The 137,355-nt window shown below is 43.5% G+C and overlaps 1 protein-coding gene across 4 annotated transcripts; it reads left to right on the top strand.

Annotated features, from left to right (window-relative positions):
- The first annotated feature begins 39,112 nt into the window (after window positions 1-39,112).
- Window positions 39,113-110,013, top strand: DHX40 (DEAH-box helicase 40). Of its 4 annotated transcripts, XM_066574419.1 has the most exons (18): window positions 39,113-39,189; window positions 53,371-53,574; window positions 57,976-58,121; window positions 59,616-59,735; window positions 64,871-65,101; window positions 68,300-68,366; window positions 69,905-70,036; window positions 71,262-71,361; window positions 76,961-77,047; window positions 77,133-77,315; window positions 78,191-78,271; window positions 81,262-81,419; window positions 92,350-92,464; window positions 97,491-97,599; window positions 98,257-98,351; window positions 101,620-101,689; window positions 104,937-105,165; window positions 106,246-110,013. In XM_066574419.1, exons 2-18 carry the CDS (start codon window positions 53,391-53,393, stop codon window positions 106,380-106,382), a joined length of 2,244 nt encoding a protein of 747 aa, XP_066430516.1. In that variant the 5' UTR covers window positions 39,113-39,189; window positions 53,371-53,390; the 3' UTR covers window positions 106,383-110,013. The 4 variants fall into 4 exon arrangements, with proteins under 4 accessions (XP_066430516.1, XP_066430532.1, XP_066430523.1 ...); XM_066574410.1 differs by lacking the exon at window positions 39,113-39,189 and having other exon boundaries at window positions 52,974-53,574; XM_066574435.1 differs by lacking the exons at window positions 39,113-39,189; window positions 77,133-77,315 and having other exon boundaries at window positions 52,973-53,574.
- The last annotated feature ends 27,342 nt before the right edge of the window (window positions 110,014-137,355 follow it).

Genomic DNA, 137,355 nt, shown 5'->3' on the forward strand with positions numbered 1-137,355 from the left:
ACATAGGAATGCCTGAGAATCTAAACTGCCGGACACTATCCTGTGAAGAAACAAGAAATCAGGTCTAATGTAACCCCCAAAACTGTCAGAATGCCAACGCCCGATCCTATGGACATTGTCATCGGACAAACCCAATTCGCTCGACGTCGTGCATCTCAAATTTGCTGGCTGGCAACCCCTGCCATGCTTGAAAACAGCAGAAAATTGGAAGTGCATCAGCAGTTTACCATCCAGATGGGAGAAAAAATTGATACTCTGACGTATGCCTGCAAAGAAATTTGGAGACTGCCATTACAGGGCAAGCCAATTGTCCTTGGAGGTGCAAGGCAACCCAACAGTCGCCCTGGACGATTACTACTCATAGGGACCAACTCCAATATCTGCAACATGCCGAAAAAGCCATGCAAAACAGGGCGGCCTCAAAATCCAATGAACAGACCGAAGGCGAAACGACAGCTTCAACAATAAAAGGAAGGACATGGGACACCTAGATTCACGACAAACCATTTCTTTCTTTAATAATTTGAGCCAACAGAAATGTCTTCGTAACATCCACCCAACCACAGAGTTTTAGGAAAAAAGCTACACCCGCTTACCAATGCTGCGCCAAACCCAAAACACCCTGCACACTCAAACTATTCAAGTAGTCCACGTCATGGCATGTAAAATAAAATAATCATCAGATGACAGCCACGAACCAGCCACTTGAACACATTCGCTCCACGCCTAACCTTGAGCACTCCAAGTAGATGGCACCAAGGAAGACTGGACTAAGGGGAGCATCTGGCTCCCATCATAGGCCAGAGGAAGTCCGGACTAGGGATCTCTTCCAGGTCTGCCTGGGGGCAGAGTCTGTGAAAAAAGCTGCCATTGAAAACAAGGCATTTAAATCAGCAACAGAATTGTCAATCCCAGCTACATGTGCCCTGAACTAGATGTTGCTTTGCAGACAGCACAGGACGAGCCGCCACAGCAAAGTGATGACAAGCACAGAGGAAGAAGTCAAATTATAGATGACCTTCCACACTGTTGGATAAGAAAAGCACTGACCGATTTGTCATAAGATGACCCAATATCTCCACCACAACAATAATGGGGAAGAACTCAAGAAGCACTTAACCCGGAAGCATTCGTGAAAAGGCTAAGCTGCGGTCTCTGGACTCTCTGACCGCCAGCATGTTCTGCAACTATAGTTCCACAGAAAAATCCGCCCAACAAATGAATGTCCTAAGACAGCCAGATGTACTGGGACAGCATGGAAACACTTACGGTCCCCCACTGATAGACGCTTTTGAAAACCCTGACATCTGACATAACCTTGCATGCAAACACCAAAAGGCTGTTATGTCCGCTGGGCACTGTTACATCCATGCAGCGCACTAAAGCGCCACGCCTCCATGCCTGAGGGAAAAATAGGAGTAGGGCTTATTATTAGGGTAGGGCTATTTTTGGGGGAAACACGGTACCAGGTGGTTTAATGTTAACCTGCGAAAGATGGGTGCCTTGGGACTAAGCCTACAAATAAAATCAGGGAAGGTGGGATACCATTTATCTGGTCCAATAGGAGTAGTAGAAGGTAAATGGGCAATGGGCATGCACAACCAGGTGGAAGCAGCCACAAGATTTGTACCAAAAAAGGATAAAATAGGACAGCACTTTCCAATAGAAATCCATAGGTGCACTCATGTATTTTGAGTGCTGCTGCCACTTTTTGGTTTCTGCTTTTATTGTATGTTGCAGCCATAGTTTAACGTGCACCTATGGATTTCTAGTTAAGATTAAACCACCTGGTATTAGCATTAGGACCCATCTGATAGCTTGGTCACCTAGACGTTGGTAGATGGGCCAATATGATTTGATCAAATTATATACCAAGAACCTTGCATTATTTAATGTGGTTAGAGTATTTATTATACGTATGTATACTTCTGATAGTAAATGTATTTTGCGTGCTGTTGACACTTTTTGGTTTCTGCTTCTATTGTATGTTGCAGCTATGGTTTAATGGGCATCTATGGATTTCTATTGGGAAGTGCTGACCTATTTTATCCTTTTTTGTACCAGGGAAAAGAGTCAGCCACCGTGCTGACATATGGAACAGTGTCAGTGATCACACATCTGACACACACAAGACATAAGATGTCTGGAGGATACACCTGTCAAAGGGAAGGGGAGAGGGGTCTGCATATGATACAGACAAGGGCTACAGGTGTCCAGACCGTCTTAAGGGGAGAAGAGAGACACTTCAGACAAGCATGCACCCCACCAGCTCTGAGTGGGATTAACAGTGATACATAAAGCACTAAAATGACCAGCAATCTCTCACAAGTGTTTTCTGGTATTTATCTGCCGCAGACGAGGGGTATTGGCTGATGGAGAATACCACATCCAGCCAGCTCAATTAACCACTACTTGTGAAGGTGTGCACAAGAAACCTGTAGAACCACAGGTCCCAGACGCATAACCTTAATAGCTGTATAAAGATTGTACCTGAGAGTTGCACTTTTTGGCCGCTAAAAAGGTGTCAAGTTTGGCCCGCAGCTTAGGCACTTTCGCAACACAAACACGAAAACCATTTCAATGGAGTCGGTTTCAATACCCAAAAAGGATAACACCATTGATGGGCCTTCTGTTTTGCTCACTGATAAGAGAAAGCTGAATTTATCCATAACAAAACAAAAGTAGTCTAACAGAAAATCACACTGTTGGGAATCCCTAGGGCCCACAAAGAGAAAATTATCCAAATAAATCGATCATTTTATGTCTCGCAATGCACTACCTACTCTGAAAGAACTGAAAATCTCAAAATAAAATATATAAACTGTGGTCTGTTAGAGACAGATATTCTATAGAGGATATATTCTTGTTGGGTGTGAAAGCTTGTATACTGGGGTTATATTGGAGGGACCAGAGAACGAAGCTGCATCATGTTAAAATGCCTATATAAACTGTGGTCTGTTAGGGACAGATATTTTATAAAGTATATATTCCTGTTTGGTGTTGTATAGCAGCAGAGATCTTAAACGGGTTCTATTGGAGGGATGAGAGAAAGAAGCTGCATCATACATTTATGCTTGTATGAAATGCGTTCTGTACATTGGGAGGGTGTATTTTTCTGCTGCTGTCACCATATATAGCAGCAAAGCAGACAGGCAAACTATACTTTAGCATGGGGAATATTGAACTTCACTGTTTGTGGCCTCAGATGTTGTTCAAAGTCACCAGTCTGGCCACTACAATTTTTTTGCAAGCCTTAGGGTGCATTTACACTGCAAAGATGATCGCTCAAAAGATGGCTTTTGAGCGATCATTTTGCATAAACTACTACTTGGCACTAGTGCCTATTAGTACCAAGTAACATCATGTGAGCCGCCTGGAGCTGTAATCAGGGAACAGAGCTCCCGTTTTTTCCTGATAACTTTTGCTTTGATCTGCCTGTGGGGCTGACAGCCAAGAACAGCTGATACAATGTTATCAGCTGTAATCAGCTCTCCCTGGGCAGAGCACAGCATGCAGTCCTGCTTATTAGCTGTTCTGCCAATAATGGTTTTCAAGCAGAACTGAAAACCATTGTTCGTCAGAAAACTGAAAGATGTGCACATGTACACCCAATGATTATCGTTCAAAAGGCGGCTTTTGAGTGAATTTTGAGTGATAACCATTTTGTCTAAATGGGCCTTTACACAGCTTGCACTGGGGGTGAGGGGAATTCAATTATGCTGCACCAAACATGGACAGTTGACAAATATACAAGCTTTACTGTGTGGCCTTCTGTTCTCACATTTCATGCCGCCTAGGGACTATGGCTTATTTAGTTGGCGGTGCTTTTTTGTGTTAATATAAAACAAAAAGAAACCCAAACAGGGAAACATCAAAGACACGCAATGTGTTTCAGTGGCCTCAGACATTGTTCAAAATTATCAGTCTGGCACCTATAAACTATTTGCAGGTCTTACGCAGCTAGCAGTGATTTCATTGAAACAACAAAGTTGGCTGAAAAGTTGCAAAATACACTGAAAAGTATACTTTTCAGCATAGTTGCAAACTACTGAACTATACTGAAAAGTAAACCAAAAAATAAAGATTAAGTAAAAAAAGAATAATAAATGAAGAAGCATGAAAAAAACAATGGTGCCAAATTGTGGGGCTCACTGTGACATACAGTCCACTCAGAAGGAGGACGACAAGGAGGAAAGGTTGGTGAAAAATGATAAGGTGCTTGACCAAACATGGAAAGATAGGAAGAGTCATGATAGCAGCTTGCAGGGGGAGGAGGAAGAGGTGGAAGTTGTAGGGCAGCACAATGCTAATAGAAGGAGTAGAGTGTCGACAAATCTAAGGGTCGTACCATCACCATCAGCTACTACTAGAGTCGCAATAGCACCAACATTAGACTCACAGCTAGGTCAGCTCACAAGAATTGTGCAACCTGGGCATTCTTTGAAATTGCACATGATTACAGAAGGTTGGTCAACTAATATCTGGAGTAAACATTAAAACACAGCAAGAATGTAAACAACCTAAACACAATGTGCATGAACAGTCAAATGAACTCCTATCATCCACTGCCTTGGAGAGGAGTACAGTGTTCCCATTGACTTTAATGGGAATTGGAATTGACTGTCCTGATTCATGACGATTTTGGTGAAATTGTCCCCATCCCGACAAGAATCAATATTCCACTTGCAATGGGCCAGACCAAGTATGGGGCAGCAAATGATGGAAGTCACAGTGGCACCGCTGCTCCACTCCAAGGAAACACGGCCTGGCGCAGCGTTGCACCAGGGGTAAATAGATATTACACCCTGGTAGTTCTCCTTAAGGTGCTACCCACGGAGTCAGGTAGGGGAAGATAGTAATTCCCAGTGGGGTGCTACCAGCGGAGTTGGGCAGGGTAAGATGGAGTTTTGTCATGACGCAAGTTCATATGTAGGCTGAAACCTACTCCAGAGAAAATTATAATAAAAAGGAAAAATAAACCCAAAAAAGTTCTTATTCTCCTGAACTGTAGTGTGATACCCCGGAGTAGATGTTGTAAGTGGTGGGAAGAGACTCTAGGAAACAGGATTAGATTGTAAAACAATTGAACACTTTATTGGCAAGGAGAGAGAGAGTTCTTTACTTTGCAGCAGTAACACAGGTTGAATTATCTTTACTTGAGGCAGATGATCTCAATTAAAATAGAAAACACTTGTCCTAGATTGGAGAGTTTTGGGTTGAAATTCCCCTTCTTGTCCACTTGACTTTACACTCCAGATTTACTTTCTGGCATTGCCTGTAACAATTTACTTTCCTCTCTCTTGCTTATTAGTTCTATCTTCTTGCTGCTGATTCTCTTTGTTAAACTTCTCTTTCTCCCCCTCTCTCCTCTGCTGACCCTCTGGCCCATGAACATAAACTTGCTTTAGGTACTCACACTTTCTTTCCGCCTTCCCACCGCACTGGTTCTTCCTAGATGTTCTTTTCTCCTCCTGGATTCAGATTCCTCTAGACTCCACCACTCTACCTTATATCTTTTTCCTATCACCCAACCCATGTGAAGGGCTTAACCTCCAATCCCAGGGCCCCTAACAACCAGTTAACTAGCCAATCCCTGAGCTAGCTAGGGGTGATTGACAGGCATGGTAAGAGGTTAGCTTGGATTTTGCAGAGTCATGTGGGGTTAGGTTGCAAGAGCACACAAATTCAATACACAACAGTGCATTTAAAGATATATACACCCAATTATAGGAAGTGGCCATAAAAGTGCTGCAGTGCCCAACTCCGGGGTACAACACACTAATCACTCATCACTAATTAAAATGAATAAATTCTACAGCATTTGAAAATTTCCCAGGATCTAGTCATCAGATTTCGCTCATGCTCTTTCAAAACTAGATTACTGTCACTCTCTGCTACACTGCATTAAGAAACTATATGCTCCTTTTACTAAAATGCACTCACATTGCATTCAGTTACATAGTGACATCATAGCTCATTATTAACTACATCATAACTCAGGATTACTAACAGAAAAAAAGTACTTTGGGTGTTTTTTTATTCTATTTGCAGTGCTGACACTTCTCTAACCACCATCTCTGTCCCATCGTCTAGTAAAGAGCAATACAGTAACACATTCCAAATTACTACATAAATTGTGATTTTTGTATTCATAGCTTTGTTTAATCCTCAAAACTGGGTTACATGCAGTTTAATATGGTAGCTCCACCAAAGATGGAGTTCTTAACAGGACCCGTGGTATGGGTTAGTGGTGATTTCTGTATTGAAGCCTAAGTTCAGTTTCAGAACTACTATAATGTAGTATGTGAAGGTGGGCGAAAACAGAGCCAAAGTCAGGACAATTGGAACTCTTACACAAGGTTTTCTATAACGTGATACTGTAAGGCCTCATGCACATGGCATGCCTGGATTCAGCTCGCAGGTGTCCGCAGCGGAAGACCTGCGAGTCAGTGCGGAAATGATTTTTAAATGCTTGCCAGTAATCGCTCATGCGATTGGTTGTCCACGAAGATGTATGCCGATATACAGCAGAACGTCCGGCAGGAAAAAAAATCCAAAGCCCAAAGTGACTGCCTTCCCTCTCCTCCCTGCTTTGCCTCCAAGCAACCAGAGAGGTATCTGCCTTCAAATCCACAATGCATCCGCAATTGAATTTTGTATGCATTGTGGATCTCTCACTTCCATAGAGATCAATAGAGCCCATCCATGTGGAATATGCAGTAAAATGGAGCATGCTGTGATTTGCTTTCCGCACGCGGAATCTGCAAATCAAATCCGCATGTATGCATGGAGCTGGGAAACTCCCTGCTTTCCTATGGGTGACTAGTACAGCGGATCTCCTGCACGGGTGACTATCACGGATTCCGTAAAATCAAATGCGCCCGTGTGCATGAGGCCTAAGGTGTAGACAGAGACATGGTCGTGGAACAAAGCCTAGGTCAGGACCTGTTCGAATACTTTCATATAGGCATGGTTTAAAACCAGGAGGGTAGAGAGACTAATTGAGGAACCTGCTAGTGGTGGGGGAAGGAGGGTGCCCCGGATTGGCCAAGGGTGAAAAAGCTGGGTGTGCTAGCTTTTTAAGAGGTCATTTGAAGTATGTATGCAGCCTAGGGGACAGACATGCTGCAGCATCCCATAGGGAGACCCCGGACACCCGACATACGTCGGGAGCTGGGAGGGTATAGTGCTGGTTTGTCACGGTGGCACTTACTATGCTCCTTCCGAGAGGGACACACGCAGCCAAGGCCAGAGTATCACTGTAGTCCACCTAGGACATCTAGGATACGGAAATGCCCACTAAACAGGGGTTTTAGTTGTCACACGCAACGCCACTGTTCCTACTGACCCTCGTCAGATAAAAAAAAAAAGTCAGTCACAGACAGTTCTGAGTACCACATGTCTCTAGGAACAGTTAGAGCCTGGTATAAACTTTACTTGAAAACACAAGTAAAGTATTTACAAGTATTTACTTGATAATACAAGGCAGTTCAATTATAGACTTTACAGTGCAGGCAAATGACTTCAGAACATAGTACCTCCACACGGCTCTCATAAGGTCAAAGATGCATGTGTGTGAACAGAGATTATTATCTTGCAGTACCTCCACCCCGACTTGCAGACTGCACGTGTGTGAACAATTAAAGGGTGTACCTCTACGCAGTAATCCAGACCTCAGATGGCCGCGTAGGAAAAAATCAGAGGATTAAGTAGTACCTGTGCACTGGCCTTGAACAAACATCTGTTACTTACAAATGCTCTCTCACTTTTGGGGACTCACTATTTACATCTAGTCCACAAGTGGCACGGGAAATCTCTCCTCCTCTTCCATCATCACCACAGGGAGGCTTAAGGTTGACTCCATGTGGCTCTGTGTTACGTAGGACTCCGGTGGCAGACAAGATGGAAGACCCACATGGAAGATCTTTTCCCGCTCTCAAGCACTTCCACTTATTCATCTTCTCATACCTCGTGACATGACATAACTGATACATTTACATGCAGGCTTTGGATTTTATTAAACACTTAGGCCTCATGTCCACGGGGAAAATCAGATCCGCTGCAGATTCTCCATGTAGAATCTGCAGCGGGTCCCTCCTGCCCCGCGGACATGAGGGATGAAAATAGGAATTTAAAAGAATTTACTCATCCGGCGCGGGCGGGGAAAGCCTTCTCTTCCTCACGGCCGGATCTTCTTTTTAGGCCGGCGGATGAATTCGTCACGGCGGCGGCACGTCGCCGGCACGTCGCCGACGTGCCGCGCGCATGCGCCGGGCACATCCGCCGAGCCGAAGCAAGAAAGATCCGGCCGTGAGGAAGAGAAGACCTTCCCCGCCCGCTCCGGATGAGTAAATTCTTTTAAATTCCTATTTTAGGTCTCCCGCGGATCCGGACGGCTTCCATAGGCTTCAGTAGAAGCCCGTGGGAGCCGTCCCCGCGGGAGACCCGCACGAAAATGGAGCATGGTCCAGATTTTTTCATGCTCCATTTTTTTAAAAATCCCTTTTATTGACCATCCGCGGGTATTTATCTACCCCGCGGGTGGTCAATGCATCCCTATGGGATGCGGATCCACGGGCAGGAGAAGAGTCAAAATCTGCTGCGGATTTTAATTCTTCTTTTGCCCGTGAACATGAGGCCTTAACCCCTCTGGTGGTGCAGCTGTGCAACACACATACTGTAAATAACAAGACAGGTTTGCACAGTGCATCAACATAAGGCAAATATGTATGACATTTCTGCAGGGGACCAGGATGAAGTACTGGGTCACTACAATGCAGCAAGCAAGGAAAGTGTTGAAATGTGGTGTCTGCCACCTGCAGCAGACAGATGGGGACTGCAACTACTGGGAGAAGGTGAAGGTGAAGGAAGTTGATGGCTGCTGTCCTGATTCATGACATTTTGTCAAAAGACAACACTAACCGCAGTGTTTTTTTGAATATGAATGCAAATCCCCAAGTAGTTTGTGTCTATGCTTAAAATGACACTTTAACCCCTTAGTGACCAGGCTTTTTTGCTTTTTTCCATTTTTGTTTTTTCCTACTCCCTTTAAAAAAATCGTAGCTCCTTTATTTATCCATCGAAGTCGCTGTATGAGGGCTTGTTTTTTGCGGGACGAGTTGTATTTTTCAATGGCACTATTTATTGTACCATATAATGTACTGAAAAACTTTTTAAAAATTCTTAGTGGAGAGAAATGGAAAAAAAAACAACATTCCACCATCTTTCGGTGCGTCCTGTTTCTACGACGCACAAACTGCAACAAAAACGACCTGATATTTTTATTCTATGGGTCAGTACGAGTACTACGATACCAAACTTGTATAGTATTTTTTTTGCTGTAGTACTTGTATTTTTTTTTTAAGATATTAAATTTTTTTCAATTATTTTCTGCGGTCATTTTGTGCGGCCGATAACTTTTTTATTTTTCCGTCGACGTAGTTGAGCAAAGGCTCGTTTTTTGCGGGATGTCCTGTAGTTTCCGATATTATCAATTTGGAATACATACGACTTTTTGATCGCTTTTTATTGCGTTTTTTCTGGGAGACAGGGTAACTAAAAAAATGCATTTCTGGCGTTCTTTATTTTTTTTTTCGGACGACGTTCACCGTGCAGAAAAAATAATGCACTACTTTGATAGATCGGACTTTTATGGACGCGGCGATATCAAATACATATTTTTATTTTATGATTTTGATTTTTTAATAATAGATATGGCAAAAGGGGGGTGATTTAAACTTTTATAACTTTTTTTTTTTTTACAATTTAAAAAGCTTTATTGATCTTTTTTTTACTTTACTTTGAAGTCCCCCTGGGAGACTTTAACATGCGATGCTTTGATCGCTCCTGCAGTATGACGTAATGCTATAGCATCAGGTCATACTGCTTTTTTACAGAAAGTCTTTCAAGCCACCCTGTGTGGATGGCTTGATAGGCAGTCTGCTAAGGCAGCCCTGGGGCCATTCATTAGGCCCCCAGCTGCCATGACACCTGCACGGATCCTCCGATCTTACCACGGGGGGGGGGCCGTGCGGGACCCCCAAACAGCGTTCGGGGGATTTAAATGCCGCTGTCAGAATTGACAGCGGCATTTAAAGGGTTAATAGCCGCGGTCGGCCGCGCTGTATGGAGGGAGATAGCGGCGCTACCCCCCTCCATACACGTCCTGCAGCTGCAGGACGTAAAAACACTATGGCCCCGTCGTTAAGTGGTTAAATTATAATTAGTTTTACAACTTTATTGTTCATGCACTTCCTTAATATAAAATTAATACTGTATTTGTAATTCTTTCCTCATTCTCCACCAGATCTACATTGCAATTCTACAGTAATATGCAATCATCATTTAGAAAATGGTTTCGGCCTATAAAGCCCAGCTTCTCTATTTGCATTATATGTCTGCCATTTCCCATTTAATGGTTCCTCTTTTGGCAGCTGTTTGAAAACTTAACTTGTGGTTTGGGATCAAATTTGTTTTGTAAGCCTTGTATGAGAATATTTTCTACCCAGCATATAATTTCAATGGAGAGGAGTCCAGTTTTCTTTTTCTTGTAATAAAAGAATTGAAGGGGGAATTAGTTGATTAACCCCTTCATGACGCAGCCCTTTTTTTTCACATTTTTGTTCCCCCCCCCCCCCCTCCCTTAAAAAAATCATAACTGTTATTTATCCATCTACGTCGCTGTATGAGAGCTTGTTTTTTGCTGGGCGAGTTGTATTTTTCAATGGTGCTATTTAAACTACCATATAATGTACTGAAAAACTTTTAAAATTCTAAGTGGAGCAGAATGAAAAAAAAAAACAACATTCCGCCATATTTCAGTGTGTCTTGTTTCTACGGCGCACAAACTGCAACAAAAACATAACTTTATTTTATGGGTCAGTACGATTGCTATGATACCAAACTTGTATAGTTTTTTTTTGCTATACTACTCTTTTTCAAAGACATTACATTTTTTTAAATTATTTTCTGCGGTTATCTTGTGCGCGCAATAACTTTATTTTTCCGTCGATGTAGTTCAGCGAGGGCTCATTTTTTGCGGGATGTCCTGTAGTTTCCGTTAGTACTAATTCGGAATACATTCGATTTTTTGATCGCTTTTTATTGCGTTTTTTTGAGAGACAGGGTGACTGAAAAAGTGCATTTCTGGCATTTTTTTTTTTCCGGACAACATTCACCATGCGCAGTAAATAATGTGCTACTTTGATAGATCGGACTTTTACGGACGCAGCGATACCAAATATGTATTTTTATTTTATTTAGACTTTTTAATTATAGATATTGCAAAAGGGGGGTGATTTAAACTTTTATTACTTTTTTTACAATTAAAAAAACTTTATTGCTCTTTTTCTTACTTTACTTCCCCCTGGGGGACTACAACATGCAATACTTTGACCGCTCCTGCAGTATGACGTAATGCTATAGCATTGGTTGACGCAATCCTATGCAGACAGGCACGATTTGGATCGCATGATAACAAAATCGCTGCATGTGCTATGCACTGCGCATATGCGGCTGTGCGCTAGCTGGCACATCCGCAGAGCGAAGACACAGAACAGGTAAGCTGCGGGTCACTGCAGGGGCACAGGTCGCATCCCACTGCGAGAATCTCAGTCGGAATCCAACCTGGCCATCTGCATTCGGCCTAAGTGCAGGTTTATTCTGAGCCAAGCATACACAAAAGCTGCAACGTTTTGGCCCTGTAATAGAACACTTATTGTCATTCTTACATCTCATCCTACTTTCTTTGGAATTGCATTATTGAGCTGAGTCACTCAGGAGATTCATGAAAATGAAATTAATTTTCTTGATTTCAAGAGTTTACTAGATCCTGGTGCTGAAGTTAACAGTTTTTTTTACACTGGATAATGGCATTCCCCCCCCCCCCCCCCCATGTGCCCTCTGGGTACATGTTTGTGACGGTACTGTTGTATTATGTCTACACCGAGAGCTAGGGGTGGAGACATATTTGACATGATTGTGGTGGCTTGACATGTAGGTGACGCCCCCACCTTTTGATTGGTTTAGTGCCGCTGCCCTGATTGTGGTGGCTTGACATGTAGGTGACGCCCCCACCTTTTGATTGGTTTAGTGCCGCTGCCCTGCTAGCTCCGGATCTCGCATCTCCGGTAGCGTCCGGACTCTGTTCCTGATGCAAATATCTATATTACTCCCCAAATGCACACCATTCGCAACCTGATTGGTTGTTTGGATTTACTCATTCCTGGTGATTGGTTATTTGGGTTGGCTGATCGCTGGTGATTGGTTATTTTAGCTGGCAGATTCACGGTGATTGGTTATTTAGTTTGGCTGGTTCACGGCGATTGGTTGTTTAGGTTGGCTTGTGTAAAAGTGGGGAGTCATAGCCTAATATGCTTCCCCAATAGCCTGCTATCCCTGGATCTCAGATGTCGCGTGTGGAGCTCAATAGTGGTGACTGACTGCAGGCAAGGAGCACAGCACATCGCCAAGCTCGTGGGAGATGGAGAAACAGGACACAGGCGGGGGGGGGGGCTGACTCTGAGGAACGGAGAAACGCTGTGCGGTGGAGAGTGGCGGCAGCTGATGATCACAGCACATCGCCGAGCGCCGGGGACACAGAGGAGCCCTGAACATCGGCGTACAATGTCAGCTCACTCCCCACAACGGCGGACAAGGGCGTCATGGACACTGACAGATCGCTGGCCTAGAGAGGATGGCAGCACCAGGGAGAGTCAGGGCGGGGCCTCCACCATAACCGCCACTGATGCCTCACAGCCGCAGATGTCTGCCCTTGCGAGGACACTGCCATGGGAGCTACATAGTCACAGCAGCCTGGAAGAGAGTGACGGAGTTGGCAGGAGCGACGGCAGAAAAACAACCCTCGTACACTAAACACCAGCCAATCCACAGTTGGGGGAGTGAACAAGGCATTCCCTGCCACTGATGCTGTCTCCACCCATACTTCCGGTGGAGACAAGATACACCAGTACCGATTGTGACATCACTGAAAGTCCTGGAACACTAGTACTACCTTTGTGTGCTGGGACTGCGTATGAGGGCTATGCCTCACCACCAAGTCAGGGTTCTGCAACCATCTTGGCCCATAGTGTGTAAGTGTAATGTCTGTAGCAGCAGGAGCTACTACACAGAGCAGCGAAGTCTGAGCAGAGAGGATGCAAATGTGAGAGTAACTATGACACTGTGTGGAGCCCAGAATAGACTTGAATGGCTGCAGCAGCCATTCATAGTAATGCATCCCCAAGCAACATAGTCCACAAGCTGGGTAGCAGCACAAGTATCAGCATAAAGGCCATGATGACCTTGGTGAAATAGAAGGACTATAAGCCCTGATGACAAAGGGCAAAGATGATGGACTTAAAGTGCTCTGAGGACCAGAGGACTGATGGTTCCAGATCGGTTTTGGTCCGATAGATGATGTAGCTAAGTTATGGCCTCAGTATGGAGGGGCAGCTGGGTTAAGGGGGCATGGGCTAATGGGGGGATGCTCAACTCACCTGGAGGATGTGAGGCTCAGCCTCAGTTCGGTGTGCACACCATGTGACTAAGTTATGTGCAGGCCTGCGATGAGGACAGATTTATTGGCAAGAGTGTTTGTTTAATATGTGTATAATGCTGATGATTAGGTCACAGCTATCACACCTGTGTTACTAAGAGAAATTTAGTTAGGGATAGATCTGTATAGTGTTGTGATAGTTGATGTCTACAAAATCTGTGATTCTTGGTAGGAGAGATGGGTATTCTTGTATCTTGTCACCACCAGAAGTGTGGGTGGTGACAAGATAGTTGGTGCTTTACAGGGGGATGACGGCCCCTGTTCCTGATAGGCTGAAAATTCTGTGCTTCACAGCAGGTCCTCGCACTTGACACAGACCCACTGTGACTGTCGGCGGCAGCCTCCGCACAGCAGCGCTGCAGTGGCTGTGGGCTGCCTTTACCGCAGCCACAGTCACTGTCAACGCCTGGAGTGGCGCCAGCATCGCCCCAGCAGCGCTGCTTTACCTCTGGCCTCCCCTTACCCTCTCCGCTGTCACTGTCCCAGCAGGCACTCTCCCCGGACGCGTTGGCGGCAGCGATTCACTATGTGTGCCATCTCCTTTTCAGGGGCCACTGTCAGTATTGCTGGCTGGACTGTAAAGGCCCATTTAGACACAACGATAATCGCTCAAAAGAGGTCGCTCAAGCGAATTTTGAGTGATCAGCGTTGTGTTATTTACAGCGCAAGATGATTGCTCAAGATGAGAGATCACGTTGTGCTGCCAACAGAGGATGCAGAAGACAAGCAGGGTGTCCCCACTTGTCTTCTGCATCCAGCTGTTCCCCCGTTCCGAGCGCCCGGCTGTTATAGCCCGGTGCTCAAAGCGGAGGATACAGAAGACAAGCGAGGTGTCCCCGCTTGTCTTCTGCATGCAGCTGTTGTCTGTTCAGAGTGCCCGGCTGTTAAACAGCCGAGCGCTCGGAGCGGAGGATACAGAAAACAAGCAGGGTTTCCCTGCTTGTCTTCTGTATCTAGATGTTTTCTGCATGGAGCGCGTGGCTGTTATACAGCCAAGCGCTCCGTGCTGGGTATGGAGAACAGAGCTAGACCGCTCTGTTCTTTATACTCAACCCGTTATCAGGGATTGGGATACAGCTGAAATAGTATCAGCTGTATCCTGCTGTGAATCCCTGATAAGGCTCATGGTTGTCTTCCAGCATGCTGAAAGACAACGATGAGTGACGGGATAACGAACGCTACACGATGTGCGTGCAGTTACACACAATGATTATTGCTCAAAAGATGGCTTTTAAGCGATAATCGTTGTGTCTAAATAGGCCTTAACCGGCTGCCAGCACTGTGAACATCCGCCGCTCCGCTCCCTTCTAGCGCCGCCAAGGAGGCAGCGGAGAGTCGTTGGTGCGCAGATGTAAGCACTTCACAGCGCCAGTGGGCTGGACTCATCTGTCTTTCCGGGCAGCACTGTAAGTCCCAGCACATATACAAGCAGCTTGTTTTCCAGAGATTTTAGCCTTGCCAGCAGGGTTAGGCTTACATTATTTTGTGTCCTACATGGAAGCCTTTTCAGCTAATAATGTCAGCCTAACAGCTACACTAATCCCTAACCGTCCAGGCAACGCTAAAAATCACTACACACTGTGCTGCTAAGACCTTCGGGAAGTCACCAATCAGGAGCTAGGGGTGTGACAGGGGCATTCCTGCATGCAAGCCCTGTCAAACCCCTAGCTTCCTGGTGGTGGCAAGATACAATAATACCGAAGAGATGCAGCCCTTACGGGGCGTTAAAGTCTAAGTTAGATGTAATGGAGTGAATTGTGATCGACAGCTGCTGAAGTACGCAGGTGAATTGCTGTGGCTCGCTTCAAGACAGAGTTAATGTACTAGACACACATAATGTTGATAAGCTGGTTATGCCATTTGATGGTTCCAATATAGAGTTCTAATGCAAATGCAATGGTTAGGCAATTGTCAAGTAGTTGAGTCCTCCCATGGAGTGTTTTAGTAAAGTTTGTTGTTTGAAATAACGTGCTGCCTCAGTCTCCTTCTTTCACAGTAGCACCTCCTGCAACTATGTCACAGATTTCACACTACTGGATTTACCGAAGAAAGACCCTTCACAAAGCCTATGCTTGGGCCAGGTCAACAAATGCAAAGGATCTTCTTTGCATTAATATAACATTGACTGAATCTAAGTTGATTAGAGTATTGGCACTTATAATTCGTTTTCTTTTTCCGCCGGTTTCCAGTTTTGCCGATTATTCAGCGTGGAATTGCGCCTCTACTTACGTTGCCTGCTTTTAGTTTCGCCGGCAGCCATTCATGGATGAATGACTGATTGGAGCATTCAGCGCTGGCTGTGATTGGCTGAGTGGACTGTCACTCAGTCAATCAAAGCAATCTCATGCTGGGAGGCGGGGAATTCAATCCCTGTCACTAGAATCAGATGACTTGCCAGTTTGACAAGCGCCCGGCAGCTGGCCAGAAGCTCCAAAAGCAGCTGTGGGTATTCCTACGGCACCTGAAGGGTGAGTATTGATTTCCCCCATATGCACCCCCCAGGTAGTGAAGCTAGGATGTTTAGCGCTGCCAAAAACGTGGTACCAAGTTGTGCTGTGTTTTTGGCAGTGCTGAAACCGCTCCCCTTCCATTTCAATGGGCGATGCAGTGCCAAAAACGCTTGTGTGAGCAGCCCTAATTGAAATGCATGGGAGCATTGTACAGCGTTCAGCGATGCGCTGAAAAAGCAGCGCTAACGCTGTACAAAAATGTGGATTGGTGTTTTTTAGATTGTTGAAAACGAATTAATTGGATTTACATTGATTCCTATGGAAATAATTGGCTTTAGTTTCATTGGTTTCAAGATTAGCCGATTGCTTTCACGAAACTAGAGGTTTGCCTGTACTTCAAAAATTAAAAATATATATCTTTCATTAATATTTTTACACGAAGGCCCTAATTTACACAAAGTACTACCACCTTCCATAAAGCAAAGAACCTTTGAGTTTTATGGGGCCAGAGTCACCTTTTGAAAGAAACTGGTTCTAGTCCTCTATATTCTCACTCGTACAACTTTGTTAATCCAGTTGATGGTAGAAAATACAGTATCAGTTTATCAATCAGGTGGTCAGAGTTCTGAAGTGGTAAATATAAGGCTAGCTACCCCTGCCCAAGTTCTATTATACAACAATTGAAAAGGCGTATTTCTAAACAGTTTCATGAATACTCCATTAGGGCGGTACACACACGGGTGATAAAATCACGCAATGCAAGAGTGAGTAAAAAAGCAGATTATGAAGCAATGATTTTCAATGGTTTCCTTCCCATTAGTGACTTTTCACTGATGTGATGTTGTGAGCACAAAAAATCTCTATCCATCAGTGATGTGCGATTTAAAAGAATTTTTTTTTTAAATCTCCCATGTTTCCTTATGGAGTTTCCTTTTTATTGCATCACAACACACAAACTTGCATTGCGATGCGATTTTAACATTAGAAAGTTCTATTGACTCCATCATGGACGCCCGTGTGGAACTGGCCCTATTTAGACACAATGTATTAGATATATACATAATGGTGACCTGAAGGAACTGAAATGTTGGGCCTAAGACAAGGCAGACTTCATAAAAAAAAGTCTTCCATGAGAAAGCATCTTAAGAGTCTCAGACCCAACAGATTCACTATTAAAATATTTATGCGAAAAGATGGAGTGAATCATAGGTCATATCAACGCCAGCTCATAGCTTACTTAGTTGTGCCTTCATGGCATATAGACTGTCCAATTTTATTAAAAGGCATGCACTCCTCATTAAGTTTGGCACATTTAATGCCAGAGCACTGCTACTAAAGGCTGCCATAAGATCGCCCATCTTCAGTAAAATATCCGCCTGAGGCTACATTCATACGGACGAGCGCGATATTGGGCCAGGAAACTCGGCCCAATATTATGGTTGCCAACGTCCGTTTTTCACATTTGTTCAAAAATTCCTCACATTACTTCTGTGAAATTATGCTTTACACACGTCAGAGAATAGCAAGTGTTTCCCATTGATTTCAATGGGAAACATCACTTCACACTCACATACCCATCGCACGGCATGCGAGTGCTATGTGGTAGACTCATAGGCTGGTAGAGTTGGATAGGACCTCCGGGGTCATCTAGTCCAACCTCCTGCTCAATGCAGGATTCACTAAATCATCCCAGACAGATATTTGTCCAGCCTTTGTTTGAACACTTCCATTGAAGGAGAACTCACTACCTCCCGTGGTAACCTGTTCCACTCATTGATCAGCCTCACTGTCAGAAAGTTTTTTCTAATATCTAATTTGTGTCTCCTCCCTTTCAGTTTCATCCCATTGCTTCTAGTCTTTCCTTGTGCAAATGAGAATTGGGCTGATCCCTCTGCACTGTGACAGCCCTTCAGATATTTGTAGACAGCTATTAAGTCTCCTCTCAGCTGTTAAAATCGTGTGGGCAAACCAAGCATGGGGCCCACACGATTGTGACTAAGAAGAATAGATATGCACAGGTTTCTGACAACTGGCCCTGGACTACAGGGAAGCATAAAATGGCCCTACCTCCTATGCAGGGCAATCGCCTCTATAAAGGCGGCCCCACGCCGGACCTCGGCCCTGTTCTCCCTGAAAGGGGAATACTCACAACCAGGCGGAACTGACACAATGCACAAACTCACCACACAACCTCGTACTCCACAGCAGATGGAAAAGCTGAATATAAAAGCGAGGTGTTAGTTTGTACATTGGCCAATGAACTTAAGCTGCAACCCCGGCAAGGCCCATTGTGTCTTACAATCTCTACTCTAGCAAGACACATCTACTAGAGGACCCAAGGGGCCAGCCTAGTGCAGAAATAGCAAACAAACTCAGCAGAACAAACTAACACAAAACTGACAGAAAATAAATGTACAAACGGACATGAACCAGCAACACCAAACACACAGCGAGCTGCAGCGGACATGGATACATGACTGCTTACCCTGAACACCAAACACACAGCAAGCTGTAACGCACATGGATACATAACTGCTCACTCTGGACATTAGACAGACACTGACAGGAGCTGGGTTTATATGTGAGCAAAGACCCAGGAGATAGGCTAGTAGGAAGTCACCAGACCCAGCCAGCTCAATCATTCACCACCTGTGTAGCTGTGCTGCTAGAAACCATAGTACTACAGGTCTCAGCAGCACAACGTAACAGTACCGGCTCTTTAAAAAAGGGGCCTCTGGACCCTTTAAGCATAACAAAAATTATACAACTCCTCCAAACCGCGCACGTGTACAGGAATTATCTAAAAAGGACCTGACACCAAGGCAAAGATGGCAAAAAGGAAGAGAGAAAGAAATAGTGCACCTAAAAACACAAGCACTGCGCCATACACAACAGGCCTCAGTCACACTAGCCTGCAAGGAAAAATGCACTAGTCCAGAGGGGAAAACATGGTAACCCTCCTACTGACAAAATGACCTATAGGACTTATCCATACGGGCTTATTACCGGGCGTACAGCAGAAGGCCAAAACCACAGGTACATACAACAGAGGTGTACAGCAAATTGCATCTGCTGGGTGCACCTCAAACACTAACAGGAGCTGGGTTTATATGTGAGCAAAGACCCAGGAGATTGGCTAGCAGGAAGTCACCACACCCAGCCAGCTCAATCATTCACCACCTCTGTAGCTGTGCTGCTAGAAACCATAGTACTACAGGTCTCAGCAGCACAACGTAACATCAGCCTTCTTTTTTGCAAGCTAAACATTCCCATATCCTTTAACCATTCTTCATAGGACATGATTTGCAGACAGCTCACCATCTTGGTAACTCTTCTCTGAACTTGCTTCAGTTTGTCTGTCTTTTTTTTTAAGTGGGGTGCCCAGAACTGGACACAGTATTCCAGAGGAGGTCTGACTAATTACCTCACATGATCTAGACTATGCTTTAATATATCCCAGAATTGTGTTTGCCTTTTTGGCTGATGCATCACATTGTTGACTCATGTTTAGTCTATGATCTATTAGTATATCCAAGTCTTTTTCACATGTACTGCTGCTTAGTCCAATTTCTTGTATGTGCTTACTTCATTTTTCTTGCCCAGATGTAGGTGTTAGGTATAAGGTTACTGCTGGCACTCTGCTCTTCCTGACGCCGTGGGTGTCAGTGCGAACGGCTCGGGTCAGGGTTCCCCCATGTTGGTGGTGGCACTTCCTCCGGCTGGTCACACGGCTCTCCTTATAGTATACAGCCCTGGGGAGAGCTGGTCTTATCACCTCCCCTATCAGCATGTCACATTTCCCTACCCTGTCTGGGCGGGGACTTTCACATATTAGGCTGCTGAATGCTAGCAGTGGTTGCCAGTGTTTGGTTAGATGTAGATCTGCTAGTGCGTTGCGGCGCTCCGGTTTGAGTCTGGTTTCCCTGACTACCCTCTGTTGTTTTGCTCTTGTTAGGTTTTGACCCAGCTTGTTTGACCATTTGTCTCCTGTTCCTCTCCCCTGGGGTCCCTGTCACTAGGCCAGAGCAGGGACTGCTGCCCAGTTGTCGCCCTGGGGCTTAGCCCAGGGAAGTAGGTAGGGATATGGGAGTGGGCTGATTGTAGGGACCCCCCTCTGGTCATCTGTCCCCTACCAACCGTAACAGAAACACTGGCCCAAATGATTTCGGGTTTTTCTCTTCAACCTGCCCTGTTCAGTCCAGATATGGAGGCTGTAACTGCTCTGGCAAACCAGGTGCAAGCCCTAACTGGTTTGGTGCAGGATCTATCAGCTTGACTTCAGCAGCAGGAACAAATTGCTACCAGAGCCCCACCAGCTGCCCCTGCGGTTCTGGGAGCATGTTGTGAGCCTAAGGCAACCATGCTAGATTTCTTTTCAGGTGACCGCAGAGCCTTTTCTTTCCAGGAGGGTTGCAAGTTTTACTTTAGTTTGCGACTCCACTCATCCGGTTCTAAACACCAGAGAGCGGGCTTGACTATCTCACAGTTTAGGGGTGACCCTCAAAATTGGGCGTTTTCGTTGCTTCCCGTCTCACCACCCAGTCAGTCCGTCGAAGCTTTTTTTTTTCGGCCCTTGGTCAAATATATGATGAACCGGATAGGGCAGGGTATGCTGTCAGTAAGCTGGTAATACTTCGCCAGGATAGACTCTCACTGGAAGAATATTGTTCACAGTTCCGTCAGTTTTCGTTGAGTCCCGATTGAATGAGAGTTGTTACGCCTGTCAGCTCATAGTTAACTTCGCCAGCACACTTTGTTCTGTCCAGACAAGCCAGGGTTAACTGCTCCTGTGCCTTCCAGTCAGGTTAATTACCCTGCTATGTGTCTGAGTAGTGTGCTGGTGATTGAAAGGTCTATCTATCTGTTGGCTCCTCCCACCTTCCTATAAGTTCCAGCTCATGCTGCCTGGGAGTTGCTGATTATTGTTCTGTGTTCAGTTTGCAGTGTTCTCTTAGTAGCCCTACTACTCTGACCTGCTGGTAGTGTGACCCTGCTACTTTGTGTATTATTTTTTTAGTGTCTGCTAGACCTCGCTGTTATCAGCCAGGGTTTTCCAGTCTGCCCTGTTTTTATCCTGCTTCTGTCAACTTGTCCGCTAGCCCTCGCTGTTATCAGCCAGCGTTTTCCAGTCTGCCTAGTTTTGTATCCTGCTTCCATCTGTTTGACCTTGCTATTGTCTGCTTAACTCTGTTATCAGCCAGGCTTTACCATTTGCCTCTGTCCTGTTTGTATTGTTCGTGTTGGTTTGTCATCTGCATTTCCTGTCTGTACTAGTGGGTAGTAGTATCTTGCATAGGTACTGCGGTCCCTGCCTGTCCCCTCTAGGAAGCGTAGGGTCAAAGTTGGCGGCCTGGACATGTCCACCATCAGGGCTATCTCCAGGAAGGGACAGTGGCGTGGGTGAAGATCAGGGAGCCCCGCGCCGTGCATACCTAGGCACCCCACTAGTCTCGTAACAACCGTGCTTTAAAGGATTTGTTTCTGACTGAGTTGTCTGAGGCGGTACAAGATTTGTTGTCACGTCCAGAACCGGAGTTAGATCAAGCCATGACCTTGTTAGTTATGGCGGACCAACGACTTAGAGCCAGATGCTACCCTCAGTACAGAGTACCTCCTGCTCCTCCAGGGAACCAGGCCCAGGCTTCACCTACCAAAGATGCAGAACCTATGGAACTAGGCTCCATGTCCCCACAGGAGCGTAAGGAGTTCCGACTCAAGCACCGGTTATGCCTCTACTCTGGAGATCCAGGACACCGGTCACCACCTGCTGCAGGAGACAGCCGCAGAAAAACTTCCGCTCCTAGGTGATGACCGTAGGGATCACCTAGGAGCTCAGGTACTTATTCAAAATTGTTTCTTCCTTGTGCTATTATTTACGGTAGTTACCATTTTGACGGCTGTGCGTTTGACTTTGGTGTGGCCGCAAATTTTGTGAATTTTGAGTTTATTAAGCCCATGTTTCAGTGTCTACAACTCCTGGGATTGCAAGATAGACCTAATTCCCGGGAGTAAGATTCCCAAGAGGGGACTATATAATGTAACTGTTCCCGAACTGGAGACTATGAAGGAATACGCCACTGAGAGCCTGGCTGGGGCCATATTCGTCCTTCAGAGTCTTCTGCGGGGGCAGGTTTGCTCTTCGTGGAAAAGGATGGTGGTCTCCGGCCATGTGTTGTTGATAGTGCCCTGAATGAGATTACTATCAAGAACCAGTACTCTCTACCCTTGATCCCAGATCTCCTTAATCAGATTGTGGGGACCAAGTGGTTCTCCAAACTCTACCTCAGGGGAGCCTACAATCTGATTCGCTTCAGAGATGGAGACGAGTGGAAGACTGCCTTTAATACACCACTAGGATATTTCGAATGTTTAGTCATGCCGTTCGTGTTATGTAATGCTCTGGCAGTTTTCCAGGGCTTTATGAACACCATTTTTCATGATTTATTGGGCAGGTTCATTATTATATATCTTGACGACATTTTGGTCTTTTCTCCTGATTGGGAGTCCCATGTTGAGCATTTGTGTACTGTCCTTTCACGTCTCCTGGAACATCACTTGTTTTCTAAGCTGGAGAAATGTCTGTTTGGGGTACAGGAGATCTCGTTTTTAGGTTGTCATTTCTCCTTCGGCCATACGTATGGATTCGGACAAGGTTAGGGTCATTACCGAATGGGTGCAGCTCACCAATTTAAAGGCTTTGCAATGCTTTTTGGGCTTTGCTAATTTTTATCGAAAATTTATAAAACAATTTTTGATAGTGGCCAAACCCTTGACCGACCTTACTAAGAAGGGAGCGGGGGTTGACTCCTGGTCTCCAGAGGCTGTAGAAGCTTTCGTACTTCTCAAGAGGGCCTTCTCTACAGCGCTGATTCTGATTCAGCATGATCTGAACCGCCCATTCATCATTGAGGTCGATGCCTCGGAACACGGAGTAGGGGCGATTCTCTCCCAGGAATGCTCAGGTCAGGCCAGTCTTCAACCTTGTGCCTTTTTCTCTAAGAAATTTAACCCGGCAGAATGCAATTACGATATTGGTAATAGGGAATTGTTAGCTATAAAATGAACCTTCGAAGAATAGGCACCTCCTGGAGGGGGCCCGGCACCCTATTATGGTCCTCAGGGACCATAAGAACTTTGTTTATTCGGAGTCTACTAAGCGCCTTAACGCCAGGCAGGCACGCTGGGCTCTGTTTTTTACACGTTTCAATTTTGTTGTTACTTATGTGCCTGGATCTAAGAATGTGAAGGCAGATGCCTTGTCGCGCAGTTTTGGGGTCCCTGAGGTGGACGATTCCCAGCCAGAGATTATTTTTCCCCCAGGTGTTGTGGTTGCAGCTCTGACATCTGACTTCTCCACTCAACTTCTGGCGGCCCAACAAGCGGTTCCCGAGGATCTCCCGGAAGGGAGATTGTTCATTCCTAGTGCACTGTGTCTCCTTGTGCTGGAGGAGGTCCATTTGTCTGTCCTGGCTGGGTATCCAGGGGTCCGAGGGACATTGGAACTGTGTGCCCAGTTGTATTGGTGGCCACAGATGTCTCGGGGCGTCAATGAGTTTGGTCATGCTCCACTTGCACCCAGGGGAAGAGTGTACATAGACAGCCTGAGGGGCCGCTTCTCCCCCTTCCTGTTCCAGATAGACCATGGTCCCATCTGTTCGATGACTTTATTATGGATTTACCTGTGTCTCAGGGCTGTTCTGTTGTTCTGCTGGTGGTTGAGAGGTTCTCTAAAATGGGCCATTTTATACCATTGAAGAAGCTTCCCTCAGCACCAGAGTTAGCCGTCATATTTATCAAGGAGATTGTGGGTCTTCATGGTGTTCCAATTGACATAGTTTCTGACCGAGGAGTGCAATTCGTTGCCCAGTTCTGGCAGGCCTCCTGTAGGTGCTTGGGAATTGGGTTGTCATACTCCTCTGCCTTTCACCCCGAAACCAATGGGCAGTCTGAACGTATTAACCAGGAGCTTTTGCAATATCTCAGAATGTATGTAAGTGACCAGCAGAATCTTTGGGCTGAATATTTGGCGCTGGCAGAGGGTCGGTTGTTTCTCCTTTCTTCTGCAATTATGGGCACCAGTCCTGTTTTTCTGTCTCGTTCCCCTCTTCTACCAACAATCCGTCGGCAGACACGCTTGTGCAGAACTTGCAGGAGATGTGGGGTAAGGTGCGTAGTAACCTGGAGCATTCGCGGGTGGTGATGCAGGGAAGGAGCATAAGCCGATGTACAGTTTTAGAACCATTTGCCGTGGGCCAGTTGGTGTATCTGTCTTTTAAGAATTTGAAATTAAAGGTACCCTCACTAAAGCTAGCTCCTCAGTTCGTGGGGCCGTTTTCAGTCACTAGAGTCATTAACCCCATGGCATATCAGTTGGCCCTGCCGGACTCGTGGAAGGTCCATAGGGTTTTCCACAAGCCGCTGCTTAAGAGATATGTCCCTCCAGTGAAATCCATCTAACAGTTGCCTTGTCAATCCCATATTTGGTCATTTTTTTCAGTAAGTATAGTATGAGATACTTTGTCAAATGCTTTACTAAGGTCAAGATAAACTATCCACCACATTTCACTGATCAACCCAGTCGGTGATTCTGTCATAGAAGAAAATTGGATTCATATGACATAACCTGTTTGTTACACACCCATGCTGGCTCTGGTTAATTATTCCGCTTTCATCCAAGTACTTGCATACATGCTGTTTAATAATTTGTTCAAAGATCTTTCCCGGTATAGAAGTCAGGATCACAGGCCTGTAGTTTCCTGGATCCACTATCTTCACCTTTTTGAAGACTGGGACAACATTTGCCCTTTTCCAATCTTCTGGGACCTCCCCTGTTCTCCAGGAATTTTCAAAGATTATGGCGAGTGGTTTAACAATTACCTCTGCTGCTTCCTTTAGTATCGTAGGATGTAATTCATCTGGACCTTGAGACTTGAATTCATTTAAGTTAGCTAAGTGTTCCCTCCCCATCTCTCTGCTTTTAGATAGCCTGCATTCTTTTATTCCCCCGATAACGCAGGGAAGATCAGTTGATGTTCCATCTACTTTCTGAGAGAAAACAGATACAAAATACGAATTTAAAAGTTCGGCGTTCTCAACATCCTTCTTAACCAATTTACCATTTTCATCTTGTAAGCATCCAATAGCATCTTTGACTTTTTTCTTTTTCTTTTGACATACCCCCAAAATCCTTTTTTTATTGCTTTTGGCCTCTGTTGCAAGCATCAATTTATTATTAGCTTTATCTTTTCTGACACTTGCCCTACAGTTTCTGCAGACCACATTATATTCTTTAGATGTCTCTTAAGGTCCCATTAAAAACAATGGGCAACGTGTTACAAGGAAATGCCAAAAGATAGGATATGCTTTGATTTTTATCTGCACTATCTCTACGAAAGGGATGGGGGGGGGTAATTGCTGATGTGAAAAGGTCCATTCAAAAGAATGGATTTCATATTCATGTGAGTTTTGTGCAGGTTACAATGCACAAAACTTGCATGAGATTCTCACCTGTGTGAATAAGCCCTAAAAGCTAGGAACTTACACTGACATGCCAAAAACCATGGGATAGCAGTGTGTAAATTGACTATGAAGTAGCATTATTTCACGTGACTGGTGAAGGCATCTCGAAAAATTTGGTACTGTTAGCCTGTAGAGCAAAATGTGACTGCTCTCAATAGGAAAAAATAAGTAATCTTGTAGATATAACTTTTTTTTTTTAAAGAAATTTGGTGCCATTATTTTATGAATAAAGAACAAATTAAAGGAGAATCCTTGACCTCATCCTCACAAATATGGCACTAATCACAAGACAGTAGTCATCCTAGCAGCCTTATAATGCTAATACGTATACACAGAAGCATAGCTACCAGAAAGGCAAGCGAGATGGTGGCCCCAAGACACTCATATGGCACTTACATAGTGGGGCATTCACCCCTTGCTTTGGACAAACACCGCTATCAACTAAATTGGCATCTATAGGTTGCCGATCTAGTTGTAACGTATGATAAAACAGGATTCCACAGGCTCCCTGTTCTACCAGTGTGCATCTTGTAGGCTGCAGGCCACATCAGGCATTTGCCTTCAGGATGTTGGGACCACTGATGGGACTTCAGTATCCTGAGAATACTACATCATGTCATCTGCACCAAGCCAGAGGTGGGCTCGTCAAAGTGGGTATAAGCTTTATATTTTTACTGTTTGGCGGCAAGCAGGGGGCATTATTGCTTTTAAGGAGACCTTTGGAGGCGTTATGACTTAAGAGTCATTCAGGGGCATTATTTTTTATTCAACAGTAGATTCAAAAGTATTGCACACGACATGCAAATATTAAAAGAAAACACTGTTCACATGTTACAGACTAATCTCTAAAACTTTCAAGGGTATAACCTACATAGATTTCTGGCACACAAGGCCTATCAGTATGAGACAATAAAGAAATACATCAGCATGCAGCAATTGCATGTTACCCCCTTAGTGACCAAGCCTGTTTGCGAACTGCTGCTAAACTCCCTCCCCCTTACCTTTTCTGACAGCTCTCATAAGAGTCTATGGGAACGGCCAGCGTATTCCCGCAAAAGATGCACACTTGTGTAAAAGCGGCCGGACGGAATGCGCACTGTGTGCCCTGTCTTTTCCAGCCGACCGATTTTTCGCTCCGGAAAATAACCAATCTGAACAAATGCATTAGAATCCAATGCTTCAGATGGTTGCGATTTTTGGTTGGCATTTTATCGTGGCAAAATAGCCACGATAAAACGCTTGTGTGAAAGAAGCCTTAGAGATTATGCCCTTATAATATCAGAGATAATGAATATTATGGAAGCTACCATAGGTTCACAAAGACAACTTTGAAGACCTCTCCAAAACTTTGTATAAGACAAGCTTGATTTTTAATATATAAAATATATTTGGTGTTGACAAAACACTAAATTGTTTTAATTGGTTGAGTGTAAAGTACATAATTAGATTTGCATTATTAATGAGAAAGTAATGAAGATGAACATGAAAACACTTTCTCTTGCCTAGACAGCACAGATAGCGGAAAGAGTTTTCAGCTATTTTTATCAGCTCATCTACTTGGAATGCTTGGGGATTTAAGACTTACAGTAATTATCCAAGTTGACATGCTGATAAATGTAATTAAAACATGCTCTCTCATTGGGTTATAAATTGCATCTTTACTCATTATTAAGATTAAGCTGCTACACAGTGTAGGCAACATATCCTAATTGAAGGGCTGTTTGAGAGCATGTTACTAACAGCCTGGTTACCCTCCCCTTCTCCCAAACCAGTCCCCCCATTTGGATTAGGATAGTTAAAAGATTGAGGAAATTTGAGACATTGTATCTAGGTCATGAGGATTATTCAGATATGTAGTTAAGGGCTTTTTACACTGATTATACTATAAAATCATTATTATCAAGCAAATATTCCCATTTGTCCAGGGTAAACATGTGGTTACAGAAACAGCGAGAATTCATGTGGTTACCGTTAATTGAAACTTTTATGGTGACTTAATGTAAATGGGTATCTGCTAGTCATTAGCAAAGAATCAATCAGTCAAAATGACCGAAAAACAGGATTTCATATTGTTTCAAGATCAATAAACACAGATTTAAAAGGGCTACGGCCTCTGATTAGCAGGCAGGGGTCATCTAACTTTTGCTGTCAGATTGTGGAAGAACTATGGGGCTGCAATTCTGGATCACCTGGATTGAGGACAGGTAAGTACATCTAAATTTGTTGTTTTCACACGGTTGCAGATGACATTTAAATTTGAAAACCTACCCAGACAACCACTTTGACTTGATCATTTAAAGAAATCCTGCCTTCTCTTGGCATTATCTAAGGACAGCATTATCTGCACTTATGAAAGATGTACTTATTTCCACAGCAGAAAGGTTTTCCATTGCAGAATTGAATCTTACGATTTTGATGTACAGATGCGTGGATTTTAACTGGTGCAGAATTCAAGCCTTATAGGGATAACATCGTGACGCAGACAAATCATGTCCCCTGTGAAAGGTCACCTCACAGCTCCCATGAGCCCCATAAACTAAAGCTATGGGCTCATAGGAGCTGAGACACTGAATCCAGGGATGTGAGTATGAGAGCTTTTTCACATGAGCGTATATCAGCCAATGTTTTCACGGCCGGATGATATACGCTACAATCTGATGCATTGAATTCCAATGCATCACATCATATGGCCATATTCCCGCGGCGTAAGGACACCACTATAGCGCCGAGCGCTTTCACATCGGGCAGAAAAGATAGTCCTGGAACTATCTTTCCAGCTGGAATATGTCGGCCGCTGTATGGGCTCCTATGGGAGCCTATGACAGCGGTCAGAGAAGGGAGGTGGGAGGGAGTTCAGCAGCGTGACTGCTAAACTCCCTCCCTCTTCTCTCCTACTCTCTCCTCCCCTCCAGCTGTTTGCAATGGGAGGGGGTGGAGCTTAGCTCCTCCCCTCCCATTGCTGGCTGTGGACAAGGGGCAGCGAGGGGCGGTTGCTTAGCTCCACCACTGTCCCGCCCACTCCCATTGCAAACAGCCAGAGGGAAGGAGAGGGGGTAAGCTGGCGAGGGGGAAGGAAGGGAGAGGCAACAGCATTACGACCGCAGCGTATATGTGGTGGGCCCATGCCGTCTGAATGGGCACACAAACGTTAGATTTGTGCGCCCGTTTATGTGTTTTACGGAGCCGGCGGGCGCACATAAAGATGCCTACAGCTGTATGAAAGTGGCCTTCGGCCGGCTTCACGCAGGCCATGAATGCTGCTGGCCTTTCAGTGAAATTTGCTGTGGAAATTCCACAGCATTTACAGTACAAGCCACATGGCAGATATTTTCAAGTGAAGTGAATGGGAGCTGAGCTGCAATACCAGACAAAACCCACAGACAAGGGTGGCACTGTGTTAGAAATAAATGGCAAACCTGCTACGCGGCCACAGCACAATAATCTAAGTTATAGTGCTGTTAGAAGACATGACAAAGCTAGGTGCTGTATATTTTATACTCCCCTACTCCCAGCAGTGTCTCCCTCTGAAGTCAACGCAGGGCATGAAAATCTGACTTTTTTCAGAGTCCCATGTTCTCCTATACAAGTCTGTGTGTTGGCGGTGATACAAAAAGGTCCCTAAAAGTCATTAGAAGCCTTTAACCATAGTCTCATGATGTGTAACTTATTGTTCCAATCATCTTCTAGTGTCATTCAGTTCTTCTATGTCAAGGATTGGCCATCTTAGGCTGGCTGTCCACAGGCTATATTTCAGAGCGTTATCCGCGGCGATAATCCGTGCGCTGGTATCGAATGAAATACTTTCCATAGGATAACTATGGATAGTGCAGCCCAATGTACACAATCGGATGCCACTAAAATCATTAAAAACACTAAAATCGCATGCCGCGATTTTCTGCAATGAACCTATCATATTAGATGGATTCATCGTGGAAAATCGTGGTGATTTTAGTGTTCTCCAGTGGCAGCTTCCGCAGCAGAAATCCGCCACGTTAGGCTGCAACGCCCGTGGATAGCCGGCCTTAAGGCCCTTTTATACACAACGATTATCGCTCAAAATTTGCTCAAAGGCCATCTTTTGAGCGATAATCGTTGCTTGTAAATGTGTGCCCATCATGCACTTTTCGTCCATCGCTGAGTTCAGCTTGGCTTAAAAGCCATTGTCCCTGTTAAGTGGGACTGCATGCTGAGAAAACTGCTGTCCCACTGGGGAACTCTATTAAAGGAAACCTGTCACGCGGTCGCAGCACAATAATATAAGTTGTAGTCTGTTAGAAGACATGACAGAGCTGGGTGCAGTATATTTTATACTCGTCTGTTCTCTGGTTCCAGTAGTGTCTCCCTCTGAAGATGACGCAGGGCGCAAAAATCTGACACTTCAGAGTTCCATGCGCACGCTCTCCTACCTTGCCACTATTCTGTGGGTCATAACGAGTGTGAAATACATGAGAAATTCCTAGCAGTGATCCAGGATCAACCTGTCTTGGTTTAGTAGGATTAACTCCGTGAAAATGAACATTCTGCCTAGAATATTATACACCTTCCAAGCCTTACCCTGGGACCTACCCAGACAATTCTTCACATGCTTTAGGAGATCAATGATAAGATTTGTATGGCAGGGGTCTGTCCCCAGACTAGCTTATAAGACCCTGACACGTTCTAAAGACGAAGGAGGAGCGGGCCTACCAAATATAGAATTATACCACAGGGCGGTAATTGGCAGCTGCATCTTGAACATCTTCCATCATGCAACCACTAAGGCTTGGGTGGCCCTAGAGAGAGACCAAAACCGATTCGACCTGGGCGGAGCTTTTTGGGTACCAGACGGGACAGCCTGGAAGGAGACAGATGTAACTCCCCTTACGCTAAACCTGATGTGGGCCTGGAAACGCCTAACTAGAGGGGGAGGGGTGGTGTCGATTCCCGGACCAATGACCCCACCCGTGGGGAATCCGCAGATCCCAGCTACGGTCGCATTAACATGCCTCTCCTTCATGCCGAATTCGCCCCCCCCCCCCCCCCCCCACGGATCAAGGAGGTGATGAGCCCGGGCGGCGTACGCTCCCTGGCTGAGCTAGGGGAGGGATGCAACCGTAAACCAGGGGCCTGGATGCAATATCTACAAGTTAGGAACTACATTAATTCACTCGGATCCCAGGACAGGCTAACGGCGGACCTCACCCACTTTGAGGGTCTATGTGTAACAGTTGAGCCCCCTACTCATAAAATCTCTCTGCTGTATGGGTTGTTGCTCCGTGAGACGATACAGGTCAAGAGACCAAAATGGGAGACACGATGGGAGGAGGCTCTCGGGAGAAGTATCTCTGGGGAGCTCTGGACCAATTCCTACGTCTTGACCGATAAGTTATCGATATCAGCTAAAGCCCAAGAAACGAACTACAAGATAGCGACAGTGGTACAGGACTCCAGACAGAATACATGGAATCTTCCCGGAGGTGACAAATATATGCTGGAGGTGTGGATATGAGGTAGGCACAATGTACCACATATGCTGGACTTGCCCTCTCATTGCTTCACTATGGGATGACATGGGCCATCTGTACAAGGTGGTGAGCAGAACCCCCTTGAGCTTGACACCAGAGTTTGCCCTCCTCTCGGTGTTCCCGGGTCCCATCTCAAAGGTCAAGAAGAGTCTACTGAGCCATTTTATAATGGCTACACCCCTCACAATTTCCAAATTCTGGAGGAAGGGGGGTGCGATCCCAAGATCAGCCTGGGTCGAGACCCTAGACCACATCGAATATATGGAGGAGCTCAAGAGCTCGGACTCAGAAAGGAACAACCCAGGCTTCTACGAAACCTGGGCGGTATGGAACAACTTCAGAAACTCTCCGGCCTTTCTTAGATGGCTGGAAGAGGGCCAGCCCTGATCGGTACTTGGAACCCCTGTACATCTCCCACTACTAAGATCTCAAACGTCAAAAGCAGGAAAGACCTCTTCCCAACCCCCCTCCCTCATCCCTTACACATGACCCCATCATGTACTTTCCCTAATTTCTTCTCTCATCCTTTTCTTACTCTCTACCTCCAAACCCCGCCTTCTCCCAAATTTTTTGTTCGGTTGATGACGGTTTAAACGACAACTCCCAGAGAGCGCCTTCCCAGTCCATTAGGCCTCCCTAAATCTAGTTCGCCGCTCCTTGGTGACCCTCTCCTCTTCCAACATCTGTCCCTCTCCCTACGGCTCAACTTGGAGAGAGGTGATTCTCATACAGTCTGGGAAGGGCCCCATGGGCTTGGGGCGGAGGGAAGGAGATCACTCATCCTCAAGTTCTAGAAAGGTTATATTTCCAATGTTGTAGCCTATCACAGCTATTTTCTAATGCATGTTTGTTCTTCTATGAAAATATTGATAATAAATACATTTTTGAAAGAAATGCATGAGAAATTCCTAACCCTTGTAGGATCTCCTGAAGTATCTGGCCGGTGAAATGTGTACCTCCATTACTTTCTATCTACAAATTACTTTGTTCACCAATTTCTTAGCTGTAGTCTTAGCGTTGTCATTTTTTTTTTACAGGCCAAACAAACAAATTTGAGCGATAATCATGTAGGGGAAATGCAAAAAAAAAAAAAAAGGACCCACTATTCGTTCACAGGTTCCTTCATTCAGCATAAAAACCATTGCTGGATTGCGGGCTTGTCAAGCCTAAACACTCCCTGCTGAGCACTTAACATAGAGGGTGAAGCGCTGAGCGAGTAGCCCACTAAACAGCGGTGAAGTCTGTCAATGAAAATGCTCTGCACGAGCAATAACAGACTAAGGCTGCATTCCCACGAACGTATATCGGCTCGGTTTTCACGACGAGCCGATATACGTCGTCCTCATGTGCAGGGAGGGGAGGATGGAAGAGCAAGGAGCAGGAACTGAGCTCCCGCCCCCTTTCTGCCTCCTCTCCACCCCTCTGCACTATTTGCAATGGGGAGAGGTGGGACGGGGGTGGGGCTAATTAGAGGAACTTAGCCCTGCCCCATCCCGCCTCATTTCATTGCAAATAGTGCAGAGGGGTGGAGAGGAGGCAGAGAGGGGGCGGGAGCTCAGTTCCTGCTCTTGGCTCTTCTATCCTCCCCCCCCCCCCCCCCCCCCTGCACATGAGGACGACGTATATCGGCTCGGCGTGAAAACCGAGCCGATATACGTTCGTGGGAATGCAGCCTTAGGCCTTAGTCACACGGGCGTTTTTTCACGCGATTTTCGGATAGCATGACGGATGCACATCCGCAAATCGCGTGACCGGTGCGCGCAAGTCGCCCGCAAATCGCCCGAAAATCTGCTCCTAGCCGCATTTCATTAGAAACGGGCCGGAGCTGTCCAGCGCATTGCATTCAATGGAGACGGCAATAGAGCCGGCTCCATTTAAAGCAATGCGCTGCGGGCGAGCCCGGGATGAATTGTCGGGAAGGGCTTAAATATATAAGCCCTTCCCTGCAATTCATCCTAAAATGTGTAAAAATAAAAAATATATATATACTCACGTTCTCCCGGCAGCCGGAGCTCCGCGCGGCCGTCCTGCAGTGGGTGTGAAGGGGGTGTGAGTCAGACCTGCCCCCTGATTGGCTCAGCGCTGAGCCAATCAGAGGCATGTCTCACTCACACCCATTCATGAATTCATGAATGGATGCGAGTCAGACCTGCCCCTGATTGGCTCAGCGCTGAGAGGCAGCAGTCACTCACCCATTCATGAATTCATGAATGGGTGTGTGAGTGAAACCTGCCTCTGATTGGTCAGGGCTGTGACCAATCAGAGGCAGATCATTCAGCAGGCGGGGATTTTAAAGCCCCGCCGGCTGAATAGTGCCGAGAAGCACTTCAGGAGAACTGACAGCGGCCGCGGCTGGACTCCGGCTGCAGTGGAAAGGTGAGTATACAATTTTTTTTTTATTTTAACACATTTTAGGATGAATTGCAGGGAAGGGCTTATATATTTAAGCCCTTCCCGACAATTCACCCCGCGCACGCCGGCAGCCCATTGCTTTCAATGGAGCGGCTGTATTGCCGGCTCCATTGAATTCAATGGGCAAACATCGTTCTTCTCTGTCACAGCTGTTACAGCTGTGGCAGAGAAGAATGATTTGTCTTCTATATGTTCTCAATGGGGTCGGCGCTGCTGCCGCCGGCCCCATTGAGCGCATATAGAGAAGAGAACAGGAATCGCAGATCGCAGATAGGTGCGATCTACGATTTCTGTTCTATAATTTATCGGACGAGTGCATAAAAAGCGCTCGTGTCCGATACCATTGCAAAGCAATGGTTTTATAAAATCGCCAGACGCATGCGCAAATCGCGGCTAAAAACGCCCGTCTGACTAAGGCCTTAGAGGTAATGTCAGCACTCATGCAGTCGTTTACCAGACTGTCAGCCCATTAAAAAGGATTAATACTTGTCCACTATTAACCCTTTCCAATCCAATTTTGGATTCAGGGTTTCCTAGAAAACTTTTTGCTGTTCTACAACAGTGCCATCTGCTGGCTGAAGCCAGTGTGTGTGCGCGAGAGAGGCTCTGACAGCAGAGTGGCTGGCAATAGACGGTAAGAAAACCCTGTTGGACATCTTCTGACATTGGAGCTGTACCAGCTTCAATCAGAATGTAGGAAGACATCAGACAGTGGATTGGAAAGTGTTAATTGTCTTTTTCAAATTACTAATCTGTCACTGAGCAGAAAAAGACTTAAAACATAGGCCTCATGCCCATGTCCGGGTCAGATTCCGACTGTGAAATCTCACAGCAGAATCAGACCTGGCAACCCCCAGAGACCCTATACTCACCTCCTGTCCCAATCTGCCGCAAGTGTCTTGCCCGGGACACATGCGCAGGGCAGATTCCCACGATACTTCCACAGTTCCTCTTGCGCAGAATATCGTGGGACGAACGGCTTCGATTGACTGCAATGGAAGTAGTCCGTGCAACTTTTTTTTTTTTTGCCCGCACAAAATAGAACCTGCTGCGATTCTCCTCCACGAGTGGAAAATCACAGTTGGTTTCTGCTTGTGGGCTGGGAAGAATCTTTTAACACAGCATGTCTATAGACGGTCATTGCTACGGAATTTGTGGCGGGAGTCTGGCCGTGAATTCCGCAGTAATAATCTGTCCGTGGGCATTAGCCCTTAACCTTTATTTTTGCTTCATTAAATTAAAGTGGTCTGTCTTGATGACTGGCTTTAACATTGTTATAGTCAGGCCTAGAAGGTGCCATTGTGCTCTCCAGAGGCATGAATAGTTATTGAGCAAATAAGGGCGATGGAACAATACCTCTGCAGCGCCACCTACTGGATAGCAGCATTCCTGCAAATCAATGCCTGACCCTTCATACAGGTCTGTAGAGCAATAATATGGAATTGAAAACCAAGCCGGAATTTACACACAGACAGCTGTTTCTAGATTATTGAACATCACAGAAACTGCAGTTTTAGAAGGAGTTTTTGCTCTCAGACTTCTTTCACATGAGCGCATATCGGCCGGCCATTTTCACGGCCGGCCGATATATGCTGTGATCTGATGCATTAGATTCCAATGCATCAGATCACATGGGCGCATTTCTGAGACGTAAAAGTGCCTGGCCAGCCGATATAGCACCGGGTGCGTTTACACGTTTACATAGTTCCAGGACTATGTTTTGGGCCGAGAATGTCGGCCGCTGCATAGGCTCCTATGGGAGCCCATGGCAGCGGCCGTAGGTGGGAGGGAGTTTAGCAGTGTGGCTGTGTCCATAGCAATCAATGGGAGGAGGCGGGGCGGATCGGTGCTTAGTTCCGCCCTGTCCCACCCCCTCCCATTGCACAGACCGAGCAAGGAGGAACAAGAGGTGAACCTGCGATGGGGAGGGAGGGAAAATGGGCAATGGCCTGGTGAGCTCGGCGCATTTGCATCGGCCTCACCAGGCCATATGAACGGACGCACAAACGTTTGTTTTGTGCGACCGTTCACCAGATTCTTCACTATCAACGTAGCGTATATCGGCCGACCAATATGCATTCGTGTGAAAGAAGGCTAACTTCATACGGGCGGGCGTGTGAAGCGCGGACCTATATCATGCTCCCCATCATGTGAAATAACCACTGATGCAAGGCGTTTTTAATGTCAAAACAGTCTCGTATCACTCATCATGGAGTTTCTCCCAATGGGAGTCCTTGCATCTCATTGTGTGCACCCAAGTGGTGCAATGCTGCTGCCGGCCCCATTGAACACAATGGACGCTGCGATGTGAGAGCACGTAGAAAGATAGGACATGCTGCGATTTGTTTCCTGCATCGCGGTGCCGTGCAGGAAAACACCGCTCATGTTTATATCTCCATTCAAAAGAACGTGGTTCATATTTGTGCGCCTCACAATGCACAAATGTTGCACGATTTTCTTGTGCATGTTTTTTTAATGAAGTCGAACACATGAACGATATTTTCTCTTACAGCAATGCTGTCACGAAAACTGAACAGATCCCATTAATGGGTCGAATATATGACAGATCCATTTGGCCAATGCATGTCAATTTCCTATTCGTATAAGGGCTCATATCCCCGCTGGTGATTGCTGAAAAATGCGCATTTTTCAGCTGTCTCCATTAATACTATAATAATGGAGACCTATGCTATGGAAATCCGCAGTAAAATAGAACATGCCGTGATTTTTTTCCCCTGCAGCGGAAATCCGCTGAAAACACTGACAGGCAAAAAAGCTATTAGGTTCAATAGAACCTAATAGCTGTTATTCTGGTGTGGGGAACGCGGCAGAAATCTGTCCATGAACATTAGCCCTGAGGCACAGAATTAGGTCAAGCGGACATTTCTGTGTCAGTGTTATCACCATAGGGCTTGAATTCTGCACCTTTTAAAATCAGTGCTGTTAAATTCCACAGCAGCAAAGCTTTCTGCTGCAGAACTAAGCCCGAATGCACACGACTGGCAGGTGACCCCTGCGTACCTGTTTGGTTTCTTATCTGTATTGCGAACGTGCAGGCCGGTGCACATGTGCAGTACAGATAATGTCGCGCTGTCGCTATGCAATGTAGCGGGATCCGCAACCTTTCCACAATGTTGATTGCAGAAGGGCCGTGGGTTGGATGGCTTCCATTGACTGCAATGGAAGCCATCCATGCAGAATCCGCATAGAATCGCAGCACGATGCGACTTCTCCCCCGCAAGCGGAAAATCACATTTACGGTTGTGTATAGGACATTGCGTTTTGCCATAGCATGCTATGGGCGGTATTTGCTGCAGAATCTGCTGGCCGTCCCCCGCTTTGGTTTCCGCAATGCAAATCCGCCCCTGTGCATTAGGCCTAAGGATGTCTTGCAGATTTGTTGTTGTGGACTTCTAACACCAGAGATGTAATTCCACACTTAAAGTCTGCAGAAACAAACCCAAGAAATCCCACAAGATGTTTCGTACAACACATTTTGCAGTTAAAAACTCAACAAATCCAGACTAATTGACAAAAATCCACATCCTGTGCGTCTTGTGCAGTTTTTCAATATGCTGTGAATTTTAAATCCACAGCATGCCTATTTATGCTGAGAAGTTACACCGTAGATTTCAACTCTCAAAATAAAAGGGTTAAAATCCGCAATTGATGCATGGTAAAAACTGCAGCAAAATTTGCACCATGTATATGTGGATTTTACCATTATGGTTTTGCAGCGTATTTGCTACAGGTTTGCCATGGGCATTCTACAGTGGACAAGTGTAAACGTAGCCTTAGGCCAGCTGCACACTTAGGCTGGGTTCACACACGCTGGAATCCTAGCTGAAATCTTGCGGTTTGTCCGCAGTGAAAAACCACAAGATTCCACCAGGAAAAGCGCTACCTCAAAACCCACGGCACTTAACCGCGGGTTTTGAAGCTGCCCGGCCATTCGCTTTTCCGCTGTGGCCACCATTTCCATAAGAGAGCACGGCCACAGCGGAATAAAAATAAAAAATGGACATGCTGTGGCTAGCGAATCCGCGCCGTAGCGCCGGTTTTGCTGGACGTATTCGCCGTCCCGAGATTAGCGGACGCAGGTGGATTTGCCGCGGCGAAATTCCGGACTGAATTTCCGCGGCAAATCCGCCCTGTATGTACCCAGCCTTACCGTATATGCGCCTCAGAGGCTCGGATGCAACTTTCCTTAGACGCCACACTGGCAACCTGTAAATTGGCCTACATTTGCATGTCCAAATTCTCATCCGTGATGAGTTTTTTCCATGCAGTCCATCCACCACGGCCAACCAATAGTGTGTGCTACTGCACAGCCGAAAAGCAGGTTAAAAAAAACGAGAAAAAAAAACATTAGCGTATCGGAGGGCTTAGGGTGCTATTACATCTTTCCTGTAAAACGCACATAGATTGTGGCTGGCACTCTGACTCTTCAATGCAGTCACTATGATGTGTCTAGGTGCCAGCTGCACTTGGCATTTCTCCACCTGTGTTTTGCACCTAGCAAGTGGGGTGATGCTGCCAACTGCCCCATTGAAAACCATGAGCGCTGCAATGCACGAGCCCACAAGAAGATAGAACATGCAGCGACTGGTTTCCTGCATCGCGCCATGGTGCCATGCAGGGAAAAAAAATCACTTGTGCCTGACCCTATTCAAAAGAATTGGGTACATATTCAGGCATCTTGCAACGCACAAATCTGGTGCGACTCTCTCAGCCATGTGAAAGCGGCTAATGTGTTCAATGGCTTCATTCACCTGCGCAAAAAACCCCAACAAACGCAGCATGCTCAATTTTCCTGTGCACAAAAATAGCACATATTAACCTTTTTATATAACTATAAACCGAAGAACAGAAAAATGGAAAAAGTGATCCAATAAAATTCCCATTGATTTTAGGGATTTATTTTATTTCAGTTTGCAGGAATGACTTGCAGGAAAAACAAAACAATAGAATGGACCCCTTAGGGTTCCCATACATTGTACTCTATGGGGTACTGTTTTGTTTACTAGATCCATTACAGCTGCGCACATGCGGTTGGAAAACAGGGCTACATTTCAATGGGAAAGAATGGATCAGTTTAAAAACTGGTCAAAATGGATGTAAATTGATGCAAACTGAAGCTTCCCATCTGGTTATATTTTCTGTTTTGAAAAAAGAAAAAAGTGACCCGTTAATAACCGATAAAAGAACGCTTTAGTTTAAAAAAAAAAGCGCTGGCGCAAGATAGTACGTTAATGAGGTCTATAGCAAAATACTAAACAGTCTGTGTAAAGTTTCTCTTTATTTTCGAAAATAGCAGCATTCTCTACCTATGCTCTTACTTGCTGCCATTTTCCCGACAGGCTTGAAAAATGCCAGAAACACATGTACAAAATATCACACAAATACCTAAAATACTAAAAAAATACTATTTTAATAGTTTAACCATTTTTAAAACCCAGAACAAGAGTGTGTAGGGGGCTTTAAAAACAAAACTTATCAGTGGCAAAGTCAAGTATGTGAACACAGACCAATACCAAGATAGTCCAAAAAGCCCCCTCGGGCGACTATAATGCACATCTATAGCGCTGCTTTCACTAACTAGTTGGCTCACATGCAGAACCATTTAAGCACCGCTAGGTGGCGCTGTCTACTTATTGTCCTGCACACTAGGAAGTGTTTATACTGGACCTCACGACGGGTCGCTGTAAGGGACAAAAAAAAAATCTCGAGCCGCTTGGCGCCTTGAAAGGTAAGAAAACTGTTCCAAGATTGTGTTAGTTCCTATAATGCAGCCTCCTCCGTAGTGGCGGCATCTACAGCTCTTTATGATGCTGTTTCATTGTAGACACAGTGACCGTCCAGCATGATGATGGAAGCTCCTGGCAGGCAAGATGGCGCCCTCCAGTCATGAGTAGTGCTGGTAGGACTAATATAGCTGACTGTGCTGAGACATGCAGTAGAGCTTGTGAAGCCTTCATGGTTCTGCAGGGAACACCTCAGGGTGCTGCCCTCACTGTGCTTGTGCTCTGCCCCCCATCTGTAGGGGCTCTGGGCCTGATGACAGTAAGGGAGCGTTCACACGTTTGTCGCCGCGCTGTGAGATTACGGCTGTGGGCCCCAAGAACAGCGCTGTGACGGAACTTCCCAATAGAAACGGGCAGGTCATTAGTGAGACGGACTCCGTTTGTGTGTCCGTTTTACGTGGCGTACAGAATAAGAGCGCATTCACACCGCATAATAAAACGGACACCAAAGTGGTTTCCCAACACAAGTGAACGCTTCCGTTTGTGTCCGTTTGGCGTTCTATCAGTGGTTTCTGCAGCAGTGACTGGCATCGCACAACGGGTTAAAAACAGAGTGGTGGCCGTGAATACTACCATTCCGGGGCTCTGTCACAATACGGTTTTCTGCGCCTGCGATATAACCCCCAGATGTGATCCCACAGTGTAGAGAAGAACATTCTGAGAGCGCCCCCTATGGACTCCCTCACACTGGCGATCGCAATATTGCTGCGAGGAAACTGTAGCACTATCGCAATATTGCTCATGAGATGTCTGAGCGTCAGCAATGCTTTTACTTCGCTGCCGCTTTCTTGCGCGTGTTCTCACAAGACGGTAGGAATTTCTAATGCGATAAAAAGCAGGTTCTATAGGGAAACCTGGGCGACTTAAAAAAAAAAAAAAAACGCTAAAAGATCGGACAACCTGCAATTTTTTTTTAAACTCCACATCACAAATGGGAATAAAACCAAACCATTGAAAATCATTGGTTTCATAACAGCATTTTCTCGCGCCTCGTGTAATTTTCTCACCAGTGTGAAGGCGCCCTAAGGCCTCCTTCCTACGGACGGATTTCCGCCGCGTAATACGCAGCGAAAATCCGCCGCGTTGCCCGCAGCTATTAGGTTCTATTGAACCTAATAGCTCAATGCTCACGGTGCGGAATTCCATTGCGAAATTCCGCACCGTGAAATCTCCCGTCCTCACCCGCGGCATGCTCTATTTGCCGCGGGTGTATGCGCGGCTGGCTTCCATTGCAGTCAATGGAAGCCGTCCGCTCACGCTATCTTCCGCTGTGGCACAGCGGAAGATAGCGTGAAATCGCCTCTCCGCCCTCCGCCGCTGCGTCATATGACGCGGTCGGCCTATCATATGACACGGCCGGCCGTGTCATGTGACGCTGTGGGCGTGTCTTGTGACGTGGCCGGCGTGTCACGCCGAAGTGCCATGCAGGACCCAGGACGCCGGATCCGCTGGTAAGTATGGGGTCCCTGGGGGGCGCCGTGACGGGCTTCGCCGGGGAATATTCCGCGGCGGAGCCTGTCACGGCCGTGTGCAGCCGGCCTAAGAAATAATTTCTTTCATTACATGGTCAGGATTGTGACAATGTTTTTGCATGTCGTCTTTTATCAGAGACCGGATTTCCAACTGTCTGCAAATTTCTGGTCGGTCCTTAAAAGTAGAGAACTTTTTCCAATATCCATGAAAAGAAAGGGGTGACTGATTTTTGAGGCACTTCTGGTAGGCTGCCTGTCCACAGCTGTGACCGAATATCACTAGCGATATTCCGCCACAGGGGATAAGGGGGAGCACTGCCAGGTCTCCGCAATGAGCCTATCTAATATCTGAGCTGATGTACTACTTGTATTAGGCCAAGCTCACATAGCAGGACTCTGTGTACCTCCTTCCACTGGATTGTATGTGACCGCGGTGGCTCGTCTGCGGTCATGCACAGTACTTTTAGTTTTTTCTTCCATTGTTTGTTTATATTTCCCATGCCATCGATAAGCGGGTACCCAGCGCCAATACACCATGTTAATTGCGGATGGGCTGTGGGTTGGACTGCCTGCAGTGACTTCAATGTGGGCTGTCTGGGTCAAACTAGAGCATGCTGCAATTTTTCTTCTGCTTGCAGAATACGCAATTCATATCTGCCAGTATGAATGAAAAATCGATAGTTTATGCCTTTCAATGCCTGTGTTTCGTTGTGGATCCTCCACGTGAACGGCAATTGCCTTTTCTGCAATTGGAATCTGTCCGTGTGAGATGTCCCCATGTCCACAGGTAGATCAGATTTCCACAGTGAGACCTGCAGAAACCATATATGGGAGATCGCGGATGTAATGGTTTTTCCGTGCGGATGTTCACAGATGTATTGCGGAAAAAAATCTGCAACCCGCCTCCTAGCCTTTTCTTCACCCACCTAAATGATTTTAATCTTCAAATCCGCAGTGCATCTGCAATTGTATTTGCGAAAGCACTGCGGATCGTCCGCATCCATTGACTTCTATTGAAATGGAGCATGCTGCAATTTGTTTTCCCGCACCAAACGATCCGCAAATCAAATCTGCATGCTTAAATTCGGCTGCGGATGCCAGTGCTTCCCCGTGGGCACTTTGAGTTGCAGATCTTCCGCGCAGAGTCTGCAAATCAAATCCGCCCATAGACATTGGGCCTTGGGGTCCTTTTTGGGCGAACTGACTCTTGTTTGCACAACCAAATGAGCGCATGATGTCACCACTAGATCTCTTCTCATGCAGCTTGTTTAGACAGGCAGATCATCCAGAATCATTCGATCTTTCACTTTCTCTGTATAAGCGAATTAGAGTGACTGAATGATTGGTGTTTGAGGCCGCTTTCACACAGCCAAGAACAATCACATGAGATTCTGCATGGGGTCATATACAGGGTTGTCCTGTCTTTAGACCTCATGACCGTGGCAGACTCTGCCAGTAGAATATTGCAGCAGAGTCCGTCATGGCAACCCCCCCCCCGGCAATTAGAACATGCCGCTGTTTCTATCACGCTGCGGAATTCCGCAGTAGATTTGCGCAGCATGAACATTGAGCTATTAGGTTCAATAGAGCCTAATAGCTGCGGGATAGTGCCGCGGATTTCTGCCGTATTTCACGCGGCAGAAATCCATCCATGGGCATTAGCCCTTAGGCGTTCCCTTTCACTCATGTTTAGACTGAATGATTATCTTTCACTTTCGCTCATTTGAGTGATACTTGTTCCGTCAAAAAGCACCTTTTTAGTCACGGCAGAATTCCCCTTCTACAGATTCTAACCATCATCTTACAGTTCATAGTAACTGCTGCTAAAGTGTTCACATCAGTTTTCTTATCACCGAGGTCGGCTTCACACAGACATATTAGTGCATGAAGCTCCTGCACGTGAAATACGCAGAATGGGCTCATTCACAAGTGTGTATTTTGCATGCAGAGTTGTGTGGTGCAGAATGAACCACAGCATGCTCGATTTTCATTCATTAAAGGATTTGCCCATTTCAATAGCTGGGCATAGATTTGTATTTTTGCGCACGCAATTGTGCTAAACTTGCGCAGGCAAAAGGTACAGTACAATATGCTGATGCCCACCCAAATACATGACTTTCATTTTGCAGAAGACTTTCTAATGTTAAAAACGCATTGCACAAAAATCACAAAGCACCAACTTGTGATGCGTTTTTAACATTAGAAAGTCCAATTAACAATCGCCTTAAAAAAACGTAGCGTTAACACTGCAATAAACAAATGCAAGTGTGTGGGAGCCGTTCTACTCGTACAGGGGTTGGCAACCTGATAGCTGCCAGGTGCCGGGTATACGATGGCAGGTTTCTCAGATGGTAATGCACAATAAGGTTTTCTGTAGTGCTGGCTGAACAGCGCTGCTTGGGTGCTGTGCACTTACACATCCGCACGCCGGGCATCACAGAATCTATTAAATAAGCAGAATTCACTCCGCAGGACTATTTTAGACAAATCCATTAGGGTGCATTCAGGCCTCTTTCACACAGGCGACAGCGATATCGGCGCTACAAAATCTCTGCGATAACGCAGCTATGGACGCGCAATTTTGTAGTGTCAGTGATGCTTTTTCTTGCGTCGCTGCTACCTGCAACTTTTATTAATGGCGAGAAAGTTAATAGGACTTTCTAATGTTAAAATCGCATCACATAAAAAGTTTGTGCGATGCAATAAACAAGGAGGCTCCATAGGGTAACATGGGCTACATAACCTCGCAAATCGCGGCTGTGTAGAACATGTTTTTTGTTTTTGTTTTTTTTCCTAGCAACATAGCATCAGACAAAACATCGCTAATGTGAAGGAACACATTGGTCGCATTGCTACAAAATTGCAAGATTTTGTAGCCCGTGTGAATCAGCCTCATGTGACGGTTTTAAGCAACAGCAAATCCACTTCATAATCTGCGGATTTGTTGTACTTCCACAGCAGATTTTGCTCCTTCAATAGAAAGAGTGAAATCTCCTGTGGATTTGCACCAAATGGTGCAAATTTTCAGCAAAGTGTGGTTAGTGTGTAAAGCTTGCACCACTACTCCGTCTGCACACATCACGCCTCGGCATCCATTGTAACCTCTTGGTGCTCGGCCTGCACTGTCCTATGAGCAGGACAAGAACTGTCAACTACAGGTCCATCTAGAGAAAGAGGCTCCCCCTATAGCAGTGTCTAGGGGAGCTTCCATGCAGCTTCAGCACTGCATCTACCAGCTGTCAGTCATTGATGTCACTCATGGCCCATGCAAGTCAAAAAGTGGGAGCAAATCTACTTAGGATGCATTCACACGGGCAGCTTGGATGTGGGTTTTTTTTTTTTTAAAGGGAAAATAAATTATATAATATTGCACACATGCAACATGGGGTTATTAAGCTTTTGCGGACACAATCTGTCCTCCACCTAGATTAGTAGTAACCCACATCCAGGCCAGAAAGTCCATTTCTTTTCATAACAGAACCTTCGTACTCTTGTAAATAGTCACAGTACACACATATATGCCATTCCCTGGCCACTCAAGAACACTGATGCACTAGCTAACCTGGCCGAGTGCCTTACACCCAAAGTCCATCATACCCAAGCAAGGTGTCATCCCCCGTCAGGACCCTGACTTTCAGCCACTATTTGGCTCTTCTCCCTGGAGCTACAGTCTCCCATTGACCTCCCAGGGACCTCTCATAGACTGAGTGTAGCAGGGCTGGAGGCTCTATTTACTCCCTGCCAAACCACACAAGTGTTCTTTAAATGACTAGCAGAATGACTGCTCTGCTCTGCTCTGCCCTCTGCAGGCCATCTGTGCTACTAGATTGCCACTAATACATATAGATATAAAATGTGTGGCATTGCTGCATCCGTAACAAGTTGTAGAATAGTTTGAAGACCCTTTTAATCTTGCATTGCAAATGCTATTAAAAAAAAAATCAAAATTTTTTTTGGGTTCACTTCGCCTCCCAAAAATGTTCAATAAAAGTGGTATGTCCCCGCAGAATACCCATAAAAATTCCTGTTTGTCGTGCAAAACACAAGCCCTCACTTAGCCCTGTCCATAGAAAAATAAAAATGTGTTTTTGGCATTGCCGTATGTTATTTTCCAAAGAGTGTTTTTGTGATAGACATGATGATTATTTATAAAATGTCTATCGTTTAATATAACCCAAATGTATTTTGCTATTGTAATGACTTTTAGCTCAGGAGTTTAAAGGACACACACACAATCTAATCATAGTATTTGCTAGACAATGGATGTCTGATCTAATGTTAGTTAAGTACATAGAAGTTACACAAGTTGCACAACCAGCTTCTAAGAGTTAAGGGCCATAGTGTCGTGTATATCCTTATATCCTGTGTTTAATACTGAGTGTTTGTCTAGCCCCCTTCCACTCCTCATCCTGAAGCTAGGTAAACAATGAGTCATCACTACACGGAGATGACTTCAGCTAGAGGACGAAGTCCATACCACCTCAACACTTGGAGGGGGTGGGCAGAGAGGTGGGGGATTCTGTATGATCCGACAAATGAGAATCTTATATGTTACTGATGTAATCTGTTGCACGCCCATTGAAGGGCGGTTGTCATGTGTTATAATAAAAAGCCTGAGCCTCTACACATGGTAGAGACTCTCTCCCGGTTTTAGACCAGCATTTGTGTCTGATTCTGGTCGATGTGTGCACACGACACTCAATTCGGAAAGCGACAAAATACCCCAAAGCCTGCTGGAGAAATCATAATCCAGATCAGTGGCGTCTCTGGGTGGACCGAGTTAAGAGATTTTGATTTCTTTCATTCTGGAAAAATACAGAGATCGGCGGATGGCACGCAGAACTCAGGGGCCCGAAAATCTACAGAACACGGTAAGATTGCTTTATGTAAATCTACCGATGTGATCTGGGTTCTGACTGCTTTTCTGCCTGTTCCTGATCCAGAGTGATAAATCAATGAAAGGCAGGTAATATAGTTCTTTCTTACTCGGAAAAGACCACCGTTTTAACCTGCTTAAGGGGTATTTTGTATGCTGTGTCTGTTATGTCTGAGACGGTTAAAAACTGTGTATACAAGACCAAGAGATAAATTCTGTGAGGGTTAATGTGTCGGGAGGGCGGACTCGGCTGTTTAAGTCTGAGGGAACACGCCAGTGACACGTGCTCCTAGGTAAAACTAGTGTGAGGTTAGGAAGATTTATGATACGTATACTTAACTTTATGATTGAGCGTGTTATGTTCTCATATGTGGAAAGGTATATACTGTGAAGTATAGCCGTGCTTTGTGACGGCTGATTTCTCCAGAATATTATTGAGGTTTTGGTCATTGAAAATAATCGTCAGTCTCTGTGTATAGCTAAATGTCCTGTCTAGGACGTGTACAGGAAGTGCTCTTCGGGATTGCTAGTAGACCTTGGGTTGATATAAAGGTAGATGAGATATATACCTTGGGTTGATATAAAGGTGGATGAGATATATATATACCTTGAGCCGTTGTGGGTATTCTCCAGTAATCCCGTCTGTCTGGTATTATAGAAAGAATGTGCAGTGTTTATTGTTGGGGGGAGGGCTGCTGATAAGAGTGAGCTGAAAGCTTTTTCCAATTAACCCTTTCTGTTTACTTTGTCGTTCCCTGTGTTTTGTAGAATTAATGTGCATTATAATTCTGAGTGGGAAAGAGGTTATATGGAAAGGATTTGAAGAAAGCAGATTTTACAAGAGAAACAGTACTGTGTGCAGAAACTTTGAATAGAATAAGCAGGTAGCATAGAGTTGAGCAAAGTGAGCAAGGACAAAGGTCATAGAGCTTGTCATCTGGTTGCTGAAGGCAGCAGAGTTTACTGAACATGTAGAAATGTTATACAAAGAGAAGGACCAGGAAAAGTTGCAGAAAGAAATGTTAGGTCATGGACAGATAAGATAGGTTGTAGAAAGTTTTCAGAAGATGAGCAGGAAGCCTAGCAGAAAGAAAGGTGTTTTTAGATTGCTAGGAGGAGGTATAATGTAGTTAAGAGATTGAAGAGGAGAAAGCATGTAGGGGGGTATGTGTATTGCTTATGAACAATGTAATGTCTTTGTGTTGACTGCGGCCCCTCCCTGTAATGGCGGCCGTGCTTGCAATGTTTACAATCCAACATAGTGTGACTCTGCAGTAAATGTAGTGAGGCCTGCCCCCACCCTGAAGTTACTTCCCCCCATGTGCTCACTTTCAGGGTGTGTGATGTTACTTCCGGTCCCTCCCCATCCGGGACAGGACCTGGCCCCGCCCCTTCCTCCTCCAGCAGCCATCTTGCCTCACCTGGAAGTGCTGCTGCCCCTGGCCCCGCCCGGTCCTCCAGCGGCCATTTTGCCTCACCTGGGAGATTTGTAGCCCCGCCCCCTTTCTGCCTCTGGCGGCCATTTTGCTGCATTTGGGAGGCCTATATTTCCCAATGCCACTGTATCCAGTGCTAACATCATGATTGTCTGAAGTAAGGTTTTGTTTGACCAGACTTTGTTACACTCCAAGATGTGGCCACTTTGGATGTGTGATAAGTTCAGGGAAACAAACCTTTGTGGAGATGCAGCTTGGGACATAGTAGATGACTAAGCTGGTTTATAGTGCATGGAAGATTGGAGTTGATGCATGGGGGGCAGAGGCCGGGAATACATGACAGGGGACGCTCTCTCATGTTCCCAGGGGCTCTGTTTTCCACTGCCCGCTTCTCCAATGGATACTCAGACAGATGATGTTATGGAAGGCTCCTACAGATGGAATAATTTCCCTATAGTCACCCAGCAAACTTTTTCATGCAATTTGGTGAAGTAATTTAACTTTTTATGTGAAGAAAGAGGGATTGAATTGCCCAGAGTAGGATGTTAAGTCATCCGTATTCTTTAGTTTTTCTTTAAGTCTTTTGTATATTCTAGTGTCAGTCTACACTGAAGCTATAATTATATTCCGACAGGAGAGTAAAAGCTAAACGCTGGCCATACCCTGAAATACTATTACACTGGGTGACGTAAAATTTTACTTGTGTTGCGCCCCCTTGTGTTAAAAAATGCTAACTGCGACCTGAAATAAAAAAAAAAATTTTTTTTTAAGGAGATTTTCGCTCAGACTTCGCTGCATACAATGTCACCTTGACCTACAAAGTGCTTGTTTTTGTGCCTCTTGGTTTACTAGTTTGAACGCAATGACTCTTTTTCCATTGAGTATTGCGGTTCAAAAGGGGGGAGGCATAGGTGATCTGGGTCATAGATGATCTAGGTGTTGTAGATCAGCTATTGGGTTTGAAAAATAAATAAATGATTTTGTGCTACAAGATTCCGAGCCATGTGAAATAGAACATCAGCACGATTATTTAGTACTAATTCAGTAAGAAACTGCAGATATGCAAACAGTTACCAGAACCCCTGTTGATAATGCATATGTTGAGCTTTTTGCAGATGGTACCAGGGTGAGGATTGATGACTCCACATCGGATATGCAGTGGTCACACAACAAGATGTCCTAGAAGCAGAAGCTCTGCCTCCGCATGTCACAGTACAATAAGCGGAATGGAAGGCCCTCACTGAGGCGTGTAGAGTGGCGAGTGGTAAGACCGGCAATCCTTTACACTGACTCCTGGTATGCATTTGGCATAGCTCATGATTACGGCCCAATATGGAAGGCCAGACAGTTTTTTACCTTAGCAGGACAACCAATTGAGAATGGTGCAGCGGTACAGAGTTGCATGGAGGCCCTGCTTCTACCTGACAAAGTTGAGAGTTCGCACCGATTCCTACACTGGAGAGGCGAGAGACGACACCCTCGCTGACAGCGCAGCAAAGGCAGCGGCCCTCAAGCCGTGGAAGAAAGAAGAAAGATACTGACAGCATGAGTCAGTGGTAAAAAAAAAACTTTGGACATTGACAAAAATTTGGACTTTGATATGCTAAAGACTTTTACAGTTACCAGCCAGCAAGGAAGGAAAGAATAAATGGACTAATATGGGAGCAGCAGAAACAGGACAGCGTGTGGTGAACAGTCAACAGCACTTGCCCACCACAGTTCCTGTATCCCATGATGGCCCAGCTGATGGACGCAAAGACCCACCTAGTAAAGCAGTAATGACGACGACGCTTGAAAGAGGTTGGGCGACTTCTAGGTTCTCTGTAGCTGCTGCATCATTTGTCCGGTTTAGCATGATCTATGCCATGGGTAAGACAGGGCAGAAGTAAATTTGCCACATCACACTTGCCGGGACCACTCTACCCACTTCAGGGATTGCAAATTGACTACGTTCAGCTCCCACTTGTTGGGAAGTATGACTACGTGCTTGTTGTTGTTGATGTCTTTGCAGGTTGGAGGCCGACCCTGTTACCAAGGTAAACAAGTAGGTAACCGCAAAGAAGCTCATGAATGAGGTAAACTGTGAATATGGGGTACCAGAAGTGATTCAGAGTCAGACAGAGGTATAAACTTCGCAGGTGAATGTAACATGTCATGTCTGCTCTGGGTGTATCCCAGGCCTTTTACATATTGTACCACCTTTAGTGTAGTGGAAAGGTGGAGAGACGTAGTGGCACGCTAAAAAGTAAGATACTTAAAAATGACGCCACTTTGGAAAGACTGTCATCCAATAGCCTTATACAGTGTTAGATATGAACCCAGGGGGGATTATACATTGTCTCCCTACGAGATTGTTTGGGCTAGCCCCAAGGCTAGGTCGTTACTATCCTCAGTGGTTACAATTACAATCTGATGTGTTGACTGAGTATGTGATTTCCGTTGTTAAGGAACTAACCAAAGCCTATGCACAGGTGTTCTCTTCCAGACTCAGAGGCAGACACTGGGACACATATCTTGCAGCCTGGGGATTGGGTGTGCATCAAGAAGTTCCTCAGGAAGCACCCTCTTGAGCCCCGATTTGATGGCCCCTACCAGGTGCTTCTGACTACTGCCACAGCTGTGAAACTAGCTGAAAGACTTACATGGATCCATGCTTCATACTGTAAGAAAGCTTCAGATCCGGGAGACCAGTCTTAGTTGTGCCAAAGACATTACTCTGGTTAAGGCTAGTGAGAGAGGAGGGTGGCAACTGGAATCCTTAGTCGGAAGAATATGGGGGTATGGTTACCTTCTGGTATAACTCGTCCAATGCTCAAGTAGCTGCATATTCCTTCGACTATTGTACTGTGGTCCCGTGTCTAGGCGCAAGATCCCACCGCAGGCCAGATTTAGCTCAGTCCAGCTGGTTATATGACTTATATACCCGGGGAATACAATATGTTCGCGCCACTGATAACGTCTGGGGAGAAGACTGCCGTTATTGGGGATTAGTGGGATGGAACGCAGGAACAGACTAGTCCTATAAATCGCGAAGTGCCTTAAATAAGAAAAATAAGAGCGGGAAATCCCTAATTAGTCGTATAACCCTCCTTGAGAGTAATAAGGACAGCAGGTATTGGAAGGCTGAACTTAGTATGCTGCTTGGTTTTAATGCGGTTGTTACACTAACCATGGAAGATCCAAGCCCGGGGGACGGGGAGACTTATAGTCTGGGGACATACCGGTATGGGAGGACAGATCCCTTAGGGAAGTTTAAAATAAGGGATATGGTAGATGCAGCCGAATGGAAGCCTTCACTTAGTCCCGTGCCCATAATTAACCCCCTCCGCCGTAAGATAAAGACCTTGACGAACATGATGATCATAGCTGACCCTACCTTTTGAGGACACCTTGACAGTAGCGACTGGCTACTCTGACCAGAATCTCTGGTTGGAGTTGATGAGGTACAATGCTAACAGGAGCAACAAGTCTAACTGTTGCGTGTGCGGTAGTGCCCGACCACACTCGGGGATGGTCCCCCTAAATCTCCCTGTAGATGCTGAAGAGTGGTTTATTAGTCTCTTCACGAACATTTCCGCTAATTACACTGTCCGTGAGAAATGGAAGAAGGAATACTCTATAACTATTTAAGTGTTTTGCACCGGAGAGAGTATTACTGACTACCCTGGAAACTACACCTGCCAGGCAAATAGGCAGGGTGGAGGGAGATTTTTGGGGAACTCGCCAACGGGTATTGCTCCTCCTACAGTATGATAGGAGGGGAATAGATGCAGAATCAGGTCCAGTCCTTAGGAGACGTTTACTGGCTTTGTGGAGACATGAGGTAGAGGACCCGCCTGGAGGGTAATTGGACAGGGGAGTGTGCCTTAGTAAAGCCCTTATGCTCCTCCACATCCTGTCAGACACTAACGTTTCCCTTGTTTGAAAAAGATGAAGAGCCAGTTCTGATAATGCCAACCACGTACGCTACCAAAGAAAAGGAGAAATGTACTAGTACTGCGCCTGCCCCGATCTCCTAAGATGGATTGTCAGTGGAATTCCCATTTGCCTAGGGATAGTGCAGAAGACCTTAGGTTCCGGCGAGGGCACACCCTGTGGGGTGTTAACTTGTACAGATAGAGGGTATGGATGCCCGGAAATGAGCCCAGGGAATCCATGGCCTCCCTCTGAGGTGAGGTAGGGATCCCCCCCCTCCTAGGAGTAGGGACTTATGGGCAGTGGGAAAACCCTGACGCAAGGGTGAGGCGACTTGGACGTGTTCACCATTAGGACTATCTCCAGGAGGGACATTGGTGTGGGTGAAGATTAGGGAGTCCCACACCGTGCGTACCTGTGCACGCTACTAGTATTGTAACATTATGCTAGAGCGAGAAGAGAGACCCCTGGTGGTAGTTTTGATCTACACGTGTACATTGACGTCATAGGATAGCCAAGGGGGGTACCTGACAAGTTTTAAAAATTAGAGACCAAGTTAAAACTAGATTCGAGTCCATTTTCCTGATCATTATGGTAAATAAACGTTGACTGGATTAATTATGTTTATTATAATTAGCAGTGGTTTATAAATTATACTAGAGACGCCTTATAGGGACTAGTCGACCAATAGGACCTACCTCGACTATGACTTTTTTTTAAATAGAGTGACCTTAGATATGACTTTAGCTAAAAAGGGGAGTGTCTGTAAGGTGATAGGGGAGACTTGTTGTACCTACATCCTAGACGACACGTGACCCGCGGGTAAAGACGCAGTTGCTATTAAGAAGCTGACCGCACTAACTAAAAAGAGCTAACTTTTGGGACCAGCCCTCGCCATGGATGAGCGGGTGGTAAAGGATCCTGGCACAGACGGGCGTCGCTGTTGTATGTGAACTGATTATCTTTTCTGTTCTAGTCTGCTGTGTTATCCCCTGTGTCAGAGAGACCTGTGAAACTGATGCTGGAAAAGCCGCTCCCACCATGAGTTTGCTGGATGCATCCCCAGAAGGAGTGGACAAGTCCTACACCCCCTTGAAGACCCTAAAACGAACCTTCAACGCGCTCCAGTTATAGGCTCATGCGCAGAAATCTGTGAAAATTAGATAGAAAATTAGAGGATAGACATTTTAAGGGGGGATTGTGATAGACATGATGATTATTTATAAAATGTCTATCGTTTAATATAACCCAAATGTATTTTGCTATTGTAATGACTTTTAGCTCAGGAGTTTAAAGGACACACACACAATCTAATCATAGTATTTGCTAGACAATGGATGTCTGATCTAATGTTAGTTAAGTACATAGAAGTTACACAAGTTGCACAACCAGCTTCTAAGAGTTAAGGGCCATAGTGTCGTGTATATCCTTATATCCTGTGTTTAATACTGAGTGTTTGTCTAGCCCCCTTCCACTCCTCATCCTGAAGCTAGGTAAACAATGAGTCATCACTACACTTCAGCTAGAGGACGAAGTCCATACCACCTCAACACTTGGAGGGGGTGGGCAGAGAGGTGGGGGATTCTGTATGATCCGACAAATGAGAATCTTATATGTTACTGATGTAATCTGTTGCACGCCCATTGAAGGGCGGTTGTCATGTGTTATAATAAAAAGCCTGAGCCTCTACACATGGTAGAGACTCTCTCCCGGTTTTAGACCAGCATTTGTGTCTGATTCTGGTCGATGTGTGCACACGACACTCAATTCGGAAAGCGACAAAATACCCCAAAGCCTGCTGGAGAAATCATAATCCAGATCAGTTTTATTGCGGAGAAACCCTAAAAAATAGTGTTGCTATTGTTATAATTGTACCGACCCGCAGAAAAAAGTTAGCATGTCATTTATACATATTAGATGCAGTTACGCCCCCCCCTAAAAAAAAATGGCAGAATTGATTTGTTCTTTCACTTAGTCTCCCCCCAAAAATGAATAAGCTATATAATACATGATACCAATTAGATCTATAGCTCGCCACACAATCAATAAGCCCTCATATGGCTGTCAGAGGAAAAATAACAGTCATGGCTATTGCAAAGTGGAGATTAAAATCCCAATAAAATAGTTGCGTCCTTAAGAGGTTAATAAAAAGGTCGGCCCTCCCAGCAGATATCGCTGATATGTTTTACTTTGTACGTTTTCTCTAATCTGCTTCCTGGGGGGGAAGGCTTGTTTCTCGTGTGCGGAGCGCAGTATTCCTGCGGTCCTGTTGCATTCGGGCCGGGTCAGATGAAAGGATTACCTGCTATAGATGGTTACAGGTTATTGTAATGCCCAGCGGGTGCTTTACTGGATCATGTACATAATGTGGGGGTGTTCTGTACAGTTCAGCTGATGAAATGTTAATTCGTTTTTTTTGTGTTCCAGAACATTTTCAACCAAGTGTAATGGAGTCTAAATCCAGAGCTTATAAAACAGAGGCTGGTGGGCAGTATTTCCTACCGACTCTTCCTATTCACAAATGCAAAGATAAGCTTCTTCGGGCTGCAAGAGAGAATCCTTTTTTTATTGTGACTGGAGACACTGGTAGTGGGAAGACCACCCAGCTCCCGCAGTACCTCTACAAAGCAGGTAGGTTCATGACAAGATCCTCTTAAAGGGACCATACAATCAAACCTAGCTACTGTCTTGATTTTAAAACTCACTAACCTCCCCTGAAAAAATCTTTTTGGGACCTATTCACAAAAAAAAGCTACATGCCATTTCACATCTTTGCCAACTTAAGATGCTGGTGGCCTTTAATTTTTTTTCTTTAATGGATTTCAATTAGATTAAAGATTTATTGGGGGAACTAGTGAATTTTAAAATGTAAATAGCAAAGTTTTGGTGATGGTGCCTCTTTAAAGGGGTTGTCTGGTTGTAAACTGTTGATAGCCTATTCTTAGACTAGGCCATCAGTAGTAGATTGGCGGGTGTCCACTGTGTGGGTCTCTCATTGATCCACTTTTTGTCAAGCCTTGAGCCGATTTCTGCAGGAAGCAAGCAACTCAATTCCTACTGTTGTGGCCAGGCTTGGTGTTACAGGCAAAGTTCCTATTCATTTCAATGAAAACTTTTCTCGTAGTACCAAGCTTCACCACTGCAGTAGGAACAGAGCTGTACGCTTCCTGTATAAATTGACTGGTGGGGGTCCCATGAGACAGACTCCAGTTAATTTACTATTGATGGCCAGCTTTAAGAATAGGCCATTAATAGTTTACAACCAAACAACTCCTTTAAAGGGGTTGTCCCGCGGCAGCAAGTGGGGTTAATTACTTCTGTATGGCCATACTAATGCACTTTGTAATATACATCGTGCATTAAATATTGGCCATACAGAAGTTATACACTTACCCCCTCCAGTGTTGGCGTCCCCGTCTCCATGGCGCCGACCAAAGCCTTCTTCTGCCGGGATTAGACGCGCTTGCGCAGTCTGCCCTCTTCTGTCCGGCTCCGGACAGAAGACCTGTGCGGCGCGAGCACGCCGGAGCGGCCCCTTCAGCGCAAGCACGTCTAATCCAGGCAGAAGAAGGCTTCGGTCGGCGCCATGGAGACGGGGACGCCAACACCGGAGGGGGTAAGTGTATAACTTCTGTATGGCTCATATTTAATGCACGATGTATATTACAAAGTGCATTAATATGGCCATACAGAAGTGCTTAACCCCACTTGCTTTCGTGGGACAACCCCTTTAAGCTGTTTGTTTATTCCATCCATTTGTAGGTAGGCTTTTACTAGTGATTGTTTTTTGTTTTGTTTTTTTTGTATTAACTACTACAGACAGATGTTGAGTATTTTATAGAACTGTTATATATCTAGTTTAAAAAAGTAAAAATTTTGTTTATGCATATCTTGTTTTAGTCCTTATAAGTATTCTTGAAAACAGAGCAGTGTTTACAGGAAGAAGTTCTGCAGGCCTCATGTCCACAGGCATGCATGAATTCTGAGTGTGGAATCCTGCAGCAGATTCCTGCCATGCCTCCAGACATGAGGCAAAAAATACATTTACTCACCTGTCCGGACAAGGCATGGGTCTCCTCCGTCACAGCCAAATCTTCTTTCTTCTGCACGGTGGATGTGCTTGGCACACCTGCCAGCCTGCCGTGCGCGCATGTACCATGCCTTTTTAAAAAAAATCTCCTGCTTTCCCGGGGATCCACGGGCGCGTCCACAGTGTCAGCTGCAGGCGCGCCACGTACCGGACGGCTTCCATTGACTTCAGTGGAAACCGTGCTTGCATGATTGGCAAAAGATGGAGCATACTGCGTGTTTTTGTTTCCCCACATGCAATCCGCACACCGGGAAAAATGACATTCGCAGGTATTTAAATCCCCTCAAATGCCCAATGATAGTCTATGGACCTATTGAACTGCGGATCATCCGTGTGGGTGACTCACGTGTATTCCGCAATTCAATTATGCCCGTGGACATGAGGCCTTAAACACCTTTGTTGATGATGGGGTAGAAAAAAAGAAAATTAAATTGGTATTCCCGACTCAAATATTTATGCCATATGCACAGGTGGAAGAGTCCTACCAGTAACCCCTATTTTGGAGGTCTTCCCAATGGGGGGAACTGGGTTCCCAGACTCCTTTCAGACAGCAGAATGGCCACCTCTAGTTTTAGAGTGAATGGAGAGGTGGCCATGCTCAGGTATATGCGAGTTAGGCCGCTTGTAGACTGTCAGGTCGGATCTGGCTGCGAGAATTCTCGCAGCGGGACCTGACCCGAGCGCCTGCAGAGAGCAGTGCGGCACTCACCTGCTCCCGTGGCCCCAGATCTTTCGTGTGCCGACTGCCAGGCAGCCTGTGCATGCGCAGACCGGAGCTGGCGGCCGTGGAGTGACAAATAGAGCATGCCAAGATTTGTTTTCTGCGCGTGATTTCGCTCAGACAAATCCGTCCGTCTGCATAGGATTGCATATTGTAATGCAATCCTATGCAGGTGTGTATGGGCGGAAATTCTGTGGGAAATTCCGCCGTGGAATTTCCGCCCGTGTGCAGGAGGCCTTACAGAAAGAGCTGAGCATGTGCACGGCCACCTATGCGTACTGTATAGATGTGACTGCTGCTAGCGGCCTTACCTTATCAGGGATCCTTTTCTTATTTCCTATAGTGATCAGAAATTTATGGCAGGTCCACATCATATGCCATAATTTTTTGAATACCTCCTTAAGGTGTAATGATTGAGGGGAAGTACTTTTTATTTAAATTATTTTTTTTGTTAGAAAAAAAATCTGTATACAAAAATAAAGTAAAGCAAATTTGTAAATGAATACAAATATTGAATAATTCTACTCTATTTGGCACAGTTTTCTATACTAAAAACACTTTTTTTTTTTTCTGGCTAGACTAAATTATTACCTTTTTGACCAGAAGGTAAAAAGCTAATTGCAGTGATTATTGTAATGTTTACATTGGTTTTACACAATACATTTAGACTACCAACCCATTTGAATTAAAGGGTTCGGCTTATGACGACAACCCCAGCCATATGCCCTGTGCATATGGATGTTTAGGTAAGTTTATCCCACTGCGGTGACAACTATAGCCACATTCCAGTACTTGCTGCATAATGAATATTTTTTAGGCCGCTTTTACACGCCCAAGAAAATCACATGAGATTTGTGCGTAGAATGGAGTCATGTACATCGCAGCGTGCTCTTATATTTTCGCGATCCTCGGAACACAGTGCCCATTTTTTTCAATGGGACAGGAAAACGCATCGCATTGTGTGCCATATGCACATGAGTGTGATGCGAGGTTTCCTATTGAAAACAATGGGACCACTTGCTGAACCTCCAACATGGCTGAAAGCCGTGCCAGAGGATCACAACCTCCCAAAAGTAATATCGTGCTCAGCCAGGTGTAGGTAGCCTTAGGCCTCATGTCCACTAGATAATTGTATTTGCAAAATCCGCGTGATCAGCACTAGAGATGAGCGAACGTACTCGGATAGGCACTACTCGTCCGAGTAATGTGCCTTATCCGAGTACCTCCCCGCTCGTGCTGAAAGGTTCGGGAGCTGCCGCTGCTGACAGGTGAGTCGCAGCGGGGAGCGGGGCAGAACGGGCGGGAGAGAAGGAGAGAAAGATCTCCCCTCCGTTCCTCCCCGCTCTCCCCTGCAGCTCCCCGCTCCGTGCCGGCACCCGAACCTTTCAGCACGAGCGGGGAGGTACTCGGATAAGGCACATCACTCGGACGAGTAGTGCCTATCCGAGTACGTTCGCTCATCTCTAATCAGCACCCATAGGGATGCATTGGACACCCGCAGGTAAGTAAATACCTGTGGATGTCCTTTTTCCCTGCTTGCCAGATCTCACTTGCGGGAAAACAGGGAAAACACCCGCAGCATGCTCAATTTTCTGAGGGTTTCCCGCACGGACGGCTCCCGCAGGCTTCTATTGAAGCCTGTGGAAGCCGTCTGGATCTGCAGCTGAATTTCTGCTCTGCAGCGGGAGAGCAGGAGTTCAAAAAAAAAACAGATGGCACGGAGCGTGCGCGCAAGCTCATCTGCCGGACAGGAGGAAAGAAGATACGGTCACAATGGACGGGAACCAGCAGCGTCCGGAGAGGTGAGTAAAATCTATTTTCAGGCCTCATATCTGCGGGAAAGGAGGGACTCGCTGCGGGATTCTGCATGGAGAATCCGCGCAGACCCGTATTTCCCAGTGGTCATGAGGCCTTACTCTCTTGACCAGAGATTAACGCAGTGGTCCCCAACATTTTGTACATTACAAGCTGTGTTCAATTTTGAGTGATGTTCGTAAACTGCATCATAGAAAACGCTAAGAACGAAAAATCATAAAATTGTAAAGATAATGTGGTGACATCTGTTTGAAAGTCAGGATATATTTGCAAAATTGTGAGTAAGGAAAAACGTATTGTAGCCAATGCATGTTATAACTCAGGAAATTTATGGTGAGCCACATGTAGCTCCCAAGCCACTGGTTGGAGATGTGTGGATTAATGGTTTAAATGTCTTTATTTTAAGGGTTTGGAAAACATGGTATCATTGGTGTCACCCAGCCTCGCCGGGTAGCAACAATTTCTGTGGCACAAAGAGTTGCAGAAGAGATGGATTGTTCATTGGGGAGTACAGTGGGTTATCAAGTGCGTTTTGATGACTGCACTTCACAGGTAGGTAGACGTTGTCTTTGAAATTCCTGTAATCTGTCGTGTATTTGAATTTTCTCTTAAAGAAATTTGTCTACAGTTGTACCTTCAATCTCAAAGTGGTTTTCAGAGTTGGAAATTTCTTTCCAGTGATCCTAACTTGTTAGAGCAAATTTGCAATAGACTTGTAGAGAGACATACATAGGAAATGTTTTATCTCGCACCAGTGCTGGATTCACTATCTCCGTCTTGGATTCACAGCTACACTGCTCAGTACTACTGTATAAAGTCCTTCATGCTGCTGCTTAGGAGGGTGTGTTACATAGAGATAAAGAAGAGATCCTGTTCTATGTGTGCAGTGTATGGAGACCTCATAGCATTTAGTCTGTAGCCCTCTTGGAGCTGGGTAGAAATTGACCAATACAAATTGAGTCTACAGAAGAGAAAAACAACAACAAAAAATGCAGGACACTAATTATATAATGGCCATAAATACAAATATACATCTATTTCTCAGGTATACACTTGAAAGCTTATTCTGAAAAGTCACCTGAAAATTTTGTTATGCTTTAAATTAAACCTGTTTTTGTTTAATGGGGGGGAGGGGGAGGGGGGGTAAATAAATTTTTACAACAAAAATACATATTTTTAATTCGGTAATGGGATGACTGAACAACACAGTTGCTGCCAATCTAACCTAGCACATTTCCAGCACCTTTTGCACTGGTACGTTTTTAAGTTGCACTTTAAAGTCTCATTTGTATGTTAAGGTCTCGCCGTCTTGTAAGACTTGTCCAATACCTCTACAAGGTTATGTAAAGGCATCTTACCAGTTCCAAGGATGCTAAGAACATCCTGGGGTGCATGATAGGAAGATTGCTGTCCCATTTAAGGGGTTAAACTGCTGGGATCCGTTATCTCTGATTTCAGCTGTTACCAATGGATGTCGGCCGTCAGTTACGGATAACTCCCACGGGTGTAGAAATAGATCTAAAGGGGTTATCCGGGGGCAGAAAACTTTTTTTTTTTTTTTTGGATCTGCCCACCAGGCTGTAAAATAACATTTATATAGCTTTAGCATATTCCATAGCACTTTACCAACAGACAGAATAAGATATTACATATTATTGAGCAATAGCAATGAGCACTTCTGGCTATGACATCACTGGTCCCAGGGACGTGGGACTACTGCAGCCAGATTCTGGCACACTTTGGCTAGTGACTAGCTGCAGCAGTTAATATCCGTGGATCAGAAAGCCATGACTCTACAGCTAGAAGCGAATGGAGCACTGGCAGGACAGGAGCAGCAGGTGATCTTGTCAGGTGAGTGTTGCTTTTTACTAAAAAACTTTTTACAGCCTGATGAGTAGCCCTGAAAAAAAAAATCTGCACTTAAATAAAACCCAGTTAATGAAATAAAAAACCCGAATGGGCCTCCTCAGCACATACACAAAATGTTAATTGTTGTATTTTTTTTTGGTCTGGTATATTTACATATGCATGTATGTCTTCCTACAGGAAACTGTAATCGCGTACATGACCGATGGATGTCTTCTGAGACACACACTGACTGATCCTGACCTCACAAAATTCAGCACGGTTATCTTGGATGAAGCTCATGAGCGGAGTTTAAGTACTGTAAGTGCAAAATGAGATACTTCTGGCTGTAGAATATTTATACGTATTGTCACTAGCAATATTTGATGCAACCTATCACTAAAGCTTTTTAACTGTTGAGAAATAAAGCCCAGTTCTCACATTGATTAATGGGCAGATCCCTGATGTGGATCTGCTCTAGAAGATTGCAGGCGGGCTCAGAAGCCAGAATTTTAGGATAGGAACGGGGCCAAATGGTCTTAAATATGCTAGGGCACAAAGGGCACTATTACTAAGTGAGAGCACCAAAGGGCTCCTATTGCTAAGTTGGGATACCCAGGGGGTTCTTCTACTGAGGCCACGGGGGTGGGTGGAGGGAAAGGGTTACTACTAACTGGGATGAAGTGATGCCTTTGATTTCAATAGGTTAGTTCAGACGAACGTGGCTTTTTTCATGTAAAATCTTCATCCGAGAAAAGATAGGTCCTGCTCTGTTTGTCCATGTTAGGTAGAAAGCTGCCACACACTTCTACGGCAGCTCCAAAAAATGGAGGGGGGGGGAGTTACCCTGCTACAGTGCAGGGAAAAGACAGCTGGTCCTAATTTGGCATCTAATTGCCATTCTATTCCACGGGAAGGGTGTAACACGCGAGCATGTAAACTGGCATTTCAATCGGAAAAAAAAAAACTAATCAATCCATTGGTGCAAGTGTATCAGCCTGGTTCTTGCTATCGCCTAACTTCGTTCATGCGAAAATGTTATAGATTTTGGTATGCATCTGCAGCAGAATTCACCCCTTTAATTGAAGATCTGCACCAAAATACATGTCAGTCTATACAAAATGATGCAGATTTGCTATGGGTTTTTATATATATATATTATTTTTTCTCTGCAGAAACTTTTCAGCAAAACAACCACATGTGAACATGTGCTGAGGGGTAACTGCTACTCTCGGGCTAGTGTTTTGCAATTGTCACCCATGCGAACATTTGCCAGCCAGCCACTGTGCGGTTCTGCGCTCAGCTTGTAGAGCTGCAACTCGCTTATGTTACATAGTACCATAGTATATTAGGCTGAATGAAGACCATGTCCATCTAGTTCAGCCTGTTTCAACCCCCTTGTTGATCCAGAGGAAGGCAAAAAAAAACAAGGCAGAAGCCAATTAGCCCATTTGGGGGGAAAAATTCCTTCCCGACTCCGTAATGGCAGTCAAAATAATCCCTGGATCAACCTTTGATACAGTGTTCCCCCGAAAATAATACTGTCTTATATTAAGTTTTGCCCCAATAGGAGGCACTAGGTCTTCTTTTCGGGGAATGTCTTATACATACCTAGCAGGCTTGATCCAGGTCCCTCCCACTGCTCTCCGGAGCTCCGACACGCTGAACCAAGCATTGATTGGCCAATTTATAAATCCTGCCTCCAAATGCGATGGCTGTGATTGGTTCTTCAAAGGCTGCTCAGCAAATGATTGTAGTGCTCGATTAACCAATTACAGCCATCACATTGGTTCATCGAGCGCTGCATTGATTGGTTCTTGAGCGCTGCTCAGCCAATCAGAGCCATCGCTTCCTGGAGGTGGGAATTCTGAATCTTTTAACCAGGAAGTGATCTTCTGTAGGTGAACGAGGACTGCAGGACGCACAGCGGAGCTTCAGACAGCAGGTAGGGCTTATATTTCAAGCCTACCCAAAAAATCAAGGTAGGGTTAATTTTCAGGGTAGACTTTAATTTTAAGAAAACAGGGTAGTTCCTACCTGAATGTAAGACCCGGATCAACAACCTGCTGTTCATCTTGTGTCTAGATCCTGTAAAATCATAGCGCTCTAGAAAGACATCTAGTCCCCTCCTAAACTCCTCTATGGATTTTGCCATCACCACGTCCTCAAGCAGAGGGTTCCACAGTCTCATGGCTCTTACGGTGAAGAACCCCCTTCTATGTTGGTGATGAAACCTGCTTTCTTCTAGACGTAGAGGATGCCTTCTTGTTACCATCTCAGTCCTCGGTATAAACAGATCATGGGACAGATCCTTGTATTGTCCCCTAATGTATTTATACATAGTTATTTGATTGACCCTTAGCCGTCTTTTTTCCAGGGTAAGTAATCCCAGTTTTGTTAACCTCTCTGGGTATTCCAGCCCCTTCATTCCGTTTATTAATTTAGTTGCCCTTCTTTGAACCCCCTCCAGCACTGTAACATCTTTCCTGAGCAACGGTGAGCAGAACTGTGCGCAGTATTCCATGTGGGGCCTGACAAGTGCCTTATATAGTGGAAGAATAATGTTCTCAGCCCTCGCCCCTATGCTTCTTCTAACGCACCCCAAGACTTTATTTGGTTTTGCAGCAGCTGACTGGCATTGGTTGCTGCAGTTCAATCCACAATCCACTAGTACCTGCAGGTCTCTTTCCATATCACTTTTCCCTAGCAGTACCCCATTTAGTGTATATTGGTGACATTCGTTTCTCTTACCCATGTGCAGAACCTTACATTTATCAACATTGAACTTCATTTGCCATCTTTCTACCCAAACCCCCAGCTTATCTACCGGTAGGTTCTTTTTTTAGCTGCATATTGTCCTCCGTTGTATTAAATTATCTTGCATAATTTTGTGTCATCTGCAAATATTGATATTTTACTGTGCAGCCCCTCTATCAGGTCGTTGATAAATATATTTAACAGAATGGGGTCTAATACTGAACCCTGTTGCACCCCGCTAGCGACGGTGGCGCAATCAGAGAACGAGCCATTTATTACCACCCTCTGCTTTCGATCTCTGAGCTAGTTCTTAACCCAGATACACATGTTTTCGCCCAGTCCGAGCTGTATAATTTTATATAGCAACCTATTATGCGGCACGGTGTCATATGCTTTAGAGAAATCTAGATATACGCGATCAATAGACTGTCCTGGGTCCAGCCTAGAACTTACTTAATCGTAGAAGCTGATCAAATTGGTCTGACATGATTGACCCCCTCATGAATCCATGCTGGTGAGGAGTTAATCCGTTGCTCTGAGGTATTCTAGGATGGCATCTCTCAGAAACCCCTCAAATATTTTTCCAGTTATTCAAGTGAGACTTACTGGCCTGTAGTTACCAGGCTCTCTTTTGGACCCCTTTTTGTATATTGGAACCACATTGGCAATGTGCCAATCCAATGTTACAACCCCAATCTTGATAGTGTCCATAGCTATAAGAAATAGCGGTCTAGCTATTACATCACGTAGTTCCCTTAGAACCCTTGGGTGTATTCCATATGGACCTGCCGATTTTATTGATTTTAATTCTCTTTAACCGGCTGTGCACTTCCTCCTGTGTTAGGCATGCAATATTTAGTGGGGGGTTCGTTTTATTCCCCTGCATGTCGTGTGACATTTCTTTTTAGTTTGTGAATACATTTGAAAAACGATGTAATAGATTTGCCTCCCCCCCCCCCCCCCCCCCCCCCCATCGTCTTCTATGATTTCTCCTGCATTATTTGTTAAAGGGCCAGTGCTCTCAGTGCAAATCCTTTTACTGTTTATATAATTGAAGAATAGTTTATGGTTGTTTTTGCTCTGTTTGGCGATCAGTCTTTCTGCCTCCTCCTTAGAAATTCTGATCTCTTTACATAAAATCACAGAGGTGAGGAAAAAGAAAAAACACATATTCACTGAAAAAGCCAAAAATACAATACCTGAAGGTCTGCAAAGCTGTAGTCTGGCTGACTACATATCTTCAGGGCTTAAGGCCATTGCGCCTGCCCTACGGCGATTGTGCCGGTGGCGATTGTGCCTGCCTTATGGCGATCGTGCCTATGGCGACCGTGTCTGCTTTGCAGACCTTCAGGTATTGTATTTTTGGCTTTTTCAGTGATTTCTGATCTCTTTACATATCATCTTTTTTTCCCTTTATGATTTTAGCGCTTCTTCGCTGCCTTCTTGTTTTAGTAGTTTAAATGCTTGCTTTTTCTCGTTTATTGCCCCCTCTTTCAGTCTTGTCGGGCCACATTGGTTTCCTTCTTGTAGTTCTTTATTTTTTAAGGGTATGAACTGCTCACATGAGGTAATTAGGATGGTTTTAAACTTTTCCCATTTGTTGTCTATACTGATATTTTTGAGGATGTTGTCCCAATTAATTTTACCGATAGTAGTTCTAAGCTGATCAAATTTTGCTTTACTAAAGTTTAGTTTTTTTGTCTCTCCCTGATAGGGCTTCTTGTTGAATGACAGCTGGAAATTAATTATATTGTGGTCACTATTCCCCAAGTGTCCCGCAACCTGTACTCCCATTATTTGGTCTGGTTTGTTAGTTAATACTAAGACCAGAGTGGCCCTCCCTCTAGTTGGCTCCCGCACAAGTTTGGTAAGGTAGTTATCTTAATTGTTTTCAAGAACTTATCACCCTTGTGAGATTTGCAGGTTTCGTTTTCCCATATTATATCCAGATAATTAAAGTCCCCAATAATAATTACTTCATTGCGGTTCGACACCTCTTCTATCTGCCTTACTAATAACATTTCAGTTTCTTCTGTTGCTTTTGGTGGCCTATCAGGATTTTTTTTTTCTCCCTGTATTTCTACCCACAGAAATTCCACTTGTTCATCTCCTGCACTTATATCTTCTCGTAGCCTCGGCATTAGGTGAGATTTAACGTACAAACACCTCCCCCTTTCTGTTCCCCACGGTCTCTTCTGAAAAGATTATAACCCTGTAAATTCACCGCCCAATCACACTTATCATCAAGCCATGCTTCCGTTATTCCAAATATATCATTTTCATCAGTCATTCTCGTTTCCAGCTCACCCACTTTACTGATCAGACTTCTTGCATTCGTTGCCATACAATGAACAGGATGAACTTTTTACAGTTCATCCCATGTAAAAGAAAGAAAGCGGAGGACTTTGGGCACTGTGGAGATCAATTTTAAGAGGCTCACTTGAATTTTATGTTTGTTGGCAACACGTTTTGGCATCTAGACTGATGCCTTTGTCAGGACAGATGCTTTACTGAATGAAGATTGCAGTTAGACAATTTGCGTGGTCTATTTTTTTATATTGTTTAGGACAGTTCTGCAAACATGTAATCATCATTTCATCTGAAATAACTCCAGCAAAACCCGATTTATACATGTGCATAAGTTAAAATTAGCCAATCCGCTTGCAGTCTTATAAATAACATAGCTTTTTTTTTTTCAGGACATTTTATTTGGTCTTTTGAGAAAACAGTTGCTGCTGAAATGCACTTCAAAAAGGAAATACCCTCTCAAAGTTCTAGTGATGTCTGCTACTCTGGATACTGAGAGACTGTCTGAATTCTTTGGCAATTGTCCAGTATGCTCTATTCCAGGAAAGCTCTTTCCAATTAAAGAGAAATTCCATAACCTTATTGGCCTGAGAGACAAAGACAACAGTGCTTATGTTACAGAGGTATGTGTTTTAATTCTCCTAATTAACTGATGAGGCTAATTTACAAATTTCAGGATTTCCTGAAATTGCCATGAAATATACTCTTAGGCTAACTGCATACAGGTGAGTGCAATATCGGGCTGTGAAACTCTTCCCTATATCGCGCTTAACAATGTGCGTTTTACCCCACGGATGCAAAACGATTTTCAGGCAAAAACACATTGCATCACTTCTGCGAAATTCTGATCCCCTCGCGCTAGTTTCACATGTGATAGAGGAATGGAAGCGTTTCCCATTGAAATTAAATTCTGCAGCATTTAGCATTTGAGAATAAAACAACCAGTGTAGTAAAAGGCACACCCCAGGTTCATGCTACACGTAGTTCAGAATCCCTTTAGGCTGGGTTCACACGGCGGATTTGCCACGGAAATTCCGTCCGGAATTTCACTGCGGCAAATCTTTCTGCAGCCGCTAATCCTGGGATTAGCCAGCCATGTGGATGAGATTTGTCAAAAATCTCGTCCACACGGGACGGCCAATCCGTCGCGGCAAAGCTGGCAGAAGCCATCGCTTTGGCGTGGATTTTCCGGCTGCAGCATGTCTATTTTTTTTCTGTTGCGGCTGCGCTGCTCTCTATGGGAGCACTGGCCGCAACAGAAAAGCGTACGGCCAAGCCACTCAAAAACCCGTAGCAAAGTGCCGCAGGTTTTGAAGCAGTGCTTTCCCAGGGAAAATCTCACGGTATTTCGTTGTGGCAAAACCGCAAGATTTCCGCCTGGAATACGTCCCGTGTGACCCCAGCCTTAAAGTAATTCTACAAAATTGTTTACCTTCAAAAGAGGGCTCAAGATTTTAGAGACTTACGAGGGGGGCAGACATGGACTTACATGATAGCCACCTGTAAGTAGTATTAGATTGCATTGAAAGTACACTGCTTTATTAAATGCCGTCTTAGAGCCATGCTATGTGCAGATATCTTGCAGACATTGCACCCTATGCAGTTTATTTTATGGATCAGACCCAAAAATCAAGATCTTGTAGGTCAGCCTTTGTCCTGCACTAATGGGTACTAGAGTTTCTGTTCTGATTTCTATTACTATGTCCTTGAGGTAGCTGCTATCCTCTTTTAATACAGTGAGGATTAGTAATTGAAGACATTTGTTTTCAGTACAGCCTAATTTTATTGTTTCAAAAGGTGGTTGTTGTACCCCTTCCCTATTGCTCGAACATCCTGCTTCAATGCTGGTATCGGAGAAGACGTTAATCTAGGCAATTTAATACACTAAATGCTGCAGTCAATAGTGCCACATACAGTATAAGCGGGTTGACAGGGATAGTGTCGCCCATTGGCGTCCCCTGATTTTTGGGTACTGATGGGTTGCCATAGCAGCCCGGGGCTTATCAAAGGCTGCAAAGCCTGCTCTGTCCATATGCTTATAGGGCAGTGCCTAATAGATTGCCTATTCTATTGCAATATGTTGTCCCTACCAGTGTTCCACTGTGTTGCTCTCTGCCTATGTCAATTGCTCACTACAATTTTTTTAAATTAGGTAATTAAGCAATGTATAATATTTTAGTACGCTATGGGTAACTTCATGTTAAGGAGTTTTCTGACACTCAGGAAAAAGTGTCTGGTGAGGACACAAAATAACAAATGCTCGCTGGTCATATGTCCTCTTGGTCAATCAAAGCCACTTCAGAACCAGGAAGCTATTGCAGCAGTCCCATGTCGTTCATTGACCACTCGGCCAATCACAGACTTCAGCGGTGATCCTACCATGAACAGAACATGACCGCTGAGGCTTGTGATTAGCTGAGCGGTCAGATGCACAATGAATGACACGTGACTGCTGCAGCAACTTCAGCTGCAAAGGACTGGGAGGGTAGCTGACCGGTCAGTAACGTTTATTTTGTGCCCTCCTTCGCTGCCTTTTTTCCAAAAAAGTTTGAGAACCCTTTTAATGTCTGTAAATCTGAATTACTCCCTTTACATGTGGCAACATGTTAATTAGAAAGAACAGTAAAATCTAATTTCCAGGATTGCTTTCTCTGGTACTATCAACAGAATACACTCTTAATATAGTGACAGGAAAGCAGTTCTTTAAAATAAATAAAGGTTCACCGTAAGAGAAGAATCATCCTAACTACATCCAGTCAACATGCCATGTTTTCATGTCCTGATGGAACGTGCAACTTTCCATTGGGACTTTGGAATAGTTGTTATGGGTCTTTCCCTCTCACTCCACTGCAGGTAGGAACTTAGCAGGGGGTGAGTGTACCCGGTGGTTCAGTAGTGACCTCGACTTGGTAAATAGTGACCACGACATCAGTGCTCTTCTACGCGATTGCTAATTATTTACTATGGCAGTTTAGGACATGATTATGGCTTGCAGTTCTTTCTCCGTATTGGCATGAGCTAGTAGTTTGTCAGTTTTATATTAGCAGGGAATAAAAAATGTATTTATAAAATGTAAAAAAAATAGAAGTATTGGTACAATCACAATTGTAACAATCCAGAGAAAATATAACATAATCAAACCACATTTCGCATAGTGTGAAAAAGAAACACAAAAAAGCATTGGTGGAATTGCTGTCTTTTTCCCATCACCGATAAATAAATGAATGAAAATCAAGCAATAAATATTTTACCGCAAAATGGTGCTAAAAACATACTTTTATTTAGCAAAAGTACTAAAATCTAAAAGCAACCCTATATACAGCAAATTTATTATCGTAATTTTGTCAACTGGTAGAATAAGGCTAACCTTATTCATACTGTGCAGTTCTTGATGTAAAATAAGACAAAAACAGTGGGGGGAGTTGCTGTAAAATTTTATTCATTCCTCCCCTCAAAAAAATATGTAAACGTGAATACATTATGTACCTCAAAATAGTAGCAATAAAAAGTACGTCATCCTGCCATAAAAAAAGCCTTCATACGGCTGTGCCGATATAAAAATAAGTGCTATAGCTCTTGCAATGTGTTAATAAAAAGCAATTCCCTTGTTCTAGAGGGCCTGATAGAGGCTGGTTACCAGAGGGCTAAAAACATTGTCCACAATGCAACAGGCAACAACTCTTATGTATAACATAGATTCTGCATAGACCTTATATCATCCCAGGGTGTCATCGCACAGTAAGAGGGCGGCTCGGCTTTATATGACAAGTACCATAAGCATGGCTTTTCTAAGTGTAATCTTTAACATTTTTTAACCTCAGACTGTGAAAATCACCCTACAGACACACTTAAATGAACTGGCTGGAGATATTCTTGTTTTTCTGACAGGTAAGCGGTTCTGAACATTGATTATGGCATTTAAAGCATTTTACAGTCAGAGCAAAAGCTTTTTCGCATAATACATGTTATCAAAGATACAGTGAAAATATCTTTTCTTCCAATAGTTATTAATATTACATGTGGTTAAATATCCATTTGTATTTAGCAAGGAAATCAGTATTAGGGCTTCTTTCTATATCAGTTTTATTAAAAACAGTCATGTGTCGATCTTTCTTGTCAGGAATATCGGGGATACAGGATACAGTGGGTAGTAGCTGCCACTAGGAGGCGACCTAAAGCTTGAACAAAAGTTGACACCTTATGTCAGCTATAACCCTTCCTGCCTGCTGGGAAAGTCAGTTTTAGCTTTATCCCCAAGGAGGTCAGACATGTTTTTTCGCATGTTAGCAGGAAGAATTTTTTTATTTTACCAAGACACAGGATTTGTGGTTTTAGGTCTTCCTATCTTTCCCACGGGGGAGTGGGAAACAACCAGCCTCATAGCACACTCGTTGTTCCCCACTCCTGAAAATGATTGTTGGGCTGCCATCCAGGTGAGCTGCCCTACCGTGCAGGCTGCTCCGCACCCCGTTTTCATAGAAGATGCGCATCCCCTGACGCCGCGTACAGTGGGACCTACAGAGTCCCATGCTCCATTCGCCCGCTCAAGGTGGAAGCTGCAGGAACCCATCAGGATTTAGAGGCTACAGGGGCACCCAGCCAGGTTAGCCCCAGGTTACCCCCTGTCCCTGTTTTCTCACTGCTGGCTGCTATTGCATCAACTAAAACCACAGCTTAGGTCTCCCATCTGCCCTGTTCTGTGGCATGCCCTACCTCAACCTGCCCCCGGCCGCTTGGTTTTGACGCAGGAGACGCTTAGAGTCCTCCAGTTTTGCTAAAAATTGAGCCCTAGTGGCAGCTGCTACTCACTGTATCCTGTATCCCCGATATCCTGGTCAAGAAAAGGATTTTATGTTAAGTACAAAATCCCATTTTCCTGTAGGATTAGCTGTTACGACTAAGGGCACATTGTAGCACCAGGAATGTGTGAACAGAGCTTTTTCTGCTGTGGTTCCAAATTCGAATATTTTTTTTTAAACTAAGAGTAAAGTTCTGACTTAATTTTCCAAGCCTCGGTTTAACTGACTTCAATCTACCTAGTGTTAAAATGTGCCAAATTTATCATGCTGGCTTTCCTGAATGATAATTCTGTTGAATTTTAGTACTGTCTATACTAAATTCAGACAACCTGAACCAGAATATTCTAATTTGGTTTAGTTTATGCTAAAATTTTGGCAGAATTTTTCTTGAGCAATTTCGGTCACATGCTACATTCCTTTGTTGGACACAGCAGAAAACAGTGTCTAAAACATTGTAAATGTGGAGCAAAGCGTGTTTGACAGTTTTCTGGCTCATTTTACACATTTTAGGAGTTTTCAATAGTAAATACTCCAACTCTCGCTGTCTTCTCAGGTGAATGGTAACAATAGCCTGTAAATGTTCTATTTTAGTAAATATCATTTCCCAATATATTTTATATATTACAGGTCAGTCAGAAATTGAGAAGGCATGTGATGTGCTGTACCAAAGAGCGGAAAAGATAGATTATCGGCATGATGTATTTGACTCTTCTGTGGAAGGGCTTCTTATCCTGCCACTGTACGGTTCTATGCCAACAGGTAAGATGGCGCTTTTCTGTTATTTTTAATGAACACGTTAAAGTGGTATTCATATCTGATACACTCATAGCATATCCACCTCTGTAGCTTCTGGCTCGTTCTGACCCCATAGCCCCCCATTTCAGCTGAACACTGGTGCTAGGGTTGGTCACGTGTTACAGAAATAGTTGTGCAGGCTGCACTGCATTGTGTTTGTAACTCCCATAGAAGTGAATTGAACTTATGGAAGTAGCATGGCACAGTAAGCTGTCCTGTTTCCGCAGCTCCCAAGTTACGGGAACAGCATAGCTTGCTGTGTTGTGCTTTTTCCATATCTCCACCTTATTTCTACGGTAGTTGTAGAACCAGTGTAAAAGCAGAAAACTTTTTGTAACTCCCGGTCACTGCATTTCGCTGGACTAGGAGCAATGGGAGCCAGAAGTAAGGTGGCTAGGGATGGTTGGGATTATGGAAACAGCTGAGTGAGCTTCACTGTTTCTATAACTCCCATAGAAGTCAGTGGGACATATGCCGAGAGCTACACTGTTTCCTTGACTCCCAAGATATGGAAAGAGTGTAGCTGCTGGTTCTACGCTATTTGCATAATTCTCACTGATTTCTATGGGAGTTAACACAATGGCATAGTAAAGCCTGATTGGCTATTACTGTAATGTCTGACTAAACTTGTTATCTCCATTCAGTTGTTCCTCCCAGCCACCTTATACCGAGCAGTGTTCCTCTCACGACCATGTTTGGTTGAGATGAATACAACTCTTTTTTTAATACACGCGCACATGCTAGATTATAAAAAAATTATTATTAACATTTTTGTTAATTTTTTTTTTTTTGCTAATGCATCCCTATGGGTGGCTTGATTTGCAGATCTCTGCGCAGGTTCCACAAATCAAATCCGCCCGTAGACATTGGGCCTTAGGGTAGACTGTTTCAGTAATTTCTTTTCTATTTACTATGGAGTATGGAGTATTGCACCATAGTTTGGTATTTCAAAATCTAATGCAATACACAGAATTCTTGTGTGCTACCGTGTTTTATCTGTTACTCAGCATGTATCATTTGCGTGCATTCATTTATGATGTCTGTATGTAAATATAACTGCTGGTGACATGTAAGGTTTATGTCTTAAGACAGTATGAATGTTGTAGGTGCTAGGGAATATTCTAATGGAATGTGTAGTAAAGTACTGAACTACCTATTTCCTGTTTTTATATCCTGTGTCATTTTGCAGATCAGCAGAAAAGAATTTTCCTCCCACCTCCAAAAGGCATCAGGAAGTGTGTAGTAGCCACAAATATTGCTGCAACATCAGTGACAATTGAAGGCATTAGGTACGAGGGGGTTTTAGCACAGTGCTTGCGGTTACAATATCCAGTTATTTTTATTTGCTTGCTGGCCTGAAGAAGCCCCCCTGGTGGTGAGATCACAAGGTGATGTTAGGTTGTCGTGACATCCTGGGGCCTTCCGAAGGACCCCAAGTTGCCATGTATATTTCCACTAATAAAAACCAATGCAGTTACAATGTGTTAAATTTTGAGTAGAAGTAATAAAATAGATTTAAAATTAAGTATAATATTACAATCTAAAATTATAGAAAATTTTAGTGTGTGTCAGTAAGCGACACACGAAAATTGCAGCGATATTGCATTGTGGGCCATGCTATATCGCTGCGTTTTCTGGCTGCGATACCTCGATTTTGTGGCGTTACAAAGTCGTGCCATTTGTAGCGCCACTTATGACGATTTTCAGCGACAGGGGCTTGAAGTGTTGTCCGGCTCCACTGCATCTTTTCCCCAGTCCACAGCACTGTTCATCATCTCTTCTGGCCTCCTGGAAGCACTGCCTCTGATTGGCTGATGCAATGCAACAGAAAGGAAGGCTCCATAGGGAAACATGGGCAAAAAAATAATACGCAAATTGCGGCAGTATAGAGCATGCTGCGATTTTGTAGTCTCGCAATGTCACAGGCTGCAAATAATTGCTCGTTTGAAAGAATCCATAGGAAAGCATGAGTTCTACATACATGCGATTTGCAGCACTGTTTGAAAGCGAGAATCTCGCAATAAAGTCGCCTGCGTAGAAGCGGTCTAAGGCTGCTTTCACACAGGGTACAAAATCCCACCATCTTGTAGTGATCCGACAGCAGTACAAAATGCATGTATGTGAAGCCCATGCTTTTCTATGGGTTCTTTCACACGAGCGATGTTTTGTAGGCTGCTCCATTGCAAGAATACAGAATCGGGGCATGCTCTACACAGCCATGATTTGAATTTTTAACTGTTAAAGCACCCTGCGGACCTTGACACACAAAGGTGGCCAAACTGCTTTCCTGACTACCTGATGTACACTGTGCATTAGTATGCATTATTAGTCTTAAGACGTTACATACTGCTTTGATTAACCAGTGCCATCCACATGAGCCATGCTGGTGAGAGCAGCATGTAAGATCTTAGACTAGTCAGAGACATGGTCCAGGTCCAGAGGGTCGCCTTAAGGTGTCTCTCACAGATCCCCATATACTATATGGGCTCATTAACACGACCGTGATTTCGGCACGTTTTACGTGGGACACGCGGTGAATGGAGTCAATGAAGTACATGGACTTTCATTGATCATTCACATTAGCATTTTGCTGACATGCATGGTGGTATGCCTGTGTATGTGTGGCAATAGTACTGCTGCCAGTTTGAGTAAGTTATGCCAAACAGCTTATGTGTTACAGCGGTTCTGGGCTTGTTGCCGTACTGATGGTCTGGTGCAGGTTTTGCAGGTGGTTTTCCATCTTGTGGCCCTGGTGGGTGTGGTATTAGGTGAGACATGCTAAGCAGCACCTGAGGCTAAAGGCCCATTTACACACAACGATTATCGCTCACAATTCGCTCAAAAGCCATCTTTTGAGTGATAATCGTTGTGTGTAACAGCACTGACATCGTGCAGTTTTCGTTATCCCGTCTTTCAGCGTGCTGAAAAACAACGATGAGCCTTATCAGGGATTCACAGCGGAATACGGCTAAAACTGTTGATTCAGCTGTATCCCGCTCCCTGATAACGGACTGGGTATGAAGAACAGCTGTCTTCTGCATCATCCACGCCTTAATTGTCAGGCTCTTTAGGCTTCAATCCCGCACTGGATTCCATCCGGCTCACAGACATGAGGCCAAAAAATACATTTTACACACCTGTCTAGATTCTGCGAGGCTCTCGATCTTCTGCACGGCAGATGCACTCAGGATGCTGGCGATGTGCCGTGTGCATGAGCTGTGCCTTTTTATTTTTTTTTAAGCTCCTGCTTTCCCACGGTTACTGTGTCCGTGCCGCAGATTCAAACTGCTTCTATTGGAAGCCGTGGGAGCCATCCATGCGGCAAAACCATATAAAAATGGAGCATGCCGCGCTTGTTTACCCACGCGGGCAGTCCGCACGCCAGGGGGAAAAAAGATATCTGCAGTTATTTCATTACCTGCGGGTGCCCAATAATTCCCTATGGGCACGGATTGCACTTCTAGGTTTTGTAAATTGATTTTTGCCGTCAACATGAGGCCTTAGTCTGGCTGAGGCTGGACAGAATCGCTGTTGAATCTTCAGTCTAGCTCTGGCTGTGGTCTCAGTCAGACCTCTCTTCTGGCTTGTTTATTTGCCTGCTGCATCTAAGCTACCCTGCTTCCCTGAACATAAGACCTACACTGAAAATAAGCCCTACCCCGATTTTTCAGGGAGGCTTTAAATATATATCCCTACCCTGAAAATAAACACTATCTGCAGTACATTAAAGAAAAAAGAAATGCTTTCCTAGTAGGCTTGGTCCAGGTTCTTTCGGCTGCTATCCAGAGCACCACCGTGCTGCTTGCAGTCCTCGGCCACCCACAGAAGATCATTTCCTGGTTACAGGATTCATAAATCTCGTGTCCTGAAAGCAATGGCTCTGATTGGCTGAGCAGCGTTTTAGAATCAATCAATGCAGCACTTGATGAACCAATGCTATGGCTGTGATTCGTTCATCGAGCCCTGCATTGATTGGCTGAGTAGCAGTCGAAGAACCAATTGTAGCCATCGTGTTGTGGAGGTGTGATTTATGAATTAGTCAATCCATTCCGTGGCTGAGCTTGGGAGCAGCGGGAGGGAATTGGACCGAGCCTACTAGGTAAGTATAATAAGATATCCCCTGAAAATCAGAGCTAGCGCCTCTTTTGTGGCAAAAATTAATATAAGTCAGTCTTATTTTTTGGGAAACACTAAGTTTGTGTGTGTGTGTGTTTTTTTTTTGTTTTTTTTTTCTATTTGTGGTGTTTGTTTACCTTGTCCCAGGTAGGGTTAACTAAGGGCTGAGGTACGAGGTCAGGTACGTTCTTGTCAGGGCGAATTGCCTGTGTTTTAGGCAGGTTCCCTGAGGTTATTTAGATAGGGAAAGAGTTCCCATATTTTGGTGTTTTTTTTTTGTTACACAGCTTGCGCACATTTGTGCGAGGTCTGCAGGTTACGGATCCAGCTTGTCCTGGGTGATCGTGACATTGTGCTCCCCTAACCTGCCATGTGATATACCCTTGCCGCAACTTGTTGGCAGGTGCCATTTGACCTTTGCAGCCAATTGCTGACCAATGTGATGTCGTTTTGGAGGTCACATTATGGCAGCAGTGAGTTGGTACAGTGTTCACATTGCACTGAACAATATGTCTGGGTGTCAGAAAATGGCAGGAGCTCAACTTGAGAAATTATATTCCTCTTCTTCAGGAACTTGACAAAGGACTGGACATAATAAAGTATGGTCCTTCATTCCAGGACCCCCTTTACTAGCCAGCGTGTACAGCTACTAAGAAAGAGTGCCCACCACTTCATATTCAGTACCATGTCACCACTGCACCAAAAGTCAGCTCTGGCAAGCTGTACGTTTCTCCAGTCATAACAGCTCAGCAGTGGACGTTTTAGGACCTGACACAGCAGTAACAACACAGTGACTCGGTGGTTAGTACTGCTGCCTTGGAGCACTGGGGTACTGAGTTTAAATCCTGCCAGGGAGTTTGCATGTTCTCCCCATGTTTGCATGGGTTTCCTCCAGGTACTCATGCGTCCTTCCACACTCCAAAAACATACAGATAGGAGAATATAAATTGTGATCCCCAATGAGGACAGAACACAATATCAAGAGATGTAAAGCACTGCATAATATGCATGCACCTTATAAATAAAGGTAATTACTCTTTGCATCTGGGTGGGCCAGATGTCTGCATTGGGATTGGAGCTAAAAGTGCAACAGCAGGCATCGATTCTATTGATTTCAATGGAGGCAAAGCCTTCTATTCAGCCTGCGGCTCTGTAAACAAACCTGTCAACATCTGGTCATCTGTTGTGAGTGCGGGGGGACTAAGATCAGCTGATCACTGGGGGTCCCGAGTGGCAGATCCCTTCTGATCAACTATTGATGACCTATTCTGAGGATAGGTCATCAATGCTGCAAGGGGTTGAATGCATGGAATACCCCTTTAACTACAACCATACAATGTACTGCAACATAGTGCAGGCTGGACAACAGTACAATAAATATCTCACATATACTATGTAACACAAACATACAATAAAGCAGAGGCATGCTGCACTATGGTATATTGCACTGTGCAATAGAACATTCTAATAAAGCTACACCTATCAACATGTGATAGGAGATAGGGAAATGGGAAAATGGGGAGAGCTTCCTTCATCCAAGCGGGGAGCATGCTATCCCATTGCTTTCAGTCCTATTGAAAGCAGTGGTTTGTGGCAAACCCTGCAGTATGATTTTCGGGGAAGGGCTTGAAATATAAGCCCTTCCCTGAAAATCATCATTAAGTGGTAAGAAAAGAAGAAAAAATATTACTCACCTCTCTTCCGCTCAGACGCGTCCACCGGCTGGCTCCCCCACACTGCTATCCAGCACTTTCAGCAGGCGGGGATTTAAAAATCCCCGCCTCCTGAAAGGGATCTGCTGATTGGCTGAGCACTCAGCCAATAGCAGCTAGTGCTTAGCTATTCGCCGAGTGCTTAGCCAATTACAGCTAGTGCTTATCTATTCATTCATTCAGTGTCGGGAAGCCAGCCGGAGGACGCGTCTGAGCGGCGGAGAGGTGAGTAATATTTTTTTTCTTTTTTTTTACCAGTTATTGATGATTTTCAGGGAAGGGCTTATATTTCAAGGCCTTCCCCGAAAATCATACTGCAGTGTTTGACACAAAGCACTGCTTTCAATGGGACCAGCAGCAGCAACGATCACATTGAAAGCAATGGGATAGCATGCTGCACTTCTGCCACAGCTGTCACAGTCCGTGGTATTCTAGCTATCTTTTTAATAGGGCTAGCGCTGCTGCCGCTGGGCTCGATGAAAGGACTGGCGATATCCCGGCGTCATCCCAGCTTTTTTCTCGCGCTGCAAGGCGAGTGTTTTTACTTGCGAGTGTTTTTACAATACGCAATCCTATGCAGACGGCCGCGATTTGTCTGCGCGAAATGACGCACAGAAAACAAATCGCGGCATGTTCTATTTCTTTGCGGGGCTCATAGAGCCCCACACAGAAATGTCACTTCCTGGTCGCCGGCTCCGGTCTGCACATGCGCCGGCAGCCGGCACATGCAAGATCCGGAGCTGCGGGAGCAGGTGAGAGCCGTGCTGCTCTAGGCAGGGGCGCAGGTCGGGTCCCGCTGCAAGAATTCTCGCAGCCGGATCCGACCCAGCCTTCTGCAGGCGGCCTAACTTGTACATTTGAATGGAGAGAGCTGCAGCCACAGATACATTGTCTGCAGAATGTTGGTCATGGGATCCATGTTCTGCTAAGTGGGGCAGAGTTGGACCCTCGCTGAACAGACATTTCTAGCATATACCGTGAAAATGCTGTGAATGTCTGATGGGAAAGCACCTTTAAAAAATACCTTCTGTGCTAATTTGCATTACTTCATGTTTTGTAGGTACGTTATAGACTGTGGCTTTGTGAAGCAGTTGAACCATAATCCTAGAGCTGGTCTAGATGTTCTGGAAATTGTACCCATTTCAAAGTATGTTAAATTATTTGTTGTCATCATTCTTGTTTTATTAGTTTAGATTTTTATTCTCTTTCGATATTTGTTTCATTTCCTGAAGAAGTGAAGCAGTGCAAAGAGCAGGCAGGGCTGGCAGGACGGCTTCTGGGAAGTGCCATCGGATTTACAATGAGGAGTTCTGGGAGCAATGTATGCCAGATTACATGATTCCTGAGATTAAGCGAACCAGCCTAACGTCTGTCATTCTGACTCTTAAATGCCTAGAAGTCAATGATGTAATCAGGTAATCCAATGTTTCCTTAAATACATTGCTACCTTAGTATGGCAGCCTTGTTGTAAGGTTAATCCTGTAATGTTATTGCTTGAAGGTGGTCACATTAATGTAAATGTCCTAGTTGGGGACAACTATTATAGTGTTGGAACCATTTGTTTCTAGTATTATAAGTAGGAATTAGATACGTTAGTAAATACTTGCATAGTAGCCTTTAAGTCGGTAAACAGATCGCTGGAATTTCTAATGCCAAACCGTTTGTTAGATACCATTCATTGGGTATGTGGGCAGCGAGCCTACGGAAATCACAGAGGACCCCTAAACTTCATTACTTGTTTCCAGAGTCTAAACTGAGAAGTAAAATATAGCTGATCTGTGCTCCCTCTAGTTCTAATGCTCATGATTTAGTCAACCTCATGCTCTTTTTTTGATGTCATCTTTCATCACTATCCACTTACAAGGCAGAAGAGCTGCAACTTAAAGAGTCTGGCAGAAGTTTGCTGATACAAACTCCTGACAGCACTGTAGGGGGTAGACGTTCTCATTCTTTTGTGCAGCTGTAGCGTCCAACCAGGAGACCGATACAGCTGTCAATCAGAGCTGTGGGTGAATTCATTGGACAGAGAGGAAGGACATTTCAATCAGAAGCCCCACCTTCAGAGCACCAGCAGTGGTGAATAGAAGTTTATTACTGCTGCTGCACAGATAAAGTTTCAACTGCATGCAATATTCTGCGCTCGTGGAGCTTTGCCTGATAGCATTATGCATCTGTGTGCTAAATTGTTAATGTAGATTAATTAAATTAATGTTCATAAGTAAACGGTCTAATCTTTAAATAGTTGCTACTTCCAAATTTTTACCTTATTGGCTCCTGATGTTACCCACAGGTTCCCCTACTTGGATCCACCCGAAGAAAGGTTTATTTTAGAAGCCCTGAGAAAACTCTATCAATGCAGTGCAATTAATAGGTATAAATTTTATATATTTTTTTTTCTCCTTTTTAACCAATATTCACTGTTACCCAGGTCTGATATCTGTCTGCTATCATTGTATTATACACTTACTCACCATTAATCCAGAGCTTTCATATTTTCTGCTGATTTATGCAATTTATTCAAGACATTCATTGTATGTGTCCTCCTTGGATGATGATTATTAGAGATGAGCGAGCATACTCTTCCGAGCTTGATGCTCGTTCGAGTATTAGGGTGCTCGAGATGCTCGTTACTCGAGACGAGCACCACACGGTACTCGTCTCGATTAAACGAGCACTGACCATTGAATTCAATGGAGCCGGCAATACAGCCGGCTCCATTGAAAGCAATGGCCTGCCGGCGAGCGCGGGATGAATTGTCGGGGAGGGCTTAAATACATAAGCCCTTCCCTGCAATTCATCCAGAAATGTGTAAAAATATATATATATATATATATATATACATACATACATACATACATACATACATACATACATACATACTCACCTTGTCCCGGCAGAACGATGTTAGCCCATTGAATTCAATGGAGCCGGCAATACAGCCGGCTCCATTAAAAGCAATGGGCTGCAATTCATCCAGAAATGTGTAAAAAAAAAAAATATATATATACATAAATAAAAAAAAATAAAAAAATAAAAAATATATATATATATATATATTCACCTGGTCCCCGCAGACGGAGTTCAGCGCGGCCAGCGGCAGTCCTCCTGAACTGCTCTGAACAGCTGTGAGTAGTATTCAGCAGCTGGGGATTTAAAATCCCCGCCTGCTGAATGAGCTGCCTCTAATTGGTCACAGCCTGATCAATCAGAGGCAGATTCCACTCACACACCCATTCATGAATTTATGAATGGGTGTGTGACTGCTGCCTCTGATTGGCTCAGCGGGACCAATCAGATGAGAGGCAGCAGTCACTCACTGGAAAGATATTTTAATGAATCTTGGGCAATGCACGGAATATAGGGCAGACTGGAGAGTCTACCAGCAAATAATCCTATATGTTTTGGTCTATTATCCCTGAGGACAAACCTTCCTGTAGCAATTTAAATAAAGCAATCTTAAATATTAAGAGGCTGGTAAGCGGAGGTGTCCAATAACAATAGAAGTACTGTACATTGATATAAAGCTTTCTCAAGTATCACAACAGAATCGCCCTTATCTGCAGTTTTTGGGTTTTCTGAAACGCATAGGTAGGTCCCTGTTTGCACTTGTGAGGGTTTTTACTTTTCTATGGGTATAATCTAATAAAGGTTCATTTTTTAATGAGAATTGCTAGAGATATATGCATAGTTTTTCACACAGTGCTTCTATACTGCATTTCCTTGCAAGTGCAACTGCAATGTCACACTTGTCCGATTATGTATAACTGGATATAAAGGCACCTGTAAACATTACAGCAAATTCTGCCTATAATTTAGACTGAAAAATGTGTAATATTGAACTCAGTGATTGGTGAAAGTGGCTGACATTGGGAGAAGCGCTGGATGTGATTCAGCTACAGTTGATGGCAACCTCTGGACATGATTATACTGTGGGTGTTTGGGGGTATGACACCATATATATTATCCTTGGGAGGGGGGGCTTCACTCTGGCTGTTTTTCGAACAATTAGACTGGGAAGAGAGTAGTAGTTAAAGGGGTTGTGCCAAGATATACAGTTTTTCCCTATCCACAGGATAGGGGATAACTTTATGATTAGTAGGGGTCTGAGCATCAAGGACCCCCCCACTGATCATGAGAATGGGGATCCTAAAGGTGCCTACATGAATGGAGGTCGCATGTGTGTGCCACCGCTTCATTTGTTTAAATGTGAGTGCAGGAAATTGCTGCATACAAGCGCTCGTTAATCTCAGTGCCATTGTTGAAATGAATGGAGTGGTGGCGTACATGCTATGCAACTATTCCCACAGCTGGTTCATTGGAATGGATTAGTTGACCTCACTGCTCAGCCAATCTTGCTTGATGAGCAATTCCTCATTGGCTAACCTCCCTTTAAATAACCCTGCTGAGATGCCGCTGATGTGTAGATGGTTCCAGCATGTGGTATATCAGGTAAATGACGTTTTATTTATGTTTTTAATGGGTCTGTTGTACATCCTATGTATTGTAAATTGCATATTGTACTTGTTATTAAATATTTCTTTTTGTTACCAGGAAGTTAGGAATCAAAATACTAATGTCCACCAGTCTGTGAGTGAGTTACATGTGGTGATGTCACTGTCATGTGATCAGTCAATGCGCCTCTGAGCTCCGCCCCTTGCTGCCCCTGATCACATGACTGTAAGGGGTGTAGCTCAGAGCCCTGTTGACTCATCACAGGTCCTGTGAGCACACGGCTGCTGTCCGGCTCGCATATATATATATATATATATTCCACAATACTTCTGCTCAATTCACAACCTGATTGGTTGTTTGGGTTGGCTGATTCACAGTGGTTGTTTGGGTTGAATCGAGCAGAAGTGTTGGGGAATATAAATCTATGCGTCCGGCTCTGCTGGTTTAGGACCTGTGATGTCACCGTCATGTGATCAGGGGCGGAGCTCAGAGCCAGGGTTACTGATCACTTGACGGTGACATCACAGGTCCCGTAAGCTCACGGCTGCTGTCCGACTCAGTTGCTGGTTTAGCTGGTTTAGCAACTGTAACCAACTCTAATCTCTTTCACTATACTATGTTGGTAAGTGGTGCATTGCGCCATCGGAAACGCTAATAATTACTAGTAGTATCAAACAGTTCAGTCGGATTGCCATCATATTACATCAGGATTTTACTTCTCTCCTCATAGGAATTGGCTGTTAAACATTACCTGTCTTTTATGTTGGTCATCCAATATTACATTAGTTCCATATAAAATTGTCCAGATTAGCAGAAGTCAATAAAATTTACATGAAGATTAAAATATACAGCAATCAGATCAGTCCCACATGATTGGTATATTCTCTTTATCTTGTCTGTCTTTTAAAGGAGTGGAAATGTTACAGACCTTGGACGTTTTATCATTGAATTTCCATTATCTCCAAATTTGGCCTGTGCTCTTATTAAAGCAACCGCTCTTGGGTGTGAGGATCTTCTTCTTCCTGTGGCAGCCATGTTGTCTGTTGAACATGTGTTTATACAGTCAGGTACCTTCTTTATGATTGTCATTATTTGTAAAACTGTAAGGTATAAAGGCATGCCTCTATGTTTAGAGACAACAATACTCTGCTACTCACTCCACTTCAAAACTTAAGTCAGCAGTAGAGATGAGCGAGCGTGCTTGCTAAGTACTCCTTGTCTCTAAAGATTCGGGTGCCAGCGGGGGAGAGCAGTGAGTTGCGGGAGTGAGCAGGGAGGAGTGGGGGGAGAGGGTGAGAGATCACCACCACCACTACCCCCCGCCAGCACCCGAATCTTTAAAGACGAGCGGGCAGGTACTTGCATAAGTCACTACTAGCTCGAGTAGTTTGCCTTAGCGAATACGCTCGCTCATCTCTAGTCAGCAGTAAATGCAATATTTGGGGGAATATAGCAGTGGAAAACTCCCTGCTGCATGTTTGAAGTCTTTATGGGTATCGCTGGATATCGAGCTTGTCAACATGCAATTTTGTCACAAATGCAAGTTTTGTTTTTTTGTATCAAAGCCGCCTCTCATCACTTCGCATAAGTAGTGATCCTGCACCACAGCTATCAGCTCTGGTGGAGGATCACTGAGTTTCTCCCATTGTTTTCAATGGGACACCTCACATCGCACACGGTGAAGATAGGACGTGCCATGATTTTTTTCCCTGCAATGTGGTGCATTTTGCTTAAAAACTTTTTCAGCCTGCACTAGTTAATTAACAGAATTCATACTTTTCCTTCCTCCCTCCCCCGCTGCTGCTGGCCCTCCAGTTCCAGCTGGTCTTCACTTCCTGGTGCAGGGAGATGGCGATGACGCCCCCGATAAAAGCGCCACATGACTGATGCAGCCAATCACCAGTTCCCTTTAGCCGATGAATAGCTGTGGTGCTCACGGGACCCAGTGTCAGGTCGTCATCACTCTTCTGGCAAGAAGTGAAGTTAAGCTGGGACTGGAGTGCTGGTAAGACAGCAGTGGCTGGGAGTATGGAAGGGAGAGAACGAATTGTTGTTTTACTAATGCAGACTGAAGAAGTCTTTGAACAAAGCTGTGTCCCCCGAATAACCCCTGAGTGGCACGCCTGGAAATTTTCCGGGACGAGCTCCACTGTCGATAGTGATATAGTTTCACTATGGGAGCTGCAGAGCACAATGCGACAAGCTGTGGCATTGTGCTCTGCTTGCACAGACCCACAACACTGCAGGACTTTGAAAAACAGAAGCAGGAAGATATTGCCGATCTGCCAGCAATACCCCGCTTCTTAATTCAAAGTCCTGCTTTGTTTACAGGTTGCCATAGAGACCATCGGCTTGTCAGAAGCCCGCCAATGGCCTCTATGGCAGGGAGAGCTGATGCTTGGCTGTCAAAGGACAGCCAGGCACCAGCTCTTACAGCAGAGATCAGAGAAAACCTCCGATCTCTGCTGTTAACTCTTTAAATGCTGCAGTCTATGTGGCGTTCTTTATTTTTTTTTCGGACTACGTTCACCGTGAGGGGTAAATAATGTGCTACTTTGATAGATTCGACTTTTACGGACGCGGTGATACCAAATATGTTTTTTTCTTTTATGATTTAGATTTTTTATTATAGATATGGCAAAAGGAGGGTGCTTTTAAAATTTTATAACTTTTTTTTTTTTAAGTGTGAAAAAGTTGTGAAAAAGAAAAAAAAAACTTACAATTTGGTATTGGCATAATCGTACCGACCTGTAGAATTTAATATATTTATACTGCTCAGAGAATGCAGTGAAAAATAAAAACCATACCAGAATTATAGATTTTGTTAATCTTGCCACTAGAAAAAATGGAATAAAAAGTGATTAAAATTTTACATGTTCCAAAAAATTAGATAAATGAAGACTAGAGTTTATCCCACAAAACACAAGCCCTTCTGGGGCTCTGGCAATGGAAAAATGAAATTAATACGGCTCTTGGAATGTGACAACACAAAAGCAAACCTTTAAGAAAAAAAATGTTTAAATGTGGCAAAAATAGCAAAACATGAAAAAACTGTATCACCAGAATCGTGTTAACTCAGAGAATAATGTTCTCACACTATTTATTCTGCACGCTGAATGCCGTAAAAATGAAATCCAAACAACAAATGGCAGAATTTCTTTTTCCCCAATCTCCCTACAATTTTTTTTTACAAAAGTTATGCAATACATTATATATACCCAAAAATGATGCCATCAAAAAGTACAACTTTTCCTGCAAAAATCAAGCCCTCATATGGCCTGGTCAATGGAAAATGACTGGAATGGGGTACGTGGTTCCAAAAGTAATGAAAATGTATGGAGGATGAATGATCGTATTAAAGTATTTTCCCACTACTTTAGGCCTCATGTCCACGGTGAAAATCAGGCCCGCCGCGGATTCTTCATGTAGAATCACGCAGCGGGTCCCTCCTGCCCCGCGGACATGAGGCTAAAAAATATACTCACCTCTCCGGACGCTGCGGTTCTTCCTTCCTTTGCGGCCGGATCTTCTTTCTTCGGCCCGGCGGATGTGCTCGGCACGCCGGCAGCTTGCCGCGTGCATGCATCGGGCACATCCCCTGGGCCGAAGAAAGAAGATCCGGCCGCAAAGGAAGGAAGAACCGCAGCATCCGGAGAGGTGAGTTTTAATTCTGGTACGGGTGTTCCGAGGATCCGGACGGCTTCCATAGGCTTCAATAAAAGCCCTGCGGGAGCCGTCCTCGCGGGAGACCCGCACTACAATGGAGCATGTCACGGCTTTTTTTCCGGCACGCGGATCCGCGGCTGAAGGGAAAAATGACATCCGCAGGTATTTAACTACCTGCAGGGGTCCAATGCATCCCTATGGAGCGCGGATCCGCGTGCGGGAAAAACGCTGCGAATTTTAAATTAGAATTATGCCGTGGACATGAGGCCTTAAAATTGCTTCACAGCCACTCTGACCTTCCTGGTTGCTGCTGACCAGGACATGTGACTGATGCAGCCAGTCCCTGACCATAGCAGGGACTTTCTATAGGCAGTGATTGGTGCTGACCAGGACATGTGACTGCTGCAGCCAATCAGGAAGTACAGAATGGCAGTATGGCCTGTGTAAAAGCCATTTAGCAAGTGCTGAATGACTTAATATCATCATCATTGATGCTTGTCATCAGCACAAGTTAAACAACCTTTAGGGTCCTTTGTAAACTAAAGACCTTTGACTTTTGTTCTGCTGCCATGAAAAGTATCTGTTAAACAAGTGATTGAATAACCATAGTTAATTTATTTCTCAGCAGTCAGACATGAGTTAAAATGTACCTTTTTATGCCTCTAACAGTAGCTTTAAAATCCCTGACTTTGGGCATATAATCACTGCTTGGGTTTTCACTATTGCTCCTTGCATATTTAGCGTAGATGTCTATGCACTGCATACTCTGCACCTGACTACTGAATGCTGCCGCTGGGATATTTCACAGCAGAAAATTGCTTCTATTTTCCCAGCAACATTTTAAAGTAAAACTCCACTTTTACAAAAACACGTTTGCCACATTCCACAGTTTAACACCTCGGCAGTTTGGGAACAGCTCAGTTATTTCTGCAGGAGAATGGACATTACGGTTTCGGATGAACAGTTTGTACTACTTTAACCCTTAAAGGACGTGGCCTATTTTGGGCATAAGGACACAATGATTTTTGGGGAATTTTCATCTCCACTTTTCAAAAGCCATACATTTTTTGTTTTTCCGTTGACATGGCCCCACAAGGGCTTGTTTGCATGGCAAACTGTAATTTTTTTTGGTACCATTTTGGGGTAAATATACTATATTGTTAAACCTTTTTTTTATTTTTTGAGAGCAGGGACAGAAAACATAAATTCTGCCATTTTTGATTTTTTTACAGCGGTAATCATGTAGCATAGATGACATTATACATTTTTTTCTAAGGGTCGGTACGATTACGACAATATCTAAATTCTTATTTTGTAGGTTTTTCCACAATAAAACCCCTTTTCTTGAAAATTATTTTTTTTTCTACATTGCTACATTCAAAGTCCTATACTTTTTATATTTTTACATGGACGGAGCTCTGTGTGCTTGTTTCTTTTGCATGACAAACTGAGTTTTCATTGGTACCATTTTGTGGTACATAAAGACTGTTCACTTTTATTGCGTTTTTTGAGAGGCAAAATGCCAAAAATTAGCATTTTGCTTGAGTTTTTGAAGGGTTTTCTTTCAGTTTTTTGCCATGTAGGATAAATCGTGTGCAATTTATTGTACAGGTCGTTACGGATGTAATGACACCAAATTTGTGAATTTTTTTAAATTTTAAATTTTTTTATAAATATAAAAATAGGAGAGACGCTTTTTTTTTCCTCAACACTTTTATATCTCTGAAGCTCTGCTTCTAATCCCATGGCATCAACATGACATAGGTTTACGTGCTGGTGTTGTAGGTACCATGCTGCCATGATGTAAACTTACATTATATCACGTTAAGGGGTTGAATGGCTGAGCTCCAGCTCTATTAGGGCTACCGTCATGCCTTTGGTGTAATTTTAAAACTACAATTCTTAGCTTACAAAATGTTGATAGACCGTTGAGCTCTCAGGTGTCATGTTTCAATCAATGTATTCAAAAGAGGGAAGGGGAGGGGGACAAACAGGTAGCAGAGAAGATCTGTGATACTCCTGACTCTACTTCTGTCCCAGGAGAGGGGTGGCATGAATTTTTGTTCATGTATCACACCTATCCCCATTTATCAGAGTGCATTTTCTCAGTCACATATGGGGGTCTTTTTTCTAGATAAGGAGTAAAATGATTGGGACATACTCATCTAATCACTCCTCTACACCTTTGAACCCCAGAGATGCTGCAGTCATTGCGGACTGTGGCATCTAAATGTTTTTGAAGAAAATTGTTCTTTTCCTCATTAAACCAGGCTTTAATCCTGTCCAATTTAGTGTTGGACCTCGTCCGATATTGAGATTTCTCTGCATAGCTCCTGTGTCAGACTAGGTCCAACACATGTTTTTAACGCTATGCAGAAGACCGCTCCGATGTCTGTTTTCTTCTGCGTATTGTTAGGGCTCTGTGTGTGGACCCACTGTGCTAACTAACCAAACCTGGCTTTTAGACCAGACCTGGTATGGCTGGCAGCTGACCCCAGTGATCACAGGTACTAAAAGAGGGAAAACTTACATGGGTAACTTGCCCTTCGCTAAGCAGGATAATGGGAAGAGCCCTGACTATAAGCAGGTTAGGTGTCCTGATAAGAAGGGCCCCATGCTGGAACCTTCGGGCTTCAAAAAATTTGCTAAGAAAATCATCATGACATAACAAAAAAAAAATTGAACAAAAAACTGCTATGCTGGCATTTACTTTTAATTTGACTTCCTCCAAAACAGAAATAAATATTAAAGTGCAAAACACCTCTAAATGGTACCAATAAAAAATACAAATCTCCCCCCCCCCCTCCCAAAAAAATAACTAAAAATGCTCTGGTCCTGAAATTTAGGTACAAAAAGTATTTTGTTAAAATAAAAATGTTTTTTATTATGTAGGGGAAAAGTAATAAAACAGAAATTTTGGTTTTGTCATGATCATACTGCCCCATAGAATAAAGTTAACATCTTTTTTCCATTGCCTTCCCCAGCAAAAATATCAGTTATTCATACATTATGAAAAAAGTTAAGACCACTGGAACGCAAAATGGGATACGATTCACTTGCTCTTAAAGAGGTTGTCGGCAAGCATCAAAATTTTACCTTACCCCATTCCCCCTGTCACCCCCCTGGCATAAAATAGCAAATTAAAGCGGTTTTTAAACCGCTTGCTACTCACCGATCCGACGAAATAAGGAGTTTAAAAAAATCTTCTCCCTAAGATGGCCGCCGGTCCTTTCCCAGGGATGCACTGCGGTTTTCTCCCATGGTGCACCGCGGGTCTTCTCCCATGGTGCACCATGGGCTCTGTGCATTCCATTGCCGATTCCAGCCTCCTGATTGGCTGGATTCGGCACACGTGACAGGGCGGAGTTACGATGACGACGCGGTGACCAGCTCTCCGGCACGAGCGGCCCCATTCACCAGGCAGAAGACTGCACAGCGCAAGCGCGTCTAAAGCAAGAAGCCAGCGAAATTAGACGGAGCCATGGAGACGTGGACGCTAGCAACGGAGCAGGTAAGTGAATAACTTCTGTATGGCTCATAATTAATGCACGATGTATATTACAAAGTGCATTAATATGGCCATACAGAAGTGTATAACCCCACTTGCTGCTGCGAGACAACCCCTTTAACCCCTTAACGACCAATGACGTACCTGGTACGTCATGGAGCGTCGGGGTATGTATGAAGAGAGGTTGCGATGCAACCTCTCTTCATACAGTGCGGGCATCAGCTGTTTATAACAGCTGACACCCGCGGGCAATAGCCGCGAGCGGCCGCGCGGCCGATCGCGGCTATTAACCATTTAAACGCCGCTGTCAATTCTGACAGCGGCATTTAAATCCCCCGAACGATGTTCGGGGGTCCCGCGCGGCCCCCCCGCGGTGAGATCGGGGGAGCCTTGCACGTATCATGGCAGCCGGGGGCCTAATGAAAGGCCCCAGGGCTGCCTTAACAGACTGCCTATCAAGCCGTCCCCGTGGGGTGGCTTCATAGGCTGCCTGTCAAAAAGCAGTATGACGTAATGCTATAGCATTACGTCATACTGCAGGAGCGATCAAAGCATCGCATCTTAAAGTCCCCCAGGGGGACTTCAAAGTAAAGTAAAAAAAAGAATCAATAAAGTTTTTTTTTAATTGAAAAAAAAAAAAAGTTGTAAAAGTTTAAATCACCCCCCTTTTGCCATATCTATTATTAAAAAATCTAAATAATAAATTAAAAATATGTATTTGATATCGCCGCGTCCGTAAAAGTCCGATCTATCAAAGTAGCACATAATTTTTCCCGCACGGTGAACGTCGTCCGAAACAAAAAATGAAGAACGCCAGAAATGCACTTTTTTAGTTACCCTGTCTCCAAGAAAAAACGCAATAAAAAGCGATCAAAAAGTCATATGTATTCCAAAATGGTACTATCAGAAACTACAGGACATCCCGCAAAAAATGAGACCTTGCTCAACTACGTCGACGGAAAAATAAAAAAGTTATCGCGCGCACAAAATGACGACAGAAAATAATTGAAAAAAATTTTATGTCTTTAAAAAAAAAAAGGAGGAGTATAGTAAAAAAAAACCTAAACAAGTTTGGCATCGTAGTAATCGTACCGACCCATAGAATAAAGTTATCATGTCGTTTTTGTTGCCATTTGTGCGCCGTAGAAGCAAGACATACTAAAAGATGGCAAAATGTCGTTTTTTTTCCATTTTACTCCACTTAGAATTTTTTAAAAGTTTTTCAGTACATTATATGGTACTTTAAATAGCACCATTGAAAAATACAACTCATCCCGCAAAAAACAAGCCCTCATACAGTGACGTGGATGGATAAATAAAGAAGTTATGATTTTTTTAAAGGGGGGAGGAAAAAACGAAAATGGAAAACGAAAAATGGCCGCGTCATTAAGGGGTTAAGGATAAAATTAGTTATGTCATTAAGGCAGCTTTTACAAGGCCCAGAAAATCACGTGAGATTTGTGCGCTGCGAGACTCGTGTTGCATGAATATGAACCCCAATCTATTGAATCATGCTGTGTCCTATCTTTGGGTCTTCCCTCTGAATGCATCGCCTATTGTTTTCAATGGGTTTTGAAAAGTATTGCGCGGCATGCGATGCTTCCCATTGAAAACAATGGGAAACACTCCGCAAATTGCTACTTCCCTGACAAAAACTCACCTTGTATTCGCAAGGTAATCACATGTGTATGAGCATGATATCCAGACGAGTTCCACAGCCCGATATCGCACTTGCCCATGTAAAATTAGCCTGAGGAGTTAAAAATGTATTTAAAGGCGCCGTAACAGAGCGATCGTTCAAAAAATTGCTGGCTCATTGGAATTTGAGCAATAATCATTCAGTGAAAACATGGCAAGCGATTGAATGATTAACAATGAATCGCTTCTTGTTCATTTCATGCAAGCATGAAAATCATTGTTTCCTCATTTGCTAATCATTAGTTTTAAATACAGATTGTTAATTCGTTCTCATTCACGTGACTGAATGATTGAACGAGCGAACTATTTATCTGCCTGTATAAGGAAGCTGCATGAGCGAACTCCGACATCATTTACACGTGTAAGCGATAAATCGTTACTTGTAAAAGCACCCTAAGGCGTTGAGAGTTCTGCATCAAATATACTTACATTCAAAATCTTCAATAAAAAAGTCACGTTTTCAGGTGGGTTTTTAAAATTTTATCATGACTATTTTTGCAAATACTATGCTCTTTAACGTTTTGTTTTCCATTCAACTACAGTGCTAACTTCCATACTTTGATCATTTTTGAAGTTCGAGTGGCAGTCGCATCATTAGATCTAACAGTTAGGTCACTTGACTGTCTGTAGCTTGCAGATGAACTGCATGTTACAGCTCACATCTGCAGTGACAGTAAAACTTTCTGGACTCTGAGAGGGAAAAACATATAGGTCAGAATCCATAAAGAAAAGTATTTATAGTGTTACAGATTTTTTTTTTAATGTACATTTTTATTTTTTAAAAGTTTTACTTTAAGTGAGATTTAATAGGAATCTGACTTGTAATGAATCAAGTGTTCCTTAGGTTTTAAGATTACTGTGTAAAATTGAACAGTATAAGTGAGGAAGTTTACTTTCTTTAGAAGATGATTTAGGAAGTGAATACTTGCTGTGCTGTTTTACGCTCGTTACTGTGGGCCAGTTCTTGGTCTGTGTAAATGGGCCCTTACTGAGGTTGCAAAATCTTTGTAAGGAAATGTAGCAAACACAGTGGGACAGCATGAGCCTACATTCACATGGGCGGGAATCTTGCGTGCGTTTTGTGCATTGCGAGACACACAAAACATGCATGAATATTAAAATATTCTTTTGAATGGATTGATTCACATGAACAATTTTTTTTCACTCGCAGCATGCTCTGTCTTTTGGCTATGCAGTGAATATGCATGTTGTGTATTTGCTGCGTACTGCACATGTATATAAAATGCACGCGTAATACGCAGCCTTATGAGTGGCCTGAAGAGGGTTCACTGACATGTTACCCTTTATTCTGTGCGTTAGTACAATTACAGTGATACTAAATTGATATAGCTTTTAATGTTTTACAACTGTTACAAAAAAATTTTTTTATTAAGAGCAAATAAAAAATAAAGCTTTTATGTTTTTTTTCCTCCAGTGAAGTTGTTTGTTTGTCTGTGATTTCTCCTCTCCCTATGCAATCAAATATATATACATTTTAAGGTACCTCTACATAAGACAACTATTGGGTGCATAACCACCCAACAGCTGTCCCAATGACAGTCACTCCTTTCACAGAGGAAAGTCGCACAGTGAATGGAGGCAGAGCGCCCCAGAGATCTCTTCCAGGTGCCCGTCTCCATTCACAATGAACAGGCAGTCGTTCAGACTCCTGTTTACACTGAGCGAGAAGTTGCTCACTAGTCCCTTCATTTCAGTTTAAATAAAGCGACTAGCGAGTACTGAAAGTTTCTCACTCAGCGCCCTGTTGGTGGCTGTGTGTACACAGGACAACTATCGCCAAAAATAGCTGTTTCAAGCAATTATTTGGCCGATAATTGCCCCATGCGGATGCATTATGTAACTACACGCTATGCCTCACACTCATCATCCCCATAGCATCTATGACAAACCTCACATTGCCTACATTCACACAAGGGGTGCAAAGCAACCTCTCTCAATCAAACTCACAAACCTCTATCATAAAATGTACCCTTTTTCATCAACCATCTGATGAGGTCCCACGACAGCAGTTTCCCGAAGGGGCAAAATCTTGATTAAAAAATTCCAAGCTTTAATTTTCCTGATCATGAATATTTATACACAGTATATGGGTTGTAGTCGCCATCCTGGGGCGGGCCAGCTACTAGTCGTATATGGGTAGAACAGGGTGTTACTGCCTCTCTTGTTTGCTCCCATTCCCAACTAATCTGTTTTCTCCACAAGGCGGAGGTTGAGTACCTGTACATCTTATTTCTTTGACTAACACTCTGTAAACATTATCATTTGGGGCTTTTGTCGGGGTTTCCATCAAACTTCCCATCATTTTTTATGTCAAGAATAGTGCAGTCTGAAGTGCTATTTTTGCTATAAAAAATACTGGAACTCCTACAAAACCCAATAAAGTCCAAGGGGTTAATCACTGTAGGTTTCAGCCTGTTAATGGTTCTGTTACAGCAGTCATGCCTCTGCTGTAAATAGAGGCCAGGATGTCTGTCTGAACAGAGGCTAAAAGCCCTTTTACATGGGCCAATGATCATGAATGCCCGTGTTCATTAGAGCACCTGATCATTGACCCGTGTAAACGGGGTAGTGATTAGCTGATCACGTCTTTCGTGTAGCTAGAAAAATTCATGGTTCTTGGCCTTGCATATTTCACAGGACGAGATCTCTGAATTGGTGGGAGTCCCAACCTTAGGACCCACACTGATCAGCAAGTTATCCCCTATGCAACAGGAAAAGACAAAGCATTGTCATGTACAGGGTCACATGTATGCATATATTAATTCCCATTGTATCTGTTTTAATATGTCTACAATAAATACAACAAAACATCATTAAAGAATATCAATTTGTATTTTGTTATTGGGATGGCCATTTTTGTACTATTGGTGATAACCAAGTATGCAATAATGGAAACGTTTTTCTATAGAAAAATCATTCCCATCACTCATTGCCTTCCTTTTCTTTTTTTTCGCTGCCATTATAGATCTGTCCCATAGTAAGAAATTATGTGATTAAGATTTCCTGCCGTTGGTTCCTTGTGAAACTGCCCTTTTCTGTTTGGGGGTTTTGTTTGCCTTTTTGTTATTTCAGTAGTACATCAATTCTAAAAAAAATTATTTCAGGAGTAACTCGGAAACAAAAGGAAGTTGAAAAAAGTCACAAGACATTATCAGAAGTGGCTGGAGGAGACAATGACTTTGCCACTCTTTTTGTCATTTTTGAACAGTGTAAAGCTAGGTAAGTTGAGTGGTTTTCACCAAAATGTTTTTGTGTATCTTCGGAGTATTTGTTATTGATGCATCAGCTAAATGTATTCTGCTCTATGTGATTCTTTCCCAGTAAGGCACACACTGTATCTTCCCTGAATATTTTCTGTGTATCTTAACAAGCTCCCCTGCCCTTATCTTGCCCTCTTTAGGGCTCCTTACACTGGCGATAAAATTGTGCAAAGCTAGATTGAGTGAAAATGCTAAATTATGATTTTCAATGGTTTTCATTTTAATTTGCAATGTTTTTACTCATGCAATGTGGCGTGAAAAAAAACTTGCAGCATATCTTCCTGTGTTTTGTGGTGTTTTTTCTAGTCCACGTTTCCCTATGGAGCCTCCTTTTTCTCACATCTCAACGCACGAACTTGCGATTTTCATGGAATGCATTTCTTTTACATTAATAACACCTATTGTCTGTCTTGCTAGAAAATTGCGGGCAGCAGCAATGCGCAATTTGTAACAAGAAAAAGCATCATTGACACTCAAAAATTGCCTGAACAAAGCTGTGATTTTGCCACAATTGTCTCTCGGCAATATTGCAATTGTCAGCATGAAGGAGCCCTAAGGCTGGTTTGTTTAGTTTTTGTGTGTTTTTGTTTTGTTTTGTTTTGTTCTTGTTTGTTTTTTTTATTTAGTATTTTCTTTTTATTTTAAACACTGTAAAGTCAGTATTAAAGGGGTTGTCCGGCCACACAGGGTAAAAAATTTTATAATGCTGCTGCTTCCCTTTCAGTAAGGATAGTAACAGACAGCATACAGGGGCTCAAACCGGCCAGCAGATCAGCTGCAATGTCAGTTTCTTACCTTAGATTCTGATCTTCACTGCAGCTTTCAAAGATGGCGCCTCTGTGCTGCCTTCTCACAATGCTCTGCGCTCTCCCTCTTCTGTGTGCGCGCTCTCGATGGCAGTAAGAGACATGAAAAGGCAGGATTTCATGGCCTCCCTCAGCTCACGTCCTAGCCCCGCCCACGACACGCCCTCCTCTATTGAACTGCTCTACAGTCTCTCCCCGCCCAGGCCCCGCCCCCTGCTGCATACTATACTCAGAGGGGTTGTAGCCAGGGGACACTTATGCACTCATGGTTCACGATAAAATCCTGGCATGAGTGTATAGTGAATGGAGAGGGGCAGGGGAGAGCCGAGAGAGAACTCTCCTGCAGCCTCCCACTGCAAGGCTACCTACTGCCCCCCCACCCTGCTAAAGTAAAACAAAACATTTCCCCACACACACATGCCCTCATAGTGCCCCTCCCCCTTACAATGACCCCCCCCCCCCCCACTTCTGTCAGCCGGGTCCCTGCACACACACACACACATCACTGCACCCCCCCCCCCCCCCTTCCACACATCCATCCATCCATCCATCGATCTCTCCCTCTCCACCCCCCCCCCTTCCCCCGGGACTTCTGACAGCCCGGTCTCCAGACACCACGAACACACACACATCACTGCACCCCCCCCCCCTCCTTGCACACATCCATCCATCCATCCATCCATCTCTCCCTCTTCACCCCCCCCCCTTCCCCCGGGACTTCTGACAGCCGGGTCTCCAGACACCACGAACACACACACACATCACTGCACACACACACACCCCCCCCCCCCCCCCCCTGCACACATCCATCCATCTCTCCCTCTCCAACACCCCCCTCCCCCGCGCGAGAGCCCGCCCCTCCACTCATTCTTACCTTGGAGATGAAGAGCCAGCAGCCACGCCTCCCCTGCAGGCAGAACTGAGCTTCCCAGCGGCTGAAGTTCTTCTGCACATGCGCAGAGCTGTGCTGGAGAAGCGTGTCTCCGTCGTCCCGACAAGAAGAGGACACATATCACTTCAACCCCCCCCCTCCTTGCACACATCCATCCACCTCCCTCCTCCCTCCTCCCTCCTCCCCCCCCCCCCCCCACGAGAGCCCGCCCCTCCACTCATTCTTACCTTGGAGATGAAGAGCCAGCAGCCACGCCTCCCCTGCAAGCAGAACTGAGCTTCCCAGCGGCTGAAGTTCTTCTGCACATGCGCAGAGCTGTGCTGGAGAAGCGTGTCTCCGTCGTCCCGACAAGAAGAGAAGAGACTTGTCGGAACCCATGGCAACCGAGGAGCAACACGGGGGGGGGGCATCCCAAAGGTAAGTGAATAACTTCTGTTTGCCTAATTTACAATGCACAATGTATATTACAAAGTGCATTGTATTGGGCAAACAGAAGTAATGAGACCTAATGTTTATGGCTGGACAACCCCTTTAACTGTTATGCATGCATCAGTTCATGGCACTTTTGAATTAACTCACACGTCCAATATTCCTCCTGAAGTCTCTATAAACAGTTATGTGATTAGGGGCTATGTGTGTTTTGTGATGCTGACCTGCATCCATCATGTGCCCCACACTAGTACAACATGTCTTCAATATTATACCAGACATGGGGCAGAGCTACTATTCTGAGCTGTTGAGTTTGTGCCGCTGCAGCTCTGACACATGGTTTGTAAGCAGCCCAGGCCTTTCACTGATGACGAGGAGGTGGTTATTGAATGTAGTAAAAGGTGTATCGGGCAGGTACTACTTTAATGGGTTCTCCCACTTTTAGCTGTTTTGCAGAAGGGAGCAGACAGCTCTGTACATTCTGCAGTGACCCGGTTTAGTATGTCAGGTTTCCCATTCACTTCAACAGGATTCAGCCTGAAGTACCAACCTAGGCCACTATGCAGTGTATGGAGCTGTCTGCTTTTGCAACAAAATGGCTAGAAGTGGGACAACCCCTTTACAGTCAGTTTAGGAGCTTTCAACTCTTGGAAAAACTGATTAAAATACAGAGTTTAACAGCTGATTAAGTGACCTCACATTCTCTATCGAGCTACACTGAAGCTGATTGCCCAGAGCCCTCACTGCTGCTCTAGCATTTACATTCAAACCTTTAAAGACTAGACTCATTCACTTCAAAGAGAAAGTTACTGAAAAATGTCACAAACAGACTTAAAAAGCAAGAGATAAAAGAATGCCTGCAGGACATGTACAGTATATGTAATACACGAATATTGATTATAACCTAAAAATTATTAACAGATACACATTAACCGTCCAACGCTCACGCTCAGATTGAAAAACCTTTCCAAAAAAATTCACTTTTTTTAATTAATTTGGAATTTGTATCATGTAAGTATATTTGGCATAGAACTTGTGCATATTTGGCATTTTTAAACCCATAGGGCTACTTTACACAGTCACCCTGTCTCCCAGAAAAAACGCAATAAAAAGCGATCAACTTTGGTACTAACGGAAACTACAGGAAATCCCGCAAAAAATGAGGCCTTGCTCAAGTACGTCGACAGAAAAATAAAGTTATTGCACGCACAAGAGGACCGCAGAAAATGGTTTTAAAATATTAAATGTCTTTGAAGAAAAAAAGTGTAGTACAGTAAAAAAGAAACTGCACAAGTTTGGTCTCGTAGCAATCGTATTGACCCATAGAATAAAGTTATCATGTCGTTTTTGTTGCAGTTTGTGCGCCGTAGAAACAAGACGCACTGAAAGATGGCGGAATGTCTTTTTTAATTTTTTTTCCACTTAGAATTTTTTTAAAGTTTTCCAGTACATTATATGGTACATTAAATAGCACCATTGAAAACTACAACTTGTCCCTCAAAAAACAAGCCCTCATACAGCGACATCAATGGATAAATGAAGGAGTTTTTAAAGGGGGGGAGGAAAAAACAAAAATTGGGGGGGGGGGGAAGGGCTGTATCATTATGGGGGTTAAAGACAGTAATCTTAACTAGAAACTGAAACTACAACTGTTTAAACTAGAACACGTTTTATTCATCCAAAACTGTAATGTCCTTTTCTTTCAAACGAACAGCGCTCATTCTAAACTGCTGGGGGGTCACTGCATAGGAGACATATTTGAGAACATTATTAAGGTATCCTTTGTTTCATTAACCTTTTAAGGCTTGTCAACCCTAGTTTTTGTTTTTGGCTCCCATGGCTTTTGTCATCTTTGCTTATATATAAGAAACAGGCAGAGACAACTGAAAAGGAGAGAGACTGCTTATGTAATAACCAGTAACAAACTACATTCCTTTCAACTGTGCTTCTCACACACAGCGCACAAAATGTGTGTGCAAAAAAGAACACGGCATGCACTATGTTGGATGTGTTGGCGCTGCTCTGCATAAAACGCTCCTGTGAGAGCCCTTAGCGGTTTGTCCAGATTTCTCAATGCATTTTAAAGTGAACTTGTGAAAACCTATGATTTTATCTCTGATCATTACATGGGAAATCCAGCATAAAATCCTCTTCCCCTTGTCCCAGTGACTTGTTAGAAGACGCTATGGGTAGAATACATGAATCAGGAGGCATTTGGGGGGCAAAAAGGGTTTTATGGGACTTTTAACTGATAGCCTATCCTTGGCATAGTCCATTAATTTATGAAAGAAGGTGGAGGTCTTTCCTTCACAACACTCATTGCTCAGCAGGACGATCCTTAGAGAAGGCCATAAATTAAAAGTTCATGGTAAAACCCTATAAAGAATATTTGCAAGGCATCCTCCAAATTAATTAGAGGCCTTTTACACAACGATAATCTTAAAAAAAAAATGCTGAATCGTGCGAATTTGAACGAAAAGTTCGTTGTTCCATTGGCCGTATTAACACTGAACAGGAACTCTTTCGCTTCCTGTTTGTTGCTCATTTTATCCAGGTAGAACAGTAATCGTTCATTCATTAGCACATCATTGGTTGTGACCAGCGATCATAGTTGTTCACATTCACTGATACTGAATGATATGCAAATGCAACGAATCATCTGCTTGTATAAACGGGCTGCACCAGCGAACTCTGTCCTCTTTTGCTCGTGCCAATGATTTATCACCCCATAGAGTTTTACATACTTGGTCCAGAGTATCTATTTGCGTCGTTTTGTCTGTTTGGATAAGATAATATGATACAAATTCATGTTGTTGTCTGTTTATACAGCAATATATGATTGTATTCTTCTTTCGCAGTGACAGTCCTGCTTCCTGGTGTCAAACACATGCAGTTAACTGGAGAGCTGTCAAATCTGCTTTCAGTGTGGAAAAGCAGCTTAGGGATATTACAAATAAACTCAAACAGGTCTGTACTTCACCTTCCTTAATTAGGCCACCTTGTGTTTCCCACATTGTGTTACTTTTATTGTAAAACGCTGATAAATTTGTAGAAGAGAATTTTTATGAGTATATTAACTTTGTCAAATTTTACTTGTAACTTGCCGAAAAAACATACTTCAGTAGCTTGTAAAGAGGGGGCACAGCACTCGTTAGTTTACTTTTTGCACACAACTCGTCCCGACTCTGTGATGCTGATTCTTTGTAATACATCCCTCTGAACTGTGGTTCCCAAGCTCAGCTCTCCAGGGGCTACAGCTGGATGGATATACTGCGACACACAATCCATACAGCTTTTATAGACCTGTTGTGTACAATGAAATCTGTGCACATCCATCGACACTGGTGTACGATGTCTGTCCAGAGAGGCTGCACTTATAAACGTGCAAGACTGTATAAGAACAGTATATTAAATATGATCCTTTTGCTGCTTCGCCTGCCATAGGTACACTAATAAACGCACTCGCCTAAAAATACAATATTTTATGTTATGCTGCATACTTAACTACTTATAGATCTATGGCTTTGATCTGTCTCCTTTTATTTGTGATCCTTCTAAGATACATACGTAATAACTTCTGTGTGTAGTTAAATCTAAAACCTCTTAATATCCTTACGTATTTAGCTGAAGAATTTTCCAAAAGAAATCAGTGATGTTCCCAAGGATGAGCTGCTTAGACGTTGTCTATGTGCTGGTTATTTCTCCAATGTGGCCAGAAGGTAAGGCCATGCACATGATTATTTAGCATACTAGTCTACATGTCCAGACCTATACATGACATTCCACCTGTATGTTATTGCACAATGAATTATATTAATAATGTTCATATTTTGCTTTGTCTGCAAATACATGCAAAGTTTGTGAAAAAGCAAGTAAAAAATTAAGCAGTGCAGTATTGTTAAGTCCAAAGATATAAGGGTCATGCATACCTCCGGATTATCTGGTAGACTCAAATGTACATACCTGGATAGGCAGCACAACCCTTTGGCCCTATTTATATGACCCCTTTTCAACTGTAGTAGAATCATCTGAATCTGCATCTTTTTAGTATTCGGTTGAATCCTATGGATATCCACGCTATCTTTTATTTAATGCAGATTTTGAAATCCGCACCACTCAAATAAGAATTGACATATCAATTATTGATGTGGTTTACAAGTCGGGCAGCTGCCTGCAGATATTCCCCATTGACTGCATGCAGATCCAGATGCAAATCAGCAGTTGAATTCTGAACGAGGCATTTTGGTATTTACTTGTAGATATTTCATTAAGGGAGTTCTCAGGCAGCGCCCACTGTCAGTGCTGGGATGTACTGGGGTCGGTGCGTAAGCCGCTGCTCCAACTCTTGTGTAGTGGCTGGCACTCATATTTGCAGGCACAGCTCTCGTTGAAATCAATGGGAGCTGCGCCTGCAATTCTAAGCGCCACAAGAGCCGGAGCAGCAGCTTCCACTCTGACCCCAGTGCATCCCAGCACTGACAGCGGGCGCTGCCTGAAAACTCCTTTAACTGCTTTTTGCTGCCTATTACAGCGATCTGCTAACTGAAGACAAATTCCAAGATGTTAGGTGGGGGTAAGCTGTATTGTAAGAGCAAAATGAAAAATGTAAAAAAATCAAAACAAATTTTAAACCCTGTATTACATATTTATGACATAATTGCTGCTAAATAGAAAGTGGCAGCGATCTTGCACAAGTCTGTTTTTTTTGTTTTTTTTTGTATGTTTTTTTTAACAATACCAGTTCTGCCGCCAAATGGTTACAGGCACAAGTATCTGTGGTATGGTTCTTGGCTTGCTGCAACTATGGTTCTGACACTGGTGTCTAGTAATGCTGTGACTTCCATGCTGTCATAGATGCACAATAATGTCTGCAGCTGCTTACAGCTGGGGAAGTAGAAGCAGAGGGTCTGAGAACCACTGAATGGGAAAAGTATTGACATCCCAATTATTATAGCATCGTAGTATGGAAGGCCGGAAAAAAAAGACACATGTCCATCCAGTTCAGCCTATTAACCACCAATATTTATCCAGAAGACAGCAAAAAAAAACAGTGAAGTAGAAGCCAATCTTTCCCACTTAAGGGGAAAAAAATCCTTCCTGACTCAAATCTGGCAATTGGAATAATCGCTGGATCAACAACCCTTTAGAATTATTAGTGATTATGACATATAATATTGTATGGTCATATTATTTCTATACTCTTCTATAGTTTCTCTAATATTCTTTGTGGGCATCTGTAATTTCATCCCCCTTTTCCATCTGCATGTAAATATTGCTTGTTCAGTTTTTCTTCGGCATTTGTTAGTTAATCAGATAGCAGCTTACTGGGTAACAGAGTTCCTAATTAGAGATGAGCGAGTACCAAAATGCTCGGGTACTCGTTATTCGAGTCGAGCGTTTCAGAATATTCGAGAGCTCTATTTGAGTAACAAACCCCATTGAAGTTATTAGGAGACTCGAGCATTTTTGTAGTGGACCCGCTGGGTGCCGAGCTTTATTTTTTTTCTTCTTCGCTCGCCAGCCAGACACATACTGCTGTGGACATTCGCCCGCTGGAACGTCACAGCAGGAAGCGGTAATGCGGGGAGGGCTCGACCACGGTATGGTACTCGCTCGAGTAACGAGCACCATCGAGTATGCTAATACTTGAACGAGCATCAAGCTCGGACGAGCATGTTAGATCAACTCTATTCCTAATATTACTGTTTAGTATTTTATTGTTCAAGGGTGACTTACTACAGAGTCCTTATTTCCTTATTACATGGTCTCTTGTTTAAGAAATGTATATTCCATTTTCCTGCTGGTCCCTTCTGGTTCTGCCTTGCATAGGATATATTGAATGAATAAAGCTCCTAGGTTACATTTCACATTTATCAGGTCACATTCTGAATGGAACACTAGTTGATCTTTTTCCCAAGAAAATGGCAATCGGTATTCCTTATTTACATCCCTCTTAAAATCTCTCTCCTGCTGTCTTCCCTATTTCTGATTGTTCTGCAGTAGTTGTCCTGCTGTAAAGTCTCTTTTCTTAACAGTCATTAAACATGTTAGTTTTATGAGTGAATTACTACTGAAAATATAAGGTAAGCTGCTGTCGTAAAAAACATGGACAGGTGATGTAGAAAAGTATCTGTTATGCGTCTCATAGTTTTATTTATCTTACTGAATGGTCTCTGATTATTGAAGTGAAACTCCAGGCAGAAAATCTAAAATTGACCCAACCTGGGTCAATACTCACACGGATACCTTTTTTTTTTTCAGTCATTCCGCTATGAGCTATAGTTCTCCCTGCCATCTCCACTGCCTAAGGCCTCCTGCAGACGAGCGGATCGGATCCGGCGGCGAGAATTCTCGCCGCGGGACCCGACCCGAGCGCCTGCAGAGACGAGCGCGTACTCACCCGCGCCCGGCGGCCCCGGCTCTTTTATGTGCCGGCAGCCGGCGCATGCGCAGACCGGAGCCGGCGGCCGGGTGAGTGACGTTTCTCTGCGAGCCCCGCACAAAAATAGGACATGCCGCGGTTTGTTTGCCGCGCGACATTTCGCGCGGCCAAACCGCGCCCGTCTGCATAGGAGTGCGTATTGTAATGCACTCCTATGCAGGCCCCCAGTGGCGGAAATCCCGCGGGATTTCCGCCCGTGTGCAGACGGCCTTACAGTTCAGCCTCCAGCTTTTGAGAACCCGTTCACCTCAGTCAGTGCAGATTTTGGCTTTTGCTGCAGGGCACTGGTGTCGTCACTGCCCGCTCTCATACTACTGCCAGCTTTATGTAGATCTGCAGATTGCGTTCATTTACATTTCGTTTATTAATCAGAAACTGTTTATTCCAAATTCATGTTACCAATCTGGGACATCTAGAAATGGTAAATTATTTCTAACTTGGTCTTAGTCACTGAATGATGGCCTAGTGCTGTTGCATGCATTTGCAGCTACTTCCTCCTAATATTAAAATGCGTCATTGTGCACTCTTCTTTACTGTACTTCTAGGTCATTAGGAAGGACATTCTGCACAATGGATGGAAATGGCAGTATGGTGCATATTCATCCCTCTTCAGCTGTGAGTACTTGAATAAGAACCCAGGTTTGCATTGGCTGGCTGCTGTTGAGAATATTCTAATCAGTCAGTGTTTGTTGGATAGTGTTTCTTTAAGAGGAACCTGTAATCACTTTAGGTGTAAAAGCACTTTTAGATTAAACAGTCTTGAAACGCGCCAAATTTATTACTGAATGATAAATCTGTTGAATTTTAAGACTAGTCTAAGTGTAGACCATGTATTAGATAGTTTACTTTACGCTAAGATTTCCTCCAAAATTTTGGTGCAATTTAGGGCACGTCTCTTTTTCAGACAAGTTGTAAAAATTATCTAAAAGTGTCTAAAAACATATAAATGTGGCACAAGCATGCAAGACCGTTTTGTTGCATAATTTGCGCCAGAAAACTGTCATATTTTGAATAATAAGCACAGTTCACGTTTGTAACACACCCTTTTCCCATTATTTATTTATTTTTTTAATTATATGAAACTTTTTAAACTTTTTTTTATTACTTTTCTTATTTGACAAACAAGTGTAAAAAAATCTTGCAACCCCCCTCCTCTGATTCTTTCACATGTATCCAATATATAGATTGTCCAGTATCCTGAGTAAACAGCAGGAAAAGTAGTCCATGGAATTTTCCATCCTCTCAGATTATGTACACATTATAGGTGACAGATGAACTTTGCAGTTCTGATCTGTATTTTTCTCTTTAACTTTGCCCCTTTGAGAACAGTCAGTTGTACTTTAAATGAGCTCAATCCAAACTTCAGTGAATACTGTAATTTACTCATCCCCCATACATGTACAACAACTTTATATCACATATATAATGTAGAAATACAATAGCCAAGGTTATTTATAAACCATCAACCAGATACATTTAGATACATGCCCTGTGATTATTTCATGGGTCACTACTTTGCTCTCTCTTATGACTAGGATATACCTTACGTATTGTGTCCCTTGCACATTATGTAAACTGAGCGTACATGTTCAGTTGTGCCAAACCAAATGCATCCAACCATTTGGACCATATCTTACTGTATTCGTGTCCTGCTTTACGTTTAAAGTATATCCTTTTTATACATGGGGCTTTTTGGATCCTGGGGAGGGTCAACAGGGAAAATATAGGAGCCTCGGTGATGATGGTCTCTCTGCTTAGGGCTTGGAAGGGGAGTGTGGAATGGTGGTCCTGGGACCCCTCACTTCTTTAGTTGTGAACTCACAGCTGCCATCACCAAGATGGACGGGGGCATGGGAGGAGGCTTTGGGTAGGTCCTTTTCCGGTGAGCTCTGGGGCAGGGCCTTTCAGTTAACGCACACAATGTCTATTTCTAGCAAGCTCCAGAAGCTAAATTTCAAAACCGCTTCACAATGGTACATGACCACGGAAAGGCTGCATAGATTTTTCCCTTCAACCTCAGATGTCTGCTGGCGGTGCCTGGATGGACTGGGCTCAATGCTCCATATAGGGCGTCACCCTTATGGCAGGATGTGACACATCTATTTAGGAGGGTGGTCCTGACATCCGAATTGCCGCTGCTGTCCATCTCTTGTGGTGCTGCCCCATCACTTAAAATGGGTTTATTGAGATTCTTCATCATGGCCACGAGACAGGTGATACCTAGATTTTGGAAGCAGGCTATAGAAGTACCCAGGAGTGCATGGGTGGAGGCGATAGATGAGATCAAACACCTAGAAGGGCTCAGATTAGAGGACTCCGAGGTGGGTGTCAAGGGTTTCTACCATACGTGGGCAGTGTGGACAGATATCTGGAACACCCCTACCTTCACCAGATGGCTACAGGACAGTACCGGTGAGTAAAGGGATTAAGTACCACACAGAGATGGATACTCAGGGGATCATGCCTGGATCTCTCCCCTTCCCCCTTTGTGTCACCCCATTTATGTGGTTTCTATGTGTAGTTTATCATGGCATGTTATTTTATATCCCATATTCTTAGCCTGAGCGTTGGGCATACATTTTTATTCAGCAAGTGTTATTTTGTTAGTAATGTGTTGCCATTAAAAACATGCCATCAGCATGGTCAACGATTGTAAACTTTATAAGATGTTAACTATTGGTAAAGTCAATAAAATTTATTGAACATAAAGTATATCCTCTTTCCCCATGGTAAGAGTCAGTTGACTATATCCTTAAATTCCCTCAATTTGGAATGGGGGGGGGGTGGCGGACCATCCAGCGAATGCTGTGCTATCAGTTTTCTTGCGCTATACAAGAGTCTTGCTACCGCTATTTGTTTATGCTCCTCCACTGCTATATCATTTATATATCCTAGGATACATACTAATGAAGTAAACTCCAGATTTATATTATATACAGTATTAGTCAGAGAATGCACCTCACTCCAGTATCAGTCAGTTTTGGACAACGCCACATCATATGTATCAGTCCCGCTACTTGAGTTTTACAGCGAACCCTTATATTATGCAAATAGGCTGGAGTATGATACACTCTATGTATCAAATATATTTGTGACAGTCTATGTGATTCGTTTGGGGACCATTTAGGGGTCATCTGCAAGATTTCATCCCAATGTGAGTCCTCTATGGGACCAATATCCGCCTCCCATTTATTCTTAATCAACAATTGATTCTGTAGGTTTAAATATCCTTGTATCTAATTGAATAACTGCAATATCTTCCCTGCTGTAGTAGATGCCGTACCTATGTCAGCCAATATAAAATATGTAGTCTTCATTTCCTTAGAGCTCACCTCCGCCTGGTATAGGTGTCTCAACTGCAAGTACCTATAAAACTGTGTGCGCGGTATATCCTAATCACTTTGTAGTTGATGGAATGTCTTTACCGCTACCCCTGACAGTATCTGAGAGATACAGTATGTGTAGCACCTCTAAATATTCAAAATCTTTCAGCTTGTTAATCAGGGGGTGTCTCAAATAGAGGTTAATTTCGTACATCTTCATTCCCTGTAATTCCTCTAGCTTTCCACCAAATCTTGTGCTTGAGGGACAGTGTGGAGAACTGCTGGGTGTTACACTTACGCCTCAGCATCTCCAGTGCATCAAACTAATTTGTTTTGTCAAAGTACCCCTTTAGTAATTGAAAGCTGGCATCCTGTGTCTCTTCTGAAATGTTCCCATATTTAATTCACTGGTACGCTGCTTGTCCTCTCCTCCAGGAAGCTCTTCCCTGTCCCCGTTTCTGTGTGTTTCTGCTGACCCCTAGATGCTGGAAGGTATGTTGTGGTGATCTAAATTACTTTTCTTTTATCTTTTTCCTAAGTTGTTTGGACAGGAGGTCAATCTGGAGTGGATTCTATTCCATAATGTTTTGGTTACGTCCAAGATTTATGTTCGAACCGTGTGTCCTATCCGCTATGAATGGGTTAAGGATTTGCTTCCGAAACTCCATGATGTAGATGCCTATGAACTGAGCAGTGTGGCCAGAGAAGAGGTGACCAAAGAGGAACTTGCTAAATGGGAATCAAGAGAACAAACAAAAAAAGACAATAGTAAGATTTTCTTTCTGTTCAGCAGTATGTGAAATACATATGATCACTGATTGTGTTTCCAGTGGCTCTTCTACTCATCCTAAACTACTTCTGCAATAGTATATTTGTGGCCACTTTTTATATACCAATACTGTGCAAATATCCTTTTTAGTACATAAGGTGTAAAAGCCGAAACCTGATCAACGCAAATATTTGTATATTTAATTTACATATTCATTGCTCTTGTTTGTACTAGTTACAGACAAGTGTTATACGGCAACAAATGTTATGCATGTCAGTGGGTGTCAGATGTATTCTATCTATCCAAAAAGTAATGGATTCTTAAACCTGATGCACAAATCATGTAACCATTATACAATCTAATGATAAACATTCTGCGCTATAATTTTCTTCCACTAATGTACATAGCCGCTGTCCTAAATTAACAAAATTGCAGCTCATTATTATCCATTCTGGGTTGTATCCTTGTTTATTTTTCTTAAGATAGGGTCCCACATAGTCGCTGTCACAAGCTCTGACTTGGAGGGAGTCTTGAATGAGGCTGCGTTTCCATGTTTGAGGTGTTTTAGTTTTTTTTCAGTTTTCAACCACAATTTAAAACCAATTTAAATCACATTGAGATGGTGTCTGATTAGTACTGATTCCTGCACAAAAAAGCAAATACAGGGTGTCAGACCCCATGGTATGTGTACTGCACCATACAGGCTTACAACCTATTTATGATGCCATATTTCAATCGAGCGGGTTGCCCTGCACCCCACAGGTGGACCACAGCGGCACACCAGCTCCCCCAGCGTTAAAAGCCGCACTGCATACTGATAAATGAGGTATTGGTTAATATTTTGGCCCAATAACCCAAGCCCGTGTTAACGAGTTATGTCTCTCGCAATGTGATGCTGAAAATCACTTGGTCCTTAAGGCACAAATAAGGCCGGTCTCTAAGGGATTAAACATAGCTGTAAAAAATACTTTGGGTTATTTCCTGACCTGCTTGCAACAATGCAAACGCTTAAAACAATGCCTTATTACTTCAAATTAAGTATGTAACCTTTTTTTTTTTTTGCCTTCACTTATTGATAGAGAGCCTAGAAGCTTCACTAAAGAAAATGCAGAAAAGAAATGACGACAAGTCGATATCTGACGCAAGAGAGCGGTTCTTTCAACGCAAACAACAAAGACTTCAGAATTCAAATGCTCAAGAGGGGAAAACAAGTTGACAAAGGTGAAGCCACAGCCCAGGCTTACCGTTTGGTGGGAGAAAGTACATCTCTTATATTTAGGTTTAAAATAGACTTGCAGAAAATAACCAGCACTCCATCTGCTGTTTATGGAGATAGTACAGTGCTTTGCTATCCCTGTCAGCCCCACACAAATGAATGGAGAGATGATAAATGTAGTTCATGGGAAAATCCCTTTACACAAGGAACTGACAAAGAAACCTGGTTGTTGTATTGTAATAGAACTCTATATATGTATATACAAAGCATCAGCCTTTGCACATAAGAGGAGACCATAAATAAAAATGTGATTGACCATTGAGGCGGTGCTGCTGGAGCCCAGTTGCCATGTAACAGATTCGTTTAGGTTATTTCTTTGTTTCAGAACATTTCCAGCTTGTAGTGATTTTCTTGAAAATCACAGAAAACCCATGTATGGTATGTCAGAATTCTTTACAAAAACTATCATAATATGATAATATTATGAACAGAGTTAAAAGGGAAGCTGAGGCCTGTTATGGTGCTGATAAGTTTAGGTGATGTGGAGTCCAGAGAGCCACTTTGCATGCTCACCTGGTCACCCGGTAAAGTCAGCACATGCACGGTCAGTTTGAGCCTTTTCCAGAAGGCTGTGCGTGTGTAATCACATAGAGATGAATGGGAATTTGTGCACCAAACCTTCTGAGAAGTGTCAAGCTAGCTGTGCGCACACTGACTATGTATGGGAGTATGAAAAGAGGCTCTCTGGACACCACATCAGCTAAACTATAAGCACCGTGACTTCGAAAAATTCTTTAAAAAGAGAACCTGTGACCATTTACAAGCCCATAAACTCAGACCGTTAGAAGGAAACTGCTGGCAATCCTGAAAAATAAAAAAGAACATCTACTCACCCATCCTTAACCCCCGCAGATCCAGCACCATACAGTACCTCCTGTTGACCCTGCCAACTCACTGTTGACATGCTATGCTAGGTACAGAATGGTAAAAAAATCCCTTTTAATTTTGTCAAGCCAGCAAGTATAACACAATCCTTGGGGTATGTGCCCATGGTAGATAAATTCTAAAACTTATGCCCAAATACCAAGATCATATTCGAACAGCCTGTGTATTTGTTTTTTGGCCACCAGAAAAGGTTCCACAACATAGACTGCTTGCAAGGTGGATGTTAGAAGACCTAAGACCCTCATGGCTGACCGGATCCTAAACCTAGGCAGCATTTTCTTTTTAAACTACAAATTCTCTAGAGGGATAAGTTCAGTATCATACTAGCAGTGTAGTAGAAATCCTAGGAACAGGCGCCTCCTGATTAGACAGGCACAGCGTCTTGTAATTTATAATGAAGACTTGGACATTGAGGTCTGTATGATGCTGTAAAAGTTCCTTGGAGGATGCTCTAAGGAGCCAATTGTCCAGATACGGTGTAATATATAGTCTTTTAAGTATGAGGGAGGCTGTCAGACTGCCACAATTTTTATGAAGACTCTTCAAAAAGAGGACAAACCAAATGAAGGCAAGTAAACTGGAAATGTTTGTTGTTGCACCGCACTGCTATTCTGAGTAATTTCCTGTGCGATTAAGGGATGGACAAATTAGAAGTATCCTCCAAGTATACTGCCATCATAAGGATTCCATAGCAACCACCTAAATGCAGAAGCAGTAATTATGCATTTGGGGGTGTGGGTCAGGCGTATTCCATGTCGCAGGGACGTTGCATTTGGGGAGTCTCTGCTGCACAAAGCAATCAGCTGTTACAATAAGTAACATCGGGACCTGAAACCGGTTCTAATGTTACTTATATAGGTATATACGACATTACACTCTTGGATTACTCCCAGAGTAATCTGTGACATAGTGAATTATATGACCCGCTGGAGTACAGAGTGATTATGCTTCTTGAGATGCAATGATGAATAAATGAAGCACCTGGCACCTGTAGGCAGATCACACATGTGACCAGAATTGAATTGTTGGTCCATTAATGGCAACAAGTCGAAATTTAATGTTCACCTTAATGTTAAATTAAAAAGTCCGCAGTGAACCTACAAAATACTTCTATCATTGGTATATACCTGTTTCTAAATAATCAGCAGACAGAGAAATGGCTTCTGACTGGTACATCCGTGCTGCTTCTGCATCATTTTCAATGCTGTAATTGCCTGTGCAGGACAGATTGGACCATAGCTATTACACTGCTTGTTGCTGCCATTTTGATGCTCTGCTTTTACCCCTGCTTTTGGATAGAGCACAGCTGGCACACTGAGTATGCTTTGTAGAATTTACTCCAGTAATGAACGGCCAGAGGCAGAGCATGTATTCTGCACTCCGAGCATTCTCAACGTAAAATGATGAATATGCATGCCTATGACAGCTGAGCAATTGCAGCATTCCTGTAGCAGGAGACGTGTCTGACATTAGCTGAAACCAATGCAAAGTCCGAGGCCTACTTTGCCTCCTGCTATGACCTTCTTTGCCTTCCCCACATACAGATTCTGCGTGTAATGACTTGATTCTTTGATCCATAAATTGGTCTCTTGTCTAACTCCCTCCATTTCTGTGTCGGTACCCCACCTTATCTACACCCCTCAAGACAGTGTTCATTCTGAATCAACCAGCAAGTCATCTGCCTTTCTTTTGTTTCTTTTCCTTTCACGAATTCCAGTTACTCAAACTCCTTGTATAGAACGACTGAAGATGAATATGTTACGGTACTAGTGGGGTGCCTAGGTACTCACGGCGCGGGGCTCCCTCATCTTCACCCACGCCACTGTCCCTTCCTGGAGATAGCCCTGATGGTGGACACGTCCAGGCCGCCAACTCTAACCCTACACTTCCTAGGGAGGACAGACAGGGACCAGAGTACCTATGCAAGAGAATACTACCCACTAGTATAGACAGGAAAGCACATGACACTAACCAACACGAACAATACTAACAGAACAGAGGCAGATGGAAAAGCCTGGCTGACAACAGCGAGGACTAGCGGACAAACTGACAAAATCAGGATACCAAACGAGGCAGACTAGCTAACAGACTGAGGGAATGGCACAAGGTACCAGGGCCAGACCACCAGCAGGACAGAGTAGCTGGGCTACTCAGCGGACACTGGAAAACCACAAAGTGCAGGACCGACACACAACAGGTCAGAGCAGCTGGACTACTCTGCGGACACAGAACACAAAAGCAAGGGCACTGAAAAACCAACAGGTGAGAGTAGCAGAGCTACTTAGCGAACACTGAAGACTGAAAAATAATCGGCAACTCCCAGGCAGCAAGAGCTGGATGTTATAGGGAGGCGGGAGGAGCCGATAGTTAGATAGACCTGTCAATCACCAGCAGACTACTCAGACACACAGCAGGGTAATTAACCTGACTAGACAGCACAGGAACTGTTAACCCTGGCTCATCTGGACAGAACAAGGTGTGCTGGCAACATTAACTGAACTGCCAGACATAACAGAATATACCACTTGAAGTATACATTGTTAATATTGATGCCAAATGCCTTACTGGCCTGCTGCGTCAGGTCTTTGTATCATAATCACACTTTGCATATGTTCTTTATATTGATTTCCCTTAACTCACTAATTTTCTTTTCTGTATCCTTATTTATAAAACTTTTTAATAAAGATTTGAATAAGTAAAAATACATTGATCCTGTAGTTGGGGGACAGACAGGCAACTGATACGCAATGGGAGAGTGCAAAAGTGTTTTGTTTTTTTTTCCATTCTGGTATATCCCCCATTCATTCTTTCAACCCGAGAGTCCATCTCACTGAAGTGGAGAGAACCATATCTTTAGAGCTTAACCCCTTAGTGATGGAGCATTTTTCATTTTTCCATTTTTGTTTGTTCCTCTCCCTTTTAAAAAAATCATAACTCCTTTATTTATCCATCAACGTAGCAGTATGAGGGCTTGTTTTTTGCGGGACGAGTTGTGTTTTTCAATGTTTCTACGGTGCACAAACTAAAACAAAAATGACATGATAACTTTTTTCTATGGGTTAGGGTGCATTCACACGACCGTATATCGGCTGGGTTTTCACGCCCAGCCGATATACCGCGTCTCTCTCTGCAGAGGGAGGAGGCTGGAAGAGTCGGGAGCAATGCTCTGAGCTCCCACCCCCTCTGCCTCCTCTCCACCCCCTCTCCGCCCCTCTGCACTATTTGCAATGAGGAGGCAGAACGAGGGGCGGGGCTAAGTTCTGGGAATTAGCTACACCCCATCCTGCCTATCATTGCAAATAGTGCAGAGGGGTGGAGAGGAGGCGGGAGCTCAGACCACTGCTCCCGTCTCTTCCAGCCTCCTCCCCCTGCAGAGAGACGCAGTATATCGGCTGGGCGTGAAAACCCAGCCGATATACGGTCGTCTGAATGCACGGTGAGTACAATTACTACGATACCAAATGTAGGTTTTTGGTTTTTTGTTTTTTTTTTTGCTGTACTATTTTTTTTTTTCAAAGATATTTAATTTTTTAAAATTTATTTTCTGCCACCATCTTCTGCATGGAATTGCTTTTTTATTTTTCCTTCAATATAGTTGTGCGAGGGCTCATTTTTTGCAGACATCCCATAGTTTGCGTTTGGTACTATTTTGGAATACATATGACTTTTGATCGCTTTTTACTGCATTTTTTTCTTGGAGATAGGGTGACCAAAAAAAGCACATTTCTGGCATTTTTTTTTTCTGACAACATTCATCGTGCAGGGTAAACAATACATTACTTTGATAGATCAACTTTTACGAACCCAGCAATAACAAATATGTAGTTTTGTTTTATTTAAATTTTTATTAAAAATATGGCAAAAAAGGGCCTTTTTAAAAAAAAATTTATTACTTTTGTTTTTTTTATTTACCCTTTAAGGACCAGGCTGGGTGTACCTTCAGGATCAGACACTTTTTAGGGATTTTACCCAGATGGCGGTTTTACTGCCGTATTTTGTTTCCTTTAGCTACCAAAATTATTTTTGCTGCTTTTTTTTTTTTTCCCATGACATGTAGGGTGATTTTTTTTTTAAATCTTTTTCACTACCTTTTCCGTTTTTAGTTTTATTGGTAAAATGGTAAAAAAATTATTTTTTTTTAACATTAATAGTTATTTTTTTTAAATTTAGTATATTAATGCTACAATAAAGTACGGGAATAGGTTCCTCTATCTGTTTCGACCGTTTTGATATATAATATGTATGGTTTTGGTTTACAGAGTGCATACTGCGACGGTTTTGGTTGGCGTTGGCTTTGTGTTTTCTTATGTATATATTGTATTCTGTGATTTTGTTTTACTGATGTATGTAATTACATTTTTTACTATGTCCCCCCCCATGACGTCTTGTAAGACCTCTGGGGGAAATTCACTTTTTAAAAAAAAAAATTTATTTGACACTTTCTCACTGTAGCTGGGGCATCCATAGGAGCCCAAGTTACAGGGAAAAACAACCCCTGTAGTGACATTAGTCACTGACAGAGCTGGCCGCCAGGGTCTAGTATAACCCTCCAGCTCTGCTGTAGCAGGGAACCCTGTCTCCCGGAGTGAAAGTTACTCTTGCTTTCACTTTCTAGGGGAAGTGATGGCAAACCTTTTGGAGACCGAGTGCCCAAACTGCAACCCAAAACCCACTTATTTATCGTAACGTGCCAACATGTCAGGAGGCGGGGCTTATCACAACATATGATTTTACACCATGTTCTAAAAAGAACAGGGCAGCTTCAAAATAGACAGCATGCAGATTTTGAGTGCTTTTAGCATTTCCGCAACCGAAGAGCAGCCAAAATCTGCACCCTATCTATTTTGAAACAGCCCTGCCCATTTCCACCACATGTAAACATACCCGAGCAATAATAGTGACCACCCCCACCCAGCGGCCCGAGCGATAATAGTGACCCCCACCCAGCGGCCCGAGCGATAATAGTGACCCCCCCCCCCCCCAGCAGCTCCAGCAATAATAATGACCCCCCCCCCCTTCCCCAGTGATAATAATGACCCCCTTCCCCCACAGCGGCCCCAGCGATAATAGTGACATCCCACAGCAGCCCCTAGTATAATAGTGACCCTCCCCACAGCGGCCCCCAGTAGCACAGTGGCCCCCCAGTAGCACAGTGACCCCCTGCAGCGGCCCCCCTCTAGTAGCACAGTGACCCCCTGCAGCGGCCCCCCTCTAGTAGCACAGTGACCCCCTGCAGCGGCCCCCCTCTAGTAGCACAGTGACACCCCGCAGCGCCCCCCTCTAGTAGCACAGTGACACCCCGCAGCGGCCCCCCAGTAGCACAGTGACACCACGCAGCGGCCCCCTGAGACCCACATACTTACCGCCTCCTCCTCGTGGAAGCGCCACTTCTCCTCTGCTTGGCGCGCATATTAATTTTTCCACATCACTTCTGCCCTTTTCAGCAATTCCAGCAACCTGATTGGTTGTTTGGGTTGACTGATTCACCAAACAACCAGTCAGGTTGCTGGAATAGCTGAATAGGGCAGAAGTGGTGTGGAAAAAGTTAATATGCCTGCCAGACGCCTCTTCCCCCTGCTCTCGCAAAACCAAGTAAGACGTCGGGGGAGGAGGATCCTGGCTGCACACTGACGTCACATTGTGCATCGGCATCAGCGCAGTTAGCAGCGCTGCTTAGTGAATGCCAGCAGGGGAGCCGTGGCCCCTGCAAGTATTCACTAACGTGGTGAGCGGCCAACGGCGACACGTTCCAGCAGGGAGGGCTCTGTGTGCCGCCTCTGGCACACGTGCCATAGGTTCGCCATCACTGTTCTAGGGTATTAGTGTATCTTGACGCCACCAGGAATTCGCCCCCTGTCCCTGATTGGCTGGACAGCTTCCCCGGCTGCAGGTCCTGGAACGTCAGTAAAGAATGTGTAGAAAAGGCATACAGCGGGGGCCGCCGCTGCAGACGTGCACCTCCAGCAGCGAGTTGGTTTCCCGGCATGGCGGCCCAGAAGCCGGACCCTCCACATGACTGCAAAAGCGCAGTGCGCCTTAGGCAGCAGGGAAGCGCAAGGCAAGTTACTTTGCCGGGAGGGGGTGTGAGCGAACACTGATGCGGCCGCCAGAAAGGGAGCGGAGAGCTGGCGGCCGGCCGGCCCTACTCGCTGTGCTTTGCCGAGAGTGGCCGTGAGGGAGCAGTGACGCAGCCGGCGAAACAGAACGGAGGGCCGGAGGCCGGGCATGGAAAGAGGGGTAAGTCGGCGGCCGCCTAGGACCCCATGGCTGCAATGGCAGCCAGGACCAAGCACACACTGCAGCGTGTGGATTTATTAGTAACAGCGCTGCAGCCTTACGCAGAGGGTTACTATTCTGCTTAGCCTTACATTATAACATGTAAATGCTGGCATGTTACCGCTGTAACATGGTAGGATTTACACGTCATCATGTAAGGCTAAGCAGAATCCTAACCCACCAGCACACAAATCTTTGTGGGCGAGCAGGTAGGGACAATACTTGCTTGAGTATCTGTCCTTGCCGAGTACGCTCGCTCATCTCTAGTAAGTATGATTACTACGATATCAAACTTGTATAGTTTTTTTTTGTTGTTTTTTTTTTTTAAGACATCTAAATTATTTTCTGCTGCTATCTTCTGCGTGCAATAACTTTTTTTATTTTTCCGTCAACGCAGTTGTGCAAGGCCTCGTTTTTTGCAGGATGCCATGTAGTTTACGTTACTACTAATTCAGAATACATACGACTTTATCATCGTTTTTTATTGCATTTTTTTCTGGGAGACAGGGTGACTGAAAGTGCATTCTGGCTTTTTTTTTTTTTTTACGACAGTCACCGTGCGGGAAAAATAATGCGCTACTTTGATAGATCAGACTTTTATGGACGTAGCGATACCAAATATGTATTTTCTTTTGGAATTTAGATTTTTTTAATTATAGATATGGCAAAAGGGGGTGATTTTAAACTTTTTTTTATTTACAATTAATAAAAGCTTATTGCTTTTATTTTCACTTTTTTTTTTTAAGTCACCGGGGAATACCGCATGCAATGCTTTGATCACTCCTGCAGTATGCAAGTTAAACATTCCCAGATCCTTTAACAGTTCCTCATAGGACATGATTTGCAAACCACTCACCATCTGGGTAACTCTTCTCTTAAAAAAAAATAAATAAATAAGAGACCAACTGGAGCAAGTTCAAAGTAGGATGCCCAGAACTGGACACAGTATTCCAGATGAGGTCTGACTAACGAAGACTAGAAGGGGATAATTACCTCACGTGATCTAGACTCTATACGTCTCTTAATACATCCCAGAATTGTGTTTGCTTTTTTGGCTGCTGCATCACATTGTTGATTCATGTTCAGTCTATGATCTATTAGTATACCAAAGTCTTTCACATGTGCTGCTGCTTAGCAATTCCTCTGATTCTGTATGTGCTTTTTTTCATTTTTCTTGCCTAGATGTAGGAGTTTGCATTGCTCCTTGTTAAATACCATTTTGTTATTCGCCGCCCACTGTTCAAGCTTTTCAAGATCTTTTTAAATACTCTCTTACCTAGTGTTGGCTTTCTCTCCTGGCTTTGTTTTCTCAGCAAATGTGATCAGTTTCCTGTCAATTCCCTCCTCTAGATCATTTAGAAAAATGTTGAACAACACTGGGCCTAGGACAGAGCCTTGTGGTACCCCACTTGATATATTCTTCCACTTGGATGTGCAGCCATTTATGACCACTCTTTGAGTACAATCACTCAGCCAGTTGTGATTCCACTGAACAATTGCCTTGTCAATCCCATATTTGGTCATTTTTTTCCAATAAGTATGGTATTAGATACTTTATAGCAGGCTTGACTTTAGTCAAGTATTTGACATTCACCGTCTTTACCTGATCAACCCAGTCAGTGATTCTGTCATAGGGTGGCAGTACCAATATGGTTCACTGATGGAAATGCAGGGCAACTTGCCAAATTATCATGGCGTTATTAATAGGTTGCTGGTCTGCATGGTGAACTACATATATCAGAATGGTCTGGCACCCTGTATCCACTATGTGTGGGAGTATACACCAAGCAGCCACCCCCCTCTATTTTAAGAGGCAGTGTGAGTGGCTGTCTTATCGGTGTCCTGCACAGGTGTTATTCACTCCTCCAGTTGGTAGTCAGCTACCTGCATGGTGAGAGGATGCATCAGTAAGTAACGGCCATTTTCTGTGATTGTGTCATAGAAGGAAATTAGATTTGTCTGGCATGACTTGTTTGTTACAAACACATGCTGGCTCAGGTTAATTAATCCATTTTTATCCAAGTACTAGCATGCATGCTGTTTAATAATTTGTTCAAAGATCTTTTTGGTATAGAAGTCAGGCTCACAGGTCTGTAGTTTCCTGGGTCCACCTTCTTCCCGTTTTTGAAGATAGGGACCACATTTGCCCTTTTTTAATCTTCTGGGATTTCTCCTGTCCTCCAGGAATTTTCAAAGATTATGGCGAGTGGTTCAGCAATTACTTCCGCTGCTTCCTTTAGTATCCTAGGATGTAACTCATCTGGACCTTGAGACTTGAATTCATTTAAGTTAGCTAAGTGTTCCCTCACCATCTCTCTGCTTATAGATAACCTGCATTCTTTTATTCCCCCAATAGCACAGGGAAGATCAGTTGATGTTTATATTTACTTTCTAATAGAAAACAGATGCAAAAAAGGAATTTAAAAGTTTAGCCTTCTCAACATCATTCTTAACCAATTCACTGTTTTCATCTTGTAAGCATCCAATAGCATCTTTGACTTTTCTTTTGCTTTTGACATAGCCCCCAAATCCTTTTTTATTGCTTTTGGCCTCTGTTGCAAGCCTAAATTCATTATTAGCTTTATCTCTTCCGACACTTGCCCTACAGTTTCTGCATACTGCATTATATTCTTTTTTAGATATCCTGGTCTCTTTAAAATGCTTCCCATTCTTCCTTCTTGTAGGGATTGTTAACGATTGTGCTTTGAGAATCTCATTTTGCAATATTTCCCAACCTTCTTGGGCATTTCTGTCCTTAAGAACATTCAGCCATTGGATTCTTCCTACCCTCTTTCTGAGTTCATTGAAGTCTACCTTTCTGAAATCCAACCTTGAGGTCTGAGTTTTCTCAGGTCTTCCTCCCCTTTTTATCCAAAATTGAAGGATAGCATGATCACTGCCTCCTAAGGACCCAGCCACCCTTACTTCCTCTTAGGTCCAAGATAGTAGATTCCCTTTTTTTTTTTTTCGACCTTTTGGATGATAAAGGTGTCAGCAAGAGCGGATAAGAATTTGTTGGATCCATTACCATTACCTGAGAGAGATTCCCAACAAATGTCTGGATAGTTAAAATCTTCCATAATCAGTATGTCGTGCTTTTTTGAGAGCTTGACCATCTGATGTAGAGTTCATAAATATCTTCTGTTTGTCCAGGTGGCCTATAGTAAATGCCTACAATAGTGTCCTTTCTGTTCTCTCCTTGTGTTCTTACCCAAACAGTTTCAACAGAACTACCATGCTCTGAAGCTCGAATCTCTGTGGATATGAATGCTTTTCTAACATACAATGCAACACCTCCTCCCCCACCCCCCACCCCTTTTTTTTTTTTAGGTCTGTTTCTTATAAATAAGTTGTATCTTTCAAGTCTTGTATTCCAATCATGTGTATCATTCCACCAAGTTTCCGTGATGCCTTTGACATCATATTTCTCTTCCTGTGTTAGGAGCTCCAATTCTCCTTGTTTGTTTTCCATGCTCTGGGCAGTTGTGTGGAAACATTTTAGTTTGTGATCGGTGTCTCTTATCTACTTTCCTTATGGATTTTTTTTGTCTGTTCTTTCTTTCCACTTCTAATAGCGAGGTGCTCAAATTTATTAATTGGCTGGATATTTTTACCTGGCCTTTCACTTTCCTTCCCATATTGTTCTAGTTTAAAGCTTTCCTAATGAGTGAAGCAAGGCACCCACCAAATATATGCTTACCTGTGTTTTGTAAGGTGCAACCTGTCTCTAGCAAGCAGTCCATCATATAGGTAATTCACTCCATGGTCTAGAAATTCAAATCTTCGACTGCACTATCGATGTAACCAGTTATTCACCTCTAGAATCTTGTTCCATCTTATTCCATGGCCATCCACTGGGAGGATGGAGGAGACCACTTGTGCTCCTAGTTCTTTGACCTTCTTGCCAAGGTCTTCAAAGTCTCTGCAGATAGTTATTGACACAAACTTGTTGCCTTTTATGGGATCTGCAGGTTTCAGCAGATCTCCTAGGGCTCATGCCCACGGCAATGACTGGCTCCGCAGCGGAGTCCGTCACGGCGCCCCACAAAGACCCCATACTCACCTCTGGATCCGCTGCATAGCTCCCGCATGACACTGCCGGTGCGGTACAGCGCATGACGTGTCGGCGGTGTTATGAGACGGTGGGCGGGGCACATTCACGCTATACTTCCGCTGTACTAAAATGGAAGCCATCCGCGCGTATTCCTGCGGCAAATAAGACATGCTGGGGGTAATTTCAAGCTGCAGAATTCTGCAGCGTGTACATTGAGCTATTAGGTTCAATAGAACCTAATAGCTGCAGTGAAACGCCGCGGAAATCCGGCCGTACCACACTAGTAATACTGACCCAATCAGAGTATGTACCATTTAATTACCACCCTCTACTATTTTTTTTATTTTTTTATCATTGAGCCAGTTAATCACCTACTTACACAAATTCTCACCCAGACCAATCATTCTCATTTTATATACTAACATTTTATGCAGTACAGTATCAAATTCTTTTTGGAAAAGTCCAGATAGACAAAATTTAATGACTCTCCCAAGTCCAGTCTAGAACTTACCTCCTTGTAGAAGCTGATTAGATTGGTTTGACAGGAGCCATCTCCCATAAACCCATGCCGATATGGAGTTATACAGCTATTTTCCTTGAGGTACTACATGGTGGCATCAACTAGAAACCCTTCAAACATTCTACCCACTATAGATGTAAGACTTACTGGCCTGTAGTTTCTAGGTTCACTTTTTGACCTTCCCAGTTTACATCCGAATAGTTTAAGTCCCTCATGATAAATACCTTATTGTGATCTGCTGCTTCATCTATTTGCTTCAGTAATTGATATTCAGTAGCTTCTGTTATGTTTTGGTGGTGTATAGAAAACCACTATGAAGATTTTGTTATTGTTTTTCCCTCCATGTATTTCTACCCATAGAGACTCCACATCCTCATCTCTCACATATATCTTCCTGTAGTGTGGGCTTTATTGTTCAAAATGTTTTTATTAAGATTGTAAGTAACAAAGGGAAAAGCTTTACAACAGAAATGTCTTTTCACAAATGTTGCATTAAACCATATAATAAAGAATGAATTGAACATAATTTCTTCATTTGTGTATTTTAATTTAACTAACCAACGACTCCACTGTAGAGGACCTTACAAAAGGAGAGGCTTAGTAGAAAGACAGATACCTAGTGGTGAAGGATGTGAACAGGGACACAGGGAATGGTAAGAGTATGCAGTGTGGGCTTTAAGCAGGATTTTATATAAAGACAAACACCTCCCCCTTTTGGATTTTTTTTTTTTAAATTATCCCTCCTGAACAGATTATAACCCAGTAAATTCACCGCACTGTCACAGCAGAAATAACTGAGACATTGTTGGATGAAAGCCAAGTCATAGTTTTCTTCAGACATTATTACTTCCACTTCGTCAACCTCATTGGTCAGACTTTTAGCATTAGTCACATTGTTGGGGGGTGCCAGTTCAGGACTAGCCTCCCTGGGTCTCCTCCCTCTACTCCTCCTTCTGTCACCCAGCCAGCTGCCTGGTCATCCTGCTCTCCCGAACTACCATTCACCCCCACATCTGCCCCAGCAAGTGCCTGCTCAGTGAGCAGCAAACTCCTTTCCATGGTGCCAGTGGAACTCCGCAAACTGTGCCTCTAGATCCAGAATTTGGACTTCCAAGTGTGCAACTTGTTTCCATTTCATATGGCAATATGCACCCTCAAACAGATTTTCAAAGGCAGCATACATGGCACAAGATGTATACTAGATGGTATTGTCAGTCATAGAGCACCATCTAAATGGGGATTGTACCAATAGATAAGACAAAAGTAATATATACAAAAATTAAACAAACTGACTCTTCCAAAGCCCCCGAATCCAAAGTCACTAATCCCAAGTTATGCACTTAAGAAATAGCACATTTAAAACAAGTACAGTGAACCAATTACAAAATGAATTATTGTGACAATGTAAATTAGATTTCGTAAGGTGCTTTTTAGATGGAATGATTATCACTCCCAAATTTTTTGGTCTAAACGTGAGCCAACGATTGAACGACGAATGAGAATCGTTTGCTGCTTGTTCGTTCAGTTTCAGCTGGCATAAAAATAATTATGGGCTCGTTCACTTGTCATTGCGTTTACACACTTCGCATTCAGTGTTTCACATGGAAATCATTGTTGGCTCTTTCGCGGTTTGGTTTAATTGCTGATCTTCACTCCTCAACTTTTTCAGTGAATATCAATGACTGAACAATTTCTTCTCATTTGAACGAGCAAACAATATATCTACCTGTATAAACAGGCAGCATGAGCGAACAAACAAATTTTGACGACATTCACTCATTGAATCCATAAATCGTTTGGTGTAAATGGACCCTGAGGCTTTTGAAAACTTCGAGGTGTCTAAAGTTTATATTTTCGTCTAGTGTTCATTTTATCTGATAACCCTCGCAAGCTGCATTATATGATAATTGCCAACTGTTTCTCACTTCCCGGAATAGTACAGTATTTTTCTTTGTAACCGTGTTCCTGACAGTAGTAACAGTATAAGAGCAGTCTGAAATTTTTATTCTACATACAAAGATGTATAAAGATTCCATGTATAGAATTTTTTTCTTTAGCTGTAAATAAAAAAACAAGGCTTCCTGTATTCATAAATTTCAAATGCTTGTTTTCAAGTATATATTATCTACATACATGATCATATTTAATCTGTTAAGGCTGGTGGTATATTGAGCAGGCTGAACTCTGTCAATGCCTTAAATGCTGCTGTCAAGAAAAGCTAGCAAGAGAGCAGTTCCCATCTGGCATCCCAATAGCCCCCTCCCCCAACACGGTTGCGTGGGGCTGATATGTTTATATGGTAGCTCGGAGCCTAGTGGAAGGCTCATAGGGTTGCAATGTATAGCAGTCTATTAAGCTCTGCCTGTGGCATTAACATTAGGAATACTGACCTAGCAGTGTACAAGTGATAAAGCAGTCAGAGGTTCAGGTCCCTTATTAGCGCTAAAGAAAAACTTAAAATGAGTTGAATAAAATTTTTAAACATATTAAATATATAAAAAATTTTTAAAAGTTCCCCTTTTCACAAAAAAAATTTGATCTTGACATGTCTGTAAAAGTCTGAACTTTTAAAATATGGCATTATCTATCTATACCAATGTATAAAAAGTCATATGTATCTCATATTAACTCAAAAAAAGCCTTCAAATAGCTGCATCAACAGAAAAATAAAAAAGCTGTCCATATGCAGCCGTATCCAGTTTAAGTGGCAGATGATTGCATGCAGCACTTGTTTCTAAGACCTGGCTTCTAGGCCTATATCTGGTCTGCTGGGTGCAGCTCTTGTGAATGGATTCTTGTCATGTTTGAGGGTGATTTAACCCCTTGAGTGGCGGGTTTCCTACCACCCTGTCGTGCCCACCAGGGCAGGTTTTTTAAAATGGTCTAATCATTGAATTTCAACTAATTTTGCAGTTGCGTCTCAATAGCCATAACTTTTTCATTTTTCCATTGACACGGCCATATGAGGGCTTGTTTTTTGCGGGACAAGTTGTGATTTTTTAAACGGGGGAGGAAAAAAAGAAATGGGGAAAAAAGAAAAAAAAGGGCCATGTCATTAAGGGGTTAAATAATGCATTAACTTCCTTCTCTGGGTCATTACGACGCATGGATACCACGTGTGATTGTATTTTTGATTTTTTACAAAGTAAAGGGAGACAAGTGTTTTTATAATTTTTTTACTTTTTTTTTTTTTTTGTCCCTTTAGGGGACTTCCACAGGGACCCATCAGGACCCCTAATCACATTCCGGGGGTCCAATGGTGACAGCCCTTTACATGCTGCAGTCACATAGACTGCAGCATGTAAAGGGTTAACACAGCAGAGATCGGAGGTTTTCTCTGATCTTTGCTGTAAGAGTAGGTACCTAGCTGTCCTCTGACAGCCAAGCACCAAGCTCTCCCTGCCACAGAGACCATCGGCTTGCTTCTGACAAGCCGATGGTCTCTATGGCAACCTGTAAACAAAGCAGGAGATTGCCAGCATATCGGCAATATCTTCTGCTGGTTTTTCAAAGCCCTTGCTTTGTTCTCTGTAGGACAGTGCAGGCAGAGCACACTGCCACAGCTTGTGGCATTGTGCTCTGCAGCTCCCATAGTGATACATAGCCCGGAAATCTTCCGGGCTATGTTGCTATGAGCAGTGGAGCTCATCCCGGAAAATTTCCGGGCGTGCCACTCAAGGGGTTAAACCGGCACTCTTTTCTGGAGTGCCAGAAATATATTTTTACTAATATTATGCTGTTACTTAGATGTGCTATGATGATGGATCTTTTGATCAAAAACCATAAGCCGGGTCTTACCTTGACCCGGCTTATGGTTTTTGCAAGGTAATGAAGTGTCCAATGGCAGACCTGGCTTGTCTGATTTCACATGTTTCTGTTCACTCCCTATGTCATGGAGTGTCTAGGCAAAGGGGTATTCAAGGACAGTTATGGTTTTACAAGAGATTATCCCTAAACTGTGTCTGCAATCCCTGTTGTTAGTTTATGTGAATGAACTCTAAGTTTATCTGTATTCAGTGACTTTTGCACTCAGAACCAACACTTAATTGTGATAGGGTCCCAGAATATGGTCACAAACCATAAAAACCTTTTTGAGGGGGGGGCAAGGCTTGGTAAGACACCTTACATGAGCTCCAGTGAAAACCCTGGCTTTCTGCGGCATCCCAAGACACAGGCAGGGCAGACCGACAGAGATGGGATGGTAAAGGAAACCCTCGGCCCAGGCGGTGACAGAGGGAGAAGGAGGATCCATGGAGGAGGGAGAAAAAGGCTTGATTGCGCTCAAGCTCAGTGACACAAGTAGCTGCAGGGATTCAAAATGAGACCACCAGTCAGGGACAGCATTCCACGCGCAGCAGGAGGAGAACTCTGCTGCCCAGTCTGAGTGGAACTCAGAGCAGCACCCAGGATGGATTTCCTGGTTTCCCCTTTTTCAGCCCTTGGGGCTCGATCAGGTGCTGATCCCAGAGAGGACCGCTGCTAGTGGGAAATCGGAGGCAGGACGGTTGAATTACCCAGGCCTCTTCTCTAGCACTAAGTGAGGGCAAGGATGGCCTCTGGACTATCCCCCTCGAGGGTAGTAAAGAGGCATCAGCCTTGCCCTTCTCACCTGCCTCCACCTTACCATACACTGAGCAGACAGGAGTCTTCCGCATCTTTTGACATCTCCCCACCTCAGACCCCATTGGAGGGTAAACGTGCATATATCTCAGATGCAGCAGAAAATGATGATTGGGACTTGAAGGCTCATCTCAGAGTCATCCCAACTAAAGCGGAGCTGAATGAACTTTTAAAGCATTTAACTACCTCACAAAAACAAGATATGCCATCCTTACAAAAAGAGAAAAACCTCAAGGAAACTCAAGATCAAATAGTCACACATAATAACCACCGTACTATTTTACTGAACACTCATACCAAATCTCTGATAATTAAACTCATTTGGGTGATATTGAAAACCGCCTTAGGTGGAGAAATGTCCATATCAGGGGGCTAAGTGAGGAGGTGGAGCCTGCAAGTCTGAAGACTTGAGCACAAAAATGTTTTACTGACTTCCTAAAACAGCCCCCAGGGAAACCTGTGTAAATCGACAGGATGCACAGATCCCTGGGTCCAAAATCCTCAGATCCCTCTCGCCCATGTGATGTGATTTGTAGAAGGACATTCTGAAAATGATCAGAAAAAAACCAGATCCATTAAATTTAAAGGCACAGCGCTTCTCCACCCATTTTAGAGACATAGTGGTTGACCTGTGACCCTCTTTCTTAACCCCTTAGTGACCAAGCCTGTTTGCGCCTTAATGACCAGGCTAAATTTTGGAAATCTGACGTGTTACTTTAACATAGAATAGCTCCGTAAAGGTTTTGCATATCCAAGTGATTCTGACATTGTTTTTTCGCCACATGTTGTACTTCATTTAGGTGGTGAAAATAGTCCGATATAATTTGTGTATATTTATTAAAAGTGCCAATATTGGGAAAATGTAAAAAAAATTATCGGGCACCGACAGCATGGAGCTGTCACGTCAATAGCCCACGGGGCTTTATTCTCTGTAGGACGCATGTTTTTACGTCCTCAGAGAATAAAGCCCACTTGGGCAGGATGTAAAAAGGCAATGGGCTGGTCGTTAAGGGGTTAAATATTCTTTTCATCCTCCACAAGGACATTATTCTTACTGCCTGTAGAAATGCTTAATTTATTAAGTCGTGTTTAGTTATAACATGCTAAGGGGTGAACACGTTGCTCCTTAAATATGCTGAATAACTTTAAAGTGTATGTGGTTTGTGTCTTTCCTGGGCCTTCTCTTCGTGGGGGGTTACTGCAAGGGGGCAGGGGGCCTAGGGCAGATCCACTAAATAAGCTACGTGCTTACCATTATTACTTACTACAGTGCTTTATTGATGTCTAAACTAATCTTTCATTATTAAAAGTATATTTTCAAATTCTGGGGTTGGGACAGAGCTGAGACTGTGCAATCTATTTCCCCTTTCCTCAAAATAGGGACTGTACCACTGGTAGTACGGAAGACCTGAGTCAAACATCAGATTTAGCTTTGAGTCAACTCTTTGTGACCTCTAGGTTTAGATACTTTTAGGATTATTAGTATTTTTTATTACTACTTCCCTCTATGTGCTGCCCCCTCATTTTCCTTTATTTTTTTTCTTTCTACTTTTCTACTCTCACATTTCTGGTGTCTCTGCAGGATAGGCCCACTTATTTCTTGGTATGTCACTTGATTAAGGGGCATTGGTGTCCTTGACTTTTGGTACGAATATTGCCAGCGGTCTTAATAACCTGGAAAAGCATAAGCAAATTTTTTTTCTGTTTTTATAAAAAGAAAATAATGTTCGTCATGTTTCAAGAGACCCATTTGGTGTCTTCTGGGACTCCTTGATGTCTTAATAAATACTACCCCATTTAGTACCATGCCCCTCATCTGACTCGTAAGACATAGGGAATCTCAGTGGCAGATTGTATGTCACCGAGACTGAGGAAGGCCCTAGTAAGTCTTTAACTAGTTGATTTATGTTGGGTCCTACACGCTAATATTAGAGACTATAGCTTCCATTCCCTATTACAAAATTCCTACAGTAGCATTGATTGACGGTAACAAGAGGGCATGCCGGTAACAAGAGGGCATCCTCTGCGTCTAGAACAAAGCAGGTTTCATCGCCAACACAGAAAAGGGTTCTTTACTGTAAGAGCAGTGAGACTGTGGATCTCTCTGCCTGAGGATGTGGTGATGGCAAAACTTGATGTCTTTCTAGAGGGGAAGGATATCACAGGATATAAACCTTAGGTTAATTGTTAAACCGGGTATACAGGCAGGTAGGAACTATTAGAGGTTGATCCAGCGATTAGTCTGATTGCCCTTCGGGAGTCGAGAAGGAATTTTCCCCCAAAAGGGCTAATTGTCTCCTGCCTCTTGGGGTTTTTGCCTTCCTCTGTATCAACAACATAGGAAGATAAACAGGCTGAACTAGATGGACATTGTCTTCATTCAGCCTTACTTACTATGTTACCTCTTCATATCGCACAACCTTTTAGACGGTGATCCAGGGTGTGCCTTAGATATTTTCCTATAGTCTGATCACACATCGGTATACAGCTCCTAGGGGCTTTAGAATCAAAGCCACAAGAGCCCTAACTGGTATCTTAATGATTTACTAAAAGACTCTGCGCGCATGGCAAATATTAAAAACACTATTAACAGCTTTGTGGTGGATCATTCATTTGACCCTGTTTCAAATCCTATTAAATGTAAGATATTAAAATGCGTCCTCAAAGGGTTTTTATCTCACATGGCACGAGACTGAAAAAAAAGATCTCAAACTGTCATAATTATTACAGACTTTAGATAACCAAGAGATGGCCAACAAAGCACGCTCCTCAGATGCCTTTCTTCACAAAATTTTAAAGCTTCTTGACCAAAAATCTCTGTTTTAGAGGCAGAATATGTGCAGCTTATTACGAATACGGAGAGAAGTGTAGCAGATGGTTGGCCAGAGTGTTACACCATCACTTTACCCGCTCCCACATTTTCTCCATCAATTTCCAAAATCTGGGGTCTGGTTTATTTTTCGTAATATCATGGAGGAGTTTCTCTTATTATGCTAAGTTATATAATTTCCCAATATCAATAAATTCTCTAGAAGATCAATTACAGAAGAACATTTCTTGTTCTTTAGATCTCAACTCCTCTGAGTCCATCTCTGTGGGGAACACATCAGCTCTTGATAGGATTTTAGTAATGATGAGCTCAGCCAGGTTCTGTGAGCTAGAAAACTAGGGAATAGTACGGAACCCAATGGGTTAAGTTCCATATTTTATAAAACTTGTGATGAACAGATCTCTGACATATTACTCAGGGCTTTCAATGCTGAGGTTGTCCTTTCCTTTCCCAGGCCCTTCAGGCCCATATTGTAGTAATCCCCAAACCTGGGAAGGATCCCACAATTTGTAGCAATTACCGACCTATCTTCTTAATAAACAACATTAAATTATTCTCTAAAATGTTAGTTGTTAGACCCCAACATCTTATTTACAAGGAGCAGGTTGAATTTGTTTCGGGCTGGGAGGCTCACGACAACACCATTAAAACCTTCTCATTAGCTGCAAAAACCAGCCAATCAGATATTTCATTACGTCTATTACACTGGGGAACAACATTTTTGTTGCATCCATATAAAAACTTGTTCTTAATTAGAGTGTGCTGATCTCAAATCTGAAATTATTTTTTCTCTGTAAGCTACAGTTTTTTCTTGCAATTCAAGATTAAGTCTTTATCTTAATGTAAAATTTTCAACATTTAGTTTAACATAATAAAGTAGAATGTCGTCTTGGGCATCATCCTGGTGAGAATATAATAATTCATAATACAGTAAATACACTAATACACTAAGACATGGTTATCAGAATTTGTCTGCAATTTCGAAATAGAACAAATTAAAAACACTTAAGCATAAAATTTGCGCAAAACTCATTTAGATTCTATTCAGGCATGAATTTGCGTTTGTAGCTCTTGCGTTTGTGTACTTGCTGAGGACAATCTTGTTTGATACTCCAGCAGTAGTCAGCCATCCTATTCCTGTCAAATCTCCCCTGATAATGCTCTTCCATCGTCTTCAGATCTTGATGAAACTGTTCTCCTTGTTTATCACTAACAGATCCAAGGTTTTCTGGAAACTTATCGAGGTGACTGTTCAGGAGGTGAATCTTAACACTCATATTACATCCATTGTTGTGGAAAGCCAACAGTATCCTTTGAACCAGAATTTCATAGTTTTCTGCTTTTTTTGTTGCCAAGGAAGTTCTTTGTAGCTGCCACAAAAGACAGCCATGCTGCTTTCTCCTTCTTATTTATCTTCCTGGCAAATTCTTCGTCATGTATGAGGGTTCGAATTTAAGGTCCAAACACACCTGTGTTTATCTTCTCGAAAGACAAGGCAGGAAAAGCAGAAACAATATGTTGAAAGCACTCACTTTCTCTATTCAAAGCCTTAACGAACTGCTTCATTAAGCCAAGTTTGATGTGAAGCAGGGAGAAAATGATCGTCTCGACTAGCTATAGGTTCATTCTCAATATTTGGCATCCCTACTTCCAGAGCTTCACGTTTTGGCCACTCCTTCAGTGTCCAGTGTTTCTACCAAGCTCGGCTGTCCCACAAACACAGAAAGTAAGGATACTTTATCGACATGGAGAAGGCTTTTGATAGGGTCAGCTGGAAGTTTTTAGAGGTGGCACTAACTAGGATACAGTTAGGCCCAAGAATTCTATCATGGATCATGTCCCTATATCTTAATTTCTCAGCCCAGATCAAAATTAATGGATGCCTATCGAATTCCTTCTCGATAAGAAATGGGACAAGACAAGGTTGTCCTCTTTCTCCCTTATATACTTTGCTCATGGAGTCCGTGGCCAATGCCCTTATAAACAATACCTCGATAAAAGGTAAAATTGTCCCCATTTGCAGATAATTTTTGTTTCAGATTCCAGAGTGGCCCTCCCTGCCATTTTAAAGGAATTTGTCAGTTACAGTAAACTCAATAGTTTTGAAGTAGATACACAAGAATCAAAGATACTAAACATCAACATCCCTCTAGGTGAGGTTAAAAATCTCCAGGAGATATTCCCTTTTCATTGGAGAGCTACTTCTATAAAATACACGGGGATCCATTTACTTGCTGACCATGACTTAACCTTCAAACTTAATTATAAACCTTTCATAGCCACCTTTGAATCATAATGGAAGGATTGGCTCCGATTACCTTTTTCGTGATTTCGTAGAATTAATGTCCTAAACATGGATATGCTTCCCAGAATTTTATATCTGTTTCAGACTGTCCACCGAACCTACCTAAACATTACTTTGAAACACTTAAAAAAATAATTACCAGGTTTGTCTGACAAAACTCACACTTCAGTTATAAACCTTTCACATGACCCAAGGCTCTGGAAAGACAAGGCTACCTAACCTGGACTTATATCATAAAGCAACAATCTGTGATTGCGTGTTTAGATTTTTTTTTATCCTCACACGTCCAAATTATAGGTCGCCATTGAACACGATTAAGACCCGTTCCAGATTACTGGTGGGTTTTGGATCCATGGAGGGTTGGATTGGGAAAAACTAGGAACCTCAACATTAGTTTAAAATCTGTTATGTGCTTGGAAAAAGTCAATTAAAGGTGGTTGTCTAATTTCGACAACTGGCCCCCTCATCCCTCTGGTCGGAAACCCCTAGATTCTGTCCACTTTGTCACATTCTAAACTCTGCCTGTTCCACGAGTGTGAGACATAATTTTCCCTTTGAATCTAAGAAGCAGACTTTAGGTTACAGCCGGGTTCATAACTACAATATTTTCAAATATGTAGCTACCTCTCTCCAACTTAACTACAGAGCTTACACCCTTTTAAAATATTATGCCTCTCACACAAAGCACTTGCGTATGTAATTTTTTATCAGTCTATGGGTTGTTGTTTGGAAAGTGGATGGGTGGCTTCAAATTTGGTTGGGTTGGGGCATGGGAGAGGACACTGGGAAGATAATTCTCTGTAGGGTTCTGGACCAAAATATACATAATGTCCAGTAGATTGCAAGAGCTGATTTCAAAATCGTGTCACAGTGGTACAGGATCCCTAAGAAGCTACTCAGAATGTTTTTCACACTCCCAGATCAATGCTGAAGATGCCTTTCAGATATAGGCTTGATGATACACACCTAGTGGAAGTGTCTGCATATAGCACCCTTTTGGCGGGATATCTCTAGACTTGACACAGAATCTCCACTTGACATAGCAGTTTCTGGAATTATGGAATTCCTGGTGTTGTCTATGTTCCCAGGCTCAATGTTAAGATTTAAGAAAGTGCTTCTCAGACGCTTCGTAATGGCAACGCACCAAATTATTCCTAGACACCGGAAGCAAAACATGACTATCCCCAAGATAGCTGTGGGTGAAGCTATTGACTCTTTACAACATAAGAACTCAGATGCTCCAATCTTGACACTGTTTTCACAGGCTTGTATTCCACCTGGTTGGTATGGTTGGATATTCGTGACTCACCCTCCTTTTCTGGATGGAAGCTAAATGGTGATGTTTGAGAGTAATACGTTTTGATAAACACGGGCAGGTCTTTCAGGACACCATATCCCTTATTTTTACTCTCTCTTACCTTCTTCTCTCCCTCTTAGCTTTCCTAAATTTCTCTCTTTATTTTTTATGTTAGTTTTTTTTACTGTCCCTGATGGGGCGTCTCATCAGTTGAGGCTTGTTATATTAATTCCCAGCTGGTAAAACCTCTGGGCTGTTTTGATATGTTGAAGTGTAAGCCTTCATTGTGATATAATGTGACTTGACATATATGTCTAAAGGCCCATTTACACGGAGCGATGATTGCTCAAAGAGCGCTCAAACGATAGTTTGAGTGACAGCTTTGAGTGATCATTTTACATTAACTATTAAGTAGCTACTCAGCTACTTCATAGCTTATTAGTGTGCAAATGAAGCCTTAGATAAATGCAGTTAATAGCCCGAGGGCTCTTATTTGCTTTTAGTTCCTTTGTTCTCCAAGGGGAAACAATGCTATTAGCACTATCCACAGAGAACTGATAAGGCTGAACAACGATTTTTAGGTTGGCTGCAATTTAACGATCAGCTAGCAGCGCACGTAAAGTGCACGATGGGCGCGCGTTTAGACGCAACAATGATCGCTCAAACGATCGCTTTTTAGCGCTTTTTTTTTTTTTGAGCGATCATCGCTCTGTGTAAATTGGCCTTAACCTATTTCATTGTTTCTTATCCGCATGTCATTGTTCTTATCAGTTTAATAAAAATCTTTTAAACATTAAAAAAGTTTAATAAAACAAACCGTATAATTTGCTATTGCTGAATTTGTACTGACTTGCAGAATAAAGTTAACATATCATTCTTACTGTACATGTGAATGTTGTAGAAAGAGATCCAAAAGACAAGGTGCAATTGTTTTTTTTCCATTTCACTGCACGTTTTCAAAGCTTTGGCAACTCATCTAAACCTTTTTGTAGCTCATCTTATCCATATAAACCAGACAGTTAGGATTCTTTCACCTCTAAAACATAACGTTTATTAATTTAATTTTAAAAAGACCTTTGATAGAAGTCTGACATACACATAATGAAAAAAAACCCTTGGTTTCTAATGAATTTCCTCAACCATTAACAATGTTAGGGAGTGGAGGAGATGGTACCATAAGTATGGCCCTATGATAGCAATAGAACTTTATAATATCCAACTCTAGATATTACCTCTAAACATAGTGAGGTTCAGTGTCACATATATGTACATTCATGTACTGACACGTTGCTACAGGGCCATTGGTCCCATATCGTATAGTTCCTATTGATTTGTTAATCCCAGTCACTAGATCAGGATTAGAGTTCTTGAAGATATCTATGTTCTGGATAGGATATCTCAAATTAGGAATTTAAAGATTTCAGAAGTTTCAAGTTTAGTATATATTCTCAAAAGTTCGAGGTTCAACGCGTTTCCACTATAAGGTTTCATCAGAAACCTAACTAAACCAGCATTAATTAAATGCTACTGGAAGTAGCTTAGTACTGCGTAGACTAGTTATATGCTAACTTCTGTGCTGCAAAGGGTGGGGGATAGTAGATCCTATCAGGCTGAAGCTTTAGAGTAATATCGCATTCACACCCCACCTCAATCCCTATAAGGAACCAAAAATAAAAAACAGGCAGCAGCACCAGCCCTTGTGGTGGGTTAACCCTGTCGCTGCTGGAGTACATCCTCGCAAACAACTATTTTGTGTTCGCAGGGGTGTACTACCGGCAGCGACAGGGGACCGTTATGGGGTCTAATATGGCACCCACTTATGCCAACATTTATATGTGTGCGTGTGAGGAGGACCACATCTATCAATCCACACACTGGAGAAGTGTCGTCGGTTGGCATTGTTACATAGATGACATTTTCGTCTTGTGGAGAGGTACTGAGGTCTGATTTCCATGCATTTCTTGATGGGATTGACCCCTAATTAAAATTTACTATGCGTGCATCTAGAGAGGCCACCTATTTCCTTGACGTAAAAAGTGTCAATTGTTGATTCTGCAGAAATTTGCTTTATACAGAAATTGACCAACAGGAACAGCCTCCTCATCTATGACAGTAGCCATCCAAGGAGGATGATCCAGTCCCTTCCCTGGTGGCAATTACTACGGGTTCGTCGTATTGCAAATGATGAGATAAATGACACCCGTTTTGAGGAAATGTGCAAGAAATTTGAGAATTGGGGGATATCCCACGCAGCTGTTGGATGAGGCATGAGTGAGAGTGAGGAGGCTCATGCAGGAGGAATTAGTGGTTAAAAAAAACTAGAATTCCATTTATATCGACATGTGGCCTCGCAGGTTATAGGCTTAAGAATATCATTTAGAAACATTGGTCCTTGATTGGTAAATGCTGCGATAATGTTGCAGAGTTTACACAACCTACCATGATGACGTATAAGAGAGGAGCTGCAATCCACGTGACAGGTTGGTGTGTCCCTTGGTACCTCCAATAGGTGAGTCAGTACAGCGAACTATACTACCTGTTAAAAATGGTAACTTTCCCTGTTTAACGTGCTCTTGCTGTAGTAATATGGTTTGAGGCGATCACTTCAGACATCCACAAATGGGGAAAAAAAAAATTACCTGAAAGAGAGATCTACCTGTACCACCACGTTTGTGATTTACCTCATACAATGCCCGTGTGGCCTTGGCTATGTGGGAGAGAGAAGCATAGAGGCCTGCACACGCATAGTAAAAAACTGACCTGCCTGTACCTAAACACTTCACTGAGTTTAAACACTCAATTTGCCAACTAAAGTATAGAATAATAGGTTGGGTGGCTCCTTTACCCAGGGGAGGTGACTGTGTGAGACTTCTGAAACACAAGGCGTTAAGATGGATTCATGAGTTGGGTACCATGGCCCCTGGTGGCCTTAACTTAGAATATCCATGCATACTCTACATATGAGTCATGATTTTGGCGTTCTGTGTAGGTTTACATATTACTATGCATAGTTTTATTGTATTTTATTCTGTTTTTAATCTTTATTTTGTCTACTTTTTTGTAGAATTGTGTATGGTCTGGATGTGCCTTCCATTTGCCGAGGTCCCAATGTGCGTCTACTGTACTATATTGATTTTTGATATGTGAAAGATAAAAATAAAAAAAGCTTTTTTTATGTGCAGTTTTTATATTGATGTCATTTCTTGTTTTACATACTGTATTTATGGTCTCTTTTTGATATGCTTCTATTTTAACTTTGTGGATACTGTGTGCATATGTGTGTGTATGTATGTATGTATGTATGTATATATATATCTCCAGTTTAGTGTATATGCTGTTTGAGATGTTTTACACTCTGTTTATTGAGATCAGTGGCTTTTTACCCTGCTAATATATAAAGTTCATATACTCTCTTATGATCTGACATTAATATATTTTTGGACGAAAATGGGTGCTCATTTGGGATTTTATTCAATCTGTAGCTTTTTTTTATTTGGTCCCTATGACGTTTAAATGACTAATATTGAGATGTGGCCCACTGTACAGATATTGGCCATCTTGCTGTTGTGGTGCTGATGTTTATGCTGTTGCCAGGCAACGGGACGCTTTTATCTGTCCCCGATATTCTGCTTTTTGCGCTCCTGTGGACCGCATATCCGCTGTCTTCATTTTGAGCGCTGGATGACCGTGTAGCACCATATTCTCACAAAACTCGTTGATTCCCGCGTTTGCACAGAGGATATTCCGTAACGCTGTGGATGGGACCCTTGGCAAAGGGAGGGCACATGTAAGACATGGATTCTATGTCTAATCTATTGATTGCTGTTTATTCTTTGTCTGCGAGTTCAGCTGTTTTGGAGCTTCAAGTCTGGGCTCCTATTTTTCCATGGCTCTGCATACCTATGGAGGTCCTGCCCTAGTGGATGATTGTGAGTGCTGCTTGTACACTATCTTTCTACATATTGTTTGTGTTGCCCATTGAGCCACTAGCTATAACAATACGTAAGAATCCAAATTTAAAATGGCATAGAGGTCGCTGGTGTCCACCACAGGCTAAACTTTTTTTTTGCAGAGGACATCCTTCTCTCTGAAACTCATACCTCACTTCCTAATTTCCAGCTACTCTTAACCCGTTCCCGCTGCAGGGCGTAAGTTTACGTCCTGGCAGCCTGGTACTTCCCGCAACAGGACGTAAACTTACGTCCTGGAGACAGCGCAGGATCATATGTGATCCAGTGCTATCCCGCAGCGGAAGCCGGCTGTCAGTCACAGCCAGCGTCCCGCTGCAACAGCGGGGGGGCATCGGAGATGCGGCCCCCGCTGTTAACCCCTTCCCTGCCGCGATCTAAGTAGATCGCGGCAGGGAAAGAGTTCACAGAGGGAGCGGACTCCGTCTGTGTCTCCGGCCGGCTCTCGCGATAACATCGCGAAAGCCCGGCCTGTCACCATGGTAACAGGACGCCAGACACTGGCGTCCTGTATTGCCTATGCCTATGATCGCTGTATAAGCGATAAGGCATGGCAGAGCAGTAGCTCTGCCATGCCTTATGACAGCGATCATCAGGGCAGTGGTCAAAGTCCCCCAGGGGGACACAAACAGTGTAAAAAAAAAACTAAGATTTAAAAAATGAATTTAAAAAATGTAAACAAAAGAGTAAAAAAAACATTTTTTTATGCTTTTTCTCATAAAAAAAAGTAAAAAAAATAATAAAACCCCACATATTTGGTATTGTCGCGCCCGTAACGAGGCGTACAATAAGTTGCACATGCTTTTGACTGTGCACGGAAAAAAAAACCGCAAAAAAAAACCACTAAAAAACTGAGGCAAAATGCTAATTTTTAGCATTTTGCCTCACTAAAAACGCAGTAAAAGTGATCAAAAAAGCCGTATATACCCCAAAATGGCACCAGTAAAACCTACAGCTCGTCTCGCAAAAAATAAGCCCTTACAGAGCTCTGTACATAAAAAAATTAAAAAGTTACAGGACTTTGAATGCAGCAATTTAGAATAAAAAAAATTTCCAAAAAAAGGGTTTTTATTGCAGAAAAGTTGGAAAACCTAAAAAAAATGTAAGAATTTTGGTATTGTTGTAACCGTACCGGTCCGCAGAAAAAAATGGAATGTCTCATTTATGCTGCATGATTAACACTGTAAAAAAAAATAAAAAAAGTATGGCAGAATTGATGCGTTTTCTCTCCCTGCTATCATAAAAAAAAAAGTTTTACAATATAGTCTATGTACCCAAAAGTGGCACCGATAAAAACTACAGTTCGCCGCGCAAAAAACAAGCCCTCATACGGCCGCGTCGACGGAAAAATAAAAAAGTTATGACTGTTGATAAACGGAAAAGAAAATCTGCCAAAAATTGTTGCGTCCTTAATAGAGATGAGAGAGCGTACTCGGAAAAGCACTACTCGCTCGAGTAATGTGCTTTATCCGAGTATCGCTGTGCTCGTCCCTGAAGATTCGGGTGCTGCTGCGGCTGACAGGTGAGTCGCAGCGGGGAGCAGGGGAGAGCGGGCGGGAGAGAGGGAGAGAAAGATCTCCCCTCCGTTCCTCCCCGCTCTCCCCTGCAGCTCCCCGCTCTGTGCCGGCACCCGAATCTTCAGGGACGAGCACAGCGATACTCGGATAAAGCCAATTACTCGAGCGAGTAGTGCTTTTCCGAGTACGCTCGCTCATCCCTAGTCCTTAAGCCCAATATAGGCCATGTCATGAAGGGGTTAACTAACTTTGCTTCTTTTTCTGGTCTCATCTTAAGTGTGGACATCCACTGGCGTTTTATTCTCTCTTGCACTGCAAGTGCAAGTGAAAACACTCGCCTCGCAGCGCAAGAAAGACGCCGGGATATCGCCAGTCTTTTCAATGGGGCCAGCGGCAGCAGCGCTAGCCCCATTGAAAAGATAGGGAGAATACCGCTGACTTCTGCCACAGCTGTGGCTATTCATGAATAAATAGCTAAGCACCAGCTGTAATTGGCTGAACGCTCAGCCAATCAGCACAGCTGTTTCAGGAGGTGGGGATTTTTAAATCTCCGTCTGCTGAAAGTGCTGGACAGTAGTGTCGGGGAGCCAGCCCGAGGACGCGGCAGAGAGGTGAGTATTTTTTTTTCCCCACTTAATGATTATTTTTAGGGAAGGGCTTATTTCAAGCCCTTCCCCGAAAATCATACTGCAGGGTTTGCCTCAAACCACTGCTTTCAATGGGACCAGCAGCAGCGCCAATCCCATTGAAAGCAATGGGATAGCCTGCTGCACTTTTGCCAAATCTGGGGTGCGTCTCTCCAGTTTTCCCTTTCAAACAAAGAAAACTGTCATAAAAGTGACATGTGAAAAATAATAAATTTCATTTATTTTTCACCTGCTTTATAATAAATTTAGCAAAACTGTGGGGTCACAATGCTCAGTACACACATAGATAAATAGGCTAAGGAGCCTGCAGTGGAATTCTGCAGCGTGAACATTGAGCAATTAGGTTCAATAGAACCTAATAGCTGCGGCATAACGCCGTGGATTTCCGCTGCGTTTCACATGGCAGAAATTTGGCGTGGGCATTAGCCCTAAATGAAGTACAATGTGTTGGGGGGAAAATACAATTTCAGAATTACATGGATATGCAAAACCTTTACAGAGTGATGCATGTCAGATTTCCAAAATTTGGCTCCGGCACTAAGGAGTTATACAAGCATTTCACACAATCAAGATGCCTTGGCTTTCAAAATTACTGTACTATCTCTTTCGAAGTCTCTCAGTATTCAACCCAGCCTACGTCCTCCGCAAATTTCCAAATACACACTTCATTCTCATAAACCTGAGGGTGGTTTGGGGGTCCCAGTCCTCTCAATATATTACTAAGCCTCGGTAATTGCATAACTCACACTCTTACACTCTACTTATTACCTCTGCTCCCCTATGGGTTCTCCTGGAACTCCCAAAGGTTGATCTAATCCCTATTGACTCTTTTCTCTTGACACCTCCCAAAGCTAGACCTCCTCTCCTTAGGCCTCTTATGCAGCACTCCCTCCCCATTTTGGATTCTGTTAACCCTTTAAAGACTGGAGTGTTTTGGTCCTAAAGGACAAGACACTTTTTAGCAATGTTTTTTTTCCCCCCGGTGGCAGTTTTAGGTCCTATTTTTTTACATTTTTATTCCTACCCTGCTGAAATCATTTTTGCTGCAGTTTTTTGGTACATACATATAGGGCTATTTTTAATACCCTTTTTTTACTTACATTTTTTCAGTTTTTTAAAATTTTATTAGGGGTAATGTGTACAAAGTAAAAAAAATGTATAGCTCTTTATTTTTAAAATTATTTACGTTGAAATAAAGTACAGGAATGGGTTTGGCATTTTGTTTGGATATATAATTTGTATAATCTCGGATTATAAGGCGAATATGGCAATGGTTTAGGTTAGCGTCAATGATGGGTTATTTTCTTATAATTTTTTATTCTGTATTGTTTTTATTACTTATTTTTGCAACTTTTTTAAAACATTCATTTCTCCCTATCAAGACCTATGAGACCTCTGGGCGACATTCACACTATTATTTTTTTCACACTTTTTCACTGTAGCATCCATAGGAGCCCCAGTTACAGGGAAAAATATCCCCCTATAGTGACAGTAGTCACTGTCAGAGCTGGTCAAGGGGGGGCTAAGACCACGCAGCTTTGACATGCCGGTAGTTGTCCGTGATCAACGGGTACTATGCAAGAAACATCACTGCCTCTTCCTGCATTCTCTACATAGAGCTCATTGAGCACTTGTAAAGGAGATGCACAAGTTGTTAAAAAAAAAACGCTTCTGCCTTCTCCTCCGGGTCCTCGGCTGTGTCGGGCAGCTACGAACCGGACCTGCTCCTGCTTGATTGCAAGAACTTTAATCCTGCGCCATATAGTTACTAACAGTCAGGCTTAAAGCACAGGACCAAGTGGTGTATATTTACAATATTAATATATTTATATTTAATGGATTTAATACTCCTGAAACCTTATATCCCACACATTCCTCTCACCCATGTTGGGAATAATCCCAGCCTTCCTCCAGAGGTGCTTTCCAATTTTGGACTCTAAATTTTGATTACTAGTCAATTTATGGGTCTCAACAGTGGTTATATTTCTGTCAAT

This window comes from Eleutherodactylus coqui, chromosome 1, assembly GCF_035609145.1.
Source record: "Eleutherodactylus coqui strain aEleCoq1 chromosome 1, aEleCoq1.hap1, whole genome shotgun sequence".
Lineage (NCBI taxonomy): Eukaryota > Metazoa > Chordata > Amphibia > Anura > Eleutherodactylidae > Eleutherodactylus > Eleutherodactylus coqui.

Excerpts from the sequence above, each read along its gene's own strand:
- DHX40 (XM_066574410.1), top strand. The coding sequence starts at position 53,343 with ATGTTAATTCGTTTTTTTTGTGTTCCAGAACATTTTCAACCAAGTGTA. Across the intron at positions 92,465-97,490 it reads TTTGAACAGTGTAAAGCTAG|TGACAGTCCTGCTTCCTGGT; the intron begins GTAAGTTGAGTG and ends CTTCTTTCGCAG. Across the intron at positions 101,690-104,936 it reads ATATTCATCCCTCTTCAGCT|TTGTTTGGACAGGAGGTCAA; the intron begins GTGAGTACTTGA and ends CTTTTTCCTAAG.